This window comes from Rhopalosiphum maidis, chromosome 1, assembly GCF_003676215.2.
Source record: "Rhopalosiphum maidis isolate BTI-1 chromosome 1, ASM367621v3, whole genome shotgun sequence".
Taxonomy (NCBI): Eukaryota; Metazoa; Arthropoda; class Insecta; order Hemiptera; family Aphididae; genus Rhopalosiphum; species Rhopalosiphum maidis.
The window spans coordinates 3,731,111-3,875,289 of NC_040877.1; the positions used below are offsets into that span (position 1 = coordinate 3,731,111).

Sequence of the window (144,179 nt, forward strand, 5' to 3'; positions counted from 1 at the left end):
AATAACAATAATAAATAAATTGTGCTCAAAGTCTAAAATCGTTTACTGTTTGGTTTTATGCGCCGTACACTCACGGGGTAATACCTTCATGAGTATAATATACAATATGATGATAATTTATGTTTTAAATCTGCATCAATTGCGCACGCGGAATAGCCCACTTAGAATAAATATATCCGAATTCAACACTGCAAATAAACCGCTGGGCTTACGGGTGGAAACACAATGAATACATAAACGGTATATTATTCTGTAACGCTCAAAATTTCCATGTTTATAAATGTAAAACGAAGTACTACAACAACTGTACAAGGCAGTCGTAACTGTGTAGTACCTAAACCTTGTAAACTATATGTATAATACTATAATTAAATGTAGCGTATAGTAGTATAGTACTATATTAGCATATATCATGACGTGATATGATTATAAATATATCGATCTCGGACCTACAACACTTGGGGCTAATAGGGCTATAACCCAGAAAACAGTATTAAGAACGTTAAAATTAAAACACCAATCTTTTCAGTTGCATTAGGTAAAAAAAATATTCACAGTATAAAATTGTACTAATACAATTTTTATAATAAATAATGTAAAAATGTTCATTTTAAGTTAAAATTAGATTGATATTGAAAAATAAAGTGTCATCAAAACTCTAAATCCTACCTTGCAAAAAATATAAATAACATCAACATGTACCTAATGTAGTCATAATGTATATGTAATTTATCAACTTAGAACGAAATTTTTAACAATATTGAGACAATGAGAAAGATCTAAAAACTATTTAAAATTGGTTAGGTGCAAATAGTCCATGTTTAAACTTTGAAAAATCAGTTATTATATTCCATTATTTGATATAATTGTCATTATCGATTATACGTGGTGTTAATATTCATGATGGTTACTGTTTATATAATATAGGTCCTTAAAATCAGTCAATTTTGATAGAAACTTAAAATATTCAGTTATAGAAATGTGTTAGGAATTATATGAAATGGAAGATTCAAATTACATCGTTATACACAGTAAGTTAAAAAAATAATATATGTATATTAAAACAATTACAAAATAATATTCTACCCTTTAAAGAGATTATGATTCATAATACTCAACTTATTAACATGTATTTATTGAATTTCAAATTACATAATATGATGTAATGAGTTGGGTTAGGACCTACGATAATAGTTTTACTCAAATAATACAAATCTATAAACTTACTTATTAATTACAATTAAAAGAGACTTTAGATACAGTGGCGTATATAGAAGATAATTTAAGGAGAGGGTAAAAAAACATTCCATTCTTAAATTCCAATTATAATTATACAATCAAAATCAATGTCCGTACTAACCATATATTTCGGGAGAGGTTTGAACCTCTTACCCCCCCTCCTCCTATATACGCCATTGCTTAGATATACAACCAACACATATTTAAAGAGTTCGATGTTTTGAATATCAAAAACGTATGTTTTAAAATAAGTATTTTGTACTATAGAAAAAATATAATTTAATTTGCCTCATTAATTATAATTTTAACTAACTGTTTGTACTACAACAGAGGTATGCAGTACCTAAAAAATATTCCCAAATCTGGTAAAAATAATAGGTTATTTGAAACTTTTTGAATTTTGTTAAGACTAACACTTACAATTCAATATCTTTCATTATTCAGCTATAATATACAATTACTGTTATTTAAAAAGCACATCTCACGCAGTCCCATTAGCCAATGTGTGAATGCGACGCTGCTAACAGTGACATGAACAAAATTATACCTATTTTATGATCACATCTTATTATTATCTTATGTTGTTTTCTCATGATCAATCGGAAGTGGACTATTTTATATTTTTCATCTGTTAATAATTATTTAACATCAGAAATGTAACACCACCGAGCGTCAGTCGATATGCGGGTAGAATACACGCGTATTAAATATTAATTGCAAAGAAAAATGGTTATCTAATAATTGTGTCATATTGCTATGAGGGTAGTCTTCTTTCAAAAAATGAATATTGATATTACAATTTTAATATCTTGTGATAGTTTATTTTCTTAGTTATGTTTTGATATAAATTTCCAAAATTCATTATTTTTCTAATAATAGTATAATATGTATGTATCCAAAACTAATTTATTAATATTCTTTTCTCTATTTTATTTCTCAAACTAATTATATGAATAAGAATAACATTAATTTCAAAATATATTACATACATATTCTATTATTTACAGTTGTTAAACATATTACATAATATGATAATAACCGTTTGTCGAAACTTAATAATATAATATAAATATAATATTAAAAAAAAATTATAAATTATCTATAATATTAAAGTTAGATCACATTTATTTTAAATTTAATAATTGAAAATAGGAAATGATTATTGTTTATCGAGTTTAACTAACGAGTTGTATTGACAACAATACCTAATTTATTTTTCTAGAAATAATTAATTTAATTCCAAAATTTATCATTACACATCCAACTTCTGAGTTTAAAAACTTACATATAAAATAAGTTTTCTTAAATATTTCTATTTGGTTTTAACTTAAAAGTATTTGGAGTAAAATAATTAAAATTACCTACTTAAAATATAGAGAAATAAAAAAAAATTGCATACTATATCCAAAACATCTGAAATGGTTTTAAAAATGTTAAACGATTTTTTCTTACAACCTTAAAATTTAAAATTGTAACTAATCTATTTTAGAAAAATACTAGGTACTCAAAATAGTACACAATATGTATTATAATATATACATAATATTCTACATCATATTTTAATAACTACATTAATACCTATAACATAATAAAATAGTTTATCCTTTTATTTTATTTCAGTACTTACCAGTTACCAAGAACATTTTCAATACCGAAAACTGATATACCTACGTATAATGGGTTTTAAGAGACGAGGATATCTATATCATACATAATATGCTATTTGATTACAGCGGTTACTGTTGATTTTTTTTAGAAGAAAAAAAACGCCATTACTAAATTTACCAATCTACAAAGTGAACACGTGATGAGACAAAGAGTCCACAACTACATACGTAATCATGTATGTTTATCTGTAACTGGAAAACAGTCTAAAACGAATGGACACAAAAAGCATAAAAATAAAATATATGAAACTTGATTTTAAGGAGTTAACATTACGAAAAGCAGTGAATCGGTAAATCGAAAATGGCACATCGCGTACAACCTTGGATTTATGCGCATATAAAAAATAAATTGCAAGTCAATTTTTTTAAATTGAATTAATATCTTATTAATAAATATATTGTTTAAATCGTTTTTCGATCTGATATTTTACCGTTACGAAACCCATTGATTTATATCACATTGTCATCCTTTCCAATGACTTCCAACAGTTTCGCGCATAGTTTTTCCACGTATATAGGTATATAATATGTGTGATACTGTGATGCAGTTATATTAAACGCGTAGGTAATAATATAATAATATTAACAGTCGACCAACCGATGATTATAATATGTAATGTAATATAATTAAAGTGTAAAAATAGCAGATTTTTTTGTTTTCGGCTCTCTCATTGGACGTTTGAGTGTATTATTAAACAATAACAACGCGCAAGGAACTAATGAGATGTACTGTAATTTATTTTTTATTCTTTGCCTATATTTACTGAGCAGGTAGGCACTTATACATATCTATAAATAAAACGTACTGAAATGGTTTCGGATACTCGACGTCAAAAACGCAGAGTAAAAGTTTTGTGATGTCGAGTTTGATTCCTATTTTGATAATCTGTCAAAAAATATTATACGTGAATATGAATATAATTAATATAAGCAATCCATCATTATAGGTATTATATACATTTATAATATAGGTGACAAGCACGGATGCAGATTATTTAAACCGAAAGGCGTTCGTTTAAAACTTTATATTATACAAATATTTTCTTTTTTCAATTATCACATACTATATATCATTAAATTTATCTTTTTTACGAATATGATTTATTTATTTATCGTTCAACTATCAAACTAATATTAGTTAAAACAAAAAATGGAAAATGTACGTGCGGTTACTCGATTGTATTTGCATATAACTACTGCGGAGGTATTTCGCGCACGAGAAAAGTGTTGACTAAATTGTATACGCATGTGATATGTATACATTTTTGATATTATGAATAGGTAGAGGTGTGCGATTCGCGTTATGAATTCAAATGCTTGGACAGCTTTCGTCGTAAAATATGCTTCGCCGACAGCGTATATAGGTCGACTTCGCCGCGAAAATGGATCTACATACTATACGTTACACATACACGAATAATACGTGGCATTGCATTGTAAATAAGGCCATAAGGCTATAGTGTTCCTCCGGGGCGCGCGGATATGTAAATAAGCCAAAGGCTAGATTATTCTATAAGCATACAACAATTTATATATATATATAGTGTAGATTAGGTATATACGATAGATGAATGCGTGTATAAATCTAATATGCAAAGGTGGGCATTAACTATACTTAAAAAGTTTATTTATTTTTAAATGTTCAACTTAACCATAGTAAATTAATTTTCTAATCGACTTACGAATTTAACTAGTTTAATTGACTGATGAAATAATTTTGGATTTTTTCATTTTATTTAAAAATAATCCATCAAGTTTAAATAAAAGTTGTTTTTGAAACACTTGGTTTCGATGATTTTATTTATACGTATTATTGCACACGATTTTAAATACAAATAATCTAATACTACGAATATATTATTAATAATAGCTAATAGATTTTAGATAACACTAAATTTGTGTTCTGTATTTTGTAAAATATTATTACATAGGTAAAAATAAAATTATACTCTTCTACTCTTCACGTAATCTACGTAATATTTATTAAAAACTAAAAAGTAGTTTAAATTTTTTTAAACTGAGTTAAGTTAATATTTTTTCCACATTGGCTTGAACTTAGCGAGTTAAATTTATTATTTATTAATTATTAACTTCTAATTTAACTTGAATTAATTATTTTCATTAACATGTCCGTCTTTGAATAGTAATATATATTATTGAAATTGACACTTTTATACCAATACGGTTCAAGTAGGTATTATAGAACAGGCCACTTACTTATTTCGATGCTTTTGCAGACGATGCAGTAGTCGATGACGGTTGTGTAAAAACAAAAAATTCTTCCATTTCCCAGTACGATAATAACAATAATATTATAATGTAATGATGCCGATTTGACTTTAACCCAGTTTTCCATATCACGGTTTATGGCGAGCATGACTGCCGTTAATGGATCGTCACTCGTTTTGGGACACATTTATATCCCGCGCACTGCGGCGACCAAGAAATAGTTGGTAATAGTCTGACGCTTAAAATAAATACGTTCAAAAGAAATCGCTTTCTGGAACTTGTATTGCTCTTCTTTGAGAACTACTCTTTCCGTAAGGACCCGACCGAACGGTAAAATGGCATGTTATTTATCACGTTATACGGACCCGGGTATATAATATATCTAATATATTTTATTGTTTTGTGGTTTAATCGAGTGTTTGTCTTTTTAAAATGCACGATGACAATAATAATTGAATTCTGTCCGGAAAGCTGCCGTATTTTACTAAAAAAGTTTTATTCGACAAAAACGAGTAAAGCAATAATATATTATATTATGTGCAGTAATAATTTTTTTTTTAAACTTACCGCGGTCCATCATCAACAACTATACACGTCTTCAAACAGCTCGAACTACTACCACGGAGTTCGACTTCGTCGTACAAACGATGATCAAGGAAGCTATACACATCATAATATAATGTTATTATAGCAGAAACACTACTACTTTTCAACGTGTTTCAATAATTATTAACTACGAAAGCTAAGGTGAAGTATGGTAATTGAGCGTGAAGATCAATATAAATGTGTATAGTACTATAGTATAATATAATATCATTTATAAATCATAAAAACTCCATCCACGCATATCCGGGCGATTTCATTTTAAATCGATCATGCTAATATTATATATATATTGTACGGATATTTCAGTAATGGTTCCGTAAGTGCAAAGTCACGCGAATCTAAACTTAAACAAATATGCATTCATTTTCACGGGCGATTGAAAACTAGTAGAATCAGAGTCAAAACTTTCTGAAATTGTGACCCTTTTTACTTGAAGCCCGAAAGACGTAACGCCAATCGTATAACAATTTACAACTAACAAAAAATGAAAAAAACTGTACACAATTTAACGTAGATAGTGCATTTTTAAGGTATCTATACAGGATTTAGTGCTTTTCATACACTCATATGAGAACTGAGATTGGTTAAACAATAATAATGAAAAAAAAAACTTTAATAACACAATAAAACTTTTTTTTAATACATTATAAATTATTAAAAAGGGGTTTGCTATTAAAAACAATGATAAACAAGAAAATGTTGGTACACGTTAGTATATACGAAAATGTTAAACAATAATTATTAATCTTATACACCACACGAATACACAATATGTTTAAAAAACGCGTCATACGCATTCGACGTTGGATGTGTCATTGCATATAACATATATTTAACAATAATTAAAATTCAATTCAATTATGAAACACCCGCGCGTCAAACGCAAATAAACATTTTACCATTATAATATATAAGTATACATTTGATAGTGTTAAGAGGTAGTCCATGCATGGCTAACCTATAAATTATTGATATAATGTATACCTACAATCATTTTTATTAAGTCTTGTAATAAACTTTAAAAGTAGTAGATAGACTTAAAAAAGTATATTTTTATACCATGTACTTATTATAAATTAAAATGTATACGTACCAATTTAATGGTATAATTTAATTTAATGATGAGTAATTTAATTTTACAGTAGTATGCAGCTTTTGAAAAAAAACATTAATATCTGTTCACAATCTTTACTGTTAATAAAAATTAATATTACTTTTTTATAATGAATGAAAAGTTGGAAAACATACAGATAGTAAATTATTTAATATGTTTTAAGTATATTTTTCTATTTGTAATAAATATAGCTAAGATATATTAGGCACATGATATATTAAAATTGTTTAAACGAGTGACTTACTCTCAGCATTTGATTAACAAGCCCTACTTAAATTAATACGTTATGTTAAAATACATAATATTAAAAGTAAAAATTTTAATAATACAACATAATGGAACATCATAAATTTGATTGAATTAACTTCTTATAGGTTTAATAATCTTAATAATAATGATTTTTAGGGAATACTTAATAATTTGTAATAACAAATCATACAAACGTATTAGTACAATTTAAAGTAAAAATGATAGGTAATATCTTTTAGTTCAACGCATGTTACTAGAACCTACTTACAAGATTTTGTTAATACATTTAAACGTAAACGATAATTATTTTAGAGAAATAATCATACAATAGGTACAATAATATTATACGTAAATAAATAATTAAAAAGAAAATACAATAATACATTAATATATAGCTTATAAATAGACATTAAATAGATTTGAAAAAAAAATGGTTTTGAAACCAAGACTTGAATATATAAAATGATGATTTTGATAAAAAAAAAATACATTGATATAATGATTCGACTAAACATGAGTTACAGTATTCCTAAGTATACCTACACACTACCTTATAATATAAATAATATATATTATGATGGCATTGACAATTATTAAAGACAATTATAAAAGTTGACGATTATAATATATGTTTGAAATACTATAAGAATATAGTGAGATAATAAAGAGCGAGAGAAAGATATAAATTTAAAAATAGTTAACACTAATTACATTGAGCTTTAATTAAAATAAAAAGCTACTTATAAGCGAATCAAAAAAAAAATAAATAAAATAGAATTAAAATTATAAAACATTTAATTCATTTATAATAAAATATTGGCTCCATTATCACAACATTAAAACAAAGATTATTATGTTATTTTGCATGCAGCAGTGCCATTGTATAATATTATACACACATAATATATATAATAATATATGAGCACTCAACTTCTATTAACCGAATCTAGCGATGACGATTATACAATACAATCCGTCGTCGACGCGTACATGTTTATATAATAATAAAATATTAATTATTATATTATTATAACATTATTTATCAACATATTTATATATTTATTTAAACGACCCTGATCCTAACCCAAAGAGGAAAAAAAACGATTATGATTGTTCTTGATCAATCAATCAACAAGTGCTTGTGTGTTTTATGTTTGTGTGTGTGTGTGTGTGTGTGTGTGTGTGTGTGTGTGTGTGTGTGTGTGTGAGCATGTGAGTGTATGCGTGTGTGACGAGAGCGATAGTGATGGTATGAGATTTTCGTCTTCGTCATATACAACAACAACAACAATAATAATAATAATAATAATATATACTTATATACTTATACTTATATGTACTTATATATATATATATATATATAAGTACATAAAAATGTAATGAATATATATGATAGATGATTATTAAAAAAAAATAGCTAATACCTATGAATTAGATAAAGCGTGTATAGAAATATTTTTATCATTTTTACGTATTAAAAAGTCTCAAAAAAGCGTACAGATATACTGCAGATGTTGTATTGTAAAGAGCCGATATAATATTATATACCTCCTATTATCCTATAAAGTATCTCGATATTTTTCGCGTGCGTGAAGTTTAGTAGGTACTCTAACCCTGTGTCGATATTAAGTCATCTAAGAGATATTTACGAAAGACAAAAAACGACAAGGAGAAGGAAATCGGCATTATAAATTAGCACCAATTTTTATACGAAGTAAATAAATAAGTCTAAAAAGAAAAATGATCATAAAAAGAAGACATAATAATAAAATTATTATTTATTATGCATAATACTGCGCGTGTTCTCAAATGCTATTATCAGTGGTCCGTTTGCAGCTTCTGCCTTTGGTCTCATCTAGCAATGACTTGATCCGGGATCGGAGCCCGGACCAGAGTCCTGTCGGTTCCATTTCTGTGGCGGTACAGTTGGCCAGCGGGTCAAACAGGACTTGAGACCTGTGCGGCGGGACAAGAGGATCTTTCAGTCGAGCCAAATCGGTCTGCACGCTTGCCATTTTGTCTTTGAGCAGGTTGTAGGTGTGCAGGTCCAGACCTGACTTCCTGGCTTTCTTATGCACGGTGATCAGATACTGGCGGTCACGAACGTCAGGCATCAGGTACTCCTTCAAAATTTTTGCAGTAAAATTAATACAAAAATATACATCTTTAGGTGTAGATACCATGATATTATAATATGCACAGAGATTTGCGACGACCAATCCCATCAACGATCGATGGCTAAACTACGCATGCAATTATATTTTATCTTATTTGATTTACAAGAATTTCAGCTATATTTTTAATATATTTTTCAATTAAATTGTTTTGAGTAAATATGTCATATGTTTAATATAAAATTTAACATTACATATGCATTCTCATAAAATATCAAACGTGTTGTGTTTCTTGAAAAATGTCTGTGCTTACCATCAAATTTTATAAAGCAGATATATTTTTAAAAGGAAATAATATTTTACGTCAGTTAATTGTGCTAGAATATAATGAATGGCCATTCTATTAGCAGTAATAATTAAATATAGAATATATTTTTATCATGCGACACCTAAATCGTTCTGATATCCTTGTTCGTACAAGGAGAAATATTAAACTATAGGAACCCTATATGTTATATTCGATTTTTCATAAATTTACGTCAGCCGTTTTGGTAACGATCGGAACGTACGATAATACCTATATTGGACTTTTGGGTCACTGCTGCAACCGTCGTAAATGTCTGTATTTAGGGCGAGGTCCTCGAATATTATATACAGGGTGATTTTTCAAGCACACTTAGCCCCATTGTTTTAATTTAACAATGAATTTATTTAAATTCTGGTTTTTCGAATTATTTTATAAATACAAAAACCATAATTCGAATTCTTGAGATTTTTTTACTACTAAAAATGTGTCGCGGGGATGCAAACTTTTGTTTTTAAAATGAGAACTTAATTTTTTACTGTCAGTAAATAATTTTTTTGAAACTTGTAATAAATTTAAAATTGAATGAGTAGGTTTTGAGTTATTTAGGAAATTAAGAAGATATGGGTACTATATGTATAGTAATTTACAATAATTTATTAATATTTATAATTTATAAAAATAATTTAAGTAAAGTTAATACTATATTCGATATTACATTGTATATTTTATATTTTTAAAACTAAAAACTAATAATTTAGAGTTGGATACATCAAAAGTTTCGAAAAAATTATCAGCTAAATAATTTATAGTAAAAAAGAGGATTCTTATTTTAAAACAGAAATTTATATTTCAAATGGACACTTTTTAAGTAGAACTACCACAATCTCAAGAATTTAAAAATATATGTCTTTAAGTGCGTATAAAAATATCTTAAAATCAGAACTTGAATAAATTCGTTATTAAAAAAAAAAAAGGAGAGCATGCTTGGTGAATCACCCTGTATGATTTATATTGCTCCGTGAGTATATAATAATAATACATTACACCAATATATACGTAGACCATGTTTTGGGATACGTTGATACCCTGCGATAAAGCTCCTAATCAGGAGATGCCAAACACCGGATGGCCGAACGGGTCTGCCAATATATTTTATAGTTGTACATCACTAGAAAGCAAATTGAGGCGTAGTATTCAATTCGTTTATTTTCAAAAATGAAATTACGAAATTCTAGAATTACTCGAACAGGATGAGCTATCACCACCGTGATGCTGCAGAAATAAATCAAGCCCAGCACTACCGAAGTTAAAAACTGGTCGAGCGGGGCGGGGCGACTCTTTGCGACGCCTACGCATTTTGTATTATATTATGTGATGTAAAAAAATGTAATCGGAAATATAATACCCAAGTGCCCACCGCAGTAAGTGCCCAGCAATATTATTTCTCAACACCTTCTGCTGTCAACGTTAAATTTCATTTCTCCAACTACCCCGTAAATTATTTTTAAAATTACTACTATATAATACGTGCGGGTGCGGCGTCATACATCCTGACCCACTGCGCGTAGTGAGTAAAATATCATTTTATATAATATATATATATGTAGGTACGATAAAAGAAAATAATAAATAACGGCTGTCATTATCATTTCCTTTTTCGTTTTTTGTCCCTGCTGACTATTTATATACCAATGACGAAACAAATGTATTCGTGGTATTATTACCTTGTTTAAGTATTATAATAATCTTAATTAAGCCACAATTATATAGGACCGCGTTACGCATAACTAAAAATGTTTCACTAGCAATGAAATAAGTAGCAAAGGTCAATTTAATTAGGCATATATACAATACCTTGCACGAAAATATTATTTACATTTTAGTAAAGGAATTATTATCTAAGGCACTCGAGGGTCCCTGTTTCCTTATTGCAGTAGGGAAACATAAACCTTTGATACAAGAAATAAACTCTATACAAAAATGTTTTCACGATGGCAGTTATTATATAAAAATCTTATTCTTATACACATGAAAACATCAGTTGAATTGTATAATAAATAAATAAAACAAATTCTATACCTATGCAATAAGAAGAAGAATACAATATACCTATATATTATATGATTATTTCACACAATGAAATAATTACACTTTTTCAAATCGTTATTTTAATATCAATAAAATAGCAATGTATGCTAAAAACAATTATGAAATTAATCAACGCATTTACATTTTACGAGTTTGACCTAGAAATCTAAGCAGCCCAAATAATTTAAAATGTATTTGATAATTAAAAATTGATGATACAGAACAGAATTATTAAATTAACTATAGATTATTCGGTGGAAATAAAAAGTAGAGATATTAGAATATCATAATTTTGTAATTATAGAAATATATGGCCATTTTTTATAGGAAATATGGTGACATATTAAGCCATGATATAAAAGTTTGAAAATGGTTAAAGTAAACAACAATGTTTACTTGCCCGAAAATATTATTATATATAATGATGAAAATATAGATAGGGTTTTTCCTATTGTTTTATTTTGAAGTTGTTAAACTACAAAAGGAACAGTTGTTGTGAAACATGAAGCAGAATTTATACTTTGATGTTAATTGTTCTGTAAAAGATAACAAATAGGTACATTATGGTTTGAAAACATTAGATGGTATTGGTTTGGAAAAAAACAAATGAATTTGTGCAAAAAAAGAATTTTGTGTTAAAGTGTACTTTATACATATCATTGGGAGAAAATATTTAAAACTCGTATGTACATTTATCTTAAACTTAAACAAAACAGATTACAATGAATATATGAATATACGATTTTTATCCATAATACAACGCATTATAAAAATAATATTGCAAAATAATAACTGTTCACAAAATAGTAGAAGTTTTTCTTTAAAGAAAATGGTACAGTATGACTATAATATTTTCTATAGTAAATTGGTTTGAAATAAACCTTTTATGTGTAGTTAAAAAAACAATAGCGATAAAAACATATAAAACACATTATATACTGATAGTTTTTCTTTTTCAAAAAACATCATAAACGCCAATAACACACGAACAAGTCCAAATCCTCCCATTAGAATCTTTATTGTCACTGAATTTCGGATGCACAAATTATTGTTTGTAATAATACATCCCATAATATCCCAATTATCAAAAAGGAACACGGCCGAATATACTCATCATTCCGAAAATTAATCTCATAATTCCAGGTCTGTTTATTATTAACGACATGCTTCCAAAATTCCTCGAATTGTCCACTTTTCACAAAGCACAATATTCAACAATATCGTAATAATTAATATGCATAATATCATTGTGCGACGTGCATGCGTGTTTCACGATATTCTGCGATGACGTAATTAAAATTTAATATAATTATATATTTATAACAGCTATAATATTTCTGTAATGACGATTACCTAAACCGAATAATTGAAAAAATAAAATTTACAGGAATAGTTTAATGGCTTCATAACACAATAATTATAGTGATTACAAATTATCAATATAATTATTAATTAGCTACACAAGACGAGTCAATTATTATCGTATGAAAATATACCTGTTTTGTAAGTACATAGTAAGCATAAACGGCCATGGCGGTGCCGTAAGTGACGAAATATGTGACCGGCTCCATTATATCCCATGAATATTCCCACCAAGTAAGCCGAGCCAATATGCCAAACTGCACTGACATAAGTCCCAGACCGACCCATGTGAGCACCGACGTCTGTCTGCTGGCTACCAAGTCGATGGATTGCTTTTTCTGAAACATAAATACATATACATATAAGTACACCGTTAATGTTGAAACGCGTTTTTTTAAAAAAAAAATATTCGTAAAATACTGTAGCAGACATTTATTTAATATTTATTATATTGTATTACACGTAATGGCCGATGGGCCAACGACAACCGTGCTTTCCCGCGCGTGTAATCCTATAACATTGATTAAAAATGTTTTCATTTTAGTTATGAAATATTAATCTGGAAACTAAGCAAGAGAAATTTATTTCGTTCATTTTCAGTGTGATACATCATCATGTATTATATAATAACAATAACCCGTTAAATACAATATAAAAATGTAAAACAAAATTTATGACGCGTATTATTACGATATTATTATTTTTTAAATGATTTTGACTACAATTAATGTTCTGTTAAAAAAGAAACTTTGTGGATATCTATACGTATATACTTTTCAGAAACAGTTTGTTTAAAAAAAATACATTACATTTACTATTTTAGTAGAAAATATTATTTTAAAAAGCAAGTAGTTTTAATAGTAAGTTAAATAGTTTTAGTATTTTATGTAATATTAATATTGTACATAAATTTATTGTACACACAGACACATCACATGGTTTTTCTAAAAGTCAATAACAGTAAATAAAAATGAAAGTTTTTATTTTATTTACTTTTTAAGATTCCCAAAGGTTTTTCTACTTTGTAAAGGGATCATAGCGAATGAAAAATTTCATTGTATACGTAAAAAATTCTCAGAAATATTGAATTCAATGAAACTGTTCGACTTTGATATACTTTATTTTACTTATTGACTATTGTTGTGTATATTAGAGTACATATCATATTGAAAGCTTTTCTAGTACGCACGAGGACAATTGCCATCTTTACACTTAAATCTTTTTTGATTCAAACTCAAATGGTATATTTACAAACGATACACCACAAAATACTATATATATGTGTGTGTGTGTGTGTGTGTGTGTGCGTTCCTTTCTTATCTATCTCTCATTGACTAAAAGTTATAAAAAAATAATTAAATCTAAACAATTTATTTAGTGAAAAATAATTATATTATATATATATATTATAATATATTACAGATGTGTTGGTTACAGTATTGGTGTTTTTTATGCATATGTATGGAATTTAAAATATCATAACCATTAAGTATAGATACAAGTTTTCAATACGCAAATATTGGCGAAAATTAATTTAATGCATAAATAGATACTCTAATATTAGATGATTTTTTTTTATGATTGTTTGAATTTTTAATTGGTACCATTACATAAAATTTAATTTGCACGTATCGTTTGCATATTTGCAGTTCACATTTCTAGCGTGTTAAATTTCACTATACTGCCATGATACTGGTGCTGCCCTACACAACATGTGTTTGAAACAGTTTGATTTAAACAAAGTAAGAATTAACAAATTATAACTATAAGTCTGTACTCTATGTACACAGTTGTGTTGAAAGTAGTATACTTTGAGGGTTAAAACTCAAAGTACACATAGTTACGTAGTTACGTTCATTTACAAAGTTATTGTCTCTCATCGGCTACTTGTCAAAACTTTTTGTACATATTCATTTTTATTGAATAAAATATAATCTGTAAATTGTTTTTTTTTTAGCTTCTAGTGTAACTATTAAAGTTCAACAACTATTCAAGATATATAATTATTATATATATATAAAAAATTGGTTTTTACAAAAAGTATTTAAGCATTCGTTTATACTTTTATGATATAATGTAAATAGAGAAATCATCCGTTTGACCATTTATGGCTTGAGAAGACTGATAAATTATATTATTATATAGTAAACATTATCTTTTTATTATTTTGATCATAATAAAATAAAACAAATCTTTATATTTAGGTAATAAGGTGTAAATAATATTTATAGCTAAGTCAGATTTTAATTTAGAAAAATGGTTTTAACTAAATAAACATTTTTAATAGATGTTAAATCATTAATAAAATAAAATAAACTTTAATGTGCATATCAAATTCAAAAAATGCACTTAAAAAAAGTTTAAGTTTACTTTTTTTTCATAATGTTAAAATAATTAAAATTATTTATGTTGTAAGATCCGGATTTGATTGCCAACAATTTATATAAAAAAAAATAAAATCAAAAATAAACAAAAATTCTTTTTAGCCAATTAATTCCTTAAAAATGTTTTTTTTTCAATATTATTTTTAATGTTTAAAGAAGTTTAATAATTTTATGGAAATATTAGAAATTATTTATCAGTTATAAGTTTATGATTAATTGGTGAATAACATTGTTTCATGAGCTATATTATTTATTCTGAGTATAGAATATGTTTATCAATATTATATTCTATACTCACATACCTTAGACTTGTCAAATTATGAGCATTGCATTAAACAAAACATTTCTTAGGATATTATTAATATTATTTAATTACCTTATTATACATTACAAATTAAAAAAAATGTATAAGTACGCACTACAAATAAATAACAAATTATTTAATAAAATATTATATATATATAATAATTATATAATTATAAATAATAATGCTAAAATATACTTTTAAATCGAAGAATAGTGAAAAATACTAAATAATAATATTAATTCATTTTTTAAATACTAGTTATATGAATCGAATTATGTAATTGGAATAGGTAGTAATATGTTTGAAAATAGCAATAATTTACATTTTTATTGGTATTTAATGAAAAAAAAAATATAAAATTTAAATAATTATATCTAACAGTTTTAATAAAACATAATACAACTTTGGAAATTAACATTTTAAGTATTATCGACAGTCTATAGTTTTATATTGGAAACTACCTACTTATTTGACAAACAAATAAAAATTTATAACTATAATGGTAAAATTTATAATTATAATGTTGAGAATCAAGTCCTTTGATATTTATATTTACAATTACTATGATAATTTAAATAAATGTTAAGTTTATAATTTTGTAAGTTCAAATATTTGCCTTTAACGGTAAAAGTTTTTAATCTTTCTTTTAAGTAAACAAGTTTTTTAGAATCGAAAATAAAACTATAAAAACTAAATTCCAAGTACGTTGTTTCGTATAAACAAAATATGAGAAAATATAAATATGTTAAATAAGGCAAACACTTTTATCTTAATAACTATTATTTACAAACAAATTACTTAGTTTATAAACTTTAACTTCAAAATAGGAAATGTTTATATTTCACCATTTTTATTTTTAAATTAAATACATCATACCTCATTATATTTTAATCCAATTAGTATAATATAGTAAACACAGTAGGTATAAAATGTATTATTTATAAATAGCTTTAGTTAGTATTAAATTTTAAAAAAAAAGGAAAGTAGGTAACTTCTTAGCTGTACGTAAATATCGAGTGTACTTCAACATAGTGGAGTGATGATCACTGTAATATTAATGTCCACTGTAAATTTGAATTTAATAATAAATCATTATAATATATACGAAAAATGATTCTGAGCGGAGATGGTAGTCAGCCTGCATTGCTTAGTATATTTCATGATTTATTTGTATTGCTATTAAAGTAGTAAAATAACTATTAGTAATACAGTACATTGAATTGAATTTTGATAAAATTTGTCAATTTAGCATTTGAAAATATATTTTGTGTATTTAAATGAATTCTAAAATATAGTAATAATATATACATTAAAAGTTTCTAGTACCCATAAATAATATCTATAAATTACAAAAAATAATTAAATTCATTATTGTTAGTTTAAATATTTTATTTCCTCCAAATTTGAACCTAAAATGTCTATAAAAATAATTGTGTTTATAATATACTAGCTGTTTCCGTACTCTCCATTGTCCGTGAAAAAAAGCATCTCTTAAATGAGACTTTTAAAAACTTGTTTCATCATTAACTAACATTGTGGACATTGTCAGCCTCCTACAGTCCTGCCCGCCGTGTAGCATCGACTACCCACGTTATTACTTAGTTTTCGCTTAGCGTTCTTTCTGACATTTTTTTTTTTATAAGGGTCCTAGTTAACCCGATAAACGTTGTATGGCCTAAATTTCAGCAAACACACGCATATATAATCGGAAGTTCAAACAAAATTTCCATCGAAAAAATACAAATTTTTCTTTCCATTAAAACCTTATTCGAAATATTACAAACATTTAAAAAAAAATGAGCTCAATTGTTTCATCTATTTTCAATGTATGTATTTATCAACAAATAGCATTTAATTTGTATCTACATTTTTTTTTTTTTTTTTGTTACAATATGAATTATTTATGAAGAACCTTCTATTAAATTTTCATTCCTTGATTACAAAAATTGAACATTTCATAAATTTTGTTAAAATTTAAATTCAAATGCTAATTAAAAAAAATTGTGCCTATATATCGTAAGTATTTGTAAATAGCTATAACTTATGGGAAACCTTGTATTAAATTGTTAAGCTTTTTGACGATACACGATACTTATTATTGTACTAAAATAATTCAGGTTAACAATAACTTCGATTAAGATTTATTATACTATAATTCATTGTAATCGATGATTTATGCGACTTCCTAAACGTATTTATAATCAATTGTCCGGTGAAAAGTTTAATGAAAATAAAATTAATTTTGACATTTTAACATTTATGTATAATATACATATAAATTACTGCTGCTTATATAGTTCATGATTAAACATTGTATTATATATTAATACCTTTTATCTCTGAATAAGTCACAATAGCAAATAAATAATTATTTTTAAAACGTCAAAGGCATGCTGATTAAAAGTTTCTTGCTTTAGAATTATTATTATTCTGTATAATTGATAAATATCAAATTAAAACTTAATTTGAAAAAGAAAATATAGTGATAAACATGAAGATATAAAATAGCAGGGAAATGGTATCCATTTCTCCATGTGACATATTTCATATATATATTCTATCCGTGACAAACCATAAATAAATATTTTTTAAATATTTATAGTTTCTATTCTGCAATATATTAATATTAAATATTATGCATTTTCACGATGACAGTTAAAATAGATAACTAATAAGTAATGTCAGTATTATTGCTCAGTGTAAAAAATGTTGATAAAAAGTTAGAACCATTGTTGTTTTTGTATAATGACAAAATAATTTAGATACTTTCAATATATATAGGTAACCAAGATTATAAATAGTTTCTATAAACATTTAGTCCCGTATTTAAAATAAATTATATAATATACATTTCATAGGCCAAAAAATAATATCCTATATAACACATATAACGAATATGACTCATCCTAACTATTAAAATTACTACAATAAGTTGATTCCCAATGGAATATGATATAATCAATATATACCTACATCATAATAGTGTAGTAATATGAATATACGACATTATACTCTTATAGTCGTATGAATTGCGAACAATCATATAAGCCGGATGATCGTCGTAAGAAGTTGGAGATTACAATATATTATTAAAAATTCACAAAGATAACTGCAGATAGCTAGGGCATATCCATTACACTATGTTTTTTGAAACATCTCGTCGTACCGGCAAACCTTTCAGTTTTAGACATATTTGAGGGTATACAGCAAAGAATAAGAAATGAGAAGATCAAAATGTTTTGCACGTACACCGAGGAGCAAGAGAGCTACGTGCCACATACATTTAAGTATGTAACATATGTAGTTAATACGAGGAATGATTGAACGAATGTTCAAAGAAAGAAGTTTTAAGCTTACGTCTGGTACATATTACTATATATAGTGGCATGATGAAATGTGAGTGCGTACATTTAGGATGTTAATACAAAAAAAAAATATATATATATATAAATATACCACGTGAAGAAGACGAACTTTGAGTAAAACGAAGAAATACAATTTAGTATAATAATACAATAGGCAAGTGCACGCAAAAACAAGCGATGGTCGAAAAAAGGGTATAGCAGGGAAAACGTTTTTTATATAATATAGCTATACCTATTATTATGTGTGTACATTTTTGGTCATTACACGCACTTCAGCATTCGGCAATTATACTACGTAGGTATACGTTTTATTGGGACATTTACGATACATTTTGTTTTCAGTGATATCGTGCGTTGATGTTTACAATTACAGTATCTATAGTTTTTTTTATGCGTTGTATTTTATTTTATGACAAAACATAATATATCTAAACGTTTAGTCTAAATAATAACATTATACAATATTTACACGCATTATGCTACTGTAGTAAGTATAGTGTTGTACAGTATATTACGCTGTATATTTTCAGAATTCATTACATATCTCCTATATCTACTAATACTAACATACCCATGCTAAATTGGTCTTGTATGTATAATATAATGCGCTCCTACACATATTCCATTTTCATCACTCGTATATTATAACAACATGTATAGAAGCCAAGAAGTTGACGTAGATAGTCTACACTCGTTAGGCATTCCTCAATTGCCAATGTGTATACACAAACACATAAAAAAAATCAAATTAAAATGTATCGATCTTTTTTATCATATTGCTCTTTTTATAAAATTAATAACAACAATAAAAGTAATAATAGTTACAAACTTACAATCTTTGTCAAACTTCTAGTTTATAATGATATTTAATATAACTTATTAGCTCATTATACTGGTTTTAATTAAAAAATGTTATAAACTCAAATCCATAAAATTTCCAAATTAATTATTAGACCGGTTTTTGAGCAATATAATACATAAAAACATTTTCAATTAATAATTTTCAATGCGTGTGTAAATTAACTTCAAAAATTATTTATAATTTTTAAAATTTTTATAAGTACAAGTTTTATATTGCTTTTAAAGTTTTAACGGAATTATTTATAACAAATAATTATATATTTATATATGTATAAGATAGATATATCAAATTAAGTATATTAAAATATTTAATTAAGTAATAATATTGTCTTACCATAGACGGTTTCTCAAATCTTTAAAATAAAATGTTTAATACTTTTCAATTTTTAAAGAATACGGTAGCAAATATAGTCACGGATAGAGAAAGATAGGATAGACATAGTGGAAATAGCAATGGAAAAAATGACCTGCAATAAGCCTCAAATAATAATAATAGAACATGGTATATTTAGTTGACATTTTTAGTAATATTTTTGTATAATGTATATTTGCAATTTGTCATTATTCATTAAATACGTATAAAATAAATATTATGTATTCAATAAAGACAATATTTAATTTTGTTTAAAGACTATCCAACCGACTCAATATATATAATTATTATAACGCATCAATTTACTAATAAGATATTAATTATATTTTCTAATAAATATTAAGACATTTTGCAGGATTAATATTCAAACCATTAATTTTATAATTTAAACAACAAATTAATTGTTTTAAATAATTTTAAATTAAATTTATAAAATTATAATAGCATGGTTACCTAAAATATATGCATATTTATATAAGTCATATTGCACAATGAGTAATTAGTCATATATTTTACATAATAATATATGTATAAATAAATTAAAATATTATGTATACACTTTCATGAGCATCATAACTAAACATTTTTCAAAGAGAAATTGTTGATTTAATACAGTGAAAAGTAAATCATAACTATTCCAGTAATAGATTTAAATTTTTAAGTTTTGCAGAAGATAAAAAATATATTTTTTAGTTGTATATAATGTGATATGCTTTTATCTGAATATAAATAATAAATGTATATTTTCTAGTATACAATTTTGTGTATAATTTCAAAGTTCATATTTACTGCGTTTTTATGCCAATAATATACAATTTTGAACTATATTATTTTAATTCTATTCAAAATATATATTTAACAGGGCAACTTAAATGTATGTAAATGCTTATAAAATATTATATAATAGAAAAGTAAAAAGAAAAATTTAACTAATTGTTTAGAAGCTATTAAGTTAAACAGTCTACGAAAACCATTTAAATTTTAAAATTAATTATAAATTAATAATAACTTATTACTTTATATTAATATAATTTTGACTGTATCTTTTGGTGTGCCTCAAAATTGTCACTTATCCTCCCTAACTCTTAGCTTTTGGTGTTTGTTAATAATATAACAATATTTCTAAGTATATTCAGTCAATTAGTTTTTGTCATCTTCTTCTTCGAAGTGACTTAAATATATTTGTGTACTGAATTGATACTTTATATTTATCATTCAATGCCAGTAAATGTCATTCTACGTATTACATTTATTTGCTCAAAAAAACCTATATACATTTTTATATTTCATCAATAACACCTCAATTTCTTCTGCAAAAGGCTCAGTTCGAGATTTGGGATTTATCCTTGCTCTTACTTTTAATCATAATCTATATATTGAAAATGTATGATGCAAAACATTTAAAACCCTTGATTTTATAGAGTGCGTTGCGGAACAATTTAAACTGTTTACACCCCTAAAGGTGTTATACTATGCATTAGTTAGACACATCTTTGAATACAGCTCAGTCCGTTGTCAGTCCTCTGGGATCTAGTACAGCTTCAGCCCCTTATCATCTGGGAATTATTTAACGAAAATTCTTGAGGATAGCTACTCACAAAACATTGATTGCCCCCTCCCCTCGTGATTACTTTCATACATTGGTCCATTTCAACTTAGTTTCTTTAGCTGATAGTAGGCATAAATTTTAAGCCTAGTTTAAAGTTTCTTTGAAATTTGCTCAATGGTAAAATTGACTCTCTAACTTCACTATCCTAACTTACCTTCAATGTTCCTATCCGTCTATCACGTCGTTCAACCCTTTCTATTTACCAAGGTCTCATTTTAATTATGCTAACAACCAACTATTCCATCGCTGCAAGCAATTAGAAAATTTGGACCCCACTTTCTATTTTTCATAGAACATGAAGTATTATATTTTTTACTATTTGTTCGTAAGTTGTCTATAAATTGTTCAATTTGTTTAATTTAAATATGCATTTATTCTTTAATAAATTACTATCTCAATTTTTATATTCTGTTCGAAAAACTGCATGGCATTTATTAAATAAAGTAACTATATAACTATAATAAATAAAATTAAAATATAAGTTTCAAATGTCAACATATTTGAAGAGATCAGGTGTTATTAACATATGGCTAACTCCACACACCTATCATTAATATTATATATCTGACGTAAATGGTCTAAAATGAATATTTACTGATATTAATATTTATGATCAAGAATTTAAACAAAAAAATTATATATCTGAACAGTGAACATGAAGAAGATACCTTTGTACCCATATAAAATATTATAATTTGGGAGTAATTTATCGTTGACTTTTTATACAACTGCGTGCACAATGACCTTTTGTATTGTGTTTTTTATTTTATTTAAATCATAAATTGTACTTAGCACTACGATATTAAAATTTTTAATTAGACTTTAGTTAGATTTAATATATGTATATATAATATTAAAAATATTATAAAATTATTTTAACTTACACTATGAATATGCACGTTTAAGTAAAAATACATATTCAAATTTCAATGTTATAAATTATACATTATACAAAGTAACATCATAATCTTATTATTTTTCTGTTTCATGTTTTTTGTTGTCTTATTAGTGTTAGAAGATTTAGTCCAAAAGCTATATTAATGACAAGAAAATATTAATTTGATATTACATATTACTTATACTCATTTTTAAGAATATTAAAACATTGTATATTTCATCAATTCTAAAACTGAAAATTTAGTCATTATAAAGCTATGACTTAAGATTTTTTTTTAATTCATTAATTATGTAATAATTATTAGTACTAACTCCCAGAAAATAATATAAGATATAAAATAATAGATCTTTCCAATCAGTAACTACATTATTTTAAGCTTAAAAAATTAAAATTATAAAAATTATTATTATTATTATTATTAAACGTTAAATATAAGATACTCATTACTTATTACCAGTTAATTTTAAAAATGGTTAACATTATTATAAGTATGAGAGTTATGTTTAAAACATAATTTATATTCACTATAGAAAATCAAATTATGTTCAATGCATATAAATTCTTCTAAAATGTCAATTGAGACAAATTGAGGATAAAATAATAATTTTTTTCTTCAATATTGGTAAGAGGGTATAGTAACGATTACTACATAGTAACACAGTCAAGCGTACTTGCATTGTTTTTGACCGAAAATCGATTTTAAACGCAGATGGAAAAAGCACTTCCGGAGAAAACAAAACATACATTTTTAATGATGTACGCGCGTGGAAATAAACAAATGATAAATGCTACATTTCATGATTAAGTTTTGTTTTCGACATTTCTACTAGTGAATAGATTTTCTATTATATCATGTCCTAATTTGATTTAATGATTTGATATGTATTTATCCACGGAATGTTTAATATTGTCACAGCCTATACGGATAAATTACTCTGCTGCAGAATTTAAACTTAATAAATCCTCCAACGACAGAGTGTGCGTTAATAATTATAATTGAGATAACAATGATAATATTACTTATTAGGATTATGAAAGTGATGAAATTCAAACCGTTCATTTAGCGACTTAAGAGGATTATGTATACACGCTAAAGGAACACATAAATAGGAATATATATATTATAATTGAAATAGTTTTGTTAATTCATATACGGGTTAATCTGCACGGATTTTCTTCCAAAATAGGAATTACCAGTTTCCGCCAATAATTAAAATTATTATTTCCATAGACAGTAACCATTCTTACTAAAAATGTATATTTTTTACAACAATAGCCATTCATACCAAAAGTATACCTTAAGCTTTTCCATTATTATACTCGTTTCAACCAAATGAGATATTAAACACTTTACAACTCAAATAATTTCTAAAAATTACATACATTTAATTTATAGTTTCCTAGGTGATTATTAGGTAGAAGATGTGAATAAGCAAAACTTTTTTTATATATAATAGAGATATATAAAATATACATAGAAACACAATATTGTGCTCATAGTACAAAAAATAAAGATAAAATACTCATTTTCAATAAGCATTACTCTCATTATATTAAATTAACCATGAATAGGTTACTTGGCATTATAGGTATATAATTTAAATATTAAGGATAATTAAGGTAGATACTCAGCAAATCAATAAATTATAAGCTTTATGTCATTTTGAAATTAAAAATTCTTAACTTAATAAATAAATAATTTGCTAGCTAGTTGATGATAATATGAAGTGATAGGTATATGTTCAACGTCGGTAAAAAGAAAAATCTAAAGTCTCGACTCTAGTAAAAATATATACGCATGGAGAAAAAATAAGTTAATATATTTTCTCGGAAAACAGTGATCATATAGTTAAAAATAACTGAGAGCTGCAAATATCATAAATTTATTAAGTTATTTATTTTTCCATCTATATAACTGTATTTAATTAATATAAATTATACACACGAGCATACAGATTCAGAATTCATCATATTAATTTGATTTAAAATATTTCAAGTGTGGTACTTAGTTCTTACATTAAAAAATGTAATTAGTTTTATTAAATAACAATTATAAATATTCAAATTTCAAGAATCAATAGTTTTGAATAAAGGAAATTAAATTCAAACATTGTCCTAAAAATAATTTTAGTTGATAAATATCATCATACCTTTTCAAGGGGTTCCAATTTGACTTTTAGTTCTTCCATTTTAGCCAATAATTCCCTTTCTTTTCTTAATTGATGTTCTTCAACGTTCAGTGATTCGTACAACTGACTGACTAGAGTCCTGACACCAGAAAGTCGTTCCATTTCTTCCTATAAAATATGTATTATGCATATAAACAAAGCTATAATAATATTAACAGAATCTGTTTATATTTTTATTTATTTCAAATTTGAAAAAAAATGCCTCACACCAGTTGCACGCACACCATATTCAATACAATTATTATTATTATTATTATTATTATTCATTATAATATTAATGCACAATGTAATTACAATAATTATAACTTATAATTAAAAATAATTTTATTTTTTTAGTACCTGAAAATAATTAAAATCACAGACGTTTTCATACAGCATATACGTTCATAATCTAATTATAGATAAAAGTGTAGTGAGCTGTGATAACCCATATATATATATATATGTATATTATAAGTATATTTGTAATATGTATTATGTATATAACAATCACACAAATTGAAGTTTGCAACAAAAGCAATAAGATATTTTTTGTTATATTTCTAAGTATTACTAAAGCTTGTCAAACTAATCAACCCTTTAGCCCATGTGGATCTGATAAAGTAAAACTATCTGGCGTTTTAACAAACATGTATACTAATATAATGTATAAGTAGGTATAAAACCCATAATAGAAAGAACAAATATAATATTTGAAAGAACATAATATACATACATACATAGATATTTATTTTTTGTTGTTTCGTGTTCGATGGTCGTAACTTGTATTAGCATATCAAATATATTTAAAAGTTTAATCATATAGTACTTAGCTAGTAGCTAGGTAATATTTTTAAAACAATATTAAGAGAATCATCAGTTTTTTTTTTTTTTTAATACAGTCCTTTGAGACATTTTACTTTTATTTTAATATTTAACAATTTACTTGCAATATAAATTTATACAATTGATCTACTTAAAAAAAAATATACAGAATGTTTTTAACGTAAAGCATTAATTTTTAGTTTGATATATTTATAAAATTATAATACCACTATACATTTTTACGAAAACCCCAAGTTTTTCTTGTTGGAGAGAAGGACTAGGTTATCATTACTACCCCTTTAAGTATACGTGCCTGAAATAAAGTCATACATTGTAAGTATCTACACTTCAATTTTTTTTAATACAAAACTGAGTTATGTTAATGAATGTAACGTGTGTCTTACGGTTTAAAAAAACATTATTTACGTTTATAAATTATTTATCATTATGCATTTATGTTATAGTTAAAATTTAAATCGATAGTTAAAAGCTTGAAAGCGAAACGTTTTATTATAATAATAAACAAAATAGTTTGATAATAAAATTGTAAATTAATAATATTATTATGCCAAATTTAGTTGGTTTAAACTTATAATATAGATCACTTTAATTAATATGCTGACCTAATTATTAATATGTGGTCATACGTTGTAACCCTCGTCTAGCCCGTCTAAGTCATAAATAATGATAATTTTGAAGATGTTAATAATAATTTCGAGCTTAATTAATCAACTATTATGAAATAAAAAAATATCTACTAACTAAATTAAAAATAATACATTTTGGTAAATTGTTTAGGTATTATTATGAGTTTTGTCGGTAAAATTATGTTTCATATCTATGCGACAGATGGTTGATTTTAACAATTAAAATTTAGAATCCCTATACACAATATTTTAAAATTAACAAATCAACATGTCCTAGAACTTAACACATAAATAAATTATATACATATATGAAGTATATAATGAATATTTAATAATTAATACATAATATATAAATTGCTTATACAGAATAAATCAACTAAACAATATTGGTCATCGTTTGATTATGGGTTATACAAACCTTTGTAAGCTTCTTTTGCGGTGGTACTTTAACTGTGAACATTCGGTCGTTAATGGTTAATCGGAAGTCTTCTTCCATGAGCGATTCAATTGTATTGGAAGACGCGATACGCACACCCTCTGAGCTGGATATAACTACGCGGTCGACGCCTGGGTCCTCGGTCTTTAACATGCTAGTCAAATCACCGACTGTGTTTGTCACTGGCCGCAAGGTGAACTGACAAAGCTCGCGCCTGGACGGCAAAGGAACTGTGACCGTAGGCAATCCTCGTCTGAGCTCAACGTGAATTTCTGTGAAAACATAATTCAAATTTTAATAAGTATATAAATTATAATAAGTACGTGTTTTTTATAGACGCGTTAAATTTAAATTAGGGTTTTAAGTAAAAATACCCAAAAAAACAAACACTGAACACGCTATTTGGTAATTTCACCGTTTCGTATGCTAATATATTATAAATAATAGACGGATTTTAAATTTAAGCTCTCGTAATTATAAGGAATAACTATACACTATCTGTGGAATTGGAACAAAAAGCTTAGTGTTACGAGTATAATATAAAGACCATAAAATTACCAAAACAGTAATAATTTGATTTTAATCTTGCACGGTGTCTATAAAAAGCTAAGCTATATAGATATACAATAGATATTATTAAAATACAACATAGAAATAATGTGTGGTCCTTATGAAAATCGATTACTGCAGCAGCGGTATCCTACGTAAAGTAGATAGGTAATTTATAATAAAATATTTTGAATATTTTAAATTTCAAGTATAAAAACCACACATATCAGATATGACTATTTTCCCCACTTTAATAGTTGATAAACGAAATTTGATGAGTAAATTATTTATTACGGAACAGTGATTATTTTCACTTTATAGCAAATTTCATTATCACTTCCACATCTATGTTGTATAGTATACCTAATTAAATCCATAATATAACATACTCATAAATACATATACTTATAGTTTAAAGAAAAACTGCATTAAAAGTAGATATAGTAATATGAAAAGAAAGTAACGCCCAACACGCGTGCGAGAAGTGTATCGTTCCAGTAGGTCTATCAAGTGGGCAAGTGAAAAAAAAATGATATACATCATGTGTTCTTCTTAATTAAGATAAAAAAGTATGTTTAAGATGATTACAGGAGTATGGACAGTACAGTTTGTGAGTTCATTCGTTCGACGATCGCACAGTAGTTCGGTTCTGGATACGAAGCCGTTGTCGCAGTGCACACACATAAGTAAGTAAGTTTTTGGTACTATTTTTTATAATAACTACTATACATTGCGATAACTACTACACGGTTGTTTGTATAACTATGATAGTTACGGGATCTTTTGCAACCACAGAAAAGTAAATTGCGCGTTTGTTTTCTAGAATTTCCATTAAAAATACAATTCCAAGTCGTTACGCGCTGTTCAATAAATATTCTAAATAAGTACCTACAGTACATAGTATACTATATAGCATTAAAGAGAAGTACACAGGTTATAAAAGCCATCGATAATCACGCGGAAAAATCCTTCTTGGAGCTATAAATCGCTCCACATCGAGTTTACGAGTATATACATATAATACCAACGTACATACAATTTATATTTTATATACATCCGGATTTTGTGATGTAAAAATATAATAAGTGCATAATCAACATTAGCCTTGATGTGTATTAATGCAAAAAAAAAATTTTAAAAAGTTTGTAAAAAAATCACTTTTTTCGACGGTAATTAGTGTGCTGGACGAACCGTGCAAGGTCGCGGCTGACTTATCGATTGTGTGCTCGAAATATATTGCTGGTATACAGTAATGCGAAGGGTTTGCCTATACAACGCGATCGGAATCTTAAATATACGAGCTCATTTTCTACCCTAAAAAATAAGTGGTACTTACCCGGAAAAGTATGTCAACAAGATTATATCATAAAGTATAGATGAATAATACATATAGTTGTGGAAGACAAATAAGTGTTAATGAAAATGTTCTTACTTTATATGAAGTGATTCGATGTACAGATATAGAAAGTGACGTATTCTATTAATTTAAATGGCTTCTGAATAAATTCCATCAGATGAATATTATACATTGATAAAAATAACTGACACCTAAGAGTAGCAACCATACACATTAAAAAAAGAAAGGCGTGCAATTATTCACACGAAAATGATATATATTATATACCTACATCCATAATTAGATAAATAATAAGTATAATAACGGAGGAATGAATAGAATTAAGATGGTATTTTTATAAACTTATATTAATTTGTCTTTAGGTAAAGAATTTTTGAACAAAAAAGAAAATAATTTACTAAAAACAATTCATTATAAGTTGTAAGAAAGAAAATTTTAAAGAAAAATAGCTTTAAAATTAAATTCGAGTAACATATATTTATGGTTTAAAAACAAATATTCCTTATTATGCATTTAGAACGCTCAATGAAAACATGGACTAAAATAAGAAATAAAGTAAATATTTTAAAATGTGTATGATAAATAGTTATGTCTTATGTATATAATATTAACCATAAGCTTTTAATTTGCTGAAGAATGAAAACTCCTTTTTGATATAAGCTCTCGTAGTGCATTATGTTATTGTCACCAAAATAAAGATCAAAATAAATACCATAGGTACCAAGATTTTCTTAGTATTTATTACAGCAGCATTATTATTTAGTTCCTTCACTCGAAAATTTTAAGATTTAAGACATAAAGTCAATAGGAATATAATTGTGTACGCAAATGAACTGTTTCTATGCCTATCTTAAAGTTGTTTGTAATAAGTGTATAAGTGTTTCACATATTACACTATATGACGGTACGTATACTTCAGGTGTTTTGGTAAGTTGACGGCCATATTAAGGAGTGTGAAAATGACGTTTACCGACATATAAATATATTACAATATAAGTTATAACATAAATATTAATTAAATGGAAATTTTACTACATATTTTATACAGGTATATACAATATTCCATAATGTGTATGTCAAAGGAATAATAATATATATACTTAAAAAAACATAAATTCTGAAATCGTGAATATTGTATGATACAATAGTCCACTGGGAAAACAGTAACGTAGCAAATAGGTTTTTATTTTTTATTTTAGTTTTTCTTAAGACGTATACTATAACACCAGATCCCAGGAAATAATATAAAATGTATTTATAGTGAGATGAAATAATAGCAATTAAAAGGAAACGTGCTAAAGTTGCAACCATAATTTTTATACTTGGTAAAATAAACAATGAAAATTATAATACAACGTGAAACTGCTAAGACTGTATTGTTCTGCAATACAAGACATGAATTTAAAATACATTTTTGCAGTGTCACAGTAAATGACTAAATTTCCGTTCAAACTTTACTAATGTTCGTTAAAAACTTTGAAAATAAAATAAAAATGCCCTGTAACTTAAATATAATACTTATATCTACTTTTACATATAAAAATATGATATTTACAGATAAAATATTTTAGAGCAGCACATATTTTAAAGAGTCAATTAATAATTCGATACGAAAAATGTAGGTATAAATATTATTACATTATGATAAGATTTAAAAGAACTAATTTGAATACCAAAACAATTTTTCATTGGATAAAAAAAATATAATAAATTACAGAGCAGAGATTTTATATATCTATATCAGTATTTCATGACGAATTTCCCAAAAGTTGTAGTTTATATTTCTTAACATTTATTCTCATCGATTTTACAGTGCTCCAAATTTCTTTAATAGTACCATTGTCTGAGTATCTAATCGATAAACATATACTGCTACTACATGAAACTTTTAAAGCTTTTTTACTGTTCCAAAAAGCATTTTTACAATAAACTAAAAATACACCATTGTAAAATAATATCAATGATCTAACTTTTATTTTTTCAAAAATCTTTTAAAAAAAACTCATGTTTTTTTGTAATATTATTATTTTTAATAAAATATAAATAAAACTTTATAAGTTAATTATATTTATCTATGTTTTTATATAGAATTCACTGATTTCATTCTGTATAATATATACTTATTGTATAGTATATATTATACAGAAGCTGAAATCTTAAGTAAATAAAACTTCAATTAAATTACATAAAGTATAATGAAGTTAAACACTATATTTGATTTTTAATTACGTTGATTTAGTCGTTTAATATATTAATATTAATACTGGAGAATTATGGTTTTCGTGATAATACATCCTGCTGTAAGTTTAAAATATGCTATTTGAAAATGAAGTAAAAGTTTTGTAATCAATACAATGTGGGAGAAAATGTATTTCATAATTTCAATTTTTATAAACTATATTAAACATAATTAAAACGAGTGTAAAATATGTAAAAATAAAAAAAAAACTAACGTTCAATTCTTTTATTAATGTGATATTGCGGTTAAAACATATAATCCAAAACATTTGCGTTCTATAAACGTTATAGATGCTTATATAACAAATTTGGCTGGTACAAACAATGTTTGGGTTGTTAGTTATTCAGAGAAATTGGTCGTAAGATACTAGATATATATGCATAGAAAAGGTGTTAGATTAATAATTCACGGACCGGATAAATATCGCGGTCGGTATAGGGTCACGAACGGATGTGTAGTCAACTTCCAGAGTCATTTAATGATATAATAATTATACATTTATGGAATTGTTTGTTTTTCTAGAAATGGGCGGCACGTACTCGACCGGTGGTGTGTTTGTAGTGAAAGAGAAGGAAAAGGGATTGAACAAGCAGCAGCGACACCGACGTAAGGATAATATCAAAAAACAAGGCCACGACAATCGGTTCGAGTGAGTGTCAATATTTATGACGGTTATTTTGTACTATTTATAATATAATTCATATTATGAGTGATATAATTTAAGATCCCCTACCATCAGTAAATATACTTAAAAGTATCATTAGACTTTATGTGTAGTTTTATGACCGTTTCTACCCACGAATTGAGGGTATGTTATCGTAAAAACACAAACAATGACCCTTCAGGTTGTAAAATGGTGGTCCACGCAGCATACGAACGTAATTGGGTAGCCAACGAAATTGGCTTTCGGCCAAGATCGTCAAACTTAGGCGATAACAGTGGGCTTACTAGCAGAAAGAATGATTACATAAGTTATCGTATGGTAAAAATATATATTTGCCCTGCAATAACTATAAGAACCAATAACTGTATCTATTTGTATCTATGTTGAAACAAAAATCACATAATATAATGCACATGAATGATTTTATTCTCCACAAACATTTACCCCCTTCCCTTACATACGCTTAACCCCCTTAACCACCTCCACGTTAGCCGTAACAATATAACAAGCACGCAAATCTATCTGCTATTTACATTCTTGTAACGATGGTAATATTGTAATAGTAATAATACTTATCAATTATCATTTATTGATGCAAACTACCTATATAAAAAGTTGAATAACAATTTTAAAATACCTCCCTAACCAACAATTTTTCTTTCTACCTACTTGAAAATATTATGATCTACAGAAGTAATATCTGTGTTCAAATCGTGAAATAAGTGAAATACTATCAATACTAATAATTATGATAATTTTAAATCACTTGTATCATAGTGATGATGTAATAATTAAAAGTTTTAAAACTATACTAGTTTCTTAAATATCATTAAAAACGATCTCTATATAATATAATAAGTAACTTTTTTGTTACAACTTAACTTTACTTTGACGTGCACTAAGTATTATACATAATATATTAACTATGTAATTTATAAAATAAATCCAGGCAATTAATCGTGTAGGTATACTTTTTTTTAAAAATAAAATAACGATTATTATTTAAAGTATATACGGTTGTACTTGATATTTTAATGAAATAAAAATATATATGGTATTGAATATTGATATATAGCTTTTGACTTTTGTTTACACAATAATTATTTATTTAATATCGCAATTAAATTTTTCATTATTTCAATTATTGAAAACATATTTTATTATATATAAATATAATCGATTATACAAATTTAAAATTTAAAATGTAATATTCAACTATTTTTATTATAATTTTAAACAAAATACATTTTTCTTAAAATAAACATATTAAATATTATTATCAGGTAGTTAGAAATAATTATATGAACTCTCCTGTAAAAGTATTATACATTTAATTTAATAAAATAATTTTAAAAACTTAGAGTATTTTCTTTTATGTGGGTTTACAAAGCAAATTGAAAGGATTAAATGTAAAAGAGACGAACCGAGACGAGTGCCAAGTATTTAAATTAAAGGTCTCAAAACCGCCTTTATCGTTGTATTATAATTACGGTATTTTTCGATCTCATAAAATTTACAATACAAAACTCAACATGAAAATCAGTACGTGCATACGTCGGAAATATAAATAATTTTCTACAAATTTACTTTGAACATGGTTTGTTGGTTTTGGATTGAGGTTTGAATAATTTTTCAAATAATAATATAAAAGCATGTGGTTTTATTGTGTAGATATACCAACGATTCATCGTATTATTTGAAATAGGTTCTAACAATGTATGAGAATTGTATAATTTTTTCAAAAATAACAATTCTAAAGTTTCTTTTGACCTGTCAGGAGATGTTAAATTGGACGACTGAACACAAAAAATATAAAATACGTTCAATAGTGATTTATATTTAGAAAAAACATATTTTATAGTAACCTGACATAAAAAGCTGATCAATATATAAGTATAATAACAATATATAATCAGGTAGGTGCATTTAAAACCTTAGCAATGACGAGACAATTTTTCGAGTAAATTTAGGTAATTAAAGCGTCTGATTGATTATTACTGATATTTACTAAACATCACTGATATAATGATGTAAGATTTGCTCCTACTATATATTTTATGAAACCCAGAAAACAGATTTAAAATAGTACTTACCTATCTAATAAGTAATAATGTATTCTATTTCAATAATATTGAACCCATAAAATATTTATTTACAAAAATAAACTTTACGATTTTGACGTATTTTATGATCAAAATAAATATAATGTATTACTGACACGTATTATAAATACTATTTTCTCAAACAGAACTATTTCGACAGTCAAATCATAAACTTATGAAATATTATATAGCTTTAAAAACCATAAAACTATAATATTCTAAACAAGAAATTAATTACTTTTAGATAAATAATACAATAAGCAGTTATAAATAACTTTAAAATCAACGAATCAATTTACAAAAAATTATTACTAAACAAATAAAATATAGGTGTACTTTGTTTATAATGTATCTTTACTATAACACTTTGTATACATAATATAATGCACATGCGTTTTTTTACATATTTTACTTTATCCGAAATAAAATGCGGGCATATAGTCATGCAAATTAATGTGAACGACCTTTTTAAAATAAATACGTCAATAACAATCTTAAAAAAATAATCTAGTATAATCAAGTAGCCGTACACTGTATACTATAATTTATCGACAAGTATTTTTTTCTATACGCAAGGATTTTTTGTTGATTGATTGACTTTTTGCAAATAATTTAACTATGTAATATAATATATTATGTTCATTGATAACTCCAATATATATAATGACGTGTATATAATATATATATATATATGAAATTCCGACTGTCCGCCTGATATATTAGGGCGTCATCATTGTCCACATAAAGAACAATTGGGTTGTAATTATTTAGGCATATTTAATTACGCGCGAAAACCGTATCATGCATGGTCAATTTCAAATGAACACACACCAGATACGACCAAAACCGTGGGTACACGTGTATTATTCTGATTATGCTCTTCCTACACGCACATTTCCAAATGACTATTCAACAAAATGTACTAATAATAATAGGAATAACGCACAGATAACTGAGTTCAATGCGAATACCGTGTCCTTATGAATATATTATAGTAGATATATGTATATTGTATATATACATAATAAAACGTAATAGGTATACACGTATATAGAATAAAAAAAAATATATATATATATATATATATATATACACGTATAAATTATAGTTCCAAGTTTCTGACCATGACTACCTCGTCAATGATTTGTCGGTCCACTAGAACAACGTTCGACCTGTCAAAAGCACATTGGTGCTAAATTATGAACAATCAAAGTTGAGTTAATGACGCGGTTTGGTCTCACTACGTCATATGTGAGTGCGCGCGTGTCACTCTACGGTTTTTAAAGATTACACGACAGACAGCCGAGGTTAAAGTAAACACCATAGAGTACTATGCGTGCGATTAAAATCCTGCAATTCCGCCAAAACTCGCGTTAATCGAAAAACAAACGTAATTTAACACCATCGCATTTAAGTACTGTGTGTACCAAAGCGACGATAGGTGTCACGATCGCGGAATTCAATTATACATACACGGGGTTTTCCGAGAAATATGTAAAACGTGAAGAGGCGTTGTAAGTATATAAAAAATACGGAAAAAAATATTACAATAACATACGTACGCTGAACACGCAAATTATATTGGTATATATAAAATAATAATAAATGACAGTAGCAAGTATCATCGTGCATATTATAATATACCCGAATGAAATATGCAACTATAATGGTCAATGACTTTTTTTTATCGACCGTTTATATATAAGTAACTCAATTTACACCTATTATTATATTCATTTGGAGTACAAACAAAACAATACAAAAATATTCACTATGCACTAGACGTAGTCAGTTCATAAACCAATAACTATAGCTAGATAGGTACGTTTTACAACTGAGACAATTTATGCACGATATTAATACATAGTATTAATTCATTGTGCTAAGTTGGTGCCTTTTTAATGATTAAAGTTACAATGCACATGGCTATATTAATAATGTAGATAATACTGATTATTGTATGCACCGAGGTAGAAAATAGTCAGGAAAAGTACCGGGACTATTGAGTGCAGTGTATTATGTTGTATTCGAGTATGCTAATCAATAATTATATAGGTACATAATAATATTATATATACTCCATAGTTTTCGTATACGTCATAATAATATTAAACTCATATTAAAATAACTATATATTCCTTAATTCATTTTTGTCGTCTATAACTGTTGACGATAGAAATGCATTATGCAATATCGCGATCAGGTGCAATGTATTAATTAAAATAGTCATCAGGTATATGTGCGTGTGAAGCGGAAGGAAATAAAACTTTTAGCTTGACAGCCGCGAAATATTAAATTATTATTATATTTCTACATTCGAACGTGTTATTATCCAGACTTTTATACGATTTTACACATATCATAACTATTGTTGACTGAATGAAAAGAATTGAAAATAAAATATTTTTTTGTGAAATAATTAAATAGTTTTTTTTAGTTTTGTATATGACTAATGTAGTGTAACTGTCTAATAAAGCGTTTCACTAAAAATAAAAAGTGAAACATTTATACACATCATATTTCACGAGGGCTGAATCCCGAAACTATTGTTCATAATAGTTATTAATAATAATGTTTCGTATGAAAATGTAATGATATTATACAATTAAACAATATTTCCTGAAATTATTTACATTAAATTTTAATTTAAAATAAGTTCTAAATTTTTGTATTTATTAATTATATATTATATTATTTATTATATATTTATATATATTTAATATATTATTTATTATTTTATTAATTATATTATATTCCTAACAAAAACGAATGACAACTTCATAAAATACAACATACGTTATACCTTGTGGTTTAATTACAATAATAATTGCATATTATAATTTGCAACTATATCTAAGTATAAAAAAAAAAAAACACTCTTTTCTCTGCAATATAAAATATAATCAACTAGTATAGAAAAAAACACCAGAATTAAGCAACAATTTTGATACATAAACGGTTTGGAACCATGATATATGGGAACGTTTTTGCGGTAATAGGTTTATTTAACATAAATCACATTACGACGGATATAATGTTCTGTAAAGTAAAAAAAAAAACAAACGAAAAAATACTATTCTGGTCTGATAATCCCAAATGAAAAGTTTATCTACCTGGTCCACAAACATACCCAAAAGTTTTATAGGTCAGCAGCTACAGAATCAAAGTTTTTATTTCCACCAAAATCAAAAATCTATCTCTACATTATAACGAATATATAATGATATATATGTTGTACATATTTATACGTATTAATAGTAGCCATATAACGTCATAATACCAAAGGGTGATTTTTTATTAGTTTGAAATTTTACCAAAGTAGTTAACTTATGCATACATTTTTTTATAATTCAATTACGTGTACAGTATACGGTGACTATAGACTACAAGCTTAACGTTCGAACGAATCGGTAAAAGATGTATAAAATGAAAAATAAAAGGTTATTTCAAAGCAGAGGTTGTATTCGCAAACGATGACAGCTGAGTTTTCTTCAGGCATCAAGCATACGACATTTATTAGATTTACCAAGAATGTTGATGGAAATTTAGCGTGAAAAAATTGGACGCTGTTTAAGGTTTTCACGCGGAATTCCGCATCGGAACTGAATAATACGTTTAATGGAAAAATAAAAAAAAAAATTTAACAAAATGCAAAATTCACGGGAGCTAGGACTGCACGATTACACTATTATTATAGTAATATATTCTACCCGCAAACACAGAGCTGTATTTAAAAAGGGCGCGGTCCCGAGGGCGGTAAAATATTTAGGTAGTTATAGTTGATTTAAGAAATATGTATTTAAAAGCAAAATGTAAATATTATTGCTGTTTAATATTTATCCAATATTTTTTCGGGAAACGCAATGACAATTTTTACAATATTCTAACAAGAAAAAACATAAAACTTGTAAAAATAAAATGAATATTTTTATTTTTAATTTATTGTAGGTTATTACATAGAACTATAGAATTATATATTTTTAATAATTTTTATTAATTGTTAGAATACAATTTTACATGTTGTAATACTAAGAAATTCCATCACAAATTGTATGTCCGGGGGAAGGGGGGGGGGATAAATTGTTCTAAATGCTATTGCGTCCGCGTATCCGTGTCTCCATTGATATAAAGAAGATCTCGTAAAAAACAGTTGTGGGTCTGCCACGAAAGGGGAAGGGGTGGCGCGGTCGACAGCCGTTAATTAAATGGGGCTCACACAAACACACCACTGTCAGTATACCATAACGCCCTGCAAACGTGATGATGTTTAAGTGTACTTAAAACACGTGATATTATATATTATTATTATACGATGTACATAGCCGCAGCTGGCGCGCGAGCAAGGTCGTCCGACTGGAACGAACAATAAGCACGCTGCACCGAGGGCGTTATTTGTGCACGGCAATATGGCTACCACGTCGCCGGAAAAAGCTGTTACCGGTCCTTTAGAAGCGGACTATATATTATATACGTCGTATTTCCGTGATGTAAACAATTGTAAACATTGTACGTGCGCACTCGTCGATATCGGCAATAAAAAACCTACAGATACCTATATAGTAATGGCAGTACAGGTAATATCGTGTCGAGTCCGACTCCAGAAGGGCGAAAAAAATGGTGCGTGCTTTGAAAAAAATTAAAGTAATAACTTAAAATAATAACAACGACAAAAAATGAAATTATTATAGTACAATTATTGTGAAAGTGATAAGAAAGATAGTATCTCTAAAAAATACCCTCATGTGGAGATGAAATAACGGCTGAGATATAAGTCTGGCTGCTGTGAGGTCTTGCGAACTTGAACCCTCATGAAATATATAGTGGGTTTTCCGATCGTGAGGGAGTTGAGTGCACCGTTCTCCAACCACCTGCACCTTTACTTATACTCGTACTCCTCTACCACGTACAACGCAGACCTTGGAACGGACCGGCACCGGCGATGACGTTCCGGTGGACAACTATATGCATGATACACACACACATGTACACAACACTTCACCTGGCGCTTTGGTGTCGATGTGTGTGCGCGTAAATACATCAGTGCCGCGTTTGCCTATATGCAGTCCTCCAGTCGCGCGTGCAGTATACACGCGTACATGTCATACGTATCGTGTCTCCGGGAGACATATACCCGGGTCCGTTTTTACCGACAATGAGACATTCCGTATTTATTTATAAACATAACTCCGTGTAATCTGTGTAATATTAAAGTCGTCATTTTATAGCACATCAAGTCGTCTACGATTATTTACTTTCGGTGAGTCTTTAATTTTTAATTGTTTGTTTATTTTTATCCGATATATTGCTAAAGGGACATAGGTATCAATAGTCACCAAACATTACCTATAATTAGTATTTATTTCGTTCAACCGATAGTTATATTAAGTACGATAATTATTTCAAATGGCAAAAAAAAACAAATAACTAGCCTATCCGACAAACTTTATTCGCAGTACATAATTTGGATAGATATTTTTTTTATACCATTTAGCATAAAATATTACTATGAATCTACCTTTTTTTTTTCATTTTTTTTAACGTTTAATTTTTGTTGGTTATACGATTAAAAAATGTTTTATTCAAAAACGAAACTAATAAAATTGTTTATATAACCAGTAATATATCTATTATTTAACTTTTATCTATTATGGTTTTCATTTAAGTATATCATGCGCGAGTAAACTCAAATTAACACAATAATTATTAAGATTATATGCACCTGATAGCTATCACGTCTAAGTTACATTTAATATATCATGCATTCATGCTAAAATAGTTGACTTCTACTACTTATTGGCTTACTTGCTATATAATCTATAATAAGGCTAGTAACTATAGTTACCATCTGTATATATTACCGTAATCATGCTGTATTTATGATTCGTAAAGATTTCACAAGTCAGATATAACTAATTTTATAATATAACTCAACAACTATATTTTACGAAAGTTGCGTTAGAATTAGGCATTAAAGTAAATGTTAAAATGTCAACATAGTGACAGCTATCGTTGACAGCTAAAAATATAGAACAGTTTCACAGCGTGATTTGCGTGGAGCTAAATAAATATGTTGTGTAATTTTCTCGTGAGACTTAAAATTGATATGTATTTACTCGACAAAATCCCAACAGATTACTGTCTCCAATTTTGTTATATATAGTATTTGTAAGGTATTAAAAGACTATATACTTAATAAAACTTCTCTCAGCTGTCCTTTTACATTAATTTTAATTAAAACAATATAATGAAATCTCAATTTAAAGAATATATAAAATGTTTTAAAAAAAATAACAATAAAAATGTTGAAAAAAAAAACTTGATAAAGCGTAGATAATCAACTATGCGTATAGTATTTTAGTCGAAAGTTCTCTGAACTCAACCATAGTAAATAATATTATTCTATACAATTACATAAAACAAAGCCTAAAATTCCAAACTCCCAATTCGCAAAAAGCCGGATCTACGTCAGTCGGATATGACGTCACGCTCATGAGGGGGCCTCTGGAGTGTATGTCCATTAGATTGGTCTGACAGACCGTAACATCCACCTGCGGAATAGATATGTGGAACGCACTATATACACACAAATGAAATTATTTGATATGGAAGGCAATCGAATATACCACTGTGAATGACCGGATTTGGCGAGCAGAGACGCTACATCATAAAATGGGCAGAAAGCATAGAGAGTGAAATCATAGTATATAAATTAGTACCTCATAGATTTTTATAGTTATCTCCCGCGAATATTATATTGTCCGTGACGCAACAGGCGCTAATTAACAATAATTAGTGATATTCGTGAAAGATACACTTTTTTCGTTAACGAATACATATTATTGTCTTTTGTTTCTTATTGTTATCGGTGACCTAATCGATTAGGTATACATTTACAACTCATTAACGTAGCCTTAATAACGTTTAAAATTATCTTGACACCTTAAGGCAGATGAAAAGCGTTTGCAATAACTAATTCATTATTTTCAACATATTATTTTAATAACATGGTAATTAAAAATAATTATCAAACAATTTAAAATACTCGTTACAATCCAAACAAATATAGACAAAAGAACTTAAGAAAATATGAACGTGATATAAATAATAATAAATTATGATAAATAGAGCTAAACTCTAATGATGTATATTATACTATAATATATTATCATTTATCAACATACATACGGACCATAGAAAATATATGCTTCTGTATTATATTTCTTCGACACGTTTTAAATATCAATTTCAGTCAAATTTATTAGGCCCGCATCAACTTAGGTAAGCCACAGATCAGATTACTCTCAAAATGTAAATTTTTTTCTAAAAGGATTTTTTTTTTTTATCTTTTATGACATTTCTTCACAGAAAACCACGAAATAAAATAAAAACGTGATCAGAATTTAAAATATATACATAATAATGGATAAGGAAATGTAATGGAAATATTGATTAATAGAAGTCAGGTACATAAAAATGTTATGTAAATTCGGTAAATGTGTACAAGCACTAAAAAAACATAAAGTACTTAAATATGACCTAAATATAACTATAGATTTGTATGGTATAAAAACACAAATTAATTTTTAATGAAATAAACTAAGTAGCTAGTATAATACATTCAATATACCTAGAAGGCGATTGTTTTAACAAATAATTATTATTGATCATTTATTGAATTTATTAAAGTTTCATGTTTTACACTTTTTAAAACTTTAAAAGTTTAATAATATTTCTAATAAATTACAATACCTTCATTGTTTTATCATGTACATAATCTTAAAAAGTTATGATTTTCAAGTACTTAATATAAATTAAGATAAATAATATATATATTAAGTCAAATCTGAGTCCTGAATTAGAAATGCTAAATTTATTTATAATTTCTTAACTATTATATGAACTTGTATTATATGGTAAACAAAAAATTGTTTTCATATTATTTCATGAGGATTCATTAGTTAGTAATTACTAATTAGTAATTATACAAGACATATACATAATACTTTACTCTGATATTGACGTAATCAGTAAGAATACTCTCGTATTAAATGTATAATAATTATTTAAATTATCATAGTTCAAGTTAAAAAAATTCAAAATAATAACAATAAAGGCTTCCGCTATCCCGTTGTTGCATTATGTTTATTTAATGTAGGAAATAATTGCTAAACTAATAACATAGTGTTATATTTAATAGATAATCGTTAAATAACTATATGACATCGAAATTATATTATTACTTTTACTTAAACCAATGGAAATTACAAGGACTCGGCCTTCGTGTAGACATCATAATAATTTAAAGACATATTAGCGATTTGTGTTTCTTATAAAAACTTAGATTCACAAGTTTAGATAATATACAATATGTACATGACAAAAGTTTATACGTATAACGTGCCTATAGATACAATTAATCATGGATTTTTTAGTGTCAAATTACATCGGTGAAAGACAGCTGACATAATTAAATGTAGGTACGTGGTACACTATACATATTCGGTGTTGTATTACGTACATATGATGCTTCATGAAGAAAAAAGTAGGTACAAATCAGCCAATTAGAAAAAAATAAAAGAGCAAAAAAATGCGACAGTATTACAATGATGATAGCGTTTGGCAACACGAAAAATAGAATAAAATAGAAGATTATACGGTGACGCGGGTAATGAGAATATAAAACACGCAATAACGGATACGGTTAAAATAAAACTTATAACTCGTTACCATCTGTAAGAAAATATAATGTTATGTTCAATGTTTAAAACATTATATATGTATATGATTATTATTTATTATCATATTCCGCAACGGTATACGTATATGTACCACAATTACGAACGATAACCCGCGCCGCAGCTAGACCGAAAAATCATTCGTGTTACTGTCTCGAAATTGAATTTAATATTTACTTATTCATAAATACATCACGTAATAAACTCACAAACCAAACAAAAGCTGTCAGGCACGGTCTGCTCGGTGCAGCATAATAATATTATATATTTATAATTTATATTATTGCTAGGCGGCACAATATGATCGCGACTCGCGAGCGCAACAGAATCTCAATGTGCGATCGTCGACCCGAGACGCGCGGGCGACTACACTTTATATAAATTGCGATTTATGGCACGCGAACCTATAGATTAATACAAATAAAAACAAAATCAACCAAATTACTGTGTGAGAAAATTGATCATTATGTAATATTGTAATGTGTAAACATAATTTGACGACGACGTGATGATTTCTGCTATAGAGTAATGCCCTATGATTTCCGTCGACAACTGGCACTCGTCAATCGCATCAAGACTATGTCATCATCAATGCACAATAATATTATATGATACATATTTATCTACAGTATTCGAACGCGAAAACAACTGCACAATCGACTGCATGTTATCAAAGTTGTACAGATTGTTATCGACAGCTGATGCGAACGTTGATTATTGATATTTGTGAGAAAAATATTAAGTAAGAAGTTTACACGTGCGTTCCGCTTGATGAATAGAATTCGTGTTAGCAAAATCACCAGAATCAGTACCCAGGAAGGGGATAATGATATAGTTTTAAGGATAACAATATGGTTATTAATTTTTTATTTTATTGTATAGTTATTGCGGGTAAATTGACAACACCTATGAAAATGGAAAATTCGGTTAGAGGCATCCATACAGCTAAATTAATACTGATAAGTATGCCATACAATATCAAAAAGTGTGTGCGAAAAATTCACAAATATAATAAAATCATATATATATTATACCATAATCACGTCGAGGTAAACAAAATTCTTCAAAGTCGAAAATTCGCATAATAATATATAAGACACGCCATTTGTAGCGTGTAGGTAATAAAGGTACAATATTATATACATATTAGTATGATATTTTTTGTCGATATCGCTTTCACCAAAATGTCCCCTAGTCGTCACAGCCTCATCGTGCGATAATCCAAAGAATAATATATTATTAAGCAAGGTCGCGCGCGCTCTGCTATATTCACTTTAAACTTTAGTCACGGTATTCATTTCTCTGTGTTTACGTAACGTATAGGTATGTCTTACTATATGTTTCATAGCACATCGAATTACTCGGTTTAAAAAAAATGCACTTTTCACCGTCAATACAATTCTATAATCAATGAAATTTTTTTTTCTGTTTTACAAATTTCCGTTTCACAGTTAGAAAAGTTTATGAGTATTAAAGATATTTTTTATAAAATAAAAAAATATCAAGTTATAGGTACGCCATTAATATATAATATTGTTTCAACTATGTAATATACTGAATAACAAAAATGTATTTATTTACTTATTTTATTCTAATCCTATAAATAAAGAAAATTAAAACAAATATATTTCTAACTACTACTAGTATTAATTGTATGAAACAATACTAGCCAGATAAACTTGTGATTTAAATATATTATATATACAAAATGATTTACCAAACATGCATACCACAATTTTTTCTTTTACAATTAAGTTATTAGTATTCACTATTTGGGGAGTGTTCTATAACGATACAAACTTCCTTTTTTCTCATATAATCGTAAGAACCAACATTTTTTTAATTGTTGATGTATCTAAATCAACATTTGAACGAACAGTTTCTGAGTTATTATGAATATACTAAGGATAATAGTCTTTAAAAATGATTTTTCAAAAATATAAAACGGATTTAATATTGGAGGTAACGTTTTTTTATACATAAACATTTTTAAAATCATAAAATATAATACTATATAGGTAAATTTTTTCTTGTTTTGTTTTTCATGTAAATTTAAGATGTATTATCTATAAAAATATATTTTGAAGATTCATACAGAGGCCGAGATTCATAATTTATGATAAATAATTATTTAATAGTATAATACATATGTTATATCAATTGAAATAATAACTTTTAAAATCAGTTTATTTCTGAAATCTTTTAAAGATATTTTTGTTCATAAAACATTCATAATTTATTCTTGTTTATATTTTTGCTTGTTATTTATGTATAGTTTTCAATAACATTATAAGCAGTAAATAAATGTAATAATGTTTATATGGAAAAAGTAATTTAAGTATTTTGTTATGATATTCCCAATATTTTAAAATACTACGTAGCTATATAAATATATATATATTATAAAAAGCATAATAATAAATTAAATATGGTATCCGAAACAGTAATCAGTTTAAATCTGCATACAAAGTAAAAATTAACTATAAAAAAACAATACCCAAAGCAATATTTACACATGTAATCAAGTTATACATCTAGGTAAAGAATAAAATAAATAACTGTTAATCTAAATTAATATGAAAAAATGAAATAAATAAAATATATTATTTCCTAAAAAATATTTGTTTATACTATTATTTTTAAAATAATAAATAATAATATAAAATATTTTGATGCAATTAAAGAAATGAAATTATATTTTTAAAACTTCTTACAAATTTGAAAAAAAAATCGTGAATTTAATTTGTAAACGAACAAGAAAATTGTTTTAGTCAGTGATCCAGAGATACTTTAAATTTATAATGTATTATTAAAATATTTTATTATAGTTTTGTAATTTTATAATACTCTTTCACTCAAAGATTTATTCATTTACAACTCTTAAATTCTGTATTACAATATTTCATGTTATATTCTCTTAAAAAATATTTGAAATCTTTTTAGACAAAAATTAACAAAATCTTAATTACTAATGTTAGCTTAGTAATGAATTTTTGAACTTAATTGTTAAATATTAATACAATATGAAAATTTTTTATATTATATGAATCGTTTCGTAATTAATTATACCTATAGTTGATGTTAAAGCATTTTGCCATCTAATGTTTTGCTTATGTAAACTTAGTTTTACAACTATGAAATTCAGAAAACTCATTTCCCATAAATTTAAATAACAGTAGCTATACAGTAATTGTGCTTATTTTAAATTCCAAAAGCTTACTTTTGTTAGATTACAATTTTTCCCAAAAGCAGCACTAGAAACAAATTAAAAATATAGCCGAACAAGGTACATATATACATAGACCATCGCGATAAAATTGCGTTTTTTATACACAAATATACACTGTAACTAACAACTTTCTATTTTATTAAGTTTTTTTATAGTTTATTTATAAGTCACTACTTACAGATGTGAGAAAATATATTCGTCTTTAAATATACGGCATTGCTGTTAACATAAGCATGTAGTTTGTAGATAACAGAATCGATATAATATACCCTACAAATTATATATTTACCACAAATGCGGTCGTCTTCATAGTCACCTGTGACCTTTTAGAATTGCACAAGTGATGATGAAAAAAATGTTAACACATGCAGAAAAAGTCAACTTTGTGATGGTACGCTTTGTCATTATTTTTAATGGATCTATAAAATAAATCGTAGGTATTATACCTACTACTGATTGTATCACTTTAATCAAGATGAAATTTTATTGTAACAACCAAACTTATATATTCGATGTAGGTACTTTAGAATTTTTTTTACTCAAAAGCTAAAGGATATAGACAAAGATTAATGTTGTATAACAAAGAAACGAAATGTATAATGAATTAAAATCAGTGAAAAAAATAGAGTCAGACTAAAAGAAACATTATTTTAAAACTCATTAAAAACAAATCATTTACGTTTTTGATGATTATATAGATAAATAGGTATATTCATAAAGTAATAAAAAATAAAACAATTTTATAATGATATTATAAATAACATTAGGCAGTAAGCAAAGAAGTCATCAAAGTATTTTTAAATTATTTTAGAAACAAACTTCTTATGGTATTTGTTTAAATTTCTGCAATACAAAATGTTTAATTATATTATAATAAAGTTAGAATACCAATACATGCTAATATTAATTTTGAAGGAGGAAATTAAATTTCTGAGATAACTTAATTTTATACTTTTTTTTAAACACTACTTAACGTGGGCAAAAAATGATAGTACAAAATATTTAAATATTTAGCTACAGTCTCTACTCACTAAAATATCAATAAAAAATAAAGTTAACCTAATAAATAAATATAACATGTACAAAACATATATTATACATATAAATATATATAAGTACTGCTTTCTATTTGGCAATACATTAAATATTTTTGATTTTAAACATAATATATATATTATATGGGATACATTCAGTTTTGAAAGTTCAGAAATAAAGCAATTTAAAAGCATGTATAGTAGGAAAAATATTAAATTACAACCCCACCAAAATATATACGCTGCATACGTAACGTGAAGGGTAAAAGGTCTGAACATAATCGTTCTACTATTATTACGTGTTTGTGATACTTCAAAGTCCAACATCTTAAAACAGTCGGCGGTCAGGTCAAACAAAATAATAATAAAATAAACTCTATATAACTATAAAAGTTCAAAGTTGTTTTGTGGTGAAACCATGCAAGTAAGAATTCAGAGAATTCGCGCACGTGACATAGTTTATTCGACATATTTAAAAATTTTTACCAAAATCGATCGCTAGGTACTCATATTTATTTTTAATATATTTAAATATTTTAAGTTAATACAATTACATTTTCTATATACTTTTTAATAATTAAAACTTATACAATTATAAATTTGACAATTTATTTTAAAATCTACATTAAAAGGCCATCTTAGCTGCATGCATCATCATTGTTTTACAAACGTACAACACACAAATTTGCATTCTGCAGAGCCAAAAATAGATTATCTAATATTTAAATTGAAATAATATAATCAAACCATATCACAATTTAAAAATATACATCCTGCTAAGAAATTTTAATTTTGTAAAAAACCAACATAGAAATATGTACATAAAATATTTTTATCTTAAAATGTTGTAATAGGTCTGTTCACTCCAATATAAGCTAACAAAACAATTTTGATGAGCGCAATTAGTTGTAGTACTGAATTATAAAAATATATGCTGGTTGTGATGTGGTTTCTAAGGACTAATTAATTTAATAAAATATTAATTTAAAATTCTAAAAAAATGTACTTATCGAAAATATTAAAAAAGTCGCAGTCGGTAGGATTCGAACCTACGCTCCCAGAGGGAATCTGATTTCTAGTCAGACGCCTTAACCGCTCGGCCACGACTGCTCGGTGTGAGTAGAGTGAGAAATTAGTATATTTAAAAAATACACGGTGAATATAGGTACTCAATAAATAACTTTTTTAATTTGACATTCAAAACATACTATAAACATATCTATCTAACTATCATATTATTAAGCAAGTGTTTTTAAATCATAATAATTCTGTAAAAATAATGTATTATAAAATTAAAGTTATAGAATAAATTATTATTATAGAATTATCCGATAAAATCTCTTTTTCATAAAAACCCTTGTATTTAATAAGGTAAAATAAAAATTAAATTGATATTTTTCAATTTATATCTATACTTCTCTTGATAATAATTTAATACAGGTAAATTTGAGTGCTGATATTTATAGTAAAAGTATATACTATACATATATATTTATAAAAATATTGAATCAAGTATAAAATACTTTTTTCGGAATATTATGTAGGCAACACGTAATAATAATTAATAACTATTAGGTCATTAAATAAGTACCCATTAGATACTTAATAAAAAAAAATAATTTAAATCCACCCTTGTAAAAGGAAAATGTTAAATTTTTTTAATATATTCTTACAAAATAAATAACATGCAAACCCAAATAATAAATACTACATGATTAAAGTTCTTTCATATTACATATTATTTTGCGGTAGCATGAATACAATATGTATTAATATTAATAATTTTTATAATTTTACAATATTTAACAACACTGTTGATTACAAAATCGGAAATGATTATTTGATTGTAATAATCATTTTTGTTGTTATTTTAGTTGTTCGCCTAAATTGGTTAAAACTAAATACTAATACAAGTATTCCAAATTACTGTATATTTAATATTACCAATCAGTGGCAGATACAGAGGGGGGCGATTGGGGCAATCGCCCCCCCCCCCGTTCTCTCAAAAAAAATAGTTTAAGTCCCTGATTTTAGTTTTTGACGTAATTATACTTCAAGGGTAACAAAATTATAGTGATATATATTTTTTATTACTATTATCTACAATAAAAAATATTTTTTTTGTTCTGTACGAGACTATAGAAAGTAACATATGTATGTACCTAAATAAATACTTTATCAAAATTAATGCGTGCCCTTTAAAAATCGCCCTCTCCTCTGTTATTTTGGTCTGGATCCGTCCCTGTTACCTACAAGTCTATTATAAAATTATAACATAACTAATAATATACTGCCTAACTACCTAGTTTTGATATCAATATTTTGTATTTTAAAAAAATGAAAATTCAATTTTCTTGGCATCCATAGTATAGTAACCATGTACAATAGAAAAATATTATTCTATTATACGTATAGATGAAAATATATTTAAAAATTATGAATTATTTTAAATTTAATTTATATAATAATACAAAAGTACAATCTGCAAATCTAATATACACAATCACCAATAACTAGGTACCTAGCTACAATATGCAAATACAATAATAATATTATATCATATGACATGAATTGATATTTATGAAAAATAGCATAGTACACCCAATAACGGCACTTAATAATTTGTTTCAGTTATGCATAATCCCAAATTGTAGGTTAGTTGAAGTTTAAATATCTGTGGCACATTTATGAAAGTGTAAAAGTAATCAAATATCAATGACATAAAAATTCATTTTTTTGACAACAGATATACATTATATTGGTTATAAGAATAATATTATGATTTTTATTATGCATTCAGAAAAAGGTATATAATATTCTTTTATATAATATAAAAGAAATAATTCATAGAAAAAATTATTATGACTAAACCAACATGCAAAATGTAAAAAGATTCAGTTACACACTAACATATAAAAGTAAATTGTTATAAAGCACAGTCGTAAATCGTACCTAATAGATACAATTAAGATGGATTCAATAGGCGTTAGTGTACAATAAATTGCCGACAACAAGGCGTTAAGACTTAAATAAATTATGATCCAAAAGTAATAATAAGATTTTCATGGAAAATAAAACCAAACAGAATACAAAAACTTAGTGATACTCAGTTAAAAATTGTCTCATTTTATATATCTTGGGAAAAGCTAGTGTATTATTATTCTAAATTTAGTAGATAGATAAAAAGCTTATGAAAAAGCCCATGAATTCGGTTTATGATCGATTTTGAAAATTGTTAAGAATAAAAATAAAAAGGAAAATATTTATAGTGTATTAAATATAACATATACCAAATGAAAAACTAAAAAAAGAATATAATTATAAAATTAAAAAACTTTCTGTAAGTCGTATCTAGGTAACAAGAATTTTAAAGATTCATCAAAAAAATTTTTGATTAAAATGTTCAACAATATATAACATTCAACAATCGCTAAATAAAATTATTATCTGCTAAGCATACTTTTGTATTATAAATAATATAAACTCTTCTTATATTACATAACTTATATTTATAATATTTTCTCAAATTTTCAAATGAATTACGAGTAAGCACTATAATATTATAGTACATAATTATTAATTACATTACTTCAATTTCAATAAATTCATCAACAGTGGCAGCGCCAGATATTTTTTATTGGTGAGAGGCATTTATGTTTTATGTATGACTACTTGATCACCCATTAATTTGTTTATACCATATTTTTAGAAAAGTATTAAATGATAATATGTAATATTTCTAAACAATTAATCAAAAAATATACCTAGTTTATTATTATCACAAATATACTACAGTAAAACTTCAAATTTCTTCCGTTTTTTTTATTTGTATGTAACAATACATAACTTTTTATTTTTAAATGTATGAGATTTTAGAAAGTGTGCCGTTAATATTAACTCTATTAAGTATATTTGTTTCTAAATGTGAAAAAAACATATTTAATTTAAATATAACAATCAAACTTAAAATAATATAACTTAAGTCTAAAAACCCTTTAAAATAATTAATACTATTTTATATATTAATAATGATGTACAATTTGTGTATAACTAACTCATATAATATTATAATTTATAATATATATTACAATAGACGAAAAGAATATTTTGTAAATTATTATATTAATTATAAAAAATTTAAAATTTTAATAATTTTAATTAATTAAAATATTATAAAAATAATATAACTATATAAATTCTATTTTATATAAAGTATAATATATATTATGTATGTGTGTTTATTATCAATGATCATAACATCTAATATCATGTAATTTATTTAATTCATGTTTATATAGATGTTAAACTAAAAATAAAATCACCATATAGCCCATTTAGCTATTATTTTACCAAGATTTTACTAGGATTTTACAAACTTAAGGTACAAAGGTAATAAAGATACCATCCATTATATAAATATCTACTATACATGTTTAATAACAGTCGTAGAGTTACGAATAACTGCAGCTTATTCCTATACAAAAACTTTTAAATAAAAGATGCGCCTCATCTTGAAGTAGGTACTACTACACTTTAAAATACTAAATCCATGGAAAATGAAAGACGCGTTTTTTTGTATACCATAAACCGATGACGTTCGAAAATAAAATATTATAACATTATATAACGAATAACGATTGACTTATAACAAAAACATACCATGATTATACCAATGATATATATAAAATACAGATTTATTTCTCTGAAATATCATTATATTAATATTGTTCATCATAACTCACTAAATGCAATAACAGACGGCGAAAACCATTGTAGATGATACGAAAGCACGACAGAAGTAGATTTTTCTTAATATAAAACACTATCTCATTTAAAATAAATCATAAATCATGACCTAAAACTAGTTTTACCGCGGCCATGTGCACTTACGGTAGTTAACTGGTTAAAATCTTATTGGATTTCTTTGGCGGATGATACTTCAGAGTTAGCGTCGAAACCGTCATCAAAATGTATTCTAATGATGACACGGTACGGTTTTTATGTTACGTAATAAAAATGATAAATAATAATAGATCCAAAATAACTCGAAAATGACACCACAGAACTGAATAAGAACATAAATACAATGTTTGGTAGGGTAATACGCAATATACACATATTTTTAATACAAAAAGAAAATCTAAGTACTAAACATAAACAATCAATATAATATTATAAAAAATTTAAAAATAGTTTTATAAAATGATATATTCTTACAGGTATATACAAAGCGACCCAGAAGGATTTTCGCCTAGAACAGATGACGAGGATGAACAGTTCTTCCATCGGTTCTGTTGGGATCAAAACAGGAGGCCTGACCAAGAACTAATACCTAGGGTGAGATTGAAGACACCGTATAGAACACCACCACTTCTTACTATAAGGTAAGGCAAATGATAAATGGTATTAAATTTATCACGGTCCCAGGAGATATCATACATATATAGACTATATTTTTATAGGAAAAAATTAATTAAGTTATGATTAATGGCTTTTTTGGTTTGGGTAAAAAAAATAATAAACAATCGTAGGTTTTTAAAATAATATAAAATTTTATTAAATTATAATTTTTAATGATGATAAAAATAGTAGGTTGAAACATTTATTTGTTTGTAATGATTAATGAATATGTTTATTTTAGTCGTATGCTAAAAGAGTTGGAAAACGAAACAAAGAAAAAGAAAATGGAAGTAGTTCCGAGATGTAGAACTAGATCAGCATCAGCATCACGACCAAAGCTCAGACAATATATACCAAATGAGGTAATCGTAAATTATAAACAGATTATTTCAAAATAAAAGTTATTGATTCGTGTAAAAGAACTATAAAGCTCAACATTTAATGGTGTTATTTATATAATATATTTATGTTTGTGTTTATAATATATTAATATGCAATTTAATAAGATATACTTGAATGTAAATTAGAACCCTTTATTTTCGTCAGTGTGTTAGATTAGGTAAGTTATTTTTGATAGCAGAATATTTTTATTTAATTTAATGGAAATTCTTTTGAACGTACGGTATGTACCAAAAATGTTAATAAAATTAAAAGTATAACCATAAAACACAGCTTATAAATTATGCAAAAGTTTTCACAGCAAATATCACGATGAATGTTTATCGTTCTTCGAATTATATTGTAATTTATAAAATAAAAAAATAAGTTAGTTTTTTTTTGTTTATAAGTGTATAAACTTAAGAATTTAAATATAGTAAATAATTTATATAAATCTTCTTTTTTAAATTCAAATGACCATAGAACCATTAAGATTTTTTTATTATTACTATAGATATAATAATATGAAATAACAAATTGTAAACATAAAGATATGATATACAAATTTGAAGATTTTAAAATAAACCTAATTATTGTTTTAAATGAATATTTTAAAATTATAGTTTTGAAGAATTTTAGTTAATTTTTAAAACATTTTTCACAGAATGCACCATTGGCGAAACGTTTCAATCGTGTAGGTCAAGGAAATAGATGTACAAGCCGATATGAAATTTATAATTCAACTACTAGGCCTTTTGGGAAAAGTTACCGAGAGATGATAAATTCATCTGATGTTAAAACAAATCAAGAATCTACAGATACCAATGAAAGTAGTACCGAGTCAACTCAAAGTGCATATGTAACTTGTTGTTCAGAAGTTGAAACATTAAATATAACTGGATTTCAATGTGTAGATGAAAATTCCGCTAAACACCAAGTTATTTTACAGACTACAGTGGGTGAAGATTTAACAGAAGCAAGAAATTATAATGTTAAACCTAATGATCATGCTAAAGTAATTGAAGAAAAGTTCAAATCAACAGAAATGGTAAAAAAGGTGGATGAAAAACGTCTTATGTACAAAATGCCAACAACATCTACTTGGAAAACTTATCAAGAAGAACAACTGACTTATGAACCAGAAAATCAACAAGTTCACAAGGAAGTCGTTACCAGATCTAGAAGTTTATACAATCTGCAAGAAGAACCTGTCGAAATATCATTAAACAAGCCACCATCATTAATAAAAGCAACATCAGAAAACCATTTGTTTGAAAATAACATAAAACAAAAACCAATAATTATACAAACAACTCCGTCAAAAAAATATAGTAGTGCCGTTAATTTAACTCTTGAAAAAGAAACTTCAAAATCAAACAAAAACATTAAGTATAAATCTCAATCTGATTTATGTATAAACATTGAAGATCCACCAACACTTGAAAGACCTAAATCAATGGACTTCCTTATCCATAAAGAAAATAAATCACACACAGAAACATTGAAAAAACATTTTTATTATCACCCTCTTAAGCCAAATAAAAAACTTAATGATAATGAACTGCCAGATCCAGATAAAGTACTAAGTACAAGACAATTATTTCAAAAAGAGCTAAAAATACCACTACCGCCAAGTATGAATAATCAAAATCCAAAAACAGGACCAAGACCGACACAAGAAGTACGAGTTATTCCAGAAACATACAAGTCAAAACTTAAAAAATGTGTATCTGTCGATATGGGAACGAGTATACACAATAGATGGACGGATAGCGGAAGCATTTCGTCAGGAGTTGGCAGTGAAGCAAGCTTTGACACAGAATCATCTGAGACGAATCAGCGGGCTGACGGATACAGCAGTGACGACGAAGATTACTTAACAGACAAAACAACTGTAGAAATAGTTGGAAGACCAGTATCAGCTGAAATACTTAATAAAATTAGAAAATTTGGTACAAGCGTTACTTATTATGGCGGTAAGGTAATATCCAGCACCAGAGGAGAAGTATGCAGTCCTATGACAATGACTATTATGGATGAAATAAGACATCAAAAAGAAGAAAATGTAAAGCTTAGACTAGTAAAAAGTAATAGTTGTGGAAGTAGAATTGAATTAATAGAAGAACAAAAACGAGGTGAAAAACAAGTGGAAGCCATACAAGAAGAAGAAGAAGACGACGACGACGATGACGAAGAACAACGAAAAACACCAAGTCATCGAATAACAGACGATAATTTGTCAAAACTTTCAAGCGCATCTTCAGATGATATGTCATGGAAAGCTTTAGTAGTTATTAGAAAGAAAATGAGTACCATACCAGTGTTTGACATGGAATTTGAAGAATTTGAAATATTAGATGACAAAAATAATTAAAACTTAAATGATCAATTTCTCTAAAAATGTCTTTGTATTATTATTATTATTTGAATATAATATGAAATATATTATTATTCTAAATACTTCTTAATTATAAATAATAGTATTGAGCAGATATTCTTTGTATACTCGTACAATTATATCATTCTATTTTATTTAAATCTACTAAAATTGTTTAAATCATTTGATATACAGTTAATTATATTATTATTTTTATCATTTTCAATACTTGTAAATAGAAATATAATAGATACATGTATTCATAGAAATGTCTTTTGAAAATAAAAATTCTAAAACAAATAATTTTAATATTTTGGTTATAATTAACACTTTTAATGTTTAAATAAAACTATCTTTTGTGCAAATTATATAATATATTAGCATTTAAAGTTTTCTGTGAGAAATTTAGTTCATATATATATTTTCTAACATATATTGCTTATTTATTTTAGATTCAAAGTAGAACGATAAATGTATTAAATTTATAATAATGTGTGTTTTATTATTTGTGTGTCAATGTACACATAATAATATAATAGAAACAATAAAGCTCCGATTTTCAATTTCTATACATTTTTTTTTTGTAAGAAAGTAAATTAAGATAGAATTTTTAATAAAGAAAAATTAAAAATTACCAATACTTTTCAAAATAGTCGGAAGAACAAAAAGAAATTATGGTAAAATAGGAATTTTTTTTCAAAACCAATATTTGATAAAATCGATTTTCTTATTTTGATATTATTTAAAAACAAATTAATGTCAATATTTAAAATTTTCACCATATTTCTTTAATTGCATTTGCTATACACTGTATAATTTTTAAAAATTTTTACTCATTTAGAGTATTAGAGTTACTAATAAATATTTTCAATTTATTTTAAAATAGACATTTAATATTAATAGAAAAATTTTAGATTAAAAAAGATAAAAATTTAATTCAATGATCCTCATTAGTTTTTATTATAAAAAAATACCCATTTAAAAATATTAAAGATACATAGGAGCGATTTTTGTTTTATAAGCATTTCATCTTCAAATTTTGACAAAATTCATTAAATCACAAAGATTTGCAAATTATTTTGTAGTTAAATAAATTGTATATAATGTTCATTCTTTGTAACAAAGAATTGAAAATTGAATACATGGTTACTCATAAATAATTAATACTAAAACTAAACAATCTATATAATTTGGACTAAGTAAGATATTTTTTTACGAAAATAACGGTTTTAATTACAAAATATTATTCAATTAGATTAAAAATGTTCACGTTTATCTATCATTATATTTTATATACATAATGACATTGTTCAACATTTACATTCATTTTATTATATTACCTATTTATACTATTAACCTATTCAAATTGTTTTACGGTAAGTCGATATCCCTTAGGGTTAATAACAATAACATAATATGATATACATTCTATATATTAATATGATAATTAAATATTAATCTTTTTATATAATTGCAAATATTTTTGGCAAAAATTAATGTTAACTACAATTTTACTAATAGTAAAATTTATATAATAATATAGGCTTCCGTTCAAAATCGTTTTTAGCAATTATTTATCATTGAATTAAAAATAACAAATAACAAATATACCTTACAATGACCTACTAAATGACGATCACTCGAATCCTTATGTACATCAAAGTGGTTACTTACTATTCCCTGTTTTTTATACTTGCGATTGTAAGAAGCATTTATGTATTTTTATAATTTAGCCTAAAAAGTAAAGGTTTTAATCTTGATTAATATTATAAAAAGACACCTTTGTAGAACTAATAATAAAATAAACAAAGCAAAATTTTGAAATAATGATAAATTATAAAAATTAAGTTGATTTTTATTTTAAACTACCAAACATTAGAAAATTGTAAATATTTTTTAATAACTAGAAAATAAAAATATTTTAATTTATTATTAACCTAGATAATTAAAACAATTCTAGGGAAAATTATTATACATTGTATATGTTAAAAGTTATAATACACCTGTCAGTTATACAAAATCTATGTTTAGGTAACCATTTAATTAGTTAAATTCATTATTATATTATTAGTCATAAAATTAACCCTAATAACTTAAGCAAACAAACTATAAATTCTAATAACTGTTACGAATTTGCATTTTGGATAGTAATGGGTACTGTAAGTAGTAAATTAATATACCTATGATAATATATAACTTGATATGTTCTTATAAATAAATTATTCAATTATTGTAAGAATATATTATAAATATATTCCAAAATATATGTCTGATTAGATAAATACGAATACCACCTACATAATTTTTTATATTCAAATATTTTAATTACATATTAAACATATGTCATGTTATATACATCTTTATTTATTATTATATATAATATTATTTTCAATTTCTATTTATCTATTAATTAAATATGCTCTTTTATTTATAATAATAAATAATAAACAACTAAGATCCTTATATTTTACTTTTATCATACATAAAATGGTGACATGCAAGTATGAACTCATGTTTAAACTTTAAATAACTAGGTACATGCAGGCTTACTATGAAATATATTTTTAGGTTGTATGTACTGATAAATGTAAACATTAACTTATTTCAACTTTGGGTAACAGTTGTATTTGTCAAATCGTTAAGTTTAATCATTAAAGTTTTCAAAAAAGTACGATATAATAATTCTTGTGTTTAATGCAACCATAATGTAAAATATAAATACAACAAAACTTTATAAAAATAATAACATATTATGTTCAACGGAAAGAAAATAATTTAGAACAAATACAAGTACTAAGTATTGATCAGTTATGCATACATCAGATCATTTTTATATTCATTACATTTTCAATTCTAGGTACTGAAGGTAATAAAAAAAATACATTTACAAATAGTTATAGTTATTTTTTTAGTTATAATTTTCTTAGGCGAAAAAATTCTCAAAAAAAAAATTAATAAGTAATTTGAATTTTAAGATAATTCTACTGCTTGATCAAAGAGATCACGTTCACTATTAACCTTAACAAAATAATTTAAGCTTTTTAAAAATCCAATAAAAGTAAATAAGTCAAATATGAATTTAAAATTTCAAGATGTCTAATAATTTGAAAATATGTATTTATTTGACATGCAGTAATATATTCAGTAATAACTATAAAAATATTCACTTTAGACAATTATTATGATAAGAATATTTTTAATCAACATTACAAGTATATACGGTTTTGTTTTGGAATTATGGCAAAATAAAACAAATTGATTTAGTTAAAAATGATTAACGTAAAAATTCCCATTTTTCTTTAATTTATTTTTTATTTTTTTCCGGTTATTTCGAAAAGTACTGAGAATTCTTAATTTTTACCCAAAAGTATCAACTAATTTCAATTTTCTACCAGAAATATTCCTTAAATTTGAAGATCAAAGCATTTTCTCACTATAAATCGTATTTACATACCTAAACAAACAAAAAATATACATATCATAATTGAAAATTCAATACAGTAGTCATTCCACTTAGAATTTAAAATATTAAAAGTTTTAAGGTTTACCAACTCAATAGAGTAAAGAATAAATTAACTTTACGTAGGAATATAAATATTATCTACTTGTATATTAATCCAATCAACATAAATTGAAATGGGCTTCGAAAAAAATCCAAATATTATGGTTTAGATATATTATTCCAAAAAGTTAATGGTTAAAATATTTATTTAAATAACATTTTAAAATGCTTTATAAAGTGAATCAACTAATTAATTGTTTACGATATAATTAGATAATCATATATTATGTTCATATAATAAAACCATGAGCTACCTATCAACTATATATTAAACTTTTTTTCTATCACTTTATTTAAAAAAGTAACAATGAACTAGGTATGAAATTATATACAAATTAACATAAAGGTATTTTACATCAAATTAATTTTAAATTAGTTTTAAGTTCAACATTTTTTTTATTTATTTAACTTTTCGATGATAGTATGATATATTAGTTAAATTAACTAAAAAATTATACATCATAGGTACCTAAGTTACTTTTAATTACAATCATTTATTTAAGTATTGAGAATAATGTAATTGTTTTCACGTGTTAAACGAAAAATAAATAAAAATGAAGATATAAGGATACATTATTCATAGTATAAATATAAATGTTTTATAGTGTTATACATACAACCATTTGTATTCATGAAATACTTTAAGGTTACAATAATCAATAAAAAATATTTTAAAATCTTTATGTAGATATAAAATCATTTAAATGTGCTGAAATAAAATATTTACTTAATTAATACATATATTATCCTATTTTCCTTGATCATTTTTTTTTTATTTAGAATAACGCTATATTCCATTTTTCAACAAATATTCAAAACTAAATTTTAATCATAAGTAAATACACTAAATTCGAGCTCATATTGAAGGGAACATCAGGATTTAAAATTGCCTTCCCCGGATGAAACTTAGAGAGCAATACATTTCTATGAATTTGTTTTAGGTTTAAATATAACGTAATATGATGTGATTTTTCGAGTTTCAAAAGAGCATTATATTATTATAATATTGTATACATACAAAAAATTCTTACTAAAAAAAATATAATAAATACTATTTTTATAAAAAACCATCTGGCTATAAAACATATTTTGATATAAATTAGGTATTCTTTTCACTAAACAATAAAAAAGATTCAATACTATATAAATATTATATAGGTACAATGTATATAATATACAAGGATTTATACTTATTATACATTTTTTATATGTTTAACACTGAGTAGTGGACATAAATCTAAGTCTAAGATTGCAACAAGTCCCGAATTGAACTGGTCTACGAGAAATGTGTAAATATAATATACGCAAACTATTCTACCTGGTCTGTTACAAATTTCTAACATAAAATATAGAAATTATACAATTTAATATCAACTCACAAGTGTACACTATTAAGAGCATAACGATAAAACTAAATAATTATATTATATTTTGTCTATTTCTATCAAAGTATATACCCAATCTAAATCCAATATAATTTTCCTATATAGGTATTTGTAATCATTTGTATTTTTATATTTGATAGCCCGCTCAAAAATAATTGTTAACTAAAGTGACCTGGTGAAGAAAAATAATGGATATCACTAGCCTGACAATACTAGTTTGGAAAATAGCTTCCCCACCCCGTGTCCCGTAAAAGAGCTTCGGGACGGCCAAATGTCCCAAAATTAAATTTCAATATACAATAGTTATTAATTATTATGATATAATATTTCCTTTTATTAAACATTTCTAGTATAAATATGAAATTGTTTTGATAAATGATAAAATTAACAATTGTATTGCTCAATTAATTATAACAAAATATATTTTTAAATTATTTTTAAAGTTTAGTGATTATTATTGGCATGCAGTCGCGCTTTAATATACATTCCTTGTTTTCCCATTCCATTCCATGACAGCGATTTTTGTTAATACTTATCGTTTAACGATAATTTTGTCGATTATTCATAACTCATTTCAATTTGTAATATTTTTTTACTTAATAAATGTATGTTTTAGAGACGTAGAGTACCGATCATTGTATACTTGTGTGTAACTGATATTTCAGTTACAATAAAATAGGCTGTTTAAGTGGGTAGTATAAACTAAAATCCCATGGTACGCGGTAAATTCTAATTCTGCATTGGGTGCCTTGCACTATATTATATTACATAGGTATACAGTAGAATCTCGGTAATCTGACTGATATCAGACCACGCTATTGCCAGAATAACGAAAACAGCGGATTAATGAGGGTTCACATAAAAACGCAGTTTTACTTATTTAAAAATTAAAAAAATATTTATTAATTATTAAAAAGTAAGTAACCTTATTTTACTTAAACGTTAACTGAATAAAAATAAAATATCTAACAGGTTTAATCGGATTTAATCTGTTATTACTTAGTTTTATCTAACGTTTTATCGTTTACGATAGTAACTTTATATACAAATACATATTGGTACGTATAGGTTAATATAGCTAGATTACTATACGTATTGGATTATTGAACGACCAGATTATCGAGATTCTACTGTACTATAGTAGTATAATATATGATGTATAGGTCAAGTAATTATGTTCTTTTTTTTATACTGGATGGAACGGTAAAAATATTGATTTTTACAAAGATGTGTGTGTGTGTTGTTTTTTTTTTATAGAATTTATAAAAAAAATTACCGAATAAGATGACCAATCTTGTACCTAAATGGTATTAATAAAATGCATATGTAAAACCACATGATAAATAATTATTTTTAGTAGTATTTCTTTTTTTACCTGACTTTTCATATGAAGGCTTTAATATTTGTTTTCCTTCATTATCATCGACCGAAAACACTGTAGACATTGAGCTGGACCATCGTCTGCAATTGTGACGACGGCATCGCTGCACAACCTGCAAAAATGCAATTAATAAGATACTATTTGAACGTAATTGTTATAAATCATTAAAGGCAGGTACTAAATTTACCATTATATAATGACAACATAAATTTAATATATGATAATTAAAACATTAAAACTTATTCACAAGAATATTTATATAAAAAAGAAAACAAATCTAATTATTTATACTTTTTACTATTTATACTCGTACATTTAACATAATTTTTTGTATTTTAAAATGTTGAATGTTGGAATCAATGTATATTGGTTTTACAATAATGTCTGTTTTTTCATTTAATTCATTTTTTTCAAATTAAATGCATAGTAGTTAATTGTATGAAAATTATAATAATCATTAAAACCATTACTCGTTGATTATATAGTCTTATATATAGCCAATTAAAATAATATATTTATAATTTTATTCTTTCCTATTTGAATATGAAGATTACTTTACAAATGCGATTTGAATTAAATGTTTTCAATAAATATTTATAAATAAGATATTATACATACATTTTAAATTTCCTTATATCCCAATACTTAATTTATTATAAAAAAAACATACGAAACATACAAAAAAAAATCAAATTTTTTAAGTTATAACACCAAGCTCGAAAATGGATAATAAAAACATGGAAAAACAGCTGGGATTGTATACAGACAACAACAAACTGAGGAACATCAAAAAAACTGTTACCAAATGGGCATATCCGGACGATTCATCTATAGGAGAGAATAAATAGTTATAAACAGAGCCATAATTGGCCACTCCCATCTTACATACTTCTATATTTAATAACTAAGGAACCCGATCCATCAAGTGACATCAAGCAAAACTCCCCTTAAAATTACACACTTAATTATCTACAACCCCAAATACCCAACTTTACATCTTCTCAACAGACAACAATCCTACATTACTTGAAGAAGCCCTCAATCAAAACAACACCGCCAATATTTTTAAATTTTTCAAACAAATAGACTTAGGTAGATAAAAAACTGTAAATATCATATGTTTTCTCTAGTATTACAAAAATCCATAATAGTATTTATATGTTTCCCTAGGCTAATAATAATTGTTATTAATATTAATAAAAAGAAAAGCTATAATCCTTCGATGTGTAGTAATTTAACTTTTATATTCTTAATATTTATTATTAACACTAGCTTATTCAAAGATAGGGTCTGATGTTTGTAATATTATAGTTCTGGACACTTGGATCTAGAAATTGCGCAAAGTTTCTAGTGTTTCTACTATAATATAGGTATATACATATGTACATAATTAAACAAACGCATTTTATTTTTATTTAGAAAAAAATTTAAAAAAAAAATGTCATAAAGGAAATAATATTGTCTATTGATTAGAAAGTAAAAAATTAACAATAGTCATATATATTATGTTGAGGTTTTAATTATTTTTAAAAGATATACGTATGCGGAAATCAATTTAAATTTGATATATATGTGAATATAATTTATACACATTTTTTTATAAGTTTTTTAATTTTTTTTTTTAGATCTTTTTATATTATGTATTGTATTTAATGATTACATCAATATTTTAATCCTTATTTAATATTAAACTTAAGAATACATTTTCTAAAACTATTGATAAAAATAATAATTAATTGAACAAAATTAAACAATAATAAAAACACAAACTAACTTTTATTGGGACATAGAATATTATTACATGTTGCAATAACAATCGTAAATGCAAACTACGTATTTATTAGTTAGATATCGTACGCAGTGTGCATGCCCGTTGGTTCATAAATATTTAAGTTGGTGGAACAACGATGAAATCGTTTTAATAAAAATATGTATTACACGTATATTGTACAACGTACAATAGAAATGAGTATATTATTATGACATAAAAACCATAGGTATGATTGTTTAGCCTGCATCGGATTTATTATATGATAGAAACTACATAATAAATTAATAACTAATAAATAATAAGGAATAATTTAAAATAATGCATATTTCAAACTTGTGAGTTTAGTGTCATACTGCTATTATTGAGTTGATTACACATTGTACAGTTTTTGGAAAATCACCAAAAAAATAAACTTCAAATTTAATGCCAGTATCTAAATTCTTTAAGTTGACGCCAAAGATAATGTCCATGAACGAACTATAGTTTTGAATGTCAAATTTTAATTATTAAATTAAAAACTCCAATACATTAACGCTATTTTAAAGTTAAAAATACATTGCTGGATTTTACGCAATGTAATAATAATTATGTGTACGTATAAAATATGACCGATAATTTTTTAAAACTTTATTTGTTTTACAGTTACCAAGTAAAATTAAATGTTACTAGCATAAATCATATTAAACTTAAGGGACGTTATACCTGCATGTGTTGTTTCTGTCTTACTAATGTAGATCATACCAAATTTTCGTTCAGCAGAATACATTTTGTGATGTTTGCTTTAATATTAGATGAAATTTACCTATTATCAAACTTAAAGGTAATAATGTTATCTAAGGCATTCAATAAGCTTTTATTGGTATTTTAATTTTTAAGCGAGTTACAATCATTTTAAAGTTTTAATATTTTACATAACTATAACTCACTTAAAAATTAAGATATCAATAAAAACCTATGAGATGCCCTAGATAATATTCTTATCTTTAAATTTAAGAGGACGTTATACCCGCATGTGTTGTCTCTGTCTTACCAACGTATACCATAGCAAATTTGCGTTTAGAAAAACACGTTTTATGTTGTTAGCTTTAATATTGGATCCAATCTACCTATCATCAAACTTATTATTTAAGATACGTCATTTTTTTATTATTATTAATATTATAATTTTAAAGTGAGTTATGAACACTTTAAAGTTGTAATATTTTACATAACTATAACTTACTTTAAAATGATAAAATCAATAAAAGCTTATGGCATATCCTAGATGGCTAAATAATATTCTTACCTTTAACTTTGATAATAGGTAAATTGACTCCAATATTAAAGCTAACAACATAAAATGTGTTTTGCTGAACGCAAATTAGCTATGATGTACGTTAGTAAGACAAAGACAACACATGCGGGTATAACATTATCTTAATCCAGAATGATAATTATTTATAATATAACTTCATTGCTTGATTTAAACTAAAAATTTAAAAATATTTCATAGTAGTTTGACTTATTTTGTTTATTTGTAGAATTAGTTTTTTTTTTTAAATAAAATTATCGTATATTAAAATTTAAATGAAGCGATTATTTTATTATAAAATACATTAAGACAAATATATAACACGGGTATGTTGTAAGTTCTATATTTGGAACGTTTTTAAAATATTTTAATTCAAGATAAATGGTTGACTAATAAAAAAATAAGGTAGTATGTATATCGAATACTTAGAATATGACGTGTAGAGGTTTGAGAAAGGTCTCAATGCATTCAAATATCTCTCAATATACTGTTTTAATTGCCAATTTCCAATAGCGTAGCCAAGATTGGCAGGATTTATATTAAATTAATACCACCGATGGGGGGATGTGGCTACTCCACTGTCAATGTCTACATAATATACTTTAGGTACTTATAAGTTATTCAGTTTTTATAAGATCTATACAAAATATAGTCATTATTGTATATTAAAGCTAAATTTTCCAATGATCTTTATTATTAGTTACTTCTATTAATAATTACCACATAACGTTTTGTAATATTATTTTTATTTAGCAATTTGTTTATCCTTCAACCTGTCTCGCCAGACTCTGTGATTTTAAGTCTTCCACATTTACGTCTATAGTAAAATAATACTTAAATAAATTTGGCCATAATAAAGAATTCTTATTATTAAACTAAATTCACATATATAATGAATACAATTATTTATTTATTTGAAAGAAAATTTGTACAATTAAATAGTATATGATAATATAACGCCTTCGAAACGCAAAATACACATTTTAAATGCATGTATCGTACTGTATCATGCTAAACGGTGACGCAGTTGTGAAATGGAGTATACTAGGTACTTGACCTCGACGCACCACATTAATGACATCACATCCAAATGTGGACATTGAAACCAGTTGGTCATATTTTATTATTTACTTCAAATGTACATATTATATTCGTAATAATTACATAGTTTGTGATTTATTTACCGATCAATAATGCACACGAATTAGATACTGCGTATTAAATATTAATAAATTGTTATTCTTTAATAAAAATTAACCAAGTTATTGATGAATAAATATAAAACATAAATAAGAAATTCAATAGGTAGGTATTTTTTAAATATACGTAACCCACGTAGGTAATAAAAAAATTAAACTCGTATGATAATTGTTTACCTAAAATAAAATAATTATACTTGTAACCATTTAATATATTTTATATAAAAAAAATATGAAAGTACGATAATATTATATAATATAATAATAGTATACTATAATATAATAATTGTAATATATTGCAAATTATAATAATTATTCAGCCAATGTTTATATGGTTATTAAATAAATTTGTATCAATATTATGCATATTTTATGATAAATAAATATAATGAAACGTTGTTTACGTATTTTAATATCGATGATTTATTTGTTTTTAATAGGTAACTAATCGTATTATAAACATCAGATGAAATATATCTAAATAAATGAAAAAGTAATTTCTTTAAAAATTACACAAAAGTTATATCAAAATATTATAGGTAGTAATAACAAACAAAGAAGAACCAAAAAAACCAACCAAGAATTTTCTTCTGAATTTTTTAAAAGCTCGTTCTTTTTTATAGGTTAATCAAAAAGGTATAATTAATTCTGTATTATAAAGGAGTTGAACGCAAAAACGTTCCTTACTAAATACAATTTATTCTACGCTCAAGAGAATTTTTGATTTTAAATTTATGTCCATCTAAAATGTATAGATATAGAAAATATTTCTGTCTCCAAAGAAAAAAATATTTACCACAAAAACCAAAGTTTTATTACAAGAAAATTGGATTCTTGACAAAAACGAAAGACCATAATTATTCAGAACTTGGCATTAACATATAACTCTTAAAATACATTTCTTTAGATATTGTACTCTTAGCTCGTAGAAATATTACAATGTACTCAGTCCATATTCTATAATTATTGAAATAATAATAAAATAGTATGAAAATTGATTTCATTAATCATTACAGTTATCTACATTAACTTTAAAATAACAATAAAAATATATATTTTTACAAAATTTAGTTATTAATAATTAGTAATTGAAATCTACATTCTACATGGTACATCTGCGCTCAGCACATTGCACACGAATAAAAATTATTAGCTACAAATAAATAAGTATATTTTAAAAAGTTAATTCATTTTTTTATACTTATTAATTAAAACTTATTTTATAAGTCCCTAAAATTATTGCTATAATTTTTATGTTAAAATCAAAACAATTTATATGCAATTAATAGAGATACCACAGATTATATTAAATAAATTAAATCTATTTAATACATTCTATAGATACACTATTAATGAGTAAATATAGATAATACACAATATATTACTTACGTGTATAATGATATGTGTGTTTTTAATTTATATTATCAAAAATACAGGACTTACTATTTTTTGATAATACATTAGTTATAAAGTCATATCGACACAACGTAGCTACATGTATTTACTCACATAAATTAGTCAGTAAGCAGTCGTGGCCGAGCGGTTAAGGCGTCTGACTAGAAATCAGATTCCCTCTGGGAGCGTAGGTTCGAATCCTACCGACTGCGACTAAATTTTAAAATTCTCTTGAAATTTTAAGTAAATTATTTGAACGTCGTCTTTTAATTATTTTATTTCCTAAAATAAAAAGAATATTTACATATTCTTCTGAACGTTTTAAATTGTAAACAAAAAATGTATAAATAATGTTTGTTTTTTTAATTGTTATTTATTACATATAGATTATGGGTATTATTGTAATAGTGTATTATGATGATTTTATATTTTTAAATAAATGTATTACATTGTAATATAAATAGTATTATATAATACTATTATATAATAAACAATATTTATAATATTATTGTTATTTATGTGTACTTCTGAATATGTAAAATAAATAATGTCATACAATATTATTATCAATAATACAAGTCATACAAAAATTATGTTAATTATTTTTACTTACATAAAAAGTTAAAATAAAACCTTATTTCTTTTATATAAAACCATTGAAAGTTATAGGAATCTTTCAAGAGAATAAAACGAAAAAAAAATTAATAATATATCATGCTATATATAGTTATTTATAAAATGTATTACAAACTAGATATGAAAAATACTATAATACTTATAATACTACTTTAATTTAATTGTTTATTATTTTTATATATTAACAGGGATACTGTAAGCCGATGAAGGGTCAGATGTTGCGTGTATATAGGTACATGTAAAGAAAGAAATTAGTGCATTTTGAATAAATGGTATAATATTATATACGTCCAATTAGTTGTATTATTCACACCAACTTTGATTTAATTGGTGATTATTTTTATATATTAACAGGAATACAATAAGTCAATGGAAGGGTCGGATGTTGCGTGTATGTAGATACATATAAAGGAATAAAACCAACGCCCAAACATGGGTCTTAACATTGATCCGATAACGCGCTAGCGCGACCCCCTGCACCTCTCCCGGTCACGATGCAGTACGTCTACGATATACGTACGTTATATGGTGCGATCGAGTTGCGTGTTCCACATACGGTCATGGGGATTGTCAGGGTTGGCTGTGAGGTGAAAAATTCCGCAAATTTACACAACAATGACAAAGGAAGAACTGGAGAAAATGTCGGTAAGTGCACAGTCAAACCGTGTTAGAACAACCATAGATAAAACAAAATACCTACAAAAAAATATCAAAACCTCAACACCAATGCATAAAAAAAAAAAGATTAATAAGATTTTATAATTGCTAAATTTTTTGTAATACGTTAAATTAAACTTTTCTGTCTATGTATATTTAGTTCTAAAATTACATCTTAAAATTAATAATTCTAAAGTTTCATTATAAGTTGATATATTTTTTTTTTTTACTTTCACAGCATTTTAATAAATTCCATTATTCATTCTAACAAAATAAATAATAGTTATTTATTTTCTTAATGTAATATATTCTTATTTTGCATAATATTATGTGCGTTACCTCAAAATAATAATACATTTAATGTATAGGTACATTTATAAGACATATACACTAATAATTTTTAAAATAATAAGCTTAAAGAAAATGTTAATACACATAATTTTATTTTATTTTATTAACTACATAAAGCTAAGCATTAGTTATTTCATTTGATGCTTACAAGAATATTTCAAAACGTTATTCTATCTACTCATCCATTCAAGTCTCCAACACTGTTTACGCCTTCTCAATTATAACTTAAGAAAGACGCCACGAAAGATCTTAGAAAATATATTTAAAAAAAATAATATATATAGGAAGATAGTATTAAGTATAATATTGTATACATTGTATATACAGTAGATACATAGAATATAATATAGATTAATCAATATCTTGTTAAATATAAGATACTTAATGGAAATATTATCGTTTCAAAGGCAAAAGTTTGAATACAAACCTTTTAGTTCAAAAAGTTTGTATATTACTCTTAAATGAATGTACCTAAATTATAGAGAAAATAAAGTATGTATATTATTTTAAAAATGTATAAATATACTTATAAGCATTATATATAATAAAATTAAAACTTAAAATTAATAAAATAGTAAACAACGCTTTACTATATTATCTATACCTTAAACCTACTAACAAATATTTTTATGATTTAATTGAATAAATATATTATATATTTTTCCAATTTATCTTTATAAGTATTTCGTATTTATGAAGTGAAATTACTTTTTACTTAGGTATATGTTATTGATTTAAAAAATAATTTGTCTTACTGTATTATTCAGAATTTCTTAAATTTCAAGTGATAAAACTACATGTATTTGAGAACTATCAATTATACAGCATTTTATTCAAATTTTATAACTTTTTAATATGTCCATTACGTTATATTTATTATTTGTCAAATAAATCACAAAACAATTTTGTTTGAAATCATATAACCTTAATTTGTATAAAAGAATAAAAGAATAAAAAATAAAGAAATTAATGCTGTGTGTGACCAGGGTAGCTGAGGGGACTGCAGCCTTGTTAAAAATATCAAGATAATTGTGTGCTTTAAGTGTGCTGTGAACGACGAATGTATTACTTAGTAATACCTAACCTACGGACGTAGTACGCAGCTATGTATTAACATTTTAATTTTTATAAATGTTAATCCAAAAGTCTAAAATTGTATATACCTAAATTTTGAAATATCCTAAATAACTCTACTCTATATAATATTACCTAACGTATTATTATCCCCCAAGCAAAATCTTACGCTATTGAATTCGATTTTTATTAAGTCGCATTAGAATTATAATCATTCTCTATATGCATATATTTAAAACCTAAATCATAGATTTTAAAATATTTAAAACTTTTTCAGAAACGCCAATAATATATTGGCTGAATTTCAACAAATCATTAATACGCCCAAATATAATAAATTATACATAAGAAACCACTAAAAAAAAATTCTACCCATTTCCTTCACTTATATAGGTAAAAAAAATTACCAAATGCTGTACCTATCAACATAAATGATTCATCATTATAATGGGTGTTATAATGTAATGAAATATATATTTTTTCGATGACTACATCTATTCAAAGTTTTCATTGAATATTAATTCACTATCTCACTAATACTCAACAAACTTTAATTTTACATCAAAGATAATTTAAAAAAGGTTTTTTATAGACAAGTTCACAAATAAAAAAATAATAAATTTGGTCAATTCTTCATTAGTTTATTGTAATAACTGTTAGCAAGATCGTTGACTACCAAGTTTGTATAACTATACATAGTATTATAATAATGCATTGCTTAGCACAGTATAAAAAAAATAAATATTCCAAATTTCTAAATGATAGACAGTGCTTTATATAATCGTTATTTTTTTTTACCACAAGTTCTAAGAGAAAATATAATTGGATAAAGTCTGAAAAATACATCGTAGACGATAAAATAACACAAATGAACCAAATAAACCAAATCCCAATCACACGAAACATCAAACACGACTCTTATAATAAATACTATGAGTCACGGAAGTTAAAAGTTTAAAAAGAACTAGATTACTAAGCATTATAAATGTTCATATCAATTTTAAACCACTAAAACTCGTTTGCACACATTCAAAATTGTTTACCTGAAAATCGACGACTCGCTTGTGCATAACGAAATCAGTCGTATACCTGTAACTTCACACACGTGTATAAATCGTCACAGACTACAGTACAAATTATCAAACATTTTTTTTTTTGCGTATCAAACATACAAATGTAGCAAACACTACACAGTATATGCTTTCAAATTACGGTAAATGAAATTAATTTAATCAATTTTTTATGTTGATTTTGAAAAGGCAGCGCATAATGCAGTGATGCACGTTTTTCCTAAGTATAAAATGTTTGGCTTTACCTATCATTTAGACCAAAATTGGTTCAGGCAAGTACAACAAAATAAAATATTATTATCCTAGTACTTAAAAGATTCGGGGAATTGGAAAATGGATGAAGTATTTATATAGTTTAAGTTATTTACTACCCAATGAAGTTTCAGATGACTTTATAGATCTTATATCGATAACACCTGATACAGTTAGTTTTATATTCTCAGATTAGAAAATTATATTGACTCTAACAGGAATTTTCCACCAATCTTATGGGCACTTGAACCAAATGGTAATTCCAAAACGACGAATAGCGCAGAAAGTTTCCATAAACATTATTATATCCAATTTTATACACCACATCCACACATACACGTGCATAAACTAGTTCTAAAACCTACTAGGGATTTTCGTCAAAGGTAGCCAAAATATATGCGCGCAATTGAGTTGTGTTATTTTTGCGCAAACGAGTTGTAAAAAAGATAAATGTACACAAACGAGTTGCAACAACTTTAAACAATTTATTAAAAAAATATAACTAATCATGTTTATGGTGCAGTAACCTATTAATTTTTAGACCTGACATTAATACAACTATAAAAAGAGATGCTGAGAAGTCTTTATTTCTTTAACATCTTTTATGAGGAAATTAGCACACCCAAAATATCCAAGCAATTTTTTGATTAGAATAATATGACTAAAATGTTATCTTTTTTTATGTATGAGATTTTCATTTTATTCATATTAATACTTTATTAAAACTTTATAAATACAGAAAAACATTTTGTGTTTATAGATTATTATAAATTCAAGGAAAACTTTTTTTATTAATATATCTCATTTATGTATAGGTATAGTGTTTACTGCCACGGTGCTGCCCCAGAATATCACGATTTTACTTTATCTTTTTTATACCTATGAGTGGTTTAACAATAGTATTATAGTAATAACATATATTTACAATCACAGTGAATCACATTTAGCTAATCCACAATTCAAAAGTCTTTATTAATTTTACAATTTTATATTTTTATCTATGAAGTTAAATGTTTAAATTCTTATTACTAATGGTATCAGTTTAAAATATATATAGTATTTAATGTCTCAAATCTCAATGACAATAATTTAAATCTCTGGATATGTATGAGGACTTCAAAATTTAACGAATACAGTTATTAAATGTTCATAGCTTTAAATCATCACCTAAAAGGTTTAGGTTCTTAGCTACTAAAAAGAATATATCAAAATGTCAACATGTGTTAAGTACAGAAAAGGTTCAAAAGTGTAAATATATTAAATAGGTCAAATAGATAATTATAGTTTACAGAAAAGCATTGTTAAAGTTACTACATATAATATTTAAATATTAATATGTTAATGTTTTGATATTACTATAAATTACAAATTTGTTTCAATATTTAAATAGGACATAATATATTTATATTATATTTATTAAAATTAAAATATATTAAATATGAATTGGAGGATAGTAATGGTGGTAGATACTAGGATATGTGATCTATTATACATATACAATTTTATCATCTCTACAATTTGAATTCTAGTTGTACCTGTATAGTGTGTACCACATATAAGTCGTAAATGTGTACGTAAAATGTAAATAGATAACAATAACAATGAAATACATTCGTTTAAATCCGATTATATTTACTCGTTTCAGAATATATATTAATCAAAATAAAAGAATAAGTGAAAATGGAACTTGTACGAATAACTGACGTAATTATTTCGCTCTTAAGCTGCAGTAATCTTTGTAGTGGATATGAAATTATAGTATATATACTATATACTATTATACTATATAGTACCTAATATTATTTACCTAGTATGTAGTATATGGAGGGAAGTACAGCGGCCAGCGGGTCATCATATACCTATTACACAACTATAATATAATATTATTTTGTATCTACGCCAAAACCCAAAGTTAGTTGGAACTAAGCTTCCTGACGACGTCTTCTAACAACGGTTTTCCCAGGTGGCCCGAGGACTTAAATTATGCAACACAACGTGTTAATGTCTCATGACTCGTCAATGGGTGGGGGATGGATAGTGATTTGTTTATTTTTAATCTCGGCAGTAGTCATAAGCATAAATAATATGGAAAGGTGCATATATTAGCCATTATAGGTATAAACTATTTTATAACCCGTCAGATACAATGACTTTTCAAATAATATATCAATTGATAGATGGGCAAGTGGGTAAACACTTAAAGTACTTAAGTATTGATAATATCGATGTATGAATCGATCAATTGCTAAATTCATATAAAAAAAAAATATTAAACAGAGTGAAGAATGTTATGATGAAAAAAGGAAATCTGAATTGTTAGGTATCTATCCCTACACATATTTTGTGCTATTTCGACTACTGCACTTAGGCATATTTTAAGAAACTCATAAAATGATTAAAGTTTGGATTGTCACTAATAAACAATACCAATGAAAATATAAATTAAAGTCAGTCCAACACTCCGACACTGCTGTTTATAACTTTTAATAAACAACATAATAATGATAACTTCATCTAAACGCGGTATGAGCAATGCATAAACCGCGTGATGTTATAATATATATATAAAGTAATTTTTGTAAGTATATTACGCAATGGGATAACTAAAGACCCAAAATCTTAAGGGGTTTTGGCTAAACTTTTATCTGAAAAGTGGAACATGGAGATTATAATCTCTAATATAGTAATATATATATATATATATTTCATATAGTTATACAGCTGAATAATATATTATATATTAAACACAAAAATACATTTTATTACAATATATAGCTGTTTTTTTTAAGTTCGAGCTTCTTAGCCTTTAGAAAGAAGTTATCTAAATGTTAGTGTTTATTTATTATAATAATTATTAACAGATAGTAAGCTATAAGTTTTAATAAAATTAAAATATCTAATATTCTTTTTTATTAATATTTTGTAAAAAAATACTTATTTTGTTAGAAATTCAAGATTATTTTTAATTTATAGTTATAATAAATAGTAATTTCGAATTATATTAGTATTATAGCAGGTATAAATTCTTATAAAATATGTGTGTAAAAATACCAATGACATCGTACATACGTACATACGTACCTATGCATAAAATATAATTAAGTACTTCTATGTGTAAAAATTTAGGGCTGCCCCTCCAGCAGCATTACTGTGTATCCCACTGCTTGAACGTTAATTTAACTTATTCGTAAAAGTGAGAGATATTAGTTGACGAATACACCGAATGACAAGCCGTACTATCGTATAAATATTTTGTATTTACTATTTATATCCATAAATCGTATACATATCGACTATCATAAATATAAGATCATATCATCGGCGATACGCGTTCAACAGCTGCGTGTAGTGTACAGACAGCTGATGTGCGTCCGACTGTTAATATTTCTCCGAATACACTACGCTATCGAAAATTGGGTACCTACTAACGGCTGAAAGGTTGCAAATTATAAGTACAAGTATTATACAAACGACTTGTACTAACAAATTTTTTTCGTCTCCCTCCCCCCTCCGACTAAATTTCGTGGACACTTACGTCAAACGTCCGGCATATTCTCGTGATCCCGCCGGCAGTGACGTCCCGGCGATGGTGTGAGAGTCCGAAAATTATGCGAGCGCGGACGACCAGGTATGCCGTATTAGCAGCCATAGCGACCGCGACGCGTACAGTCCAGCTAAACCAGAATTACGAACTGCGTCTTCCCGCCGCCAGTGCGGGACGCATAGTCGGTACCGCCCCCTCCCCTCCGCAAAAACATCACCACAGTGTTCGGTCCGCGTGCGCGTGATAATCTGGTCAGCCGCCGCCGCGAGTTTGTCGACCGTTGTCGTGGTCGTCGTGATAAAACATAAACGCCAATGCAGCCGTGACCCGGGACATCGCACGACCGTTGTACATGCACTGTTTCTGCAAGCAGCTGATTTGAGGTTCGACTTTTAGCGATATGATATTGATAGCAGCCATACACCGTCTTGACTCTTAGCTTAATAATTTAGACTTTTTGAGTTTTGATATATTTTCGGTCGTCCTCTACCACTGTTATTTTTTTCGCCGTCGTTCCATTTTCATAGGTTCCTGATCCGCACGAAAATATCGTAAGTACAATATATTTATATTAAGTATCGTAATAAACTGTACTAATATTTCTGCTCTAATACGCTCCATTGTGTGTCCGACGAGACCGAGATGACGGGTGATGACTGATGAGTCTTGGCGACCTAGTCAATCTCATCATAACTTCTCATTTGCCAAATGCCTTCTTTAATTATTATATTAAAAATCTATTTCTTTTTATTTAAATCTATAATTGTATAGAATCCAATCATCAGATTATTAGCTTTGTAACCTTGATGTTTCCATCTAGTATACAATATACTATTTATAAGTTATGATATTTGACTAATATAAATATAATTATTTTTTTAACTATAAAAACGTGTACTAATGTATATTTAACAATTCCAGAATATGGGTGGAGATTTTGGAAATCTGAAAACTGACATCCGTGGAGTTATTACTACCAAATTGTCTCCATTTGAGCAAAAAGCATTCAAAGGACTTATTTCTCACGGAGTTCCCAATTCCATTAAAAGGACAGCCTCTAATTTGCCATACATAGTTCCACCAATGATTATTGGTTATCTCGTCTACGATTGGGCAGTTCACGCCCATCATGAAAGTTTGAGGAAGAATCCTGCTGACTTTGCCAATGACAAATAACTTTTTTTTAATTATACTGTAAAAGTTAATCTTCTTAAATTGTTGTAGAATAGAAATTTATTTGTCAATCGTGATTATTTGTAAAACAACAGTAAAAAGTAATAAAATGTTTAAATTTGTTATATAGCTAAAAAAAACTAATTTAATTATTAAATTAATAAAAAAACACACTTTTATTTATTTACATCATACGTAGAAGTTAAAATTACAATTACTGCTTATTCTTTAAGCAATAATTAGATAAATAGAAACTACCCAGCATAAATACAAGGTTATTCAAAATGATTCATCTGATTTCAAATGCTTATATCCTTTTAGTTTTTAGGTTTAAAGTAACATATTATGATACATTAAATAAAAGAATAATATGTATTTCAAATTTATATAATGGTACCAAAAAATGTTTTACGTGGCTTTCTTTGATCACACAATAACATCTAATCGGAACTCTAATTTATTCCATACATCATATCTATTGTAATTGACTGCATTAATTTGTAGGTTGATAATAGTAATAAGTTTACAGTATTTTAACATATCCCCAAAATATATTATCACATAGCGTAAGATGAAGTGACCTGGGAAGCCAGGTGCAAAGAATCGAATGATATATTTTTAATAACTGTGTTACAGCAATATTATGCATAGATAATAAATTTTGAAATATTTGTATTATACTACTATCCCTTTAAATTAACAAATTTAAGTTAAAACGCATCTTTTAGATGCAATGGAATGTTTTTAATAAATATAATATAATATAAAACATAATTTCAGTTTAAATTTAAAAGTTATTGTTTTTTCTTTTTGATTTGGAAACATTATTATTAAATAGAAGAAAAATAAGTGAATCAGTACAAATTTATAAATCAGTTATATTTTGTTTCTAAGTATTTAAAACCCATACCAAAGCAAATTAAGTAAATTTGATTCAAAGTTTATTATACACAAAACTATAATATATTATAAATAATACATACAAGAATAAGTAACACAAAAGGAGACCTATCTGATAATAAACTCTATTAACCAATAGTTATTAAATATTTAATGTTTATTTTTGAAAAGTAATTCAAATTTTAAAGATATGTTGCGCTAGCACTACAACCTAAACTATTTTCTTTTAAATTGGTTCTTTATACATTAGTAACCAATTCATAACCTAAATTAACTACCAGAAAACCATTTTCTTCAAATTTAAAATTATGGCAACAATGTCTCATTAAACTCAAACTGAGTCATATGGTTATATTATTATTAAGGGATTTTAAATTAATTAATTTGTTATTAGAGGGAAATTATAATTTTAAATGAAAAATTATTTGTTATTTGTATCCTTATTAAAACCCAGAAATAGAGCATTCTATAATTTAGTAAACAATACAGTACATAATATTATAATTTATAAATAATATTTTTTCATCAACAATATAATACATCATAAAAGTAATAACTTGTACAAAACTTTACAAATCTAAATTTGTAATTAAAATTTATGTTTACAAAAAATTAAAATATAGAGACTATAAAATTAATTAAGTTAATATCATGGTATATTTTTTTAACACAGTAAATTGTACCTTTTTTTTAAAAAAAAAATAATAAATTACTTATTATTATGCAACTTTGTTAAAAGTAACTTAACTTTATCTTTTTAATTTGTTAATGTCTAGCTTTAATTATTATTATGTATTAATAGCTAATACTTCCTCATTGGATGATTAATTTCATTTCAATTTCATCAATTGTCCTAATCAATGTTTATAAATTTATAAATTAATTGAAAGAAAATTTTATTTTCTTAGTAAATGAATTAAATAAATTTACAATACAATTTGAAAATTTATATGAAAAAATATAGTATTTTTATTAGATTTTCAAAAATATCATGTTTATTATTAATTGTTGTTAAAAAATAAATTGTAGAAACTAAAGGAACATAATATTTTTCTTTTATACATACTAATTTGTACTACATATCTATATCACTTTCAAATTTTAATGATTATGATTTATTTCAACCAAAGGAAGTTAGATTTAAACATTTTTCTCCTTTTATATTTTTTGGAAGTAATGTTAACCATTTATTAGTAACAATAAATCCCTTGTGTGTACTTTTTCTATACATTGGTTATAATGGTGATGGTCTCAAATTAAAGATAATTTACAATAGTTACAATCAAAATTTTGTAATACATGTCCATTTTCTATAAAGAAAGTTACAAAATTAAAATTAAACTGTAAAATACTAAAATAGCTAAATATTCTAGGTTAAGATCTGTAGGTACCTTTGTTAATATGTTATAAGTAGATAGGTACCTTTATATTGTATATTTGTATAGTTATTTAAATAATTGTTTTATGATGTTCTATAGGTACATAAATGTGGTCTACTTCGATAGTATTATTGTACCTTTATCTAGCTATACTAAATGGTAATGATTAATGGCTATTAATTATTACATACAGACATCAGTATAAAACTGTAAATTAAAATATTTTAAAAATATCTGCTAACAGTACTAACAATTTTTTTTCAATTTTAATAATGTTAATAGCTAAGTAATTGACAATTGGCCAAATCCCATTACATCAAATTCTATTAAAAACTTCACTCAAATTCCAATCCATTAATTAAAAGACTATCTGCCACACTCAACCCAGAAGGTTAAAAAGACGATGGCCAAGGGATCAGCTTTAAGCATGATATCAATAACTTAATCTTGTCAGGTTACACTAGTTACTGGTGGAATTGGTGGATGCCTTCCTATTTTTAACATAAATGTCATTATCAAATCTGCTATTAAACTTACTTATTATTTATACTAAGTTAGTAAGATAAATGTACTATAAGTATAGACTATATTTACTATACTATAACTATACTGTATAGTGCTTTTATAACTTTTATCATAGAACTAGTGCTCTACTTATACTATGCTTGGTAAATGGTAAATACTTTACTTTATCTAAAAAAAGACATTTGTTTGTGAATTATTAGTAGGTATTAGTATTGAACATTAATTAAATTTACTATATATTTAAATATTTAATCAATGGTATTTGGTATTATTTTTTTTTTTTATTCAATAATTATTTGAGTGAAGCTATGAAAATATTTGGTGGAACCTAGCCTTCCTCTCAGTTTTAATCTAATTGCACCTATCATATAATTATAACTTTTAACATTTTTAATATGACTTATACATTTATTTATAAATCAAATTTACGATGTTTACTTAGAAAATATAAATACTTAAGTTATAACGTCACATATGTGCTATTTAAGGAGTCTAGTCTAGGCAATTTTAATGATATTTTGAGAAGAATTAAAATGTTAATTTGAAATATTTTAAAAATGGTTTTGTCAGTACCGACAAAGGTTGTTGTTTGATAAATAATAATCAGATTATAATGATTAACAGAGAAAAATTCTTAACACCTATTTTAACTGTGTCAACATTTAAATAAAATACACTTAAAATTTAATATTTAAAGAACTTTCATTACCTACATTTCATTACTCGCATTTCAAATTTATTTATATTCTTACTTTTTTAATAGTTTGTTATTAAAACAATAAAACGAGATAGGTACCTAGATAATAATAGAATAGAACCCATAACATTACTCACGAACAATGAACATAGAAAAGTAGAAATATAAATAAATAAGTAGATAGGTACAAAAGGAATGGCGGACAATTTCCCTCAGACTGTTTTTGGCGTAGTAGGAAATTCCCCCCCTCAATATATTTCGATGCGGATATTTCCCCCCCATTTTTTTAAGTTTACTATTTAATGAGAAATTATTTTTTTTGATAAAATATAATTTTTTTTTTTCATAAATCAATTATACTATAATTACTTATTATTGTAGATGTATATTTTTGATAAATTCAACTACTTTTAACACTAAAATAATGTACTAGCATACTGTATTATTAGCTAATAACATTGAAATCTAAAATTGTGTTTAAAACCCAATCAATTGTTAGGTTGTCAAAAACTATCTATCCAAATATTTGGACGTTCATTATTGAAGCACTACAAAAGTCAAATTCAATGGCAATTAATAAGTTATTAAAAATTAAAACACGTACACGTTTTTTCACAAAAAAAAAATAAATATAAACAAAGATTACAAAATAATGTGCTTACTGCTTAGATATAACAAAAGAATCAGAAATTAAATGTTTTTTACAAAATATATCATTTTTATGTCAAAATTTTTAGACTATATTTTATAAATATTTTTTTTTTAATTATTTTACTTATATACAAATTTTTTACATTTTATTATACAATTTTTATTATATTTATGAAAAAAAAAATGGAAGGAAAATGACTGCATTGAAACATTTTTCGGACCGGAAATGTCCTACTACGCCAAAAACAGTCGGGGATGAGGGAGCAAATTGTCCGGTTACCGTACTAAAGTGGGTATTAGCCTAAGCAGGTTCCCTACATTTGAAAATGTTCTCTGTGTATTGGACAATATATTATTTTATATGCAGATAAATCGATCGATAAGTATTCTATATTTAATAGTTAATACGTAGGTATGAGCATGTACTAGTATCTGCAAAAGGTCGACTTCGTGTCCAAGGTATAAATTGTATACATATATTTCTTATCAAACTCTGTACATTTTTAATGAAAGCTTGATTGATTTTTTTTTTTTTGGGTATATTTACAAACCAAATGTGATACCTATGTCATAAGCTCATAACAGTCATAACTCATATTTTTTAAAACTTGTTTATAGTGCTTACCTGTTAGCTGTACAATATAAGGTATATACAGGTAATTTATTGATTTCCTATGTTTTAAAAGTCAGCATTCAGTACCTGTATATTATTATCATATCAACAAATATTTTACTAAAAGTAGGTAGGTTCAACTTCAACAAAGAAAAAATGTTTTTTTCTGTTGGTTAGGTTAAGAAAATGGTAGTTAGGTATTAATTGTAAATTATAATATATTATACTTCACACATATATAACTGTGTAATCAAGATAAATTCATTTATTTGCTAACTAAAATAATATAAACTATATTAGCCTAGTACACTGTATACTATAAATTGCTTCTGTTGCTACGGGTGAAAAAAAATCAATAATAATAGACCATATATTAGCATTTTGTTTTTTAAAAGGAACATTTATATATTATAACTGATTACCTACTGTACTTTTAATTTTTATTAAAATATTGTCTTATGTATATTACATAACTGTAATTTAATTGTATTTGGACATTTTTTTTTATCATATCCAATGAATAATAAAGATCAAAGCGAGGTTTTACATTCTAATGATGGTCCATATTCTGAGTATGTGTAAATTATTACATGCAAATGTACTAATATATAAATTATTTTTATTTATTCACTGTTTAGAGAAATTATTGGGCAGTACACCATGGAATTGCCTGTATTTAGTAATAAAAAAATAAATAGTACTCAAAATCAACAGCGTAAGAAGAAAAAAGTTTTAAAACCAATACGTATGCACACATTATCGGCCACAAGAAGAAGACAATGTAAGATAATTGTTTAACTATAATTGTAATATTTGTAAAAATTAATTTTACTGAGAAATATTTTAGCAGGCGTATCAAAGTCACCATATCTAACTACTTATACTAGTTGTACTGGAGCCCGATCAAATTCATCAAATGTCAATAATTTACTAATTAACGATCATATATTACGGATCAAAAAACTAGAGAATGAACTGATTGAAGCACATATGAAAACACGTGTAAGTTTATTTAAAATAATAATAATAATTTATTTACAGAATAAAATTCCAATTTCAAACATATAATAATAACTATATATCATACAATAGATAATATATATAGTAAACATAAATGATCAAAAAGTAATTATTAATATTATACATTTAACAATTAAGTATTAATCTAAAAAATAATTATTTAATATTTCTAGGATTGTATAAACAGGTCCAAGTTATTAATAGAGTTTCCAGTAGACATTAATACATTAGCAGGATAATTGGATATATAATTTGTATTGACATTTGATAAATAAAATGGACATTTACTTCTAGAATTAAATAAAGTTACTCTGAAGTTTATTTGTTCCAAAAGCTCGGGACAGTCTATTAAATTATGTAGTAATTTAAAAAGAAATTTTAAATTTAGCTCATGCAAAAGATAGTCTTGTGTCAAATAAAATTCCTAAGTCTTTAGTTATATTTGTACGTGCTAAATTTGTATTATTAATTGAATAATTAATTTTTTTTTTTAAGAATAAGACATAATAAATTAATGAAGAATTTATAAATATTTAAAGACATTCCATTTTATACCAATTACCTATGTCAGCTTGAAATTCCAACAAATACATTAAATTTTTTTTAATAATTTAGTGTCATTAACAAATATTTTAGAATAATTTAGAATTTTGCTAATATCATTTAAAAATAAAGAAAAATAGTATGGAAGATAAGTGGTCACCTTGGGGTACACCATACAAAACATTTATTGAATTAGATAAAACATTTTCATATTTTAATTTATTTAAATATGACCATAGTATTAACATGTATATTAATTATTTAGGAATTGATCGTAGAAAACCGTTTATTAAAAACACTGGAAAAGCGACATGAAAATGCACTATCTATGTATGAAGGTAAACAAGCCAAGCTACCACAGGCAATTAAATCATATGAAGAGGAAATACGCACATTAAAAAGCCAAATACGTCAAATTAAAATTTCATTTAAAGAAATGGAAAATAGATACAAGTCACAGAATATTGAATTAATAGCTTTACAAAAACAATACAAACACCTTTTAAGTTTATCTCAAAATAAACAGTTAAGTAAAAAAGAAAATTTATCAGATCAATTAGAAGAAGCACGGAGTACAATAAAAAAACAAGATGATAAAATTTTGGTAAATCTTTATTTTGCCCAATAAGGCAATAACTAATAATAGTTTAAAATCTGTTTTTTAAATTTATATTTTAGAATGTTATGAAAAAATTAGAACTTCAAAATAAATCTCATAGGTATCATAGAAATGTAGAAAATATTAAAATTAAAGAATTACAACATGAAGTCAAACGTTTGGAAGATGAAAACAAAAATCTAAGATTGTGTTTGGATAAACTTAAAAATAAAAGTTATGGTCCAAGACAAAGTTTTACAAAAGGCATAACTGAAGATTCAATAAGTATAATATCTCGGTAAGTAAATCTAGCAATTTTTACAAATCTTAATATATTTACAAATTAAATAGTGTATTAAAGCCTATACAAACGATACATGATGGGCAAGGTGATGTAATAGATGAACCTTTTTACAAAACGAATGAGTCAATATCCCTTAAACCAGAAATGTTTCATGAACATCGAGAAGAAAACAGAAGATATTCAATGAAAAATAATAAAGAATCATACACATCAACAACACCAAGCAGTATGTCTTGGATAGAAAATGATATGACGAAGTTGACAAAAGTAAATACTCAAGAGATACTTAGTTTTACAATTACGGTACTAATAGAAGATAACTTATAAAAAAAATAATAATATAATAGACATATTATAGGTGTGGCACTGTGGCCTCTCAATAACTAAAAATTTAAATTAACTTTCAAACAATTGTTTTGTGGGGGAGGGGATTAGGGACATTCTAAAAATATACAATTGGTCAGATCTGAAAACAGTTCTTTATAATGAATATGTTATCTCCTATACAGTGTTATAGTTAAGTACAGAAAATAAATTTAATATTAATTTTATTTTAGGAAAATCAACCAGAACTATTAAAAACTGTAAAAAATGATTTTGAAAATAAAATCAAACATAAAGCTACAGCTCCATTACAAGTACCAGGAACCTCCATGACTAGATCACAAAAAGATATACTTTTAGCAAAATTAAATCAAGTCAGTGAGGATAAAGACAACTATGAAAATTATTATAAGTCTAAACTACTAAAACAAACAATCAATAAGAGGTACTCATCATATGATTCTGACAATATGAGTGGTGAATCTTCCAACAACGATAGTTCACAGGAATAATGGAGTATTAACTATATGTTTTATACTTGCATTGACGCATTGTTAATAATAAATATACTATTTTATGTTTCATAATAATTTTATTTTATTAACTATCTTCATTTTTAGATGTTTTCACAGAGTCCGCCAATAATCTAGTAAATTTTTCTTCTAATTTTCTTATCTCTTCAACACAAGACTGAAACTGATAGTTCAAAAATACATGTAAATATATAATAATATATTTCATAACTGTGTGATAAAAAAATATAAAATAATTGTTATAGGTACCTCTCTTTCAGCGGAGTAAAGTTTTTCAGACATACTATTTAATACAGTATTTGCTTCTACTGTATGAGACATAAGTGCATTTGACCTTCCTAATTGTAAAGCACAATCCATAGCACTAATAGAATCCTTTAAATTATAATAAATGGTTTGTATTAAATGATAAAAATATATGAAAATCACTAATATACTAACTAAATAAAATGATTTTGCATTCGTAATATCATATCGAGACTCCATAAAATCATTTTCTGATTTTTCATCAAACAAACCATTGGGTTCCAATAAGTCCATACCCTTAATTAGTTCATCTCTTTAAAGAAAAAATAATATTAAATAGTGATATTAATTATTAGGTATAACGTTAATAATTCTATAAACCAAGGATGGGAAACTATTAGTCTGAGTAGCCTTTTACCTAGACCACACTATGTTTTAAAACTTTGGATTTGCACAAGAAAATTATAAGTAAAAAAACTTATTCAAGGACATTCCAACCTATGTGACTTTTAAGTTTTTAAAACTATCACTTTTGTGAATTTGAGACTTGAGTTGCATAACACTGCTCTACACTACTATAGACCAAAGTTAGAGTTACCTACTTGTATTTCTTTGATGCGTCATTGAGTGCAACTAGTGCTATTGTAATCATTTGACAAGAACTGTTTACTGATATAGTACACGTTTGTTGTAACAAATATTTGTGGGTCAGTTTTTCGGCTATTTGATTCAATTCTATGACAATTGGTTGTTCAACCTCATCTGGGTTAGTGGCTTTTGTTTGACAATAGGCTATTCCTACAGCTAAACGACGCCAGCCAAGTAATCTGGAACACTTATTCTAATTCAACAATTAATTTATGAAAATAAAAATAATTTACCTAGTTAACAAAAAAAAATTACCATTTTAAATGGTCTGTAAAAGTAATTCAAGACCTATTGATTTTTCAATGTCCTATGATGTTGGTAAAGTTTACTAAATTAACACGATCTAAACAAAATATTAAATTATGTCCATCTCTAGATGTTTAAACAATAAATTATTTTATTTATCTGTGTATTTAAGATTTAACTGAATTTAATGTCTTAAAAAAGTTACAAATTACAATGCATCACAATATCACATTAGGGAATTAAATGGCATAATATTTTCACTATTTTGTATTTTATTTTATAACAATTATTATAAATGTATAACCATTTAGTACTTAACCACTTTGATAGTTACGTCTAGTAAGGCAATACGTATGTGACACAGAGTCACAGACATGTGAGAATAATTGAAAATCTCTGTGGTTAATTCTTTACTGATAATTTATCACAAAATAACCGGTGTTTCGTGATAAGAAAAATGTGATAAAAATTAAAAAGTAATTCGCTTGAACCACAGAAAAATCGACCACGGCCTATACACAGTAGGTACCTAATAAATTATTCAATACCACATTCACGGTCTTAGGGCCGTTCTTACGCTTAACAGGACATTATAAGAACTTAGAACAGTCCTTAGAGAACAAGATCGAGACACTTCCCTAACAAGTAACAACGTTAATGTACTTATTTTTCTATGGTTAATACTTAATGTTAAATGTTAATCATTTCGGTCGAGAGAAAATTTAAGTTAACTTTTTCGCCGCTATTTTATTAAACGCCTCAAACACAACTTTATGTAAAAAATTTAATATATTAGCGGCAAACAAAAATTAAATATCACAATTCACAGTAAATTATTATTATTGTGATTTAAATCAGAAATATATAAATAATAAATAAATATAAGAATATCACTTGTAATATTACAATATGTCAATATGTATTACTACATGTATTAAAGAATATATAACTAATATATACATAGATCGCATATATAGATATATAATTTTACATAATAATTATAGTTATGAATAAAACAATATTAAGGACTTAATTAATATTTAATGGTCTACGCTTCTACAGGTATTAAAGGTAATAAACTATAAAAAAATAGTGTGATAATTTATTTAAGTATATACTTATATTTAATAGATTTATCATGTAAATTAATAAATAATTTACTTTGTTTCGACTTTCTGATATTATAGTTATAGAAGTTTACAATCTACTACTTGGATTGTTTCGAATTATTGATATTATCAATGTAATAAATTCACATTTATCAATTTGTTTAAAAAAATAAATCAACTATACACTATAATTCTTACTCTTACGTCATCTCCAGGATTGCAACATGAATAAATTAACAAACTAATTATAAGTTAAGCTGTGAATTTAACTATTTTACATATCGATGTATCTATTCTGAATTTAAAACAAACGAGATGTAAATTTGGTTCAAAATATTATTACCATCCTTAATACGAAATTATAGGTGTATATATGTATATAATAATATAAATAATAAGCACTTATGGGCAGGGCCTCCGCGAAGAGACGGTCAGTGAGTACCATGATACCGGAGCCCGGAAATCAAAAACATAATATTAATATATATTCATATTATTAATTTAAATTAGGAAATGTAATGTTTTTTTGTCAGAAGCTGCCTGACTATATGAGCTATGAATATAGTGGTATACTGATAAATGTTAATAGTTCTACGTATAATAAAAAATGATTTAAATTTTATGAAGTTCATATTTTTTATTTTTGTAGACAAAAAAATCATATTTTTATCATTTTTTGCAAAATATTTTGTATTTTAGTTTTATATTTTTTTTACATATTTTATGGTTTTTAATGAATATAATTCATTGTGACTTTATTTATCATGGACGTGGACTGTGGTGTGATGATATACTATTTGGAGTCTATTCCTGATCGCTAGATATGATAACGTATTGACTATTGTAGTATTGTCTATTTGTTTTCAAAACGATTCTTCTTCACTCATTTCGATCTTCATGTATAAATAGCTGAACGAAGCAATGACATAATGGTACATACATTTTTATATCGGCATACCTATATTTCTATTCCCAACTACTATGTCGTATAGTCAATAAAGTTGCGTAGGACGGAAAATTTATTAATTTATAATTTATTTAAAAAAATGTTATACGTGATGTATTAGTTTTTGAAAAAATGTTCAATTTTTACTGTCAATTAACTTACATTTTATTGTTATTGTATATTAATAATACAAGTAACTGAAGTAACTGACAAATACAATCAAAATACATCATGTAGTGATTTAATATATATTAACAAACAAGTAATATGACGTATAACAATTGTAAAAGTATATATTTATGCGTAAGTTATATAAATAATCAATATAATAATTTTTTTATTTGTTTGCGCTCATTGATAATATTATAAGTATACATATAAAAAAATAATACAAATTAAATCTTCGAAATAGCAGATATTAATCCTATATTAGTAGGTACAAAAATGCATTTTTGTTTTTGGCACACGAATATGAGTCTTTTGGCAAATTAATATAAGTATTATTATATAGGTAACGCACCTACATAATTGGAATATACATCGTAAAGCGTAATAATTTATAATGATAATAATTGTGTATATAGTTTGGCGTATAAAAATTGAAAAGTGTCGTAATAAAATAAAAATAATAAACGTCAACAACAACAAAAATATTTGTATACAATACATATTACATAATATTAAAAAAAAAAACAAAAATCGAAACCACTCCGTGAAACCGAACCCATGTGGCCATATTTAACCGATTCAATTACCGTTGCGCGCAAGGTATACAGCAATATTATTCAAACGATAGTGCAATAATACATAATAAAGCACACACACACATCATATAGTGTTTCCCCCGAGAGGGGTGGTACTACATACAAAATCTTTGTCATCGCTCTTCCCTCGGCGGCGACGGTCGTAATGCATCACCATCGCCGACGTTCAAAGATCTACCTGCACCGGCCGACGCGCCGACATCGTTTTCTCGCCGATGTTGCAACAGCGGCACGAGCGCCTGGCAGAGCCGTTCTACGACCCGCGGGAGCGCCACGTTTACCAGATCGGCGCGGTCCATGCGGCGGACGGCATCGTTCGACGTGTCTTCCGGCCGCGCCGACCGCACCGCAGCGCGATCATCGCCGCCGTTCAGTTCTCGCCGTTCGTACGCCACTATGCGTTCCCGGAGACGGGTCAGCAGCATCAGCTGTTGTTGTTGCTGTTGTTCCGCACCGTCCGGCTGGTCACGTTGACGGCCACCGTTGTCGTCGTCGTCGTCGTCGTCGTCGTCCGAAATCGACCGCATGGACAGGAGCGGAGGCAACAGGTCGGCGATGCGACCGCGGACCGCTCCGGCCGCCCGCCGATACGGTTCGGGCGAACCACTCGGGTCAGAGTCAGATAGGTCGGATGACGGAATTCTCGGGCCACCGTCGCCCTTTCCCCGATCGCCCGATTGCGTTCCGCGTTGCAATCTCAGCAACATGTCGTACAGTCGACCGTTTTCACGCCGCCGGGCGTCCAGTTCGCGGCGCAATAGTTGCAGCTGCGATTCGCCCGCAACGTCACGATCATCATTGCTGCAGTCGTGGTCGGCAGTCACGTTTCCGTCGCCGCACTGCACTTGGACGTCGTTCACGGACGGCGGCGGCTTGGCGCGATCTGCAGCCGCCTCCGCGGCGTCCGCGACGCCACTACAACGGCCGCAAGTTGAACATCGGCGGGGTGGCCTGCACCGTCGCCTTCTGTGCAAACCGCCGCCACTGACGGTCCGACTTCGTGCGGTGGGCGACGTAGCGGCAGTCGTTTTCACGGTAACGCCATCGCCGGTCAAATCGTCCGCTTCGTCCGCGGTCGCATCGGACTCCGTTGACGAGGACGACGTCGTAGTGACGGTGGCCGCGTCGCCAACGCCTTTGCCGGTTGGCTGTTGCAGTTGCCGGTGATGTGGTCGACAGTGTCGTTTCCGCGTACTCGTCGACGACACCGGAGCGCCGATCGCAGTCAACCGTACAGGCTTTTCGTCGCCTCTGCAGTCGTTCGAATCCGCGGTTTCCTCTTCCGGCGACGACGAAGTGTTCATCTCTGCGGAGTCATCGTCGTCGTCGTCTTCTTCTTCGTCGCAGCTGAAGAAAAAGTTCACTTCCGAATAGTCCGGCAACACCGGTGGCGGTGTCGTGATTGTAGTTACCGTTAGCGGTGACTTTCGATGGTTCTGTGATTCCGCGACAACCGTTGATGCTGTTGTTGCGGTAGATGTCTCCGCGGGCAACCGTTTTACTAGGATTCCTTTGGTCACCGCGGGTAGCGGAGCAGTCGACGCGGCTTTTGAACGGAATTGCTGCAGATAATGTTGCTGCGGTGAAGCTACATCCGCAGCCACCACCTCAGCCGGTTTCCTGTCTTTCTGTGCGGCCGCGTCGGCCACTTGGGTCGCGTACTTTTGTTGCTCGAGCTTACCAATCTGCCGGTTCCGGGCCCATAGTTCTGTGTTTACCAGCTGCTGTAGTGACCGCTCCAGCCGTCTGCACCGTCCTCGTAAACGGGACACTTCAGAGCCGGCACCTTCGTCGCCTTCGCCCGTGGTCTCGAGCGGTGCGGACGACGACGGTACCGGTGGAGGCGGAGGCGAACGCAGAACGTTCTGTCTCGTCGCCGAACGCTCCGCAGACGCTACCCGCGATTTGCATGACGTATCCGATTCCGTCGCAGACGCGTCATGGAATTCGTCGTCATCTTCGTCGAGTTCGTTGTTTGTCTTCTTTTCTTTCTATATTACGAACAGAAAAATGTTCAAAATCATAGGAAAAAAAAACAGTAATATGGTGTATCGTATAATGTCATTAATATTCGTATTTTTACCGTGCCGTCAGCGGTGTATTTTTCGATGTGCCTTCGCAGTTGTCGCCAGCGTCGTTTGTCGTCGGCAGACACGGACACCGCTTTAGCTGAAACTATGGCCGCCAGCAGTGCCAGCAGTCTTCGGTTGACCGTTAACAAGTCGTGGATAGTGCGCACGGCAGCTTCGGCGGTCGCCTTGGCCGCCGCGGTATTGTGGTCGGTGTCGCTGTGGTCGCTACTGTCATCGGTGTCGTCGCTATCGGTATTGGTACTGTTGCTGCGCTTTTCCCGGTCCCGATCGAGCGCGGCCGCCGAGAGCTTGTCCACTCTCCGTTCGGCGTTGTAGACGCGCAACCGGAGCTGAAAGTTGTCAGTCCGCAGCTGTTCCAACTCGTCGACGAGCTGCGTCGTATTGTTTACCGTGGTCGCATACACGTTGCTGTTGTTGTTGTTGTTGTTGTACTCGTCTACGACTTCGTCGTCGCAATCGTACAATCGACCGTGACGGAGGCTCCGGTGCCGCATGACGCCCGCAGCCATCGTCAGTGGCGTAGCTGACGCGGGCGGAGGCGATCGCAACACTCCGCCCGTAACGACAGTCCGACGGCATTCCATTTTACGACCACTAGGATTATCAGCTAATACAATAATTATTAATTACGATTATACAGGTATTACACACTATTACGTAAGACGCGAAAACAAAATCAAATTAGACGTATGTAACTGTAGCATATATATAATATATTGTACATAAACGATAACAGTTCGATGTCGTAATGTACGGCGTGTGTTGTACAATTAAATCACGTATTGCAGTTCGACCGATATAGCGTCGACCGAAAACGGAGACGATAATGGAAAAGAAAACGAATAGAAAAATAAAACACCCGATGGCTACCTACGCACAAAATACAAAATGAATAATATATGTTTATTAATTTGTAATGATGTTATTAGCAGGAGCGGCGGTAATAAACGGTATAAAGACGCGCCCGTCCGCGTTCGAGTCCGACCTACGTTTATTATTAGTGCCTACGACGGCGACGATGAGCCGACGTGTGCCCGGGAGCAGTCGACTCTCGGACGCGTTTATTTTCGTAGTCCGCTGTGCGCGGTGGCAGTGGCAGTAGTCGACGACAGAAATAGGTAGTTTAAATGTGTATATTTTAATTTACTACCGATAACGACGACGACGACCATGGTTCACATATAAATAAATGACGACGACAAGCGAAGAGTGCGATCCGCGTGCAGGACTTTGCTCTGCGCGGGCCGAGTCGAAGAGATAGACGCGATGCGGGCGATATGGCGGACGGCGATTGCGACGAAATCAACAAAATGTGATTTTACAATATTAATCATAATGTCAATAATTCATTAGTAATAAATGATAATATTACGAAAAAACGTATGATGGTCGTCCCGCGCACTCGTCGTCGGTCACTGCATCGTGTAAAAGTATAACACGTGTGATCTCTAAAATATTATCGACTAGATTATTATTATTTGTTCGGCGAGCGGAAATCGTTGTAATCGCGATATTTCGTTTAAAATTATGATGTCTTATATTATATGATATTTAAAACGTCAAGTATTATTGTAATAGCAACACGGCGATGGCAACACGCACACGCACGCTAAAGGCGCGCGTGTAAAACTAACGATTATATTGCATAAATGCATGATGATAATAATAATAATATAGTGACGGCGGCGGTGGCGGCAGCATCACCGGCCGCGATATAGCACTAGGCACGTGTGTGATGTGATCGCATCGTCCCGTACCGCCGAGTATAGCGGTAGTGTAGCGCCAACGAGCTAACGACGGTACTGCGCTGGCGCGTATTGATGATAATAATTATTATTATTTGAACTATAATATGCGCGTGCGTAAAAAGAAAAACATGAAACGCCTACGACTTCTACCCCCCCCCCCCGACCCACCATGTCCCTCTGTAAGTCCTGGTCCCCGACCGTGATCCGCAGCCGCACCCGTTCCGATGAACATGAAACAGCGTTGCTGTCGTCGATCCCGTGGTATTATAATAATATTACCATTACGCTTTTTGCACACGCAGTGAAAATGAAATAATAATTATTAATAATCCTAAAAAGCTAGTCTAAACGTAAATTAATCGACATAATATCTATAGATAAAATATATATAAGTAATCTGAAAGCAATTATATCGAAATGTCATTATACCATTATAGCCATTTCTCAACAAATACACTCAACGGGAATAATAATTTTGTTCTGTAGAACCAACAAAATAATTTGATTTATTTTAAATTAATAGGGAGAAATTGTATTTACCTAGCTCGAATTGAACTCTGTTTTCCATGTGTAAATCTCAAAGTTTATAATATGTCTATAAAAAAGACAACTTTAAGCTTTTTTTACAACATTTTTCTACATTTTAATTTGAAATAAAATAAACAATTTATATTAACTTAGGGCTGTAAAAAGCTTATTTTTTCCAGATAAAAATAATAGTCACATGAAAATCCAACAATTTTACGAGACCTGCAGAAAGTTTTCCCTGTGGTATAATTTTTGTTTATATAATAAACCGACAGGCCGTACTAATCCCCACATCATCTAATTGATTAAATAGAATTTTAATATATAATTATTTATTTTAAATGTGTAGTATGTGTGTGTGTGTGTGTGTATGATAAAAATAATTAAATATAACATAATTTTATTATATTTATGTACATTTGAATATCTAATACCTCAATTCTTGCAATCTGAAAGTAATGAGTCTACTTTTTTATTAGGAAGCAAACAAACTAAATAATATAATATATCAATAAAACGTTCATGTTTATGTAGTTTTATCGATGCTTAAATGCATGATTATATGCACGATTTAAATTATAATCATGTTGACGATAAAAGTAAAGGCATTATCGACATTTGCTTTTAGATTATTATCTTTGTATTATTTACCTATGCATACACGCGGCAGTGTACATGTGTATGCTACATATTAACAATATATATAATAATTTTAGTTTTTAAATATTAATTTGTTCAGATTTTTATGAAAATATTTATAAATGTATGGCGACCTAAGGTTTATTAGTGCTCTTTTCCTGATTTACGTTAAGAGAATACGTAGTTAAAAGTACAAACATTCAAATGTCACTATTACATTTAATTTAATATATTTATATGACAGGATAAATTAGACATAATTGAAACATTTTATATCATGTTATATACCTATGTATAATAAATCTATAAGTACTCATAATTCATATCGCGCGTGTTTGATGTGGTTTATGTTCAGATTGGTTCCGTAGGTAGCGAAGATAATGCAAAATGTATAGATAAAATATAAAATAATACAATATGTGTAAATAATAATGACAATAAACTTAAAAAATAAAAGGACTCTTCAAGAGCGTTTGAGTGTTTAAATGTATAACATACTAAGTAACTAAGTTATCAACACACTGAATTCATTCAGTAATTCATGGTTAGTTTTGTTATTTTTTTTTATATTATTAGGTGTTGATAATTGATATATTATTAAATTTAAGGTCATAGGTTGTTATTCGCTTCAAAATTAAAACATCGAAAAAAGCATTGAAACAACCTAACCTTTTAAGTTTGATAAAATTATAATAGGTCAATTTAATTCACTCTAATTTAATGAAACTTAACATAAATTATTGAATAATGAATGTAAATTTTCTATGTTATGCCGGTGGTTTACGCACTTATAGCTTATAAGATGGAGACAACTGTAAATGCGGGTATGGCGTTTTTTTAAAACCGTTGATTATATGTAGTACTATTTATAATCAATATTACTTACAACAAACAAATTGTTAATAAATTAATTTTACTCTTTTATATTTCTTATATTAGTAAAATACTTAAATTATATAAATAATAGAAAGTATACATTAAAAAATATAAGTGTAGAATATATACTTAGAATGTTTGAAATTCATAAAATAGATTTATTATTTAATATTATGCCTAGATTTATTTCATTACAATTTTTTTTTTTTTGTTACCTACATTATAAACATAATTTTAAATATAATAGGCTTTCTATGCGCTACTTGTCCAAAGTTACTGTCTTATTGACATCAAGTTCAAATCACATTAGCGTAATGTTTTAATTACCTATACTTTATTTTATATGTAATAGAGTATAATAAAGACAATAAAGTATAGTAGTAAATGGGGATGATATATTTATAAAATTATAACTATACCTGATTTTGAAAGGTAAGTCGCAGAAAGGTCTGTAACATAAGCAGTTGAATGTATCCCTTCGAAAGTGTTTAACTTAGAGATTTATTTCAAGTTTTATTTACGTTTATCAAAATCCCTAGGTTTTTGAAGAAATGTTTAGAAAATTCTAACTTAAATGAATAAAAATGGAGTGGTATACAATAAGCAACGTTAGCAACGTGGGTTACTTAGTTACGTTATAAATTGTTTATAAATCTAGACAAAAAATAAAAATAATAATTTTATTTTACGTATCTATGTGGAATTTACAATAAATGATTATACCTTGTATGGTAGAGATTAAAAAGTATCCAATTTAAAAATAAATTATAAAAATAGTCAAAGCACGTGAGAGAATTTTGTAAAAAAAAAGAGAAAAATTAAAATCATTTAATTACAATACATTAAATTTATAAATTTAAAATGCTACATAATATAATGAATATAGATAATAGAAAAAATCAGAGTTTGTTCATTGGGACGAAAAATTGGGTTGGTCGCGATTCCGTAAATCGTGTGTTTTAAGAATAAATTTAATAGTAGTAAGTAATAGTTTTAGTACGGTGATGTGAACAAATGATACGTCATTGACATATAATACGAACATATTATTTCAAGTTCAAAAATATTTACATTCTAAATAATTTAAAATTCAAAATTCATAAAATTTGTTTATTTTTTGCGAATGACTAATTAATTTAGTCAAACTTGAATAATCACATTTTATTTTAATTAATTTTAAATTTTTTGTAACATATAGGTAGTATATAATCATGCGCAAAAGGTCATTCGCATGTCACGATAGTAATTTGCAAATGTCTTACACTACGAAGAATAAATTATTAATAGTAATATAAAATAAATATACATTTTAAGATATCCTTAGAAAAAGAGAGTGAGTGTATAGATACATGACTCACCTTCGTTCAGAATCGTTCTTTGTATGCAATGATTTATTATTTAATTCAAATTATCTCAATAATTAGTTATCAATTAATAAAATACTGAATTAAATAGCGTAAAGGTTCAGAAGTCCAAAATATGTCTCCTTTTTATCTTATAGTATGCTATAATATACAACTTACTACTCAATATAACTTACTATAGGTGCCTTTAGTAACCTTTGATAATTTGTTATGATAATTATCTTTTCTGTAATATCCTATTTCGTAATTAACAGAAATTTAATCTACTCGAGTACGTGGAACGTGGCCATTCGAATTTTGAGTTGACAAACGCAGAAATTCGCAATATATTATGCATAAAAAATATACGATTGGTATTCAATTATTTGAACAATCAATTATAAATACTGAAATATAAAATGATACATAATTCATATACATAGTATATTAGTATGTATATAATATACATCAATACATGGCGTCTATCCATTACTAAGTTACCTAGTTACCCAATTTTCACGGAATGGTGACTATCTTGTCTGCTGTGTAGACTGTACTAACTGTTGTAGTCAGTTATACTAAGTTGAAGACACTCAATACTATTATTAAACCTTTTTGAACATCTTGCATAGTTACAGCTTGGTCCTTATCTTATTCCCGTTGGTGACTGGTGTACAAATACAATGCTTTTGAATTGGTGTTTATTCAGGTTATTATTATCGTGTACTTTCTACTTAACACTTCCTAGTTCCTATATTATTTGACCTTTTAGGTTAGGACTCAAGATTGTATAATGGTTAAGTATTCATATAAGCTCATAATTATTTTTCTGTATAGGCACTATATAGACTATAGAGTATAGTGTATACTGCATAATTTATGAACGTCTAACTTATTAGTTATTGACTATATATATTGTGTATGTTTGTGTACATACATTAATAATTTAATTAACATACTTATAGAGGCTACTATTATTTTAAGTATTATAATAAATTATGTTATATACATAGTACATACACTCTATTACAGTGGTTCTTAAACTGTGATCCGCGGCCCCCTGGCGATCTGTGGCAGACTGGTTATATTATTGTAAGAAGACAGCCTTGTAGAAATGTCTACAAGTCTACAGATAGTATAGTTTAAAAATACACTTTAATCAAAAGCCGTTAAACAATTTTTGGTTGGATGTTCGAAAAGATTATTCAGAATTATTAAGTGAAACTCTTAAAGTTATTCTATTCTCCACAACTTATTTGTGTGAAAAAGCCCTCTCCGTCCTCGTTTGTAATAAAATAAGTTTGGAAACCGGGTAGAAAACGTAGAATCTGAACTACGATTAAAGCTCTTTAGTATTGAGTCTGATTTTCAAAAACGTATGTCTCAAATGCAACACCATCCATCGCATTAACAGCTCAATTACTTCAAGTGATATATTTATTATTCATATTTAACATCATACTCTATTAGCAGATGAAATGGATTTGACATATTGTGAGAGTTGTCGAATGCTTAAAATAATTTTTTTCTTATATTATACTGTTTTATGCAATGATTGTAACATAATAATATGATTAAGGACTAAGGTATTATTATTTGATCACTCAAAACAATTGCCAAGTCCAATACTATCATAATAAATTGCGCATTTGTGCCTTATATATACAACATACGCATATAAATATATTCTATAGAAGACCTGTAAAGTGAATGATAAAGTATATACCATTATATAGGAAATGTAAGTACAATGTGTCTATAAAAGGTATATCGTTCAAAATCGCTATAATATACTGTATATATATGCCATCGTTCGTACCATATGGCCAATCCCGTTCGATTGCATAAATATCGTCATGACTATACGTATGCGTTTGCAGGATGTTTATAGTTGCTTGTTTCATCAACAACGGGGTGTTACGATTTCGAAAAATTACCAACGATATCTATTTTTTTTTTGCCTGATACGTGCGTGCCACATTTATGTATTATTATATTTAATAATTTACTTTCACGATAATATTTATTATCCTACTATTTAAAAATGTACAATATACAACTGTAAAATAAAATAATATAATAATTCACGTTAGGGTGGATATATGCAGATTCGCTCTATTATAATATTGTTTATGTATTCTTGATTAACTCATCGTGTCGTCTGTTTAGTGTTTAGTTTCGGAACGCTAAAACGTTTACACAACCGATGTTATGTACTTTTAGGTACATAAGAGTACGAGTATACAATATTCATCGACATCGTGTCGACATCTGCATTATTGCTTGTTGCGGTTGCGCATATCTCCGCCGTTTCGTGTAATTTACGACGCGCAAAAGTTCGCCTACATGTCGATGGTACCTATACAACCGTTGTACCTATTTGAAGCTATATAACATTGAGTTCGACTATCGTCGCCTACAATAATATTATAAAATTTAAACGCTGCAGGTTATACCTATTTATCGTTCTTAAGTGACTAATACATTTTTTGTAATAAATAATAATAATAGTTTGGATTAAAGAATATTTTGTTTTCTTATACTTTATTTATACACTTATAAATTAGTTTTTTTATTAATTTTGTGGAATTGCCCTGTATTCTCTTTTTCTTGATAAAATATAATTATTTTTGATTTATTATAAAAACATTGGTAACGCAAGTTATTACATTATTATTACCTATTATTATTATTTATTAGGTAATTATTATATAATAATCTATTTATTAATGATTTTGTGAATTTTATTATCAATAAATTCATCAAATTTATCAATTTATTATTGTTGTTATTTTAGAAAAAGGTAGAATGGTATATTATTTTGATCTCCTTCAATAAAGTTTAAATATAAATAAGTCCTTGGCTGAATCTAAACCCATCCAATCATATTATTATGTAATCAATGTGTAGGTATATAAAATAATTGAAATATGTATAGGTATAGGCTAAGTATAATAGGCTAAACTATTAGATCCTATACGTACCCTGAAATACAACGTATCTTGTAAAAATGCAAACGTACAAAATAGGCACTACATTATATATGTTATACCAATACGGAAATACGAGTACCTCCCAATGGCGTGGTGAACATTTATAAGCTAATAGCTATGATGCATAACATATATATATAAAAATATATTTAAGATTTCAGTGTATACCTACCACTCACGCCTTTTTCAAGGACACATCCATTAAATTTGTTCGAAAAAAAAATTGAATAAAACTAAAAATTAATAAAGAATTAGGTAAGTACCTACCTACTTAGTACTTACTCATATTTAACCAATTCCTACCTGGGAATACTAAATTCTAAGAGGCTTTTCCCTATTTTATGTTGTAATTGACTTGATGGTTTATCAACAACAACAATTTACCACTTTTTTAATATTTCCATCATTACGCCTAAACGTCATTAAATCCCTTTCACCATGTCACTGCAAGTACTTGTAGTAGTATAATACTTACGCCTAATATGGTTTCTAATAAAATCTTAATATGAATAAAATAATAATTATGTATTATCACATTAATGCACAAGACACATTAATTCACGAAAAACAAATTAAAACTTTGGTAGGTACTTACTACTTGGTTATACATTTTTTTTATAAGATTAATTTCATTTCATTTATTTCCAATTATTTGTTAAAATGATTGAAGACTCAAAATATTGGCTAAATTATTACATTCAACAAAAGGTAAATATTTATTTTGTAGTAGACAAAACGACTGAATTTATTATTTACTGCATTTCTTACACAATAATAGATACCTGTAGTGGCTGTAGCTTGTAAATTTAAATATAGGTAGATCGTAGACATAATACAGTATAATATATTTACTATCTATAAATTATAATATAAGTTTAGTATGTAAATTTTGTATACATATATATATATGTATGTATGGTAAGTATACAACAAATTATATTATATGATTTTTTTTTATAAATGTATAGGCTTACAAATTTTTATTCTTAGTCAAAATGCTTAAAATATATTTAGTATAAGGTTCTTTATAAGATTTTTTTACCCGAATCAAAAAAAACAAACTTATTTGTAATATTCTTTGTTAGTTTTTTATTTATCCAAAAAAATGTATAAGTCAATAAAATCATGAGTTATTTTGTTATGGACTTTAGTAATACCTAAGACTTAAAAACTTAAACTAAGATTCCTTATAAGATTTTCTTACTAGAATCCAAATGTATTGTAAGGTCACATGGGCACATTTAAATATCTATAGTTAGTACCTGAAGTTCAAAATATAACAAGTAATACTTACACAGTTACACGTAAAATAACAATTTCTTTTTAATTGATTTTTGTAATTTTGCTGTAATTTAAAAAATATTTACTATAAAATTGACTGTTATTATACCACTGTTAATTTCAATTCTACTATTAAAATAAATTATTTTCTTCTGTTTTCAATAGAATAAAAGTTAATCTTAAGCTTAGGTGTTCTTAGCATGAGTTTGAAATGTTAGAAACAGTTATAGTATATTTTTAGAAATTTCAAATTTAAATCTAAAAAATCTTTTAATCTTCAACTTAGAGAGTGGTTTCTGGAAGAAAATCATATCTAGAAATATAATATAAAATCTCATATGTCGTTATAGCAATTAAAAAATATTAAAAATGCATATGTTAATTTTTTTTATGAAAGCTGAAAATTCATATTTTGAACTAATTTGTCAAAATTATGAAAATTTAAAAATTATTTTGTAGATTATTTAAAATGTATTCAATTTTAAATTGTAATAACAAAGGCTAAATAATAAATTATTTTAATAATATTTCAAGTAAATCTTGACATTATCTAATTAAACTAACAATAATGATTTTAGTTATTTTGTTGCAATTAAAAAAATATTAATCATATGGACTTAAAACTTGAAATACAATAAAAATACATTTTAATTTAAATTAGTTGAATATCTTTGTAGCAATAAATTCCTAATAAATACACTTTTATTAAGTATTACCAATAAGCATTAGTTTGATAAATCACCATGAACAAAATAAGGATCTTTTATTTCAACATTATATTATTATTTATTATAAATATTTGCATGTTATCCATTTTTGTTATAGTTTTATATATTATATTGTTGCGGCAGTAAGGATAAATTCAATATTAAATGATATACATGTTTTTCTTATAATAATTTATTGCTTTAAACTCTTTATTGAAAATCATGTTATATTTTTAATGTTACAAAATATTATACAATGATTGCATGATTTTCATTAACAGATAATAACAAAATAAGCTTTTCTAAATAACAATCAACAATTCAATACAATTTATTTATAAGCTAAATAATAATACAACGAAACTTGATACTATGATATTACATAGCTCCAGACTTTCGACTAAATTAATCAGAATAAATACCCTGTATGTTACAACAATAGCAATGTTCAACATTAAATAATTTTCTAAAATATATAGAAAAAAAATAACAATAAATATAAGACATAATACTTCATTCGCCTCCCATTGCTACAATTATGTTAGATAGTGCTGTTCTTGCGTCACTTTCTTCAAAAACTTCCAACACTTCCATGGCTTTTCGAGAATGTTCTTTTTGTAATTGTTTGGTGTAATCTATTCCAGGTCCTTTCATTACAATACTATGTATCTAAAACAAAACGTAATATAAAAATGTTATATAATACTTATCATAGTAATTAATAATATATTTTATACATAGGAATTATTTAAATTTAATAAAAATGAATAAATTAATATTTAATTGATATTTAATAAAAAAAAATTACGTTGTGAAAGACTTTAGTCTGTTAAATTATGCAAGTACATAACCATTAACTATTTTTTTACTATTCTTAAACTAAAAGTGTGTTGATAAATAGCTGTTAAATTTTTTTTTACACGGCAAAAAAATATAATACAAGTATACATAAGCTTAAGAAAAACAAATCAAAATCATACTTTTGCATAATCAACATCTTGAACAGAATTTACACCCTTGTCGATTTCTTCAAATAATGATGGGTCATGTTCAAGGTGGAACATAACTGGTGCTGAAGTTAAATTGAAAGAGATGCCCAAGGAATATGGTGAACCAGACATGAATGGCTCTAAATCTAGGTATGCCTAAAAATATAATATAAATGTTATTATTACTATACAAACAAATTAATTAAACATTAATATAATGATAGTTAATTGCATCAATTATTACATATTATTATATTTCATTGTAAACTTTCAATTTATGACAGTCAGATGATTAAACTTAAAGTTTAAGAGAATTTTAAATAACTGCAATGAATAATAGTATATTATTATTATTATTAGGTACCAAATCATAAAATACTAATTTATTTTTGAAGTACTATAGTTACAAGTAAATAGTAAAACCATAGTATTTGTATTATAATAAATTAACACATCAAATATAAATATTTTATTATCTATATTTTAAAATAAAAATGCAGCAGTACAAAATATTTTGATACATACCCAATCATTAGTTAAGTTATGAAATATAATTATAATTTAAAATATAGTAAATAAACTCAAACTTGTGTAAAAACAACTCATTATTTATTTAATAGAAAGTTGAGTGATAATTTTAGTAAACAAGATTCATGTTATTCATATATTAGATAATGTAGTAATTTTACAACTAAATTTTATATTATATAAATCTTGATAGGACTCGTGTGTTATCAAAGCCCCCCCCCCAAAAAAAAAAAAAATTTCATATGTACCAAAAACATATAGTCTGAATCAAAGATCAATAATAATTTCACTCATTTTAATTTCTTTTCTATACAAAGACTATTGGAAATGTTATATTATATCATTTAAAAATGATCATCATAATGATCTTTTGCATATTACCTAATAAAACCACATGTACAAAATTTTGTTAACCCGTATATCAGCGCTCACACACAGATCACTGAACAAAAATAAAAACAAAAGGCCCCCTGGAACTCATATGTTAATGCTTGCTATCTTTCTATGAAGGCAAAATAATACAAGGCAACTATCTGCTCAATATAACATAAAAATACGTTGAAAGTTTGATTTTACCATCAGATAACACTATAATTGAAAAGTAATTTGTTTATATAATATTTTTGTAAGCTACATTTATTTTAAATTTATATTTTTTGGGGCATAGGGGTTATAATAACATACAAGTACTTATCGTATTTTTATAAAATTTGATATTAATAGAAAAAGTTATATAATAATTAAATGTATATACTTTACCTGCCAAGCAAGTGAAAGATGTTTACCAAATAAGAATCCTTGTTTCTGTAACTCTACTCCATGACCAGCTAAAGCTAATGTGCCTTGACATGATTTTCCCAATAAACTGCCAGCTGATAGAACATTACGTTTAGTCCAGTCTTGAAGAGCAGGTGTTAATGGCATATTTCCTAAAGAATCTGATGGTTCTAGAGGGTTAAGAGGCAATTTGGAATTAAAATGCCGATTAAGTGGTTCAAATGGTGAAGGAAGAGGATTATTTTGAGAATCTCTTCTACCAACGAATTCGGCTTCAGAAAGATCGCGTAAAGCACTACTGATTAACTCGACAAGCTTTAAAAAAAAAAATACACAATCATTAAGGTAATTAAATTTAAATCTGAAGATGGTCATATAAATATTACTTACATCTTGATTCCTGAGAGAGGCAAGTTCTGCACATGAGTTACTAAGTAAATAATCACCACTGAGTAAAGCAATTTTATTTCCAAAAGCCATATCGTTGAGTATAACAGGTTCAGGATATAATCCTGGGTATATGTTAACCAAACCATTGTGTACTAAATGACTGGTACGAATCATTTCGGTAACCTCGGCTAATGCTCTTTGACTGTGTAAAACACCAGCTGCTTTGTCTTCTTCCATTTCATCAACATTTAAATGACCAGCTGCTTTAGAAATTAGCAACACAATCAAACCCCAAGCCTGCATGTTATTCCTGCCATTATATAACAGGCCTCTGTAAAGAGAAAATTGATTTAATTTCTTTATTTCTGTTTTAAGACTATATTAGTCATTTACTTGGCGGTTTTGAGCAGTGGATGATTGGAACCGACCAACTTGCGTAGATGTAACGCAACATTTGCAATCTCGTCGCTCAGCAGCCATCTGAGGCTAAGAAACGACGTCGGATAGCCGACGATTTTCTCGGCTTCGGACACTGCGCGGTTCCAGTCGGGTTTTTGTTGGTTGCTGTTGTGCACTGCTGTGGCTGAAGATGCATACGGTCGCCGGTAACAGACGACCGCTGATGCCGAATTCTTCGATATCCTGGGCCATAGTAGCCGAAATATTGTTGATGTGCTGTTCATGACGAACGGTGTGGCATTGGACGCGGCGCGCTCACGGCGAGCGCGCAGTTATGAAAGAGAAAAGGAGAAAGTGAACCGATTACGAGTGTACACCATGACCAGGTACGATGTGGCCTCAAGGCCGTTGTTTGGTAGCATCAGACAAAATACGACAAACCAACATATTATTATTACTATTAATTAATAATAATAATAATAAACTAGGCACAACGTTATTACGAAATCGTTCATTATAATAATAATGACATACCTAATAGAACTTTGAACTTGGAAATAAAGTTTGGAGTGAATAATATTGAATACTATCACAGTGAATTTCACTTATCACTTATCAGTATATATACGAGTAAAATGTTATATAGTGTAACATTACTATGTTATAGTGCATTTTACGCACGCCATTTATCCGTATTTCCCGCCACTGATAGTGTATAATCACGATTCGCGATCGTCGTTAAAATTCGCGAGTCCGCGCGACTCTCCAGAGGAAAAATAGATATTATATTACCATTATTGCCTACAATTTTTCAGTATCGCGGTCAACCTATCTGAATTAATGTACACGCAAGGTTATATGGGTTTCTATAATATTATCGTCTTTATCGAAACAAACATCGTCCAAATACATAATTTTGTTTTCTAAAAATTCACATTAAACTACCTAGGTACAGCAAGACTTAAAAAAATACAAGAGGATCTGGTAAACATGAATTATGGCGAAAACGAGATTATATTTCGTACACCGTGACCTATGAGGTATTTAAAAAAAAAAAAAATGGTTAACTCGTCTCTTGTGGTGTCCGTATGTCTGTGTGAACCTGATTAAACAAATTATTAAATACCTACTTACGGTTGATCGTAAAATATATTATATTCAGTATGGTTGTCGTGTGTATTGCTTTATCGAAGAGAAATTATTGCGATTTACGCAATTCTGGCATACCTACCTATAGTAGTAGTGTCGCTTTTCAAATACCTATGCTGGGCCCTGGCCACTTATTAATCGAATTATTATTATAAATAGGCAGTCCATTAACACATTTAAACGATAAAATATCTAAATTAAACATATTATTTAAAATTACCATATTTTTGTCATTAAAATATCTATATTAGATAGGTATACTAAAGTTCTAAACCTATTTACCAACAATATGCGTACAATAATATTTATTTATTTTAATAATGTAATTGTTAATACTTGTTTAAATAGGTACAAGTAAATAATCATAGGTACACAACTTATTTTATACGCTCATAGAATTAAACGAATTAATATTAAATCATCTAATCACGAGGCACGTGGCATATATAATATTATACAATACATAAAATTTAGTTTAAATATCCCCAGCTGATTACTATAGTTACAATATTTTCAAAATAATTAGTAAAAAAATGTTGTTTTATTTTTTATTACTAATTTTTATTTTGGTTATTCTATAATTAAAATAGCATACCTTGTATAAGAATAATTATATAATACCCATCCATAGCCTATAAATTGAGTACTATGAAGATATATTATACTAGTCAGTATTATCCATATATAATAATAAATAATAAATAATAATTAATGATTGCGCGAATTTAATTGTTTATAATAATACACAGGTTAGGTTTGGTAGACAATTTATGGAAATATAGTAGTTATCCCTGAAAAGCGGTATAGTCACATATAATTTTGAAAATCCCTACATTCGATCTCTAGGATTGCCAATGGACAATAGCTTGACTATATCAACAATTATTTTAAATTAATATATTAATATTATAGAATGATGCCCTCCACGCAATATAATTTAGACATTTAGTTCATAAATAAAATGATATTTTAAATTTTAAAAACAATAGATGGCTTTGGCTTCCTACTTAGTACTTGTTATTCGATTAGAATCTTAAATTTTGGGATGTCATACTAAAGTGCACTACATAGTGCATCATTCTGTATCTCTATGATATATCTTTATCAGTACTCATCGTGATGTTTATTGAACTCATGATGATTAGTGAAGTTATTTACAAATATATATGAGTAAAGAGAGTGCGATATTTAAATAATTAAAATATTATTTTTTTAATTATTTGTTAAAATCGTTGTAAAAACAAAAAATAAATTTTTGTTTCACTGTATATATATATATATATATATATATATATATATATACAGTGAAACTTCCATACAACGAAGTCGAATAAGCAACAACAAAAAAAAAAAATTCATAATATGGAGGAATTCGTATAGAATTACGTAGATAAGTACCTATTCATTAACAATGAAGGTCATAGTTCTTAAAAATATATCGTTAAACAGAACATTTCGTAAAATGGAAGTTCGTTGTATGGAAGTTTCACTGTATATATATTATATAAAAATAAATAAAATTGATTTGATGTTAAATGTTTAGCATTAAACGATTTTTTTTTTTAAGAAATAAACATGGGTGGTACTTCTGTTTTAACCACTTTGAAAAATTCCGCTGTTCATGTCGGTTTGCTTATAATAATTATATTACAAAATAAAAAGTATTGGATTATATACACTATACATGGTGACCTAACTATAAAGTATGTATACATTATACCAACGTTATATACATACATACATACATACATACATACATACATGTATACACAGACACATATGCTTAAGGTTATACACTTATACCACTTTCTATCCGAATCTTCTTCCTGTATAGAACAAGTCTGACGTATTAATATATAATTACTATATTATTTACGTATTAATTTGGTGAACCATAATCCATAAAAATACTTTGATTTCTGTTGCTAAAGGTTATTTATTTTAATATGGTATATTAATCTGATTTATTTGATTAAAATGTTCCAATTGTTTTCATGAATGAAATGTTAAACTTTTTTCGATTAAAAAAAATATTGATTTAAACTGTTGAATTTATTTAAATATAGGTTTACATTATTTACTGTAAATTTTATGTATAGAAATGTAAAATTTTTGATACGATATGTAGTTAAAAACACTTTTTAGTAGCGTAAACGGACTTGTATATACATAATGGTTAATGTACAGTGAATTTTTTAGAAAACAATGTTCGGCAATCGGCATCATCTAAAACTTGCCTAGAGACTTTCCCTTTATATCCGCACATACCTATATTATTGGTATACATATTTCTCTATACTTTAAGTACTATATTTTAAAAGACATTCGTATACTTTTGCTAGTTGCTAGTGTTGCTACCTATATAGTAGGTACCTAGGTACCTACGCATACAATCAACCGAAACGATGGTTATAAAGTGTTGTAATTATTATATATATATATATTTATTCTAATTTCTTTTACGCGTGTTTATATTGCTATGAAAGCGTATAATAATAATTATTATAATTCGCATTGCACTTGTATCCAAATTCCTATAATAATACACGGTAAAAAAAAAATAATAACAATGTTTTTAACATTTTACTTGTATATCCATGTGATGTAAACGTGACTAAAGTGTATATACACTTTCGCTTTTCAGTTTTATTTTTGTTAATTATTTTCATTTTTTTTTTTATTTCATTATTCAAACCGCACACTTTCCCTCCGGTTGTAATCCGATCGGCTGGCGGTCTGACTGACGGCATTCGGATGGATTTAGATCTATATAAAATATAACACGTTATTAATTCCGCACAGCAAACACACGCTATACCTGTAAACACTGTTGGAACAAAAATACATTACATATTTATAAGTTATAGAAGTACCTAGCAGGAATTTATGAATGGAAGCTTTCATAATTTTTAACGGTAAATACTATTTGGTACTAATGCAGAAAGACTCGGCACTTTTTTCTTATAATATAATAATATACTTTTTTTCTAAAAATTTATTTCCCAAACTTTTAGTGTCATTTACTGAAAATATATTGTTAGAACAACATTGATAAGTTATACTATTCTTATGTAATCAGTAATCACTCTTGTAGGTATATCTGTTCAATTCAAATAAAATACACTGTCATGTATATGTAATATTGTAATGTCATATAAGTGAAATAAGATTTTTCTTCTTAAAGAAAATATTGGATATATATACCTAATAAAATGCGAAATGGTTCAATATTCAATTAGAAAACAAAAATAAGTATAAGTGCTGAATAATATTTTGAATATTTTAGAAAACAAATAATTATTGACGGATTCGTTAGATTATTTTAATATATTTTTAGCTTTAAGCTATTAACTTTTAGTTATGATTTTATAAATTATGATAATATACAAAGATAATACTTCTTAAAAATAATATCCAATCATTTATTTAACAAATTTAAATGTATTTCTGATAAATATAAAATATAATTAACTAATGATCTTAATGATTGTATAGGTACTAATTAAATTTATTTTATTTTAAAATAAAGAAGTTTTCACAACATATTATATTTCATTTTATTTTATTCAGATATTTTTTTCCACTGTTTGTCTTACAAAATAAATCGAGTCAAGTAAAAGTGATAGGTACCTACCAGCTATTTTTCTCATACAAACGAATATGAATGACAATCGTTTTAAATTAAGGGGGGCTGCATTCCTTGTTGTACTACGTCAGAAAAAGATTGTTCTCTACGGGGAGACAATGGCCTTGAATAAATGACGACTGCTCTATAACCTACTTGATGAACGAAACCAGCCTCTTTTATATAAAACCACAAACAACGTAAATGATGGTCAAACCAAATAGTTTTGTATACACAAAGATAATATTGTGGTAATTTTCACAATTTTTAAAAATTTATATAGATACATAGTTAATTTTAGTCTTTCTTATTTTCATAATGTCACTAGACTGAAAACATAAAATAACCAAACAATTGTTCTTCTTATAGGTTGTTATAAGAAATGCATACTTGGTTAACTGTACAATTTAAGTCACTGAAGTGTGGCGATAAAAGGTATAGTAATAATATGTATAGAAAGTAGGCGAATAGTGAACATTGTTGTAAGTCTACATAGTTCATAATACATAGTATGAGCATCATGAGTAATAACTGTACTCCTATTGTACTTGTATCATAAGAAAAAATATATTCAGGTCATGTATGTATTGAAAAAATGGCTCATAGGTAGAAATAATATTATAAATGGTGGTGGTAAACAAATTTTTATAAAATAAATGAGAAAAAGTTAACAAATTTTAAGTATGTTATTTTATATTTCCATATTTTTAAAAACTAATGTAAATCAATTGTTTTTACCAATAGTATGTTCTATATCGCTCCTATTCGATGCTGTGCGCAGTATAAGAATATGTATGTTATAAATGTATATTGTATGTATTATGCCGTGACAGTGACACATACCTTGAACAACACGCATAACGAGTTCCAAATTACTTTAAGCAGTTTTCATTTAATATTATTTAATTTTTAGTTGTAAAACGATTACATAATTCCTGTCATAGATCATCATGTATGTCTATAAATCATTGGTGTTAAAGCCGGAAGAATAGATTAAACACTCAGCCAGTCAGCTGCATTTATTAGTGAAATCATTAGGACCTGTCCATTAGTCGTGTACCTACATTACAACGAATTAGTACTTATCTACTACTTCAACGTCTCTATACACTATGCATAGTATATAGGATGTTTGTTAACGTGTTTTAAGATGTTAACTATTTCGAAATTCTTAAACTATTATCTAATGCGTGGATATTATGGAATTAAATATTTATACTTCGTAGATAACTACAAAAATTAAAATTATATTATTTATTTTTTAATATTTTTAAAATAATTATTTCTTCCTATATTATAAATAATGCTGTATCTTGAAAACAAACAGTTTGTAAGTTTTAATCATTCTAAGTTTAAGGTAATGATGTTACATAATAATATTACATATTTTCATTGCGATGCAAATATAATAACTATATATAGGTAGGTATCTAATGTGGCTATGTGCTATATGTATGGATTATTAATTATTATACTATATATAATTACTCAGGTATTTACTTTTACTTTAACACAACAAAACTTACTATGAAATATATTATATTATTTGTCATCCCGACATCTGTGAACACGTTATAATTTTAAAAATTATTCGTTTCAATTAAACCTATATTAAAATTATTTTAAAAGTTTAAGTAAAGCTAAAAAATAATTTTTTTTACTTAAACTATTTTTAATGTATAAATAAAAACAAACAACCATATGGCTAATTTATTTAAAATTTAGATTTCAGACAAATAAGTTAGAAAAAATGTATTGCAATAAATGCGATGATGAGACATCATTGCAGTGATGCAAACACTGTGTACCAAAGTACAAAAGTACTAAGTACTATGGGTTGGTTAAAATATGCCTTATAAATATTTAATATGGATTTAGTTAATACACCAGTATCAACTAATTTAAATTAGAAAAGTAGAAAATTACTAAATTAATATAAGAATTCAAAATAAAATAATGCTTAGATGCCTCAGAAGTAATTTTAATAATCAATAGAATAGATAATATATTTTACAAACAAACAGATAATACAATACTTTAAATATATAACATTAATTTTAATTGTTTGTACATCTTCCTTAAGCAAATGCTAAAAATAATGGTAAAAATAATTATATACAAATAACATTCTATAAATTTCATAACTCAAAGTTAAATTTGTTCAGCTTGTATTTATATATGTATTATAAAGTTCACTATATAATTGTAGTTTTATTTTATAATATTGTTTACAGATTTTTACGAATTTTGAATAAGTTTTAAGATTTTTTATTTGCGGTCCATAGCAATAATTATGTTAGACAATGCTGTCCTGGCATCACTCTCTTCAAAAACGTTCAAAATTTCCATAGCTTTTTCCGAGTGTTCCTTTTGTAATTGTTTCGTGTAATTAATTCCCGGACCATTAATCACAACATTGTGCACCTATAATAGTTCAATATAATAAATTACACATTTTGATTGAAATACATAAATCAAAATACCTTGCCACATTGTAAATCATAAATTCTCATTAATTCTTAAATATATGGAACTATTGGAACTACAATGCTATATGAGATTATATGTAATAATAATGGCATTTTTTGGAAGAATACTCAAGTCTTAACTCCAAAGGTTATATTAAAATATGTAATAATAAGGATATGATTTTTCATGTTATTTTATATTTCTAAATTCTAACATGATTTAAACTCTATAGTTTATATGTTTGATTATACTTTTAATTAATAAAATAACCTTTAAAATATAAGCGTATAAATAGTTAAAGTAGGTAAAAAAAAAAATTGTAGCATGCGATATATTTGTTATACTTTAAAGTTTAAATAGTATACTTTATTCGTTCAAATCTATTTATATTTAAAATCAATACATATATATAAAACAAAACAAATAATAAATAAAACAAAATAAAATGTTTTATCTTTTATTATATCATTAAATTAAACACTTTTAAACGACTAACAAAAATAATATCAAACCGGTTGGAAATTGGTGTTTTAAAATTGTTTTCTTATATAGTATAATATACACTGTTATTTGCCCCCATTTGAAAATTAAAAAAAATATAAAAAGAAAACATTTGATCAAATTTTCCTTGATATAAACATACCTAAAATAATTATTAATAAACTAAAAATCTCTAAAAATATTTCATTAAAAAAAGTTAACTATAATGATATTTTTAAGGTTAGGTTTTAAGTTACACAATACATTTATACATATATAATTTTAACTATTTAACTATTCAATTTTTCAAAGTGCGTTAACTTCATTATTTGCAAACCTAATTTAACGCATATAAATTATAAATCAATATCTATTTTACTTATTTTCATTATAATAGGTAGTATGTAGTTTTAATAGATTTATATATTTTGTACTTATTATATTATACAAGTATTATATAGGCAACATAACTTACATTTGCGCCCAATTACAATTTGCTTAACATTATATCAAGGCATTTAGACAAATTGAGTAAGTAATCTTAAAGCAATATTTATTACCTATATTTTGTATTATGCTGAGATGAATATATTTTTTACATTATAAAAATTATTTTTTTTTATCATCATTGATAATATTTTATGAATTTATGATTATATATTTTTGTATGACTGTTTATCGTTATCTTTATCTATTATGTTAAATTATAATTTTATTTTCATCTTCACTAACTAAATAATAAATTCGTTTTTTTTTTTATTTTTTTTAATCTTAATTTTTAAAAGACTAGTATTTTATATTACTTAGTGTAGTTTTTGTTCTATTTATGTTATTAGTATTTTTGAAGATACTCAATCATTATAATCAATATATTTACTGTTTAATATAATATAAAGAATGATAGATATTAAAATATGGTTGATGGGTAATTATTTTGTTTTGTAATATTGATTATATATTTATATATAATTATGCTATGTAGTATATCCTGGTTAAATGTAAATTTTGTGTGATTATATAAGTTTATTCATATAATATTTGTTCGCCTATTTTACGTCTTCATTTTATTTAATAAAAAATGTAAGTAGGTACTTTACATTTTTACATGAAATAAATAATATTCAAATTATAATGAAAAAAAAATACATAACATGTTATTTGTTTACATTACATTAGTAGATATTACTATACTAGCATTAGTTAAAAATATAATTTGTATATATGAGTAGAGCACATGCCACCTAGCATATTGTTACATTGTTACATTTTTACTCCTATTATTTTGTTGTACTATAATATTTTTGTGTAAGGTTATATTCAATAAATTAGTAATATATGAAAAAATTTACTTTGACATAGTCGACATCTTGAATTGAATTAACGCCCTTGTCAATTTCTTTAAATAATGACGAATCATGTTCAAGGTGGAACATAACTGGTGCTGAGGTGAGGTTGAAAGACATTCCTAATAAGTACATTGAATCAGACAAAAAAGGCTCCAAATCTAAGTATGCCTAAAAATTATACACAAACTTATAATATACTATTAAGTAATAATTTATGTTATCTTATTTTAAAAGAGAGAAAAAAGGTAATCATGTAGTTATAGTGTTATTGTGAGTACGTTCTGTAATGTATGTGTTAACATAAATTACAAGCTAAGATAACATTAAAGAAAAAAAGGATGGGCAAGTGGGTATCACTCTGCTGTATTGTAGAGACTGAGAATAAGTTACTATAATGTTAAATTTGAATGCAATGACAGGTATCAAGATTTTTTGGAAAGCCAATTTTTTTTATAGGAATTTCAAAAAAAAAAAACTCAGAAAAATTGAAAATTTAATTTGTCTATAAATAGCTTAAAAAAAGTCAAAATATTTTGAAAATTAAATCGTAAATTAATAATGCTAATATAAACATTTGGTGAAAATGTCAAGTATTTATAACGATTCGTTTTTGAATTACAGCAAAATAAAAAAATCGATTTTGTCAAAAACTGATTATGCGTAAAAATTCCTGTTTTTTCGTTACTTTTATAGGGTTTTTTCCTAATGCTTTTGAAAACTGCTGGAAATGTTTTACTTTAGACCCCCCCTAAAGTAACAACTAGATGAATTTTCATTTTCAAATAGGGCCTGAAGTCAAAAATTAAAGCATTATTTCTAGTATTTCTATTCTAAAACGTGATCACACACACACACAAAAAAAATAATAATAATAATAAAACATACATCGTTGTAAAATTAATACATTCTTCACTCCGTTCAGAATTTAAAACTAACGAAATCGAACTTGAAGTGTTGAATGTAAATTGTTCGCTATACGTGTGATGGTTGTAAGACGAAATCAATTATAATAAATACGAGCGAGATATCCTCTCGACAGGACATTTCGGGTATTGGTCATTTTCAAGCCACAAGTAACTTACTTGCCAGGCTAGCGATAGATGTTTACCGAACAAAAAGCCCTGTTTTTGTAACTGCTCGCCGTGACCGGCTAATAGGAGCGCGCCTTGACAAGACTTTCCCAACAGGCTACCAGCTGACAGTACGTTCCGCCTTGTCCAGTCGTGCAGGGCGGGCGTAAGTGGCATGTCGCCCTGCAGTTGCTCGGACGATGATTGGAGCGGGTTGAACCGCAGCCCAGTCGAATCGTGATTTCGATCGAGCGGTTCGAATGGCGACGGTAATGGGTTGTTTTGCGAATCTCTGCGGCCAACAAACTCGGCTTCGGACAGGTCACGTAAGGCGCTGCTGATTAATTCCATGAGCTACAGGCGAAACAAAAGAAAAACAACTATTATAATTTATAATATAACATCAGTACCTATACGTTTTTACGCTGAAAACAAATAAAAAAATATACAGCTTAATGTGGTTTAATTTTTTTGTGTTAATTGTTAAGGTAAGTTTGTTCTTCTAGTTTTCTTGGTGAAGTGATCTAGAAACGGTTTCCACGACTTTGCACAGAAAAAATTAAACATATTTTTATTCACACAATTACTTACGTTTTGATTTTTGAGGATCGATAGTTGGTTAAAAGAGTTGGCCAAGAGATAGTCGCCGCTGAGCAAGCCAATCTTGTTGCCGAAACTCATATCATTGTGGCCGATAGGTTCCGAGAACATTTCCGGGTATATATTAATAAGACCATTATGCATCAGGTGGCTGGTGCGGATCATTTCTGCGATCTCAGCTAGCGCCCTCTGACTGCGCAAAACGCCCGAATTATCTTGGTCCGCTGAGCTGTCCATATTCATGTGACCGGCTGCTTTGGATACGAGTAACACGATCAGCCCCCAAGCTTGCATGGTATTCTGACCGTTGTATAACAAACCTCTGTGCGTGAGTATGACAATAAGAAGTAAGATATTATAATATTATATCAAAACTTATAAGAAAAAAAAAACAATATATTATAATATATTTATATATATTATATAGAAATAATTTAATTAAAAATAATATATGTTTATCAATTATAATTACTAAATTATAAACTACATAAAAAAGTTGAATTATTTATACAAAGTTATCTATTTAAGTGTCTACATTAATTATTTTAAAAATTCTAACTTTTTTAAAAATATTTCTTTTTCATAATTTGATGTCATTTTAAAACAAACTTTTGGAAAAAACTATATATTTATCATTATCAATAGTAAATTATCATCAATATTATTTTTAAGATTTCTCTTTTGAATTATAAAATACATTTTTAACTTAAAATTACAAAGCAGAATATTTTTTGAGTATTTCGATACTTACATAAAAATTGTGTTAGAAAATGAGCAAAATAGAGTGATACGCGGGTCTGTGTAAAATATTAGCTTTAGTACTCCATTTATCTAAATTTTAAATGCTTATAACTTGTAGCTAATAAATTACTTGTCCGATATTTTATTTTTATTGATTGAAATACTTCGAATAATATTCTGTTTAGGAATATAAAATTAAAAACGTATAGTGTTATTCAAAAAGTAATTAGTACTTGATACTTAAAAGTTATAACATTATAACGATGAGAATATTAAATATATATTTTTTTTTGAAATTATGTTTTAAAGTAATTTAAAATTACCTACCTAACTAAAATATTTTTAAATGAGTTAAAACTAAGAAATAGTAAGTGTAGACATTTAAATAAATTATTTGATATGAACAACATACGGCTGCAGTATGATTAATACTTGACAATTCAGATGGGTAATTTAGATAAAATCAATAGTTTAATATTGAGTGCTTTTAAAAATCGATTAGTGTTCAAAGTCCAAAAAAAGTATTTGCATCACTAATGATCAGTGATATTGCCGATATCGGCAGGAATCTACTTAATATACTGATAAGGTCGATAATTTCAACGGGTAAATAATTTAATTAAAATTTATATTAATAATATAATTGGAAGGTTAATTGTTCATCACACCGCATTATTCTTTCTACCTAATTATATGTAGCACTGGTTTTATAATCAATGTATGTAGGTAGTGGCGTAACTTCAAAATATCTCAATTACGCCACTAGCAGTAAAGTATACACAGTAGCAGGATAATTGACACGGGATTGCAAGTGGTTTCTTTTTTACGGTTTTTAGTACCTTTAGTATTTACTATTTATTATGATAGGTAGTTAAAAATTTAACAGTTTGTGGGTTGGTGGAATATTAGACTATAGCCTCTAAAAAATTCAAGTTTCCTAAGCTCTAGGGGAACGGTTCCCAACCTGGGGATAATTATCCCCCAAGGGGGTAAAAACACGATTTTTGAGGGGTAAAGGTTAAACTATTTATTTTTATTTTAAGTACTTATTATCTATTTAGTCATGTGTACTATACTGCAAGTAATGTAATTGTAATAACTCTTGTTTTCTTTGTTTGAAAATTTTAAATAAATTATAACTATAATACTATATTTTTTTACTCAACTTTTTTTGGGAAGGAAGGGTATTTGTTAATATCTAACCTGACATATGGGTAATAGTCTCAAAAAGGTTGGGAACCGCTGCTCTAGGGTATATCTGCAATATGCACGCAGGTGAAGTATGATGGCATCGCAGGGTTTTCACACTCACTTGACTGTTTCCAGGAGTGGATGGTTGGAGTTGACCATGCGGCGTAGGTGTAGCGCGATATTGGCTATCTCGTCACTGAACAGCCATCTGAGACTTAGGAATGACGACGGGTATCCGACGATCTTTTCGGCCTCGGACACCGCGCGGTCCCAGTCGGGTTTATGCAATCGATGGTTTCCGTTGAACTGTGTCGTCGTTGTTGCACTGACCACCGATGAAGAAGTGTAAAGTTGCCGCGGCTGTCTATCACCGGGATTACGGACACGGACGGCAGGCCCGTTTCGCAGTATCCGGATTGCCGTTGGTGACCGTCCAACCTTCATAGTCAGTTCACTTGCTGAAATCGATGGATATACTCGCTCGTCGATTTTTCTGATGTGTATAACTGCATGTGCAGTGTACTATAATACTTGGGTAACCAGAGAAAATCGTAGACTAAGAACAAATACATAAATTGTTAGATTTTGAAGAAACTTTTTTTATCAGATGTTCGATTAATTTATGTATTTTATAGATAGGTAAGTGGTATGCGATCACTGGTACATTACGATTTATATATTTTCTATGTGTGATGTTGTTAAACGAATTTTATACGAATTTGATTTGTTGAAATGATTATTTACCTTATATAACATAGTTGTAACGTTTTGATTATTTTTATAGTTTGTTGTGTTCTACTTCTCATAGCACTGTCGTTAGTCACTACGGGTCTTTAGCTTCTCTATGCTCGTTGATTTTTTTTTCAGTTATCTCGAAATAAATTAAATATTTATATGATTATAATTTTAGTCAAGATTATTTTGTTTCGCGTTACGTAAATATTCCATGAGTAATCATCTGAAAGATTATAGCTTTGACCTAAAGATTCATAAGCCAGTTTATCTTCAGATTTAATGATTTTTATTTTATCTATAATTTTCTTCGGTCAATTTAAATTGCTTTTATAGCATTGTTATTTGAAATAATAACATTATATTCTGAAACTTGAAGCTATAATATGCATTTAAGATGAATCATAAACACGAAATAAATCATATTAAAAATACGTTTCACGAGATATGATATGTCTTTGCATATATATACATATATATATATATTTATTATTTATTAATACCAACATATATCATATTTTTCTTAATTTATAATTTTTACTCATTTAATTAGATGATAAGACTGTATTATGATTTATGAATTATAAAAATATTAAATTTATACTAAAATTAGTAAGCAGTATGCCAATATAATATTGGTATTTTGAAAAAGCTTTTTTTTTTATTTCCTAACAGTTATCTAAAAAATTGAAAAACAGTAAAAAAACGATTTTAATGCGATTATTTACAATATTACTTTGAAATTAAAAGATATTCGTTTCAGTAAATATCTACCTAGTTTAGTAGTTCATTAAACTTCAGTGTATCATCATTATTTTATAAATTATGAATACAAATTTTAAAGTATTATTGATAAATTGGTTATTGTTAAGAGGACGTCGCACCCGCATGTGTTGTCTACGTCTTACTCACGTACGACATATACAAAACGCATTTACGAAGTCTGAGTAGACTCGCTCAATTTTAGTTTAATTTTAAATTTATACCTATTAGAAAAATTAAAAAATGACCATATTTCAGAGGGAAATATGATGAGTGTTTTCCATTATTCCCAATATAACGTTCATTATAATAGTTTAGAATTAGCAAAAATTTCAAAATTTTTAAATAACTTTTAACTTTTTAAAATTTTAATTTAAAAAAAAACTCAGCGTCTTACCCTCCAAAATATTATCTTCTTTTAATTTATAATAGGTATATTTTTTCTTGAACCAAAATTCTACTCAAACCGACTTCGTAAATGCGTTTTGTCTATATCGTAGGTGTGTAAGACAAAGACGTACAGGGACATACGGGTGCAACATCCTCTTAAGTCATCAATAACGAATAAATTGTATTTAATATATATGTTTAAACAAAATATTATTATGATGTTAAATTTAATTGGTCCTGCGTTTTAATATAGAGATAGTGAACTACTGAGCTGTTATTATTATTATGTCACTTAAAATTTGTTGTCGATATTATTATCGTATAATTGTTTTATACTAATAAACAATTTAATCAACACTGACGTAAGTACTATGAATTGTTTTAGCATAAGATGTTTAACTCAGGATCATAAACTGTAATAATATTGTTCTAAGGGTGTTGTATGAAATCGTTTAAAAAATGTGTTATGTGATATTACATGCGTACAGAGTGGTTGCATCGTCTCTTTACCGCAGCGAAAAAGTATATATGAAAAAAATACGAGAAAACACGGCATAGTGGTCCATCCTATATTACAGTGAAGTTATACGGATCCAAATGTACACCTAATTGGATCCGAAAAATAACAATTAATTTAGAAAAAATAATAATTCGCACACTAGCACACAACAATAAAATCGCAATTGCATGATTACCTACATTATAGGTTTGGGTGTAACCTACTATATCTATGCTTAGTATAATATCGTTCTAAATTCTAATTTAATATGTACCTATTACTTATGATATATATTATATGTATTTTACCTCGGGACCAGAGGTAATGATCAACAGAGACGGGCGGAGGCATTCGTACCAAGACGTTAGAGGTGAAATTCTTGGATCGTCTCATCGAGACGAACTAACGCAAAAGCATATGTCAAGTACGTTTTCGTATAATCAGGAACGAAAGTTAGAGATTTGAAGGCGATCAGATACCGCCCTAGTTTTAACTGTAAACGACCTGGCGGGCAGCTTCTGGGAAACCGAAGCTTTTTGGTTCCGGGGTAGTATAATGGCAAAGTTGAAGCTTAAAGGAATCGACGGATGGACACTATCAGAGTGGAGCTTGTGGCTTAATTTAATTCAACACGGGAAACCTCACCAGGCCTGGACACATGAAAAGATTGACAGATTGAGAGCCGTTTCTTGATTCGGTGGGTGGTGCGATGCATAATCGTTCTTAGTTGGTGTAATTATAATTATAATCTGGATTGTGTAATTCCAGTCAATCAAGATTTAAAATTTGTTTATTTTTATCAGCCCTTAACACATGACTGGCCCCAGCCACTATCAAAATAAATTTTGTAGACCCTTTTTAAAGTGATTTGTTTTATATTTTTTTAATTTGTGCAAGTGTGTACATGGAAACCTTTTGGAGATGTAAAAATATATAGATTTTATCTTCAGAGGATGGTTTCTGTTAGAAAATGGGATCAAGTTGATACTTTAAGGTCCCGAGGTATCAAAAATATCTATATCTATTTTTAAAAATAAGATAAAAAAAAATCGGGAATTATAATTATGACTTAATAAACATGAAAATGTAACATACAATTATTTTTCATAAGTTATTCTTGTTTAAAAATATCAAAAGCAGAATAAAGTCACATTATTTTTTTATAAATGTATTTTAGGAACTTTGTTAATCTCAAAAATTTTCAAATTATAACATGACAGACAATTTAATTTTAGTATTTAATGTTTGAAAACGTTATAGGTACAAGATTAATTCTCATACTATTTTATTTACTGGAAATAAGAAAAAAATTTAGTATTAAGCCACATAAGATTTTAATTTTGAATTTTTACATTGGATATTCAAACACATAACAATCTTAGTTATTTTTTTGTAATTCAACAAAATATTTGTTGAGACATGACATTTTTGTAATATTTAGATTAGTTTTATGCTAGTTAAAGATACCATATTACCATGCACGATGGCACGATGCACCTTTCATACCACTCTATGGTATTGAATTAAATCATAATAATAACTACCTACTTTTGGTAATAACTAATAATATTTTATAAAATATTATGCTAATTGCTTTTTTTTGCAAATGTTAATTCAACTTACTTTATTACTACTAGAAAAATAGATTACTATTTACTCATAAAGCAATATAAATTTATTAAGATATAAATATAAGCCAATTAAAAAATTGTTATAAATGATTTATTATTGAATTCTTATTTAATATATCCATTACAGTGACTTACTCAATGTCCGATGATAAGATTCTATTGACACTGCGATATACTGGCTACCATTCAGCAAAGCAACATATTTTTGTTTTATGTACCTCATCAATGGTGTTTTAGTTATTTTATTTTCACAAAAATCTTCCAAAATTTTAAGTTCAGGTTTACAATTTAGACCTAGTAATAATAAGATTCTAAAATTGATCCAATGAAATTTAAATTTGCACTGAATCTGATAAAAAAACAAATACAAATAAAATGATATTATTGTAAGCATGGATTTTTTATATTTTTATATTATTTTTTAATCTACTTAAATCAGTGATAACTAATATTTTTTATTTAGAGGTACAAGAAAAAACGTTTTCATGGCAGGCTGAGTTTAAAATTTTTCCTAAGACTTAATAGAATATTAGGTAAGTATAAACATTTTAAACATAATATTTAAACACATTTTACTATAAATTTTAAACATAGCTAAACATCAAATTTTTTATTACTTGATCCTATTAAAAATTATATGTATTTATTTAATACTTTAGCAGGTAGGTTAATAAAATATTATTTCAGGCTGTAATTGGTTATCACTGATTTATATTATGAAAAATTTGCATCATTCTACAGTATGCATATGGTTTTGACTCAGGTTAAGCTTAGCTTACGTTAAGAACAATAATGTATGATTTAATATTATAATAATTAGTAATATAATTTATGTAATGTTTTTGGTCAAAATAAACTCAGCATTCTACACTATTAGTAGAAAAATACATATTTAATAATACTTACCTTAATATGAATTAATTATAAAATATTTTTAGAAAGAGAAGTTAACATACCATCTTCATTTAGAATCATTTTTTTTGTATGCAATTGAATTCCAATTTAACACATCTACTAATATGGCCTACTCAATGTCAAGGAACACTCAAAACCTACTATATAGCTCTCATTCTTCTCTGGTTATTTTTAAATCCAAAATTGAAATGTAAATACTTATTTTGAGTTTTGAGACTAATTTCTTCATCAGTTTCCTTAGAATTCCCTTAACTTAATTGTAGCTTTCTTCATGGGTAAATAGATATTATATGGGAATACCTAATCTGGTTATAATTAAATTAAGTATTTTTATTATACAAGATTATACTTGTGATTTGCAACACTGAATTGTAATAAGCAAACTGAAAATAAGAATACAATAGAGCATTAAAAATAAATGTATGTAAGACATGAAAAACAACATTAATACAATGTTATACATGTAATATAAACAATTTCTTTATAATAATACATAAAATACTATTATAGTTTAAAAAAGTAGTATTGATCAGTAAACGTTTATACAATCACAATAATAGAAAGTAAAATCAATTATATCATAATCGATTCTTTTTTGACACAAAATATTATAGTATAAATAATAGTATAAGAGAAATTATTTGTTCGAGAATGATAAAATTAAGAGATCAGATGTATACAATTTTAAATATTCATAAATATTACAAATACTACAGTTTCAGTAAGATCAGAAAATACAATTTTAAATAAATTTATCACATAATGCGATGTATGTTCATAGACTGATATTTTAATTATTAAATGGGTAGAAGATAACTTAAAGAAAATAAAGACGTATTTATAAAAAATTATTGCAATATTTCAAGCAAAGAATTATCAACCACCCATTTTAGTTACAAATAAAAACACATCAATTATATAAATAAAAAATATCTATATCAATTAATTTTTAGAATAAACTAGGAGTATAAAGATAAATTATTATTGAACATGAAACATAATATGATCATACAGTCAATAATATCAATAATAAGCTTTTATTTTTAATTTAAACACAATTTCCTAAAAAAATTGTGTTATACCTGAATATCTTTACCAAAGTTCATATTTTCTCAGTTTCCTAAATCAGATTGAATTTTTCAAAACAAATAAATATAGTAAACTAAAAACAATGAACTTCGGCTAATATAATATAAAAATAACAGTACAATCTTAAAAAAAAAAAATATATATATGACATGTTCAAAAATCAGAGCTTGTATGTTTGCATTTAAAATAGTATGAAATATACTAAAAAACTATGATGTCTAAAAGTTGTTGTTACAATAATTATTTAGGCAATAATACAATAGAGTAATCTAATTTTTATTTTACCATTTTTTAGTTTACGGGAAAATTATACAAATTAAATGTGCAAAAATAATAAAATTGCAATAATTTAAGAACATTCCTTGCCTCAGATTAATATTTTTCTTATTAGTACAAGATTACACAATCCACAATTTAGTGTATTTTATTGAATTTTCATTATAGATGTATGTTTCTTATAATAATTTTTAAATTATGAAATACAGTTTCTTATATTAAGGACGAAAAGTGTTTGGGGACCACAGGTTGAATCATACTTATGTAACAGACATTATTTACTACAAAATGGACAATCCACAAGTAGTAATTGATTGAAAAATAATATCTAAAGCTGTACATTTAAGTAATTTTTATGAACTCATTAAAAATAACTAACTTTAACATAAAAACCAATCAACTTAGAAAAAATATTAAATTATGGAATTTTTAAAATTTCTTAGTTAGAAGTTAGGGGAAAATAATAATTTTAGTTAGAAGTTACTTTTTTTTTTATAATTTAAATATTTGTTTCTTAAAATGTAAAGTATTATTTTTAATTAATAATTAGGTATTATTTATTTATAGCAATAGCTGTGGTTTAAACTAGATCTTAATCTTACAAGAAATATGGGGATTGATAAGAAATATATATATTTTAACAAAATACTAGATATTAATTATTATTTAGTTGGCACTTGGCAGTTTTATATTTTACAGAACATTATGATTTTTATTATAGCAAAATAACTACAGAAATAATTAGTTATTTTTTGTTTTTAATGCGTTAGATTATATTACTTTAAGTATTTAATTCAACTCGTTAAGTTAGAAAGTTATTATGAATTAAAACCAACTAGTTAAGTCTGATAGTTACTTTCAAAATAATTTTTAACTTAACTTAACTTTCTCATTAGATAGTGATTAGTTTTGATAACACCATATCTTATATATAGTAGATAATAAAATAAAGTATATAAATTGTATTCTACCTTTTCACATTTTTCAAAAACAACACGAGTACTCATGAACTAAAAATATAATCAGGTACTCATAAGCAAATCAGAAATTATTCAACAATTGTTTAATAGTTTAATTAAATTATTATAACACTTTGTCAATAATTAATAATATTATAGCATAATAAATAAATAATATTAATCGACATTTAATAAAACCATTTGGTAACATTAATTTATGCACTTTTATTGTACTTGCACCAACATACAAACTCTGTTTAAAAACATTGACATTTGGCAAATATTGTTTTTATAATTTAAACGTATTCTTTCATAAAAAATTGTATAATAAACTATACACAAATACAAAATAATGTAGAAATCAGTAGTTTTTCTAAAATAATACTTGGATAAGATATTTAAGATTAAAAATAAGACAAACAAGCTGCTAATATATTTTAATTTGAAACTTGAGTACTAATAAATTTTGCTTCAAAATAATATAACATACATAAAATAAAATAAACAAATTAACAACAAAAGAAAAGAAAAACTATATTAAGTTGTCTCAACGTATTGGTCATGGTAAATTGTGTAGGCACTTCAGTGTATGCTACTCTACCATCAATTTAGGGTGATATGTTATTTATAAGGGTTAATGAGTCACTAACAATGATAAATTTTGTCAAAATAGTTTTAATAGATTGGTAACCATTCAAATATTATAGTAAACTATTAAGCACTCTTGTTCTTTACTACAATTTTACTATTGCGATCTGTAAGTCTAAGAACTAATTTTTGCTCAACTTTATCTATTAAGACATTTCTTAAACTAAAACTTTAAATATTGAATTGTTACACTGAATTCTAAAATATTTCAATAATAATCAATAACGGAACTCAAAACAAATGAGATCAGTATTTATAGAAAAATAGGTTAGTCAAATATTGGATTATATCAAATGGAGTTGAATATCTTCTATGGCTATAAAATAACTGGTTACAAAAAAAAAATGTGTTTAATAGTTTTGTTATTGGTTACTTTAGATATAGACTACTAAAATAAATTAACATTTATTTTTATATGAATTCCAAAAATTTGTAGTAATTTATGAAATAAATATTAAATATGTCATGGATTATTTTTCTAACAGTTTGTCAGGGGAAAATAGCATATGACCATAATAATTTGTTGGTAGATAGCATAACAATATAAGTGCCATTTTAAGTAGCATATAAGGACTAGTTGATACAGTAGAGAGTACAAAATAATTAATATTTAATACCTATTAAATCAAGAAGTGATCACAGAAAAATTGAAATTAATTTAACTGTAATACAGTTATATAACATTTAGTTTAACTTAATTGCATTAAAATTATTTGTACCTAATTTAATAATTAAAAATGTTTTAACATTTTAAAATTATTCTATAATATGTATATTTTATAGTTATTTATCTGGTAGAATATAATTGTCCAAGCTTTAGGCTATATGAGCACATAACTGTTATCTATTTGTATAAGTCTATATTTTATCAGTATAGTAGTTACCTTTTTTGTTCTTGTAATTCGTTAATACTTAATGTTACATCTGGATAACTGGCAAAAGACGCGGTTTCAATTTTTGGGGACACCTGAAGCGAGAAGTTTATTTTAATATTTAAATAATATTTTTGAACAATTGTTATTATATAGAGCAAACCTTAAATGTAGGATATAAGCCACTTTCTTTTGTTCTTAAATTTGTTCCTTTTGAATAACCATCCCAATGATTACCAGCAACAGCAATCTCATCGCCAACTAGCAAATTCATTTCATGTGGTCCATTTGCCTTATGAGGTAATACGGCTACATGAAGCCTGCGTTTTTGACCACCGTAATAATATATGTCGTCTAAAGATGTATACAGAGTTGATGCATCAGGATGGAGACTGTTCATTATTTCATAGGCTACTCGACATACCTGTAAATTATAGAAATATAATTAAAAATCAATTTAAAAAAAATATCTCTACTCTATTCATTACCTGTGATGAAAAAGTACATACTAAGTAGTCACTAAGAGACAAAAAATGTATGTCAGTTATGATACCACTTAGCGATTGATCAGAATAGCGTTTGCTGATTGATGCAGTTTTAGAAATGTCTTCATCACCAACTATTTCATACTCGGGATACCTAGAGTATATAAAAATTAATTATGCAGATAATTATTTACACATACATTTTAGTATTGAACACACTTGCGTTTAGCTTCAGAAAATAACTTTGGTTCATCTGTAGCTAAATAAACTCTTTTTTTATCAACTTTATCAGTTAGTTCTTTATATTTGTAATACTGTTCAACATGAACCATATATTCATCTAGTTTATGGAATGCAGCTTCAGTACCAACTTTATCAGTTCTTCTAATATGTACTCTATACAAAAAATTTATGTTCATAATACAGACAACTATAATACATAAGTATATAATAATAATTAACATTAAAAAAAAAAAAATAAACAATTTATATAAACAATTACCCAACAATTGGTTTTTGGAATTTAACTTTTTTGGCATATTCATCTAGTTTATTACTAGTAGCTGGTTGTGGTCGGAGCATATACTTAAGAAATTGGCCTATCCACCAAACTACAGGATCTCCATGTAATACATTCAATCTTGGGGCTAAGTCTTCAGGTAATGCAAGAGGAAGGAAAGGAGGTCTTGGGTTGATTGAATCAATTATAGGTAGAGTAATAACTTGAGTATTACGATGACCTAAAATATATGATTAAGATATTTTAAGTTAACAGAAAATTCAAGGATACAAATGTATAATAATTATAATTATAATTATTAATTACCTGGCCACCGATTAGTTGTTTCTCCATTTGGTAAAAGACACGTATCACTCAATGGTAAGAATACATCTTGCCATCCTCCTTTGGAATACCTCCAACCTTTAGATCTCAAAATTAATGTTCTTTCTGTCGCATATGCAACAATAAAACAATAAACGACATGATGCAGTTGACAACCATATCCACAGCCCTATACACATGATATAAATTATTAACTTTCATAAAAAAAAAAAAATGAAGAACTTAAAATGTCAAACCTTGTTTAAATCACAAACTAGTTTTCTTGCTTTGGTACAATCTGGAGGGTTTTGTAGATGTTTTAATCTTTTTTGAACTAAATTACTTAAATTTTCAGATTCCTGTTGTCTCCATACGGCATGACCATCAACATCAGCTAAACTTGTTACATCTTTTAATAAAGATCTATAGTGTTCGCCAATGATATCTTTTATTTTTGAAATGTGTTCTACTTTGACACCATCACCTTCTTTGACTAATGATTGTAATTCAGAGTTAACATAGTACCAAAGTTCTTTAGTATTAGAAAATATACGGCGACGTGAAAGTTCATATTCTTCAGGTGGACCATTTAGTCCACCGCCTTTAGAATTTTGGAAATAAGACAAAAGAATTTTCTTATTATCTATTCTTGGGCTATAAAAAAAAAAAAATTAAAGTTAATTTTTGAAGATAGCATGCTGAATTTGAAAAAAAATAGTTAAACTATAAATAAGTATATTCAATTATATATCGTAAAATATTACTATAACTATTGGCAATAGTTCAAATGAAACTTAAATAAATTTACTAAAATATAGAAAACAAAAATAAAACAGTATCAATATTTCTTATTACATTTAAGGTTTAAAAATTTTACACAAATTATGCAAGCACATTTTTAAAATTTTTGTTTAATATTATGAAAATAGTTAATACTTGTAATTTAAATCCAATACTAAAGCATTGAGCTCAGCGTTGCTTTTATGTAATTTATCAAGTTCTCGAAGAGCTCTGGCCAGTCTTTGAGATGAATCTGTATCGTTTGTATCTTGTTGCCTAACAAGCTTAACAGTCACCAAAAGAAACGCTACCCATGAAAATGCTAAAAACGCCAAAATGCGCAGCCATCCCTGCTGTCTCATGTTTTAATGATTACTGATTCTGCAAAATATACAATAAAAAAAAAACTAAGAGTTAAAATGTATTTGTTGATAATATATAGTAGTAAACATGAAGATGTTTTTAATATTATTATCTCTATAATAATAAATTTATAATAATCACTTAAATAAAATGAAAAAAAAGCTTATAGATATTATATAAAACAAACAAATTTTAAACATTCTGTGATATACTTAATGATTATATTAAACTGGTTAATAATATTTTGGTGAAATGTATGTTATAGATAGTTAGAATAACAAAAAAAAACATCCACAAATACTTGATACTTAATAAATATGTACCTATGTATACAAAAAAATATAGTTATGTAGTGGTAACTGTAATCAACATTTTCAGAAATTTAAGACAATATGGACATAATATTTTTCAACTTGTGAAGCCCTTATTAAGCTTATTGTAGGTAATATTATTGAATAAAAATAAATAATTTTGATATCATAATAATAATATGGATAAAATACCTACATATTTATTTATAGATGTTAACTAGAATCTAACAGTGGAAGTATTTTAAAAGTTTTGTACAAATATTTAAGCAAGTGTTTATGATTAGGAATAAAGTTTAGAATTTATAAACTATATGAATAGGTATTATAAAAAATAAGAAAGGAGTATACCATCGTCTTACTTTATAAATCAGTCACACTATGGATTTCTGACAAACATCAATAATTTATACCTTCATTTGAATGATATAATTTATTCGAATATTAATTAAAGACATGTCTAATATTATTAATTCATATTTAATTAAGCTAAATATGGAACATGATATACAATGAAAATTTTAAAATATGCACGGAACTTCTATTAACACTGTCTAACGGGTCGTTTGACTACCATCATTCGTGCCCAAATGAACACAAACCTTATGCCAACTCGTTGCCTACAGTTGAGTGAGAAGAAATATCCGTTCATTTTACCTGGACGATCATCACCATGTAGACAAACGGGAGATGTCACGCGACCGTCGTCCGCGGAACTGTTGACAAGTCTTCATCGGAAGACTCGAGCAAAAAATCCGAGAAAACAGAGACTTGGATCGGACAGGACCCTCGACAGTCTCGACGATACACTTATACTTAAATTATAAATCGTTTTTCGTCAACGGACGACGATCGGGCGGCCGGCGTTCAGGTCACTGCAGTTCCAACTAGCCAGTAGCGACTATTTTTTTCACTATGTATTATCTCGGGGGGCGCGCTTGCGTTATCAGTTTCTCGCGTTATCACCCCATAGAGTGTTGTCGTCGTAGATAATAATAAAGGACTAGGAAAACGGAGCCGACCATCGCCTGACGGCAGGAATGGCGATGATTGTACATTTATAAAATAATGTATTGTCGGCACTGACCGCCCGCGTCTTTTAATTTTTTTATAACCCGACGGGCGACTGGTAATAATAAAAATACAAATGTAAAACAATTAAAACTATTGGACTTGTCATATTGACGAAAAGCTTCATGCCAATCGGTTGCCAATTAATAAAATATATCAATTATCGGGTACGTACCTACCTATATTTACGCGATTATCTTGTCGTCGTCGTTATTTTGTCGCAAAACGAAATAAATTTGATTCGATACGTAGACATATCATTTGTGCAGTCTTGCGGGACGTTAAATGATAATAATAATATTAATATTTAATATAACAATATTTGCTGCAGTGCATTGTTGTAATGATGTGTACACGTGTAGTATGAACTACGAAAACGAGTTTAATAATTGACTCACTAAGGACGTCATCATGGTCGGTCGTCTCTGCGTCGGTTCGTCCATTTAATATACCTACTACATAATATATTATTCATTGGAGCTACAGCCACGATAAACCGCGACCGTAATTGTCGAGGCGGCCGGGCGCGGAGGTAATTATATTATATTATATTATAATATAATAATACTAACAACGCACCGTTGAAATCAAACGAAATGAAAACCCCACAAAATAGTACAATGGCACCGGATGCGTTCGTAAAAAACCGTATCGCGATCGTCGAATATATTATAATATCAAAATATGTATATTGCGTATCTCACGCGTTGATAACTACCTAGTTCCTACCGACTGGTATAATAGTTCAGCATTGTAATTATAGAGGTTGCGAGTTAAGGGGCGCGCGGGGGGGGGTCGAGGATTCGTGAGTATAGGTGAGGTATACGTTTTTCAAACGCGCGGGGTACTTCGAAAAAACGTTTTGTTTCGCTTGTGTTTGGGTATGACTAATAAGTAGTGTTATTACTCATTATCCCGTCGTACTCAAATAATTAAGACGACTCTATAATAGTCTATAGTCACTATCGTTATAGTATTATTGTTTATTATTCATATATTTCATTCACATATCATATTATTTTTCTTACACCTATAGCTATAGGTTTTTGGGTTTATTGTTCAATAGATTGATAATAAAATTATAAATACTTTACCAACCTATAGGTAGAGTATGGCGATATTATTTAATTTGACTACTATAATAGGTAGGCACTCACATATAGAACATAGATATACCATACATACAGCGATCAAGGGGAAGGGGTTTGATACCTATACCCCTCCCATCAATAGCGGTTATGCCACTGGTATATGGCGGTAACTTATCTATACCGTGCGTGACCGTGCCGTTGTCCTCGAATCAATCTCGTGTATATCTATACGAGAATAATACCAATCATCTATATATGTTATAATGTTATTAGATGATGCGATTATTTATTGTTGCGTTTGTATTGTTTCTTTTACGAAAAACGGACGTAGCTACCAAAATATGTATTATTAATTATTATTATATTATGGATGTGCACTGGCTAAAAAACCTGTCGAAACGAATTAAAAAGAAAATTGGTTTTCAAAATAACGATTTCGTCAACTGATAATACATTATACTGAATATTTAAATCGGTGTGTGGTTTTTTCCTGTTTGTAAAATATTCAAATGGGTGTAATGTCGAGATTGCATCAAGGTTATATATAATATATGAATCATATGTGGTTATCATCATAATAATATATCTGTCATGATTAGAGGTTGGATTTATACTCTTTTAAAATCCTTTAAAATTTAAACATGATGTTTTATGTCACTAAAATGCAAAATATTCTTTTAATATTTTGTAAAAAAAAAAAAAATATTTAAATTTATCAGTTCAAATTAATTGTATTTTTTTATAATAACAATTAATTGGTGCATAAATAGGTACATAAAAATAAAAATATTATTCTATTCTTGAATATTTTCTAACGTATTAAGTATTCTCTAACCCTAAAATATGTTTTTTTATGAAAAATAAAATTGTTAATGAATTATGTGTTTCACGAATCGTAAATATATCTTATTCCCATTTAAGGCGGCTTTTAAGTTTTAATGGCTATTATTTAAGCCTTAAGGGGAAAAATTTAGGCAATTTCTTATCTTGTCGTCACCACCCGTGATCTTTGTATTGGTCGTACATGATTATTAGTGTGAATGTGGTTCGATATATGTACCGTCACTTCCGCCTCACTAGACTACACTAGAAACAAATATGTAAAATTCTAAAAATCCTACCTCTAGTCATAATAAATTATATTATGATATAACATTTGCTATATTATATACACAGTTTTGGTAGAAGATGAGTGGAAATAAGTTATATTCTTCTCTAGATCACGGAATCTCGTCAATTACAATATTATTAACACAACGAATCGCCTTTTAAATCTTTAATATAAAGTATTTAGGAATCATATTACTATTATATCAGTAATTTCCAGGTTTAACATAAATTATATTAGTTATACAAATTCTTGGATTCTTACGGACATTAATAATTTAAATTCAATACAATGTTTTGTATAACCCTTTATTCCGCTTTTGTACGATCTACTTTAGATTATAACTCGATAATATGGTCATATTGTACTCATATCTTCAGATTCAAATAAAATTAACTGGACGGGTTTATAAACAGTTACTAAGTTATGTAGGTTTCATATCAAACATTTATTACCCTTATGCCGGATCGCATGAAAAAATGATTAATTAATTTATTGGTTCAATAAATTTTAATGGACCAATCACGACCCACCAAATCATGTTTTAGGGACCATTAACTCACTATCGATTAAATAAATGTTTAATGATTGTTCATACAACCTGACATCAGTATTATTATGGACCTGTCATTAGAAGTTCTAAATTTCAGTTATCTTGGGTATAAGCGGCTATGGGCATATTAAAACTTTTTAGTAAAACTACTGCATCTAAAGATTGATTTACCTTCGTTCCCGTTGTTATTAGTTATAAATTATAACGGTTTAAGTAACGAGTAACTAACTTTATATATTATTTTATATTTTGTAATATATGTAAAAGTCGATTGGAGTTTATATCTATAAATAAATAAATATGATAGTTTATCAAAAAAAATGTAAATATCTTCAAACATTGAAAATCCTTGAAAATATATACCTGTATACAAAATAGTAGATAATATAATAATTATAATACGTATCATATTATGTTAATAAAAGATGACAGACGATATTTTAGAAATGCTTTTGTGTAGGATAACTAATTTAAACGTAAAATGTAATATGCAACTACTTATATGTTTACAGTTTTTTTATTTGAAAAAATACACATACGATCTGAAACATTTGATATAAAGTACAATACGAATATAATAAGCCAAATAGATTATAATTGTATAAAGATAAAACATGAAAAAATAATTTTGACGAAAGCAATAACCTATAAACAAACCTTTTTCTTTACATGTATCTAGTATATAGTTATCTTCACAACACTTCAGTTTTTTATATGTCTAAATGTCTTTGAGGACTACCATTAGTATCACTTACCAAATGCATTTTGAATCAGATGATTTCATCGTTTTAAATAAAAACATTAATCCTCTGTGTTGTATTTATTACTTAATTAAAGGTATAATTTATATTATATAAGACACAGGTAATTCAGACAATAATAATGTTAGAAATTTATTGCTTTGGTTGATTTTAGAAGTATTTCTAATAGAATTCAATGATATCTTTGAAAAACGTTGATAATTTATTTAAAAAAAAAATAATAATATAATACAATACATTATTTGTAAACTAATCTTACTAAGTATTATTATGTATAGATATAACATATTTATTTAAAAGAATTTTATACCACGTAACAAAAATATCACATAAAGTAATATTAATAAATAATACTTGCCAGCGAAAAAAATTTATTATTTTTATATTTATTATCTTCTGATGTTTTAATTTTATTATCTTTAATTGTTACTACTTCGATTTTCGGAATAACCTAAGACATACAGTTTTATTAAGATTTGTATGATATAATATATGTAAAAATGGGTGATTAAATAGTTTATTTTCACGTGTATATATAGTTACTTTATATGTAGGATAAAGACCCACTAATTCCGTTCTTAAATTTTTGCCTTTGGAATAACCATTCCAGTTATTACCATCCACAAAGATCTGATCTCCTACTTGTAAATCTATTTCGTACGGTTCATTAGCCTCATGGGATAACACTGCTTCGTTTAACCTATGGTATTGACCATTAAAATAATATATGTCGTCTAATGATGTGTACCGAGTTGATGCATCGGGATAGAGACTGTTCATTATCTCATAAGCTATCCGACACATCTGTAAATAACAAAAGGGTTTAATATAAATCAACTTAAAATTATAAAATTATGGTAACTTGGATTCTTTTAAATTAAATAGTTATTGGTACCTCAGATGAGAAAGTACAAACTAAGTGGTCGCTGAGTGATAAAAAATGTATATCAACAATTATACCATCTAAAGCTTCTTTAGAATTTCGATTTTTCACGGTCGCTGTTTTAGATGTGTCATTAGAACCGATTATTTCGTACTCGGGATAACTAAAATATTTAACGTATAACTGAGACTACAGCGTACGCAGAAAATGGACAATTATTTATTTAATTTACTTACTTGCGTTTGGCCTCATCAAACAAACTTGGATCATCTGTAGCTAAATAAATTCTTTTTTGATTAACTTTACCACTTAGATTTTTTTGTATAAAATAATCTTCGACGTGAACCATGTACTCATCTAGCGTATGTAAAGTAGCTTCACTGGTGAGTTTGTCTGTTCTCCTAATGTATACTCTATACATACAGTACACATATACTTACAATTTACATCGTTATAATTGTTTAAAGACAACATGCATAATATATACAGTTGGACCCAGATAAGTCAAAATTCAAGTGAAATACAATTTTTTAGACTTGTCGAGGTTTTTGAGTTATCAAAGTTTTAGGGAAAGAAATCGACTTAAAAGTTTTTTATGTGTATGTACCTACCTACGTATTAAAGATTTAAATTATTATACAGCATATAATATAATTACAATGTGTACTGTATAAGTATATTGTTATTATTATTTTAAAATTGTTATTAAAAAATGTGATAAATTAATTAATATAAATATCAGATCCACGTGATCTAAAGGAGTTCATGAATTATGATCGTTAACGCTGTTTGTTTCTCCATGTTTTATCAATAATAAGCATAGTTTAAAGAATATAGATTACAATATATTTTTGTCATCCATAGCACTTATAATTTTCTTCACTATTTTCTTGGGAAAATTAATAATATGAAATTAAAAATGTGTATAGCCATTCAAAAGAGTACCTAATCAAATTAAAAATTGATAACAATATAATATTATAAAGAAAAAACAATTTTTCTTTAATACAATTTTTTAACATTTTAAAATTATATAAAAAAATATACATTCAAGAATATTAGTATTTTATTCTGAAATAATGAGTGTCTTACGTTAAATAGATTACCCGGCATTTACAACGCATATAATATGTTAATTATGATTAGATATTTGTTTAGTTAATAAGGTAGAGCTCTGTCTATTGTTTGCATTTGAAAATAAAATAAAGTTTGTATTTAAATTAGTTCAAGTACTTTGTGTAAGCTTAACCCTTTGTATTTACTACCTATATAATATTATTAGATACTTATTAGTTATTATACATAAAAGTGATCTGTCAAAAATGCTATATTATATTGAATATATTGCTTGAAACTTAAATTAAGATTAAACAATATTATCTTAATACTTGAGTATTGTCTATAGAATCACGGGTCAATAAATATTGTATTCAGTTTCGATATTTTAGTTATATGACATCTATTTTTTTTATTATTTTAAAATTGTAGATAAGATGCATAATATATAATGTTATAGATAATACTGTAACATTTATTCAATTTTGTTTATTAATCAATTCTATGAAAAAAATTGTGTTATTATGTAGTTGGTATATTATAATATTAAAATAACAAAAGCTCAAATAATAATACATATGTATATATACATACACACATACATACAATATGTCAACTTCTTAAATGTCTTAAAATATTGAATTACCGTATTTTTAATATCTTTCAAGCGTATAGTATTTTATTTTATTTCTATTTTTATTTATCAATGTTACATATTTTTTTAAGATTTATTTTGTAGATTTATACTTGTCAAAAAGGTTAGGATGCTTCTTTTATCTTTATACATAATAAATACATTATAAATGATGAATAAAAAAAATACTTGTTTTTAATATTACTAGCATAATTAAAACGTTACCCGACGATCGGTTTTTGGAATTTGAGTTTTTTTGCGTAATTGTCTAAACGATAATTAGTCGATTCTCTTGGCTGAAGCAAGTATTTAAGAATCTGTCCTATCCACCAGACAATAGGATCTCCATGTAAGACAGTTAACCGCTCAGCTAAGTCATTAGGTATCATTTGTGGTAAGAAATTAGGTTTTGGGCGAATTAAATCAATTGGTGGCAAATGAATTATTTGAGAGTTTTGATCGCCTGTATTGAATACACATGGTATTGTATAAAATAATTGAAAATTACATTTTATAAAATAACTCTTTGAAGATTAATTTAAGTTACCTGGCCATTCAACAACTGATGCATTTATTAACAAAGTATCCGAGTCACTTAATGGAAGAAAAAAATCTTGCCATATGTCGCCATATTCCCAATTTTTATAGTCTAGAACTAGCATTCTTTGAGTATTGTACGCGAAGATAAGACAATATACGATATGGTGTAATTGACAATTGAACTCACAACTCTGTAATATTATAATTATAGTAATATTAGGTATGAACATTGGTTCTATTGTATAAAGGATAATGGCTGTAGTAAATGGTATCATTACTATTATTAGGTATTGAAAGCTTTGTAAAAATATGTTTTTATTAATAATTCTATATTATTATTGTTTTTGAAATACTAAAAATACCCAAATACAGGTAATTATTTAAGTATTTTAAGCTTAATGTTTTATTATTTATAGATTTGTTACCATGAAAGATAGAACTATTTTATTTTGTATTAAACAGTCAAATTTAAAAAACAACTTTCTCGTTTTATATTTATATATAGGTATATAGGAGGGTAGGTTATATAATATGTATAGGTGCTATACGAAATTAAAAAATTATTAATAATTATTAGATTTTTGATTAATTTATTCCAGACTAAAAAATATATTTAAAAAAAAAGTATATTTCATTTTTAATTCAAGTATTTGTTTTATTTTTTTATGTATCTAAAAAAGGCATCTATCATCATTGTACGATATTTTGTTACAAATAGTCTTGTACAGACTACCCGAGATTGAATAATACTGTCGGTACAAACCTTTTCTAATTTGCAAATTAGCTGTTTTGCTATAAACCAGTTGGGTGGGTTTTGTAATTCTTCTAATCTATTCTGAACTAAAATACTTAAGCTTTCAGATTCTTGTTGTCTCCACGTCGAATGGTTGTCGACTTCAGCCAAATCGGAAATGTCTTTTAATAAAGATCGATAGTGTTCGCCGACCATATTTTTTATTTTATAAATACGTTTTGCATTTTTCGTCGATTCAACTAATGGTTCTAACCCAGAATTGATATAATACCAAAATTCTTTAGTGTTTGAAAAAATACGACGTCGTAGAACTTCGTATTCTTTTGATGGGGTGGTTGGTTCAATGTTCCTCAATTCCTATATGTTCACAGATTGATTGATTTATAATATTATTTAAGATCCTCGTTATTTTGAAATACTTAGTATTTGATTTAACTATAATATATTTTTCTTCAAATAAAATAAATGGATTTTTTTTAAATAGATATTTATAATTTTATGTTATAGATTTTGCGATATTTAAAAAAAAATATAGTGCACATCTTTAAACTGTGTAGAATTAATTATATACAATATATATTCATGCAGATTAGTGTGAGAAAATATATTATATAATTCGTAGTAATTTGTTGCATATAAGTTACAAGTCTTAATCAAGAATGTGGCCGGTAATCGATTTAGTTAACATACTAAAATGCAAATTTATTATATTTAAAACGAATGGATTAAAAAAAAGAATCAAAAGTTTATTTATATAATATAGGTACATTACACTATGAGTATTTCAAGACAACGAGTATTTTTTTTCGTTTAAAAATCACTCTGTGTAGGTATATTTTATGTTAAGTACTTTTTTACTCTGCTGGATTCTTATTCTAAAAAACAAAACATACAATTATTATAATTCTTAATAGACCTAATATCTATATACGCAGAGCTATGAAGATATTGTTTTGCTATTAACGTTCGTTAAAAATATTTATATTTTATAAATATGTAGCATAAGGCATCATAGAATTACATCAACTATATTATTATACAGAGTAATATAATACATATAATAAATATTAAAATGATTTCATAAATTAATTAACAATAATAAATCACATTGCATGAAGAATAAGCTTTTTAAAATATTTATGAATATACCCTATGAGTGCCATTACAATAGGTAATGCAGTGTATTATAGATAATCGTTAAATATAAATTATTTATTTTATTTTTATTTGAAATAAAATTGATTACTGGTTTAAATAGGTATTATAAAAAATTCGAACAATTAAAAATCTTAACAAAATCTTCAAGACTTACGTATTTAACATGTCATTGTATCAAGAGATAAAATGTAATAATACTTTTCGTTTAAGTTGACAAATTCAGCGTTTAATTTGTCATTGGCCAACCGCAGCTTTTCTACTGTTTGTATACATTTGGTTAGTCTTTGGTTGTTAATTTCAATATGGGAGTTATCTTGGTGCCATTTACAACTTAGAATCATAAACAATACCAATACAAATGCGAAAAATTCAAATATGTGCATGAACCGTTTCATCCTTATTAGTCTGAAAGTACACTGTTTCTGTTTAAGTAAAAAACGAATAAGGTTACTGGATTACATATATTGTAAGTATTCTTTTTAAATAAATAAGAAAATTTGCGATATATGAAGTTAAAAGCAATTGAACATTTGTGTGACATTACAATAAGTATTGGATGACTTTAGCAAAGTTATATAATAATTGATTATGGTTGGAAAAATGGTAGTCATAAACACATAACATATATTTTTGTTTTCATGAGATATACTAAATATATGTAGGTAAAATCCGATTTTTGCTCGAACACATAGTTTACATACATGACCATTTGAATAGGTAATGTATGTTCATTTTATTGAAAATCAATTATTTATCTTTTAATAATATATTCACATAAATAATATATAAGTACACCTCCGAATAACGTTTATGTGATGTGAAATATCGAGCATTTAGATCAGATGTAGATAACTGAACTTGAAAAAATGCAATACTTACTTATTTTAAAATATGAAAAACGTATACAAAGTATATTTATAAATATAAGTACTTAAACTCGTGAACGAAATAAAGTATCATCGAGAAACTAAATTACAACATGTATAGGTCCCGTATATATACGATTATAATAGTATGTTATTTAAAAAGCCTTTGGCTAATATAATATTTATTTATTGCCAATTGGACGAAGGCATATATGGTTCTGTGTAGAATTAGCAATGCCAACGTTGGTATAACGTGATTCTATGTACTATCATAATATATATATTATCTACAAACAGAGTATAATAATTACCACCTACACGCTTGTTTATATTATGTATAAATATTGTTGTGAAAACAATGACAGGTCCGTACAATAGTAATTACGTTACACGCGTTAACATGATTTTACAAAATTATATTTTATTTAGATACCATGTACAATGTAGATGAAATAATGATTACTTATATTTTGTAATATACGGCGTGCATCACGATGATCCGACAAATGAAAATATAATTTAGGGCTGGAGTTGTCATATCTTTCTGATACACCTTGTATATATATTTGTATATTTATTTGAATTGAGTAGAGTTACCTACGCACATTGTTTAAATAATTTAATGTTTTAGATCGCGCACAGTGCACTTTGTTTGTTTTGTTGGTGTACATATTACAATATTATAATGGATATTATTATAATATGCTCGTGGCACTGTATAAACACCATTACTTTATGATGTGGTTAGTACTATGTAGTGGTAGAGTATTATGTTATAATATATAAAATTGAACGAAGTACTTGTTAAATAACCTAAAGAATATAACATTGTTGGTGGTTAAAGAACGTAGGTAATCGTACAGTTCGATATCCTCCGATTTTGTTTACCAATTGGTGATCAGTGATCACAAAATAATGAGTATCGCGCTGAAAGTCAATCTCATAATTAAACTTACCCTCTTATCCTTCTCCACGTGCACAGATAGGCCAACAGGTAGGAAATTCAAAAATGAAGCAAAACATAAGGTATAATTACTGCATGGTTGATAGTTATCTACGTAAATACGTTCATAAATAATATTATATTGGTTTTTATATAATTACAACTTCTATTTTTGAAAGTGAATTTCGACACATGGCGTGTATTTAGTTCAAAACTAAAAGCGTGCTGTGTGGATTTGAGAAGTGTGTAATCGTGACAATCGTATTTAGCGAATAACGATAAGAAGTAGGTAAACACAAATATCAGGTTAAATACAATATATCCGTTTGTCTTACAATAACAATAATAGTAGGCATGGATGTGTTTTCCTGGGAACAAGTATAAGCAAGTAGAATAATGAGAAGTTTTGGATCAATTAATTTTTAAATCAATATCTTACAATATGAAATAAGCATTTAAAAATTGTTTTGTACTTCATAAGTATATTTTTTTAAGTTTTTGTAGATAGTAAATTATTATAAAAATATAAGATTTTGTTATCAACATAATTTTTCTTCTGTGAGTAGTACAACGGGAGGACAGTATGAGGGACCTTTACGCCTTACGTTACATTATTATCAAAATTTACAAATACAAATGCTTAGTAATCAATTTGTTTCAGTGCACTTTTCACTGCTCATATTTAGAGCTTGCAACTTATTAGATGTTAGTAGGTATAGTGAAATTATTATAATATATAGGTAATAATAAGCGTGTACAAGTATCTATATTATATTAATAATAGATTCGTTTATACGTAAATTAATTATTCACTAAAAGCAACGGAAAGGAAAATTCGAAAAACTTATTATATTGAACGTAGTGTTGAATAAATTTTAATATGTAGTACCTATTATACTTATACATTATTGTATGAATAAATATTTTTAATTGAAATAAATTTGAATGAAAACGAAAACAGATGTAAGCATAGGTATACCCGTATATTGTATTTATTATATATTTTTTTGGGTTAAGTGTACATAATATAACATATTTTTTTTAAATCTTATTATTTTATGTTAATAATAAAAGCACATTTTTTATAAATTTTCTTCACACTATATCTTAGTATTTAAATAGTGATGTTTGAATAACTGGTTAAAAACATAGCTTCAATTTTTGATATTATCTAAAATAAATTAAATGTGATTAATGAATAAATTAATTTATTACGATCTCTTTTCAACCAGTTTACTCAAAGAGTTTCAATGTTTGCCTCCGCATAACCGTAAGCATCTGCCAATTTGATAACATCTCTCAATAAAGATCTGCAATGTTCATTGACTATCGTTTCATTTCGGAAACAGACGGGTTTACACATTTATAAGAAATGTCTAAAATAAGTAAATTTTTTAAAAATACTAAAATATTTTTTTAAACATGTATTCATGTTTAAAATTAATGTTTTATGGATCAAAGTGTGCTTAAACGGATTTATTCAGTCGTTTCCGTTTATACAATATTTGTGTCTGTATTCGAAACATAGATCCTAGTTGTGGTGATATTAAGGTTTTAAAATAAACCGATGAAATTTTAATTATTATAAGTATAATCTAAAAGTATTATTGAACGTATTATACTTATTTGAAAATTATTCTATTACATTTATTGAATTTATGAAAAATTGTAGTTTCTTTTAGTAAGTATAAATACTTCTATACTAAAGTTTGGAAGTATAGACTAGGTCGACTAAGGATTCAAATTGGCTCAATTTTATTTGATTACAATATAATCAAAGATAATAAGCATTTTTAAGATAAGAGGAAAAATATAATATTGTCCATCCAGAAACTATACATTTTAGTATAATACATTATATATTTGCAAAAAATAAGAAAAAAAACAATTTAAAACATCAAACAATGCGAACGTTTGTGCAGAATATTATGTGCGTTGGTACGATTAAAAAATAAGATAAAAAATATTGCAGTGTAATAGAATGGCTTGTGTACTTTTTTTCGTTAAATCTCTGTAGCTTAAAAACATATAACATAAATGTACACAATATTATTATATACTAGGTATTATACTTAATAATAATTAATATAATATTTTATTATACTATATATTATTATTTGCGCGTTTAGATAGTGTTTTAATAAAAACACAAAACTATTTTTATTCAAAAAACGTATTATGTTTTCATATTTCACCACAAACGATTGTATGCTATTTTTTTTTAAACGAATATTTAAGTAGGTACATATTGTTACGATTATGTCATAGACCTCGAGTCGTAAAGAGAACAATACAATTTTGTGAACACATCGTACCACCGTAGATAGTATAGCGTAACGTGACACGACGATTTTTCTTTAAAGGTTTGCGATGAATTAAAAATAAAAAAAAAATATTTATTAATGGTCTAAATGCAGTTGATGATTTGATGAATATACTAAATATTAATACTTCTGCGAAGGATGCACATGCTAAGTAAATATCTTCCAAACTGTAATAAGTATAAAAAAATATAATTGAATTTCGTTTATTTTATTTTGCAAATTTCTTGTAAAATATATTCAGTTGTCGATATAATTACATTTTTCAGATTTGGTGGTATATTATTGCCTTTTTTATATTGAAATTATAGATTATCAAAGTCACTACTTTAACAGGAGCATTTATTGATACTCTTTAAAATGTGTTCACGACAAATCTTTTTCCTAAAAAAAAAATATAAAATAGTTGAGAACTATTTGAGCTTATTAAGAAACGAATGTTCATATTATGAATATGGAATGACAAATTATTTTTTAAAAAGATCATCCAAACTAATATCATTACATCTCTCTTTAATATTTAATAAGTCTATTGAATGTGGGGTTTATCCTGATTGTTTTAAAAAATGTATTATTATTCCTTTATTTAAAACGGGTGATAAGAACGATTGTGACAACTATAGACCAATTTCACTTTCATTATCTATTAGTAAAATTTTTTAGAAATGTTTAAAAAACGTCTGTATAACTTTTTAATAAAAAATAATTTTTTTTCCAAAAAATCAATATGATTTTCAGTCAGGTAAATCAACTATTGATGCTTTAGTCCAAGCAGATAAATATATAAGGGAAAATTTAGATAATAATAATAAAGTAATGGGTATCTTTCTTGATTTGAAAAAAGCATTTGATTCGGTAAACCATAGTATTCTAATCAATAAGCTTGAATATACTGGTGTCTGTGGTAAAGCACTTGATTTATTCTCGTCGTTTTTAGTTGGAAGATATCAAGCTGTTAGAGTTGATAATATTTTGAGTAATTTCTTACCAATTAACTATGAAGTACCACAAGGTACAGTGTTAGGACCTCTATTTTTTATAATCTATACAAATGGTTTATTTGGCTTAAATTTAAATGCTAAAATAATAAGTTTTGCTGATAATACCTTAATTTTAGTCAGTGGTGCCTCAAATAATATAGTTAATATATTAGCTACATTCGTCTTAGAAACTATTAATGACTGGTTTGTAAATAATTTACTTGAACTCAATATTAAAAAATCAAAGTATATGGTTTTTGAAATTTATAAAAATAAAAGTTTAATATATAATCCATTAGTGTTACACAATTCAAATTGTAATAGGTCCTTAGATTCTTGCAAATGTGATAAGCTTGAACATGTTGAATCAATCAAATACCTTGGGGTGATTTTTTATAGAAATTTGGGGTGGACTTTACATATTAATCATGTAGTTAGTACCGTACGAAAATTATTTTATAAATTTAAATTTTTAAAAGATATCCTCAACATCAAAACCTTGCGTACAGTCTATTTAGCACTTGTGCAATCTATTATTAGCTATGGTATTGTTGTTTGGGGAAATGCATCAAAGTTTGCTTTAAATCCGCTTATTCTTACATTAAATTCACTGTTGAGATTTATACTATTGAAATCGTATGATTTTTATGTAGACGACCTTAACAATACTTTTAATGTAAGAAACCTCAATGGCTTATATACATGGAATATCCTTGATTATATTTTTAATTTAGATTTAAAAAATAATTACCCGTCACATACCTATCAAACACATCTTAAACAATCAGTAAATCTGAATATACCAGTAACTCATAGGGAATTTGATAAAAAAATGGTTATTAATGTCGGTATTCGTTTATGTATTATGCTTAATATTAATTTAAAATCATTTAAAATAAGTATCATTATAAAGAATATTTAAAACATCAGAATCTGAATCATATTATATTTTATAATATAAGTATTATATATTTGTTTATACAAATACTTGTTATTGTATTTTCTTTCTATTACATTTATCATATAAAATATGTTTTTTTCTTTTTGTAAAATGTAACACTTTAATAATAATATAAATGTTTTATGTATATAATAAATAATAAATTGTGATATGTTAGTATTGTATTCAACTTGCTGTACCCACCACAAGCTATGCTTTTGGGGCGGCGTCATAAATTGTTTTATTTTAGTTTTATTGTTATCTATATTATGTAAAATATTATTTTGACAATAAACTATTATTATTATTATTAAATAGTTTAAACTGCTGTATTATAAATATTTCATATTCAATATCTTACGTCAGGGGTCTTCAACCCGCGGCCCGCGATCATATTTTAAATTAAGCATGTATGTTTTCTATTTCGATAAAATTATAACTGCTGAGTCATCGCAGTATATCGAAAATATGCGATAAGATAAATTAAATTAACTATCGAGAGATAAATGTTGCCTGTTAGTTCGTAATCGATTGTGGAACGAGCATAATATTTGTTTATGAATAAAAGTTTCAAAAAAATATCAGTTATAACATTAAAAAATTAAAATCAAATACAAAATTTGTAATTAAAGAAAAATGTTTATCTTTATTTGTTTTAATAATAATAATAATTTGCAATTTAAAATGCAACCATAAAAGCTGTAATAATAAAACTGAATTTTTGTATAAAATACATGTTTCGGCCCGCAAGATTCTCAAAAAATAATACGTGGCCCGCTGCATAAAAAGGTTGAATATGTATAATATGTATAACTCGAAAAATTTTAATGGCGGAAAAAAGTTAATTTATATCTTAATTTTGTGTTATTTTTGAATCAATTTAATGCTATATTTCATATTATATTTTATTATTATATATATCGAAACACGAAACATGAAGATTCCCCAAGAGTCAAATCCTATCACACACAACAAGACTATTTATGCAATTTATTGAAAACAGAGAAAGAGAGAAATAACCCAATATCGAACCACTTACCGATAGATTTATTTAAATCAAAACTGTATACGGCATTTGATGTCACAACGGAGCGTCAACGTTGCCCAGATTATCGCATACGGTCATCGGGAATATTTTACAATAATATTAGGTACTATGAATATTATAATATTATATTTATTCGTTTAATGTTATTAGTGTAAAATAAGGTCACGTGCTTATAACCACATATTATTACATACAATTGATGACTTTGAGCGGTACGTATAACTCCAAATGCGCAAACATTATCCTGCACGACTTTAGTATTTACATTATAATATTGTA

The 144,179-nt window shown here is 26.7% G+C and overlaps 10 protein-coding genes and 2 non-coding genes across 26 annotated transcripts in view; 4 read left to right on the plus strand and 8 right to left on the minus strand.

Moving 5' to 3' along the window:
• Positions 1 to 8,250: 8,250 nt before the first annotated feature.
• On the minus strand, positions 8,251 to 74,726 carry LOC113560733 (calcium uniporter protein, mitochondrial). Its single transcript, XM_026966823.1, has 6 exons — positions 74,472 to 74,726; positions 61,235 to 61,352; positions 26,831 to 27,120; positions 24,923 to 25,069; positions 13,110 to 13,313; positions 8,251 to 9,227 (listed from the first exon to the last, which is right to left on the minus strand). The coding sequence occupies exons 1-6, from the start codon at positions 74,583 to 74,585 to the stop codon at positions 8,910 to 8,912; spliced, it is 1,191 nt and encodes a 396-aa protein (XP_026822624.1). The 5' UTR covers positions 74,586 to 74,726; the 3' UTR covers positions 8,251 to 8,909.
• LOC113560600 lies at positions 28,018 to 55,058 on the plus strand. 2 transcript variants are annotated; one of them, XM_026966618.1, is made up of 5 exons: positions 28,018 to 28,083; positions 31,516 to 31,642; positions 51,977 to 52,141; positions 52,399 to 52,519; positions 53,200 to 55,058. In XM_026966618.1, the coding sequence occupies exons 2-5, from the start codon at positions 31,518 to 31,520 to the stop codon at positions 54,907 to 54,909; spliced, it is 2,121 nt and encodes a 706-aa protein (XP_026822419.1). In that variant the 5' UTR covers positions 28,018 to 28,083; positions 31,516 to 31,517; the 3' UTR covers positions 54,910 to 55,058. The 2 variants fall into 2 exon arrangements, with proteins under 2 accessions (XP_026822419.1, XP_026822503.1); XM_026966702.1 differs by lacking the exons at positions 28,018 to 28,083; positions 31,516 to 31,642 and adding an exon at positions 38,754 to 39,016 and having other exon boundaries at positions 53,200 to 55,057.
• Positions 47,786 to 47,867, minus strand: Trnas-aga. Its single transcript has one exon. It is a non-coding gene; the product is annotated as a tRNA-Ser (tRNA).
• Positions 67,027 to 67,108, plus strand: Trnas-aga. The gene has a single exon. It is a non-coding gene; the product is annotated as a tRNA-Ser (tRNA).
• Positions 74,727 to 74,873: 147 nt separating the features above from the next.
• Positions 74,874 to 75,778, plus strand: LOC113560813 (cytochrome b-c1 complex subunit 8). Its single transcript, XM_026966943.1, has 2 exons — positions 74,874 to 75,031; positions 75,402 to 75,778. Exon 2 carries the CDS (start codon positions 75,405 to 75,407, stop codon positions 75,654 to 75,656), a length of 252 nt encoding a protein of 83 aa, XP_026822744.1. The 5' UTR covers positions 74,874 to 75,031; positions 75,402 to 75,404; the 3' UTR covers positions 75,657 to 75,778.
• Positions 75,779 to 79,966: 4,188 nt separating this feature from the next.
• Positions 79,967 to 83,758, plus strand: LOC113560386 (DNA repair protein RAD50-like). 6 transcript variants are annotated; one of them, XM_026966229.1, is made up of 8 exons: positions 79,967 to 80,461; positions 80,948 to 80,990; positions 81,057 to 81,199; positions 81,266 to 81,420; positions 82,247 to 82,585; positions 82,660 to 82,877; positions 82,931 to 83,150; positions 83,441 to 83,758. In XM_026966229.1, the coding sequence occupies exons 3-8, from the start codon at positions 81,079 to 81,081 to the stop codon at positions 83,717 to 83,719; spliced, it is 1,332 nt and encodes a 443-aa protein (XP_026822030.1). In that variant the 5' UTR covers positions 79,967 to 80,461; positions 80,948 to 80,990; positions 81,057 to 81,078; the 3' UTR covers positions 83,720 to 83,758. The 6 variants fall into 6 exon arrangements, with proteins under 6 accessions (XP_026822030.1, XP_026822031.1, XP_026822028.1 ...); XM_026966230.1 differs by lacking the exon at positions 80,948 to 80,990 and having other exon boundaries at positions 79,967 to 80,264; positions 80,424 to 80,461; XM_026966227.1 differs by lacking the exon at positions 80,948 to 80,990.
• Positions 83,759 to 83,786: 28 nt separating this feature from the next.
• LOC113560387 lies at positions 83,787 to 85,262 on the minus strand. Of its 2 annotated transcripts, none has more exons than XM_026966233.1 (5): positions 84,890 to 85,262; positions 84,589 to 84,813; positions 84,182 to 84,299; positions 83,990 to 84,115; positions 83,787 to 83,903 (listed from the first exon to the last, which is right to left on the minus strand). In XM_026966233.1, exons 2-5 carry the CDS (start codon positions 84,636 to 84,638, stop codon positions 83,808 to 83,810), a joined length of 390 nt encoding a protein of 129 aa, XP_026822034.1. In that variant the 5' UTR covers positions 84,639 to 84,813; positions 84,890 to 85,262; the 3' UTR covers positions 83,787 to 83,807. The 2 variants fall into 2 exon arrangements, with proteins under 2 accessions (XP_026822034.1, XP_026822033.1); XM_026966232.1 differs by having other exon boundaries at positions 84,589 to 84,827.
• A 1,981-nt stretch (positions 85,263 to 87,243) lies between these two features.
• LOC113549405 lies at positions 87,244 to 91,476 on the minus strand. The gene is made up of 3 exons (XM_026950682.1): positions 91,165 to 91,476; positions 89,783 to 90,399; positions 87,244 to 89,690 (listed from the first exon to the last, which is right to left on the minus strand). The coding sequence occupies exons 2-3, from the start codon at positions 90,374 to 90,376 to the stop codon at positions 87,813 to 87,815; spliced, it is 2,472 nt and encodes an 823-aa protein (XP_026806483.1). The 5' UTR covers positions 90,377 to 90,399; positions 91,165 to 91,476; the 3' UTR covers positions 87,244 to 87,812.
• Positions 91,477 to 100,214: 8,738 nt separating this feature from the next.
• LOC113560619 (decaprenyl-diphosphate synthase subunit 2-like) lies at positions 100,215 to 103,543 on the minus strand. Its single transcript, XM_026966608.1, has 5 exons — positions 102,985 to 103,543; positions 102,592 to 102,922; positions 102,184 to 102,516; positions 100,888 to 101,052; positions 100,215 to 100,576 (listed from the first exon to the last, which is right to left on the minus strand). The coding sequence occupies exons 1-5, from the start codon at positions 103,272 to 103,274 to the stop codon at positions 100,421 to 100,423; spliced, it is 1,275 nt and encodes a 424-aa protein (XP_026822409.1). The 5' UTR covers positions 103,275 to 103,543; the 3' UTR covers positions 100,215 to 100,420.
• Positions 103,544 to 109,836: 6,293 nt separating this feature from the next.
• On the minus strand, positions 109,837 to 119,945 carry LOC113550568 (decaprenyl-diphosphate synthase subunit 2-like). 3 transcript variants are annotated; one of them, XM_026952495.1, is made up of 6 exons: positions 119,811 to 119,945; positions 115,783 to 116,217; positions 113,721 to 114,051; positions 113,142 to 113,483; positions 112,063 to 112,227; positions 110,033 to 110,188 (listed from the first exon to the last, which is right to left on the minus strand). In XM_026952495.1, the coding sequence occupies exons 2-6, from the start codon at positions 116,103 to 116,105 to the stop codon at positions 110,033 to 110,035; spliced, it is 1,317 nt and encodes a 438-aa protein (XP_026808296.1). In that variant the 5' UTR covers positions 116,106 to 116,217; positions 119,811 to 119,945. The 3 variants fall into 3 exon arrangements, with proteins under 3 accessions (XP_026808297.1, XP_026808296.1, XP_026808295.1); XM_026952494.1 differs by lacking the exon at positions 119,811 to 119,945 and adding an exon at positions 116,406 to 116,663; XM_026952496.1 differs by lacking the exon at positions 119,811 to 119,945 and having other exon boundaries at positions 109,837 to 110,188; positions 115,783 to 116,105.
• An 862-nt stretch (positions 119,946 to 120,807) lies between these two features.
• LOC113550567 (alpha-(1,6)-fucosyltransferase) lies at positions 120,808 to 128,643 on the minus strand. Of its 4 annotated transcripts, none has more exons than XM_026952492.1 (10): positions 128,444 to 128,643; positions 126,679 to 126,903; positions 126,000 to 126,396; positions 125,746 to 125,932; positions 125,422 to 125,659; positions 125,139 to 125,315; positions 124,923 to 125,073; positions 124,598 to 124,858; positions 124,447 to 124,529; positions 120,808 to 120,973 (listed from the first exon to the last, which is right to left on the minus strand). In XM_026952492.1, exons 2-10 carry the CDS (start codon positions 126,882 to 126,884, stop codon positions 120,934 to 120,936), a joined length of 1,740 nt encoding a protein of 579 aa, XP_026808293.1. In that variant the 5' UTR covers positions 126,885 to 126,903; positions 128,444 to 128,643; the 3' UTR covers positions 120,808 to 120,933. The 4 variants fall into 4 exon arrangements, with proteins under 4 accessions (XP_026808293.1, XP_026808292.1, XP_026808290.1 ...); XM_026952491.1 differs by having other exon boundaries at positions 128,440 to 128,643; XM_026952489.1 differs by lacking the exon at positions 128,444 to 128,643 and adding an exon at positions 127,851 to 128,100.
• Positions 128,644 to 132,086: 3,443 nt separating this feature from the next.
• LOC113548007 (alpha-(1,6)-fucosyltransferase-like) overlaps positions 132,087 to 144,179 on the minus strand; it is a 12,267-nt gene continuing 174 nt past the window's right edge. Inside the window, exons 1-10 of one of the 3 annotated variants that reach the window (XM_026948638.1) lie at positions 143,892 to 144,078; positions 137,001 to 137,224; positions 136,495 to 136,519; positions 135,654 to 136,001; positions 134,898 to 135,081; positions 134,576 to 134,813; positions 132,897 to 133,073; positions 132,673 to 132,823; positions 132,321 to 132,581; positions 132,087 to 132,228 (exon numbers count right to left, since the gene is read on the minus strand). In XM_026948638.1, the coding sequence (XP_026804439.1) occupies positions 132,118 to 132,228; positions 132,321 to 132,581; positions 132,673 to 132,823; positions 132,897 to 133,073; positions 134,576 to 134,813; positions 134,898 to 135,081; positions 135,654 to 136,001; positions 136,495 to 136,519; positions 137,001 to 137,197 (1,692 nt within the window). In that variant the 5' untranslated portion in view covers positions 137,198 to 137,224; positions 143,892 to 144,078 and the 3' untranslated portion in view covers positions 132,087 to 132,117. Of the gene's footprint in view, positions 132,229 to 132,320; positions 132,582 to 132,672; positions 132,824 to 132,896; positions 133,074 to 134,575; positions 134,814 to 134,897; positions 135,082 to 135,653; positions 136,002 to 136,494; positions 136,520 to 137,000; positions 137,225 to 137,681; positions 137,865 to 143,891; positions 144,079 to 144,179 lie in introns of those variants that run through there. The other 2 variants (XM_026948637.1, XM_026948636.1) reach the window with 2 other exon arrangements.

Bases quoted from the DNA above. Each gene is read 5' to 3' on its own strand.
- LOC113560387 (XM_026966232.1), bottom strand. The intron at 84,300-84,588 runs GTAGGTAACTCT...TTTTCTTTAAAG, and splicing joins GACGCATCAAAGAAATACAA to AGATGAACTAATTAAGGGTA. The intron at 83,904-83,989 runs GTACCTATAACA...TTGAACTATCAG, and splicing joins TTTACTCCGCTGAAAGAGAG to TTTCAGTCTTGTGTTGAAGA.
- LOC113550568 (XM_026952496.1), bottom strand. From the start codon at position 116,105: ATGAAGGTTGGACGGTCACCAACGGCAATCCGGATACTGCGAAACGGG. The intron at 113,484-113,720 runs GTAAGTAATTGT...TTTCGCCTGTAG, and splicing joins CGATCCTCAAAAATCAAAAC to CTCATGGAATTAATCAGCAG. The intron at 112,228-113,141 runs GTAAGTTACTTG...TATAATTTTTAG, and splicing joins ATCTATCGCTAGCCTGGCAA to GCATACTTAGATTTGGAGCC.
- LOC113560733 (XM_026966823.1), bottom strand. From the start codon at position 74,585: ATGGCTGCTAATACGGCATACCTGGTCGTCCGCGCTCGCATAATTTTC. The intron at 25,070-26,830 runs GTTTGTATAACC...CATATTTTATAG, and splicing joins CGCAAAAGAAGCTTACAAAG to GAAGAAATGGAACGACTTTC. The intron at 9,228-13,109 runs GTATATTTTCAT...AAAATTTTGAAG, and splicing joins ACTATGTACTTACAAAACAG to GAGTACCTGATGCCTGACGT.
- LOC113560619 (XM_026966608.1), bottom strand. From the start codon at position 103,274: ATGAACAGCACATCAACAATATTTCGGCTACTATGGCCCAGGATATCG. The intron at 102,517-102,591 runs GTAAGTAATATT...TTTTTTTTAAAG, and splicing joins CCTCTCTCAGGAATCAAGAT to CTTGTCGAGTTAATCAGTAG. The intron at 100,577-100,887 runs GTATGATTTTGA...GTTTTGTTTTAG, and splicing joins AAGATGTTGATTATGCAAAA to ATACATAGTATTGTAATGAA.
- LOC113560386 (XM_026966225.1), top strand. From the start codon at position 80,935: ATGAATAATAAAGATCAAAGCGAGGTTTTACATTCTAATGATGGTCCA. The intron at 80,991-81,056 runs GTATGTGTAAAT...TTCACTGTTTAG, and splicing joins AATGATGGTCCATATTCTGA to AGAAATTATTGGGCAGTACA. The intron at 83,151-83,440 runs GTAAATACTCAA...ATTTTATTTTAG, and splicing joins ATATGACGAAGTTGACAAAA to GAAAATCAACCAGAACTATT.
- LOC113560600 (XM_026966618.1), top strand. From the start codon at position 31,518: ATGGGCGGCACGTACTCGACCGGTGGTGTGTTTGTAGTGAAAGAGAAG. The intron at 31,643-51,976 runs GTGAGTGTCAAT...ATATTCTTACAG, and splicing joins GGCCACGACAATCGGTTCGA to GTATATACAAAGCGACCCAG. The intron at 52,520-53,199 runs GTAATCGTAAAT...CATTTTTCACAG, and splicing joins GACAATATATACCAAATGAG to AATGCACCATTGGCGAAACG.
- LOC113550567 (XM_026952492.1), bottom strand. From the start codon at position 126,884: ATGAGACAGCAGGGATGGCTGCGCATTTTGGCGTTTTTAGCATTTTCA. The intron at 126,397-126,678 runs GTATTAACTATT...TTTTTTTTATAG, and splicing joins GTATTGGATTTAAATTACAA to CCCAAGAATAGATAATAAGA. The intron at 124,530-124,597 runs GTTTGCTCTATA...TTCTCGCTTCAG, and splicing joins GCTTATATCCTACATTTAAG to GTGTCCCCAAAAATTGAAAC.
- LOC113560813 (XM_026966943.1), top strand. From the start codon at position 75,405: ATGGGTGGAGATTTTGGAAATCTGAAAACTGACATCCGTGGAGTTATT.
- LOC113549405 (XM_026950682.1), bottom strand. From the start codon at position 90,376: ATGGAATGCCGTCGGACTGTCGTTACGGGCGGAGTGTTGCGATCGCCT. The intron at 89,691-89,782 runs GTAAAAATACGA...TTCGTAATATAG, and splicing joins AATACACCGCTGACGGCACG to AAAGAAAAGAAGACAAACAA.